General features: G+C 31.8%; 6 protein-coding genes across 7 annotated transcripts; 3 read left to right on the top strand and 3 right to left on the bottom strand.

Annotated features, from left to right (window-relative positions):
* Positions 1-11049: 11049 nt before the first annotated feature.
* LOC143045367 (large ribosomal subunit protein eL18-like) lies at positions 11050-16444 on the bottom strand. Its single transcript, XM_076217827.1, has 6 exons — positions 16305-16444; positions 15476-15583; positions 14611-14709; positions 12255-12378; positions 11808-11877; positions 11050-11168 (listed from the first exon to the last, which is right to left on the bottom strand). The coding sequence occupies exons 2-6, from the start codon at positions 15515-15517 to the stop codon at positions 11093-11095; spliced, it is 411 nt and encodes a 136-aa protein (XP_076073942.1). The 5' UTR covers positions 15518-15583; positions 16305-16444; the 3' UTR covers positions 11050-11092.
* Positions 16445-35634: 19190 nt separating this feature from the next.
* On the top strand, positions 35635-65278 carry LOC143045366 (sphingosine kinase 1-like). Its single transcript, XM_076217826.1, has 6 exons — positions 35635-36118; positions 41228-41377; positions 52869-52963; positions 56446-56561; positions 57231-57451; positions 61800-65278. Exons 1-6 carry the CDS (start codon positions 35704-35706, stop codon positions 62678-62680), a joined length of 1878 nt encoding a protein of 625 aa, XP_076073941.1. The 5' UTR covers positions 35635-35703; the 3' UTR covers positions 62681-65278.
* A 9745-nt stretch (positions 65279-75023) lies between these two features.
* LOC143045365 (uncharacterized) lies at positions 75024-114137 on the bottom strand. Its single transcript, XM_076217825.1, has 31 exons — positions 113989-114137; positions 111419-111449; positions 110095-110151; positions 107772-107809; positions 106818-106858; positions 106133-106235; positions 105245-105695; positions 104645-104749; positions 101274-101429; positions 100603-100695; positions 98866-99138; positions 97268-97358; positions 96324-96830; positions 95866-95955; positions 93010-93089; positions 92274-92545; positions 91581-91676; positions 90909-90986; positions 90528-90628; positions 90089-90136; positions 89191-89349; positions 88862-88969; positions 86810-86949; positions 85832-85950; positions 84803-84925; positions 84143-84286; positions 83468-83686; positions 82765-82902; positions 81509-81626; positions 78733-78908; positions 75024-78056 (listed from the first exon to the last, which is right to left on the bottom strand). Exons 1-31 carry the CDS (start codon positions 113995-113997, stop codon positions 77985-77987), a joined length of 4236 nt encoding a protein of 1411 aa, XP_076073940.1. The 5' UTR covers positions 113998-114137; the 3' UTR covers positions 75024-77984.
* Positions 114138-114220: 83 nt separating this feature from the next.
* On the top strand, positions 114221-118731 carry LOC143045362 (nucleoside diphosphate kinase homolog 5-like). Its single transcript, XM_076217822.1, has 5 exons — positions 114221-114417; positions 115931-116136; positions 116471-116571; positions 117589-117707; positions 118594-118731. Exons 1-5 carry the CDS (start codon positions 114274-114276, stop codon positions 118666-118668), a joined length of 645 nt encoding a protein of 214 aa, XP_076073937.1. The 5' UTR covers positions 114221-114273; the 3' UTR covers positions 118669-118731.
* A 5776-nt stretch (positions 118732-124507) lies between these two features.
* Positions 124508-134972, bottom strand: LOC143045361 (vesicle transport through interaction with t-SNAREs homolog 1A-like). Of its 2 annotated transcripts, XM_076217820.1 has the most exons (9): positions 134829-134972; positions 131797-131817; positions 130654-130712; positions 130068-130175; positions 129466-129540; positions 129003-129087; positions 127997-128067; positions 125892-125953; positions 124508-125358 (listed from the first exon to the last, which is right to left on the bottom strand). In XM_076217820.1, exons 1-9 carry the CDS (start codon positions 134920-134922, stop codon positions 125262-125264), a joined length of 672 nt encoding a protein of 223 aa, XP_076073935.1. In that variant the 5' UTR covers positions 134923-134972; the 3' UTR covers positions 124508-125261. The 2 variants fall into 2 exon arrangements, with proteins under 2 accessions (XP_076073935.1, XP_076073936.1); XM_076217821.1 differs by lacking the exon at positions 131797-131817.
* A 517-nt stretch (positions 134973-135489) lies between these two features.
* On the top strand, positions 135490-140601 carry LOC143045364 (large ribosomal subunit protein eL34-like). The gene is made up of 5 exons (XM_076217824.1): positions 135490-135599; positions 136797-136810; positions 137092-137171; positions 138589-138692; positions 140500-140601. The coding sequence occupies exons 1-5, from the start codon at positions 135535-135537 to the stop codon at positions 140585-140587; spliced, it is 351 nt and encodes a 116-aa protein (XP_076073939.1). The 5' UTR covers positions 135490-135534; the 3' UTR covers positions 140588-140601.
* The last annotated feature ends 3578 nt before the right edge of the window (positions 140602-144179 follow it).

Below are 144179 nucleotides of genomic sequence, written 5' to 3'. Positions count from 1 at the left end.
CATACGTTATCCATCTTTAACTTAGGGGTTAAATTGAAGTTCACAGGTATGCAGATTCAATGAGGTCGAATTATTCACTTGCAAGTGAATAATTCATAATCAATGTTTCTTAGCTTATTTTGACAAAATTGGACCATACTGGCAGCTAAAACCGAATAGTAATTTCATTTTCATTTGTGATTAAACAAAAATATTCATTATTTTGATTTTTATATATCACGTAGCTAGTGCTCCTTTAAAACATGTTTGTTGATTTTATTTAAGATTAAACTCACATGCCATAGTTTACAATTTCAACAACTAAAAGTGCAAATACTGTTTTCTAGTGTATTGAGCAGCAAATTTGCAGACATTAGAAGTTTGATTTGTTACCACTTTGTAGGACATTCATACTTTTTTCTACGAAAATTTTTAAGATACTTTCAATACACTTAGACAGGTGTTAAGAAGGTGGTGCAAAGCCCTCTTCCCAATAGTTTTCAAAGGTACCAGGATTACCCTCGGGGACGAAACGCCCAACAGCAGTGGCATCGATCCAGTGGTGCAAATAGTTATCAAAAGTACCAGGATTACCATCGGGGACGAAACGTCCACCATCAGTGACATCGACCCAGTAGTATAAATAGTTATCAAAGGTACCAGGATTACCCTCGGGGACGAAACGTCCACCAGCAGTGGCATCGATCCAGTGGTGTAAATAGTTATCAAAGGTACCAGGATTATAATTTAGTACGGAAGACGCGCGTTACGTCTCTATAAGACTCATCAGTGACGCTCATATATAAGCCAAACAAGTACAAAGTTGAAGAGCATTGAGGATCCAAAATTCCCAAAAATTGTGCCAAATACAGCTAAGGTAATCTATGCCTGGGATAAGGAAATCCTTAGTTTTTCGAAAAATTAAAAGTTTTGTAATGTTAACAGGAAATTTATAAAAATGACCACATAATTGATATGCATGTCAACAACGAAGTGCTGACTACTGGGCTGATGATACCATCGGGGACGAAACCTTTACAACAAATAATAGTATTTAAGATGATATTCTTCAGAGAATTCTAGGTTACATGCTTTCGCTATGAAAATGTTTATATTACATGTGTTGATAAGGAAAAGAACATGCTTGAAGTTGTCATCTGTCTCGATGTTACTACAAAAGAGGGACTAAAGATAACAAAGGGACAGTCAAACTCATAGATTGAAAATAAACTGATAACGCCATGGCTAAAAATAAAAAGACAAACAGACAAATAATATTACAGAAGACACAACATAGAAAACTAAAGAGTACGCAACACGTACCCCACCAAAAACTGGGGGTGATCTCAGGTGCTCCGGAAGGGTAAGCAGATCCTGCTCCGCATGTGGCACCCGTCGTGTTGCTTTTTTTATTACAAATCCGGTAACTAGTCTTATTCAGTATATCACATTCGTGAAAAGGGAAGGGTATTGTAGTTACGACATATTAGGAACATCTCCGATATCATCTATGAAACGGTTATTCCATAATGGTCAACCAACTCGTGATGGCGTCCGTAAAATGTATGAAGGGATGATTTCAACTTCACCATTTGGAACTCTTGGTATAATAGCTTCCTTGTGAGCAGCAATCTTCTATCAAAGAAATCATGTTAGAAAATACAATACCGGAAATATCGTATCAATTGGGAGATATATACTCCGTATGCCGGCGCTGCTGGAATGTTGCTACAAAGAAATGGAAAGTTCACAATTGGGAAATCATCTTTAGTCGTAAAGTTTTGTTTTCAAACGACCTTCATTGTTAAATTCTAGATGTAAGTCAAGATATGAGGCAGACTTAACTGTATCTGTAGTATCTTTTATCTCTAGTTCGATGGGATAGATTCGTTCAACGTAGTCACTAAATTTTGTATTATTTAGTGAGCGAACATCATCTTTATATAGCGGAACGTAAAGTTAAAGGATATTGCTAACTTCTTATCTTTCATCCTGAGAAGTTCCTGTATGAAGTCAGCATCATAATAATAAAGAAACAAGTCGGAAAGAAGAGAGGGCACACTTAGTTCCCATTGGAATCCCGACAGTCTGTTGAAAAACACGTCATCCGAACGTAAAAAATATGTTGTCAAGAAATCAAGCAGCTTTGTAATGTCAGTTTCAGAGAATTTTTTGTTTGAATCAGAGAGACTCTTTACCAAGTAGGATTTATCTCTTCCCAAGACAAGATACTTGCATCTACGTTCGCCATTCTTTTTAATGGAACAAAGTAATACCAACTCTTTCAATTTCTCGTTTAGTTTGGAATGGGGAATACTTGTGTAAAGTGTAGAAAGATCAAGTGTTTTAATACTATTGCGAGATGAAAGAGTCTTTGGTTGTATGTCCTCTAAAAGATCTTTGGAACTTTTTAGTATCCACATCTGATTCACGCCACCTCTAGAATAGGCAGTTTCACAATAACTTTGGAGCCCGGCTTTGATTGCTGATAAAATAGATGTTATTAATTTTTAAAAAGGTTCCGTGGAGCACTTGGAAGACCCAGCAATCTACCTTTGTTTGTAAGGACACTAATGTAGTTTAGATATCCAATACAGTGATGGAAGATCCAGTTCTTCACCTTTGGTTGAAATTCCAAAGGAACATAGAACAAACCTATGATTATCCAGGATTTCCTCTTTGGTAATTATATAAGTGTCGTGAGGGTGTATGTTGAGTTTCCAAGTGAATTGTTAATTCCTTATTCATTTATCAGGCAGTTTATGTAATGAAATTTACACACAACAACGATGTTGTTTAGGGCTTTATCTTCGGGGACAACAACATATTTGTCATGGAGGTAGGAAAAGGTTTTGCAACATTTTGGTCTTTAAAAATTGACGTATCGTGGGTATTTTTGGATTTGTATCAACGACCTCACAGCCTTAATCCGTTCAGAAAGAGTCTCCTCTCTCGCGTTACGCCCATTGCCTGGCATAATCCTCGACTGAATCCATCAGTATTTTGAAGTTGTATTTCCAATTGATGGATTTAGGCTCACGATATTTCGGACCTTTGGATAACAAATTTCACAGGGAAGCGTTATTGACAATGTTGAGGTCTCCGGTAATAACGTGGCTGGCCGGATTATGTGTGAATTGGGAACTAGCACCGGTGCAATCAGGAGGTTTAGACTTGAATTCTTCAATGTTGAGATCATGCAAAAGGTATTTGTAATTTAAAATTCTAGTTGCAATTGGTTTGGTATATAGGTACCGTATAAGAAATTATTTGTACAGATTGATCTTTAAAACAAGGAGATATTTTCGACTGAACCTTATGATGAAGGATATTGCCTAAGTTGACGCCATCGGGACCTTTGTTGACAAAGAAAAGTTTAAGAAAAGACATTTTCTCTTTTTCATCTTTTCCAATGCGAACTGGTTTGAAAAGTCTAACTTGAAAATGCCAATTTCCGAAATGATAGCTGTAAGTTCGTATTGGTTTGAATGAGGGTTTGTAACAGTGTTTTCCAAACATAAATTGAACAGAGAATGAAGTTTTGAAAGGGATAATGAATAAAGTTTCGTGCGAATGTGATGAATAATACCTTACGGTTTTTGAATAAATGGCAGCAAGTCATTAATAGAGACAACATTCAAAGTAGGTGATGTATAATGATGATGACCATGACTGCGTCTACAATATGACTGTTTAGAAAGAGGTTATAAAACACGAGGATAAAGTGCACATCTGCTTTCGAAGTCAAGATTAGATTATACCAGCTAGACAGACCTGTACACCTGATAAAAACTATGATATGAAAACAAGGGTACATGTAATGGACGTATGAAAAATAGATCTTACCAAATCTTGTGATATTATAGGATTATATTGATCATTGGATTATATAAGTGTCAAAAACTATTGCAAAATGTTCAAGTGTCCAATCTAGATGTTGAATACTAGAGAACCAGGACGAAAAGCTCGTCGTTCTTCGTCAGATACAGAAGTGGAACAGACCCTACCAATAGCAAAACGATCCAACAAAATGTCTAGCTCAGAACAGTTAGCCCACCTGTCTAATGCAAAGGGACCCGGACAAGACAATCCCGCTAGTACAAGGTCAGTAAATGACATTTATGATTTATTGACGAAAGTTAGTAATAACCAAGAATCCCTTAGACAATCCATGGAGCAGCAAATCACGAATTTAGAAGTTAGTTTTAAGACAGAAATATCAAGTAAAATGAAATCGTTGAAAGACGAAATTAACATAGAGTTTGCTTAGTTTGATAATGAAATACAAAGTCTTAAACACAAAATAGATACTCTGGAGAAAAGTGAAAGCTCAACCAATACACAAGTGTCACAGAACATTACTCATTCTAAACTAGTGTTTAAAAATGTACCAAATACCGACACGGGTGATAGTGAAGATTCCCTCAAGGCAATATTAACGGTATCATTACCTATCTTGAACTGGATTTTAATGTGACAACCGTACAATGCGTAGGATCGGACACCAATCAACAGAACAAAACGGTTCTTGTTAACTTTGATAATGAAACTCAACGTGTAAACGTTCTAAAGAAAAACAGAAAACTTAAAGACAATCCTATGTACAGTCATGTCTACGTCGAATATGACAAAACGAGACACGAACGTATGCAAGAAGCTAACATTCGCAAAATTATAAAGGCTATTCCTAGTCTAGAAATTCGTGGTGGTAGGGTCATTAAAAATAGGAAAATTGCCAGTCTTCAAAGTCGAATTTGAAAATTGCAAGTTGGAACTGTAAAGGGTGGTATCTTTCAGAAAATACGAAGAAAAGTAGAATTTTAAGGGAACAAATTCTTAGTTCCTTAAACTTTGACATAATTGGAATATGCGAAACTCACCTGCAATCAAATCAATCTATCGATATATTTGGATACGAATGGTTTGGGAACTATAGGAAAAATATACTTGTAAATTCTTGGCGAGGCTCTGGTGGTGTGGGATTTTTAGTATCGAAAAGTATCCTTGAGAACTTCACGTGTAGCGTTTTGAATGATAATTATGAAGACATTCTATGGATATCTCTCAAGTGTAAAAATGACATAAATTTCGTTATTCACCTTTGTGTGGGTTATTTGCAACCGGAACGCCCTAGTAGAGGCAATATTGCACAGGAGTATTATGATGTTCTGTTGTCGCAAATATATTTGTACAGTGGTTGTTCTAATTTATTTGTATGTGGCGATTTTAATGGGAGAATTGGAAATTTACAAGATTTTGATGATAAAATTGATTTCATTCCTGAAAAGTCAAGAATTGACGACGTCCGAAATGCATTTGGAAATTATTTTTTGGATTTAATCAAAGATGCAAAACTATGTGTATTAAACGGAAGATTAGAAAAGGATTCCGACAACTATACGTATGTTTCTAAGACGGGAAAGTCAGTGGTTTATATTGCGGTTCCATATGCTGACTCGAACAAGTATCCAAAGTTTAAAGTTCAACTAATTTCAGACATTCTTTTACTATATGACATAACTCGGCCGCAAAAGCAACTATTCCAGATCACTCGATCTATTCTTTCATGTAGTCTTTCAATTAGTGATTATACAAGCAATTACAGTGAAAATGGTAAAGACAGTAATGTATGTTCCAAAAGACGCAAGTATAATGTATGTAATGTTCCGAATGATATTTTCGCAAATCAACGATGCACGATAGCTATTCTAAGTGTTATTGAACAAATGGAAAATTGTCTAAATGTTAAAAACGAAATCGTAAATTATACGGAAACTTTGTAACTGTACTTCATAGTGAAATGGATAATCATTTACCCTTTAAAGATGCCGGAGGAAATGTTACAAAAAAACGGAGAAAACAAATATAAAAACCATATTGAAATACTGAGTTAAGAGAACTACTTACTAAGGTTAACCGATCCGAAAAGGATTATCTAAAATATAATGGGTGTAAACGGACACGGGATTTTCTCAGGAGCAATTTTATCGAAAAAAGAAAACAATTTGACAAACGATTACGGCAGTGTGAACGCACTCATCGGGCATCGATCCGTGACAGAATTAAGAATTTAAATGATTCAAATCCGAAGGAATTTTGGAGAGAAATCGACAAGCTAGGGCCGCAAAAACATAGACTAGATATTGACAGTGTCCGTATCGAGGATGGAAGCTTCTCTACAGACCAGGAAACAATCCTCAGAAGATGGAAAAGCGAATATTACAAACTATTTAAATTACACAATACACTGGTAAACGATACATTCATTGACAATTTAAGCGAACTTACTGAACAATTGGAGCGCGAATTCAATAGCGTAATTAACCGATGAAGATGATGAGATTTTAGAGGCCGAACTTTTTAATGAAAATATTTCAATTGAAGAAACAGAAGAAGCAATGAGACTTGTGAAACTAGGTATTAAAAGCAGTAGGTGTTGACAATTTACCAAACGAAATTCTGTGTAATTAAATTTTGACTGTCCCGTTACAAAAGTTATTTGATATGTGCTTTTCTCATGGTATAGTTCCTTCACCTTGGTGCCAAAGTATTATTCATCCTATATTAAAAGATGGAAAATACTATCGTGATCCACTTGGATATCGTGGTATAAGCTTAATGTCAACTGTTGCCAAAATGTTTAGCTCTATTCTTAACCGCAGCCTTACCTCTTATTTTGAGCGGAATAACACTCTCTGTAACGAACAGAATGGATTCAGAAAAATGAGATCCTGTTTAGACCACATGTATACACTGTGCACCATTTTAAGAAACAGAAAGCTAATGAAACTGGATACACACATATGTTTTATAGACTTTAGCAAGGCTTTCGATTCTGTTAACCATACTTACCTCTGGCATACACTTGTTAAAGCGGGCGTTTATGGAAATATGCTGAGAACGATCCAAAGCATGTTTACAAACCTTCAAACCTGTGTTAGACTTAACGGTACTCTTACAGATTGGTTTTCGGTCGAAACTGGTGTTCGACAAGGAGATAATTTGGCTCCCACATTATTCGCACTCTTCACCAACGACTTTTATTAACTACAGATATTAATGCTTTGAATTGTGGAATCCGTCTAGATACTAACTTTGAAATCAGTACATTACTATATGCTGACGATATTGTGCTTATGTCGGATACAGAAAATGGACTGCAAAAACAATTAACAGCACTAGATAACTGGTCTGTGAAATGGAGCTTGCAAGTGAACTATGATAAAACGAAAGTTATGCACATTAGACAAAAGTCATCTCCGTGCTCAGATAGAGTATTTAAGATGGGGAACACAACTATCGAATACACACCAAGATATCGATACCTAGGACTTACAATATCTGAAACTCTTGAATACAACGAGTGCGTGAACGAACTCATCACAGCTAGTAGTATAGCACTTGGTGCCTTATCATCAAAATATTTTCTGGTGGATGGTTTTGATTACGAAACATACACAAAATTATTTACAAGTACAGTTGTTCTAATCATGGACTATGCATCAGGTGTCTGGGGTTACAAGCCTTACGATAATATTGAAAGACTCCAATACAGAGCAATCAGGACATTTATGAGAGTTGGGAAATGTAGTCCGATTCCGGCTATTTGTGGTGATATGGGTTGGACCCCTGCATATATCCGTCGCCAGTGTAACATGATAAGACTTTGGCATAGAATAACAAGTATGCACGTAGGTCGAATTCCAAATCGTATTTTCCAATGGGATTCAACTTTATCAGAAAAATATAAGAAAACATGGTACAACGAGCTAAAATCAGTGATGGAAAAATGTGAACTTTTGGAACTATTTAGCAATAACTACACAAATGGACTAAGTGTAAAATTTATTGCCAACTTCTCAGAACTTTTGCTCCGTCAAAAACATCACGATAAATGGAAACTGGACATTGTGAACATGCCAAAATTACGAACTTTTAGATGTCTTGAAACAAACTTTGAAACACAGCAGTACATTATCACTAATATGACACGACAACAGAGATCGACTTTAGCAGGATGCGTGGTGAAACTTTTCTGTTGGAATTAGAACTTGGGCGTTATTGTGGTATCCCATCAAATAGAAGTTTTAGTAAAGTTTGTAATGACAATGTATCCGTTAAGGACGAAAAACATTTTTTAATTAAATGTCCTTTATATTCACGTGAAAGAAAAATGACTTCGCTGACTTTCAGCAACGTAACAACATAAGACCTTTCCGTTCTTTCTGATGACGAAATACTCATTTAATTGCTAACTACAGACTGTAAACTAGTGTCAAACTATATATTCAGTATTTCAAAAATCAGAACTCAGTTACTTTCTCATTGTGATATTTAAATAATCTTGTTTTAAAATGTTCTTTAAGTATTAATTTCATATTTTCTATATTCGCGCAAATTATAGATATTGACAGTGCTTCGTAAGCCTTTGAAGGCTGGCTGATTGACTTTGTATCAATGTATGTAAAATAAATGTTATATCAGGTTGCACTATAATTAAAATTATATATATATATAATCATTCCATGCACCAAATATAGTTGCCACACAATTTATAATATCCTTATGACAACGAAAACATTGACCAATCAAATAAGTCGGGTCAGATAATCAATGCCAGACAATAATGAACGATCATACGATTATTGTTTTTAAATTCTTCAGTATATGAGAAATGGACTAAACAAAGAAAACTTTACATTGACCAATGAACCATTAAAATGGGGTCAAGGACAGCTAAATGCCAATTTGGTCTATAACTTGTCATGACTCATAGTGTAAACTATATATCAAATCTGTATCTTCAAGCATGACGAAAAAGTGTGAAAAAACTGATTATTTAAGAGAATTTTTTCGAAGTCCGAGGACCATGACTACACAAAATTCGAACTTTGTACTGTTACTTGTCATGATATACCAATTATCAAATTATTTTTTTCCAAACATGACGACAAAAAAGGTGGAAAAGTGATTACCATAGTAATTTTTCCCAGAGTCCAGAGACTACATGTAAGGTCTGCACAAAATCTATAGACCAGAACAAAAATCGAAATTGTTATATTTAAAAGTTATTGATCTGCAACTTGTCATGATAAAACAATGAACCAATTATTAAATCAATATCTTAGGCATTATGGAAAATAAATGCAGAAAACTGAATATTTGTGTGAACTTTCAAAGTCCGAAGACCATCACTCTGCACAAAATTTTCAAATGGAACAAAATTTGATCTTGATCTGCAAGTTGTCATGATAAAACACTATACTAGTACCTAATATCAAAGCAATAGCACAAAGAAAAAAGTGTGGAAAACTTATTTGCAAAACAGACGAGTTCAAACCTCAAGTTCCCTTCAACAAGATGTGCCAATTGTATCTTCGCTAAAATTTCTCGCCTGCTTTACAGATCATAATTGAATATTATGTCTTGAAGATGAAGGTTTTGATTAACATCAAATAATCTCAACATTATCAATGATCCATGTACACATTAGATCTTGTTGAATAAATACAAAGTTGGTTAATTCTAATGACCCACCCAACCTAGAACATAAAGTCAATGTCAGGTGAACTATACAATCATTACATACACCAAATATAATAAATCTATTGCGAACTGTAGCCGAGAAATAGACCTCACCACGAAAGCTTAGTGTTGGATCAACCATGCAAATGTCACAAGGAGCCACATGGACAATCACATTTACAACTTATAATCATTCCATAGAGCATACGTATTTTACATTTTGCTTGTAGTACAAAATGTTAGGAAGAAAGAAACCTAGACTCTAAATGTTGACCACAAACCCTGAGATAAAGGAGGTCAAATTACGATGATAAATTGATTATTGTAGATATTTATAATTTGGATGAATAACATATCAACCATGGATTTTTCTAGCATTCCACAGGATCCGGTTTTCGGACCCATTCCCAATGGCAAAAAACCTACATTTTCCCCAATTTTGGGAGTAAAATTCCCAAATGATCACAAAATTAAATAGAAACATGATATATTTTATACAGAACTCAAAATATTTTAGTTCACAAATTTTCATGTCAAAACAAAAAAAAATGTAACAATCCTTTAAGAAGTTAGAACTCAATATTGATACTCAAATAAACTTTAAAGCCATGTTGGTATATTTAAAAACAAAGAAGGTGTAGGTAGTCCTTACTTTATTTTCACCAACAAAACAAAATTTAATGAACAAAACACATTAAAACTAACATCCGGTATATTGGTTGTTTTTCCCCAATTTCATTGAAAACCGCGTTAAAAAATTCCCAAAACTGGCCAGGGTCCTTTTTCCCAAAATACTGAGATGAATCCCTGTCAACTGATGATATTCACGAGATAACAAACCCCAGTCTTTACCTGCCACATCCTTCTGAACACAGTTCTGTCATGTATCAGAAAATATGTAAAAGTAACAAGCATTCTATGTGTTTTTAACAACAATACATAGTCCTCTACCGGTTAAAATTTCATCGTATGTGAACAAAATTATAGCCACAACTCTGCAAAATCATCAGACAGGCAAACCGGAATATCTTGAACTGCAACTTGTCATGAAAAGTATTTAGCAATTTTCAAATTAATATCTTCAAGCATGCATAAAAAAGTGTGATAAACTGATTATTTGAATGAATTTTCATATTCCAAGGACCATAACTCTGAACAAAATAATACGACCAGAACAAAATTGAAACTTGATCTGTAACTTGTCATGATAAACAATAATCCAAATATCAAATCAAATATATTCAAGGATGAAAAAAAGATCAAATATATTCAAGGATGAAGAAAAAAAGTGGAAAACTGAGTTGCCTGACTGATGAATGGACAAGAATGGACAGACAGATAGAGTGCAAATATAAACCAACATCTTATAGTAGCTGCACGGCTTGCTCTTAATAACACAGCAAATGATGATATTAAAGAAATGGAAAATCCTTCCAACCACAGTTCTATCATGTATCAATAATAGAAAGTACAAAATTTAGAATGATGAATTTTCCTTCTGCATTCTCTTACACAAAATAACAGGCAATAGATAATAATAAATAATTCTTCATCATCTCTTTTAATGTCTATACACATTAATTTCCACTTAGGCCTTGTATCCTCTGCTCTTCCTACGTCCTCTAGCTCTCTCAAATTTCCTTCCCTTGGAGCGTACCAATGGACTGAAAGTAGAAAAAATATTTACCATTATAACGTATAACAAATATGAATTGAGAAAAGGAATCTTAAACCTGTTCACCATCTAAAGTAGTGCAAGGTTAATTAAGATAAATCAATAAATTTTCATCCACACCAGTACTGATTAATTATTGTAAAAATGATTGCAATTGTCGGATAAGGCCATTTTTTTTTAATACGTGTTTCCGCTAATGTGCTAAAAATAAGGTAGGTAGACAATTTAAATTTATTTTAAAAACATGTTTTAGCGGGTTACTACTAGGAAGTCTGTCAGACTTGAACAGTGCTTGTGTGATTTTTTTGGCCTACATTGCCAAAATTTTAGTTCCATTGAAAACTTCCTGATGCAAAAATTGGTTTTAGTATTTCTTCCAAATAATTTAACAAAAATATTTAGTTGATATATTTTGTTGATTTGACATCATTATATTTTTAGAATAAAGAATGATTACAGGATGGGCAAGAAATATTTAGGCAGTGCCAAAGAATACAAATCAAGGCATGTAACAAATTTCAGTGATCATAAAACCATTGATTTTTTTACTTATAAAATGAGTTTGTGTCAGGGTATTTGGATTGTAAATGATATCCAAGCACAAGGTATTCAAAATTATAAAGCTTACGCTGTATGACTGTGTGGTACACCAGTAGCAGCACCAAAGTAACGGTAAGATTCCCTGGCTTTCCTTCTTCCTAAAATTATAAAAAAAATATACTTCATTATTCAATCATTCTCCATCTTAAATTAATGGGAAAGCTCATACAAAAATAATCAAAAACTATTTCTTTATAAAAACTAAGTTTTCAATTCATTTAAATGTATACAGTATTGTTGGTTTCCCATTTGAACGGGTTTAAACTAGTCATTTTTGGGGCCATTTGCAGCTTGCTGTTTGGTGTGAGCCAAGGCTCCATGTTGGAAGACTATAACCTATAATGGTTTTTCTTTTACAAATTCTGACTTGGATGGAAAGTTGTCTCATTGGCACTCATACCACATCATCTTATATCTTTATACAGTCAAGAATTTTCTTTGTTTAATATAAAAATGCCATTGATATAGAACTTACCTTGAACAATAACAGTATTCTTTCCTCTTGGTGATTTGAGGGCCAGCTGATCAAATGTCATAATTTCCCCACCAGCCTTCAGAATTCTTGCTCTTGCTCTCTCTGTTACTCTAAGGGCACATACCTAAATCCAAAATAAAATTTCAATATTCTATATTTGAGACTATAAATTGCACAAAACAGTTTTATAAATTTCCATAGTTAAAATTATAAAAATTCATTGTTTAAAACTTGTTGGGGAACAAAACTTATGTGGCGGTACCCAAATTACATCCATTTTGAGTTTTTTCACCCTAGTTTTTTATGATCGAGACTAAAAATACCATTTTGAGTTTATTATGCAGACGCATCCTTCTATATTATATTGGTACACCAATTTAATTTTAAATCCATATTAAGTCATAGAAAAATTGGTTTGAATCGACCTCCAAACTATCCATGATTCCGTAAAGACGAGTACCCAAATTCCATCCATGCTTAAAAATTCACATCATTTAACAGATGTTTTGCTTTATTTTTTAAACGCCCGTCAAAATTTTGACGGGACGTATTATGGTATACAAATGTCCGGTGTCCGTCCGTCTGTCTGTCCGGCGTAAACATGTCGCACCGTAACTTGAGAACGACTTATCCAAATTTCAAGAAACTTTACATAGTTGTTTCTTATGATGGTCAAATGATCTGTATACTTTTTGGTGAAAATAAGATAAAAACTTTTTGAGTTACGGCACTTTGAAACTAAAACAGGGGTGTGTTTTTTTCACATGTCGCACTGTATCTCACAAACGATTCTTGATTATGGCTTAAAACTTTAAACACTTCTTAGTTATATTAATCTTAATATCTGTATACTTTTTGGTGATGATTCAAAATTTTATTTTTGAGTTATTGAGTATTTTGTAAAAAAGGGGGAGGGGTTTTTTACATGTCGCACCATATCTCAAAAACGATTTATGATTATTGCTTAAAACTTTACACATGTCTTTGTTATATTTATCTGAAGATCTGTATACTTTTTGGTGATGATTCAAAATTTCATTTTTGAGTTATTGAGTATTTTGTAAAAAGGGGGGAGGGGGTTTTTACATGTCCTGCCGTATCTCAAAAACGATTTACGATTATTGCTTAAAACTTTACACACTTCTTTGTTATATTAATCTAAAGATCTGTATACTTTTTGGTGATGATTCAAAACTTTATTTTGGAGTTATTGAGTATTTTGTTAAACAGGGGAGGGGTTTTTTACGTCATGTCGCGCCATATCTCAAAAATAATTTATGATTATTGCTTAAAACTTTACACACTTCTTTGTTATATTAATCTAAAGATCTGTATACTTTTTGGTTTTGATTCAAAATTTTATTTTAGTGATATTTAGTTTTTTGTAAAAAAAAACAGGGTTGGGGGTTTCACATGTCCCGCCGTGTCTCAATAACAATATATGGTTATTGCTTAAAACTTTCTCAGAAACTATTTATGATTATTGCATAAAACTTCCACACAAGACGTTGGGCGTATCATGCGCTCATGGCGCAGCTGTTTATTCAAATATATAGAACAATTTGACATTAGCACAAGCTCACTTCTCCATGTTTTTTTAAATTGATGTTTGTAACATTTTTTTTTTTGTTCATTTTAAAAAGATGACTTTTTGAGAACGTCACATGGTGGCGTTGTCTTACATTTTTCTTTTCCAGTGAAAGCTTTATCTGTTGATATAAATTGTGAACATTTAGTGTATATTTGAATATATTCACCTATTTTGTAAGACGTGTATAATGGCAAGTAATCCAAATACAAATTGTTTAGTCTCCAAGGAAAACTTTTAAGAATTTCTCAGCTGTTAATGTTGAATAGGTGCAATTTGGGTACCGTGACCTTATATATGCATTGTAAGTAAAAGTAAAAGCATAAAATATAAATAAATGAAGGTGTCTTAAATCTATATATATCAATTTTGGAGTACCCATGCTATTTTTTCATTTGACCAGAAAAAAATATGTTTCAGGTTTCATCATAAAATGATAAATATAGGCTAAGGGTAGGTAGTTTGCCATTTCCAATAATCCATTTTATTATATTTCTTATTTTATTTTTGAGACATGATTGTTGTGGTTGTGGAATTCATCTTGCCATAGTCGTAATTGTCCACGAGGCAAGTTTACTTGTTTTTTAATAAGATTATTTCCCTTTGTAATTGGTTGGGAAAAAAAGGGGGCAAAGTGTATATTACATCACACCGGTCATGAACCTTAATAACAGGTCTCCTATTCATGATTGTGAACACAAGATGTATCCGGCAGTTGATTTCTTTCATTGACAGCTCTAATTAGCGTCTAACACAAGTTTTTCATACCTTAATTTTTGGTATCTCCATTATACGGACATCATCAGTAATAGTTCCTACAACTACAGCAGTCTTGTTGTCACGTCCCTTCTTCTTCATAAGACGAACCTACAGCAAAATAAACTATACTTAAATGTGAACAATCAAACAATGATCACATCAAAGACTACATTTTGTTATCAAAATATTTACAGAAAGACCAGAAAATGTAAGCAGAATTTGTATTTAATCTTATAGTTCATTATAGAAAAGACATTAACAACTTATTACTTAATCTTAAAGTAGCATAAAGACTACTGTTTCAGTTTTGTCTAACCGGTCAAATATGTGACAGTACAAGGAACTTTTATGATTTTGATGTGTAAATCTAAGCTATACTACATAGTTCATGTACACATAGTTATAAATTACTCAACATTAACAACATTGTCTGAACAATTTGGAGAAACAAACACTTTACAAAATTGCACCAGAAAAAGGAAAATATTGTCATTAAAACCAATTGTTCATAAATAAGGCTGTTAGGCCAAATAAAATAATATGTGTGTTTCCTATAACATCTTTGAAAATAATAAGGTATCGTAGGTACGAACGATGGGAATTCTATTTCTTTCATTTTTTTTTTACATTGAACATTTATCATTTCAACGCCTTATAATTTTATAGCGGACTATGCAGTATGAACGTTGCTCATTATTGAAGGCTGTTCATTGATCTATAGTTGTTTCTGAGTCATATGGTCTCTTTGGCAATCATCATACATACCACATCTTTTATATAATGACGCCCAAAATGAACATCTAATACACTTTTGTGTTAATTTGTCCCAAAAAAGTGAATAAATTAATCAAATCACTTGTGTATTTATACTTACCAATCTGGCCAATGACAAAGGAGGCCTGTTTGTCTTGCTCATGAACAAACGTTTCAAAACTATCTTGTTGAACTTGGCATTTGTGCGTCTTGCCAGAAATCTGTAAAGCTATAATACAAATGAACAATATAAGCATATTCTGATTTCACTTACATGTATTAAAAGTCATTTAAGTGAACAAAAATTGAAGTGTCATATAGGCTGCAGTTATATCAATGATACTACTTTATACCAAAAGCAAACACCATCATCCATGGACAAACACATCAGAACTTGCATGTTGTTTTGTTTCTCTTATAACTTGGGAGGAAGGACACAGAATATATTTTATAATCTTGCACCTCAAAAAGAGACGAGTTTTAAAGTTTTTTTGCACATACATACTTATTCAAACAATATACATTGTAGTAGTGGATTAAAAACACTCCGGACAATATTAAGAGGAGCAGTAGGTCATCATTAATAAAATCAGATACAAGTTAAATTATCACCTACTTAAAACTCATTCATGTCATATATTTGACACCAATTACTATTTTTACAATACCTATTACCATTATATACTATTTACCCTTATGATACGTGGTATACACTAAAAGGTGACCTAAAGATGTTAATTTCTGTGTCATTGATCTGTAGTGGAGAGGTGTCAACATGGCATAAATGTACATGTATATTAATAAATTAGCCAGAAGTAGTCAAAAATAATAATGACGTCTTGAAGGCTATTTTTTTTTTTGGCTTTGATATTAATTGATACCTTACAACTGAAGTGGCTAATACATGTCCATACCACGTATTGCTAACTCAGTCGTTTTTTGATACATACCTTTACAAGGAGACGAAGATAGATATCTTGACTTTTTGGCTCCTTTCTTCCAGTTTTTCTGTCAAACCTATGGGTAATATCGATACCCTGAAATAAAATTAAGAGTCAAGTTTTATTTGCATGTCACAGAAATAAGAAATAGTTATTTTGTACATTGGATGGGTCCAGATTCTTTGGGGTTATTATTAGTTTACACGCTCACCATTTTGACGGTTTTTAAAAAGGAAGTGGATTTCTACACAAGGGGAGACAAACCTGAAATATATGTATGGCGTGCACGTTTACTAAAATTTTAGATAGACCAGGAACATATTTACTGTTCCCATGATAGACTGAACTATATATTTATAATTATATTGCATGACAGATGTTTGATTATTAATCGATATATGTATATATACATGCAAATTACTTACTGCATTGGGTTCTCTGTAAAGAATAGAAATTGTAGTAATGCGTATTTGTGCTTCCAATTTATTTTTTCGTGATAAAATTTAAAATACTAACTAGAAATAGGAAAAATATTACAATTGTATTATATGTCTCTGCTAGAAATAATAGCAGAATGTATTACTAAAAATAGGTATCAAAGGTACCAGGATTATAATTTAGTATGCCAGACGTGACATAGAACCACCATTGGTTTGTAATACCAGAGACATATATACATGTGTATATATGTCTCTGGTAATACTGACGTAAATGGGTTTGAAAAATTTATTTTCGTAAAGTTGCTATTGATACCTGGTTTAGTCATACTGATTTAGTCGTATACTCTCAATTTATTGAAATACTGTGAATATACAAACAGCAAAGTTTGTTTTTTTCATAATAAATTAATTCTTCCTTTTTTTTCTTTTTTAAGTAAACCTGAAGTAAGTAATGACTTTATTTAAAGAGGGTGGCTCATTTAGCTTTCGCTAATCTACCTTGAGGCCCTCACAAAGAACAAACAGTACAAATATTACAAAGCTTATAGTTTCTAACATATCATGTACTAGTAACTATAACTTGTCTGTAGAACAAGAGAAAAATAAATTCATATATATATATATATATACATAACATACAAATCATTAGAATATTTGAGTAAGTTGTTATAAATCATTTATAGTCAAGAAATCAACACATTTTTGTTTAAAAGTGTCCAGGTTTTCACAACATTTTATTTCATTTGGTAGTTTATTCCAAAGTATAGATGAGCTATATGCAAAAGATTTCTTCATTGAATTTGTGTTCGGACGTACAACAGCTAAATTATTATTTGCAGATGACCTTAGATTTCTACTATGTAGGTTAACAATTGGACAACAGAGTTCCTTTAAGTTATCATGCAGGTGCTTTATCGTTTAGAATTTTATGAACAAAAATAAGTTTATGATATGAAATTCTAGATTTGAAATTCCTCCACTTTAGCTCTTTAAATAAATTTATCCTAGGTGTAAGTATTGGTGTGATGGTGCATCAAGTATAATCCTTGCAGCTCTTTTCTGCATTTTAAGAATTTTTTTATATCCATCCTCATAGCAATTTCCCCATATTGAGCAACAAAAATCAAATATGGGCAGAATATAAGCATTATAAAGCAGCTTTCTACTACTTAAAATATATCCAAAAATTTCTTAATTCTAGATAGCAGTGCGATACGAGAACTTAAAAGTGTTTACATACATAGTCAACTTGAAATTTCCTGTCCAAATTTTTGTCAATATATACACCCAAAAGTTTCTGTATTTCAACGGGTGTGATTGGGCTATCTTGTATACATATATTCATATCATTTCCTAGCAAAGTCCGTTTCTTATCTGTTTCAATCAACATAGAAGTAGTTTTTAAGGGATTTATAACCATCCTATTAATCAGACACCAATTATTTATGGTGTTGGCGTCGTAATTTAGTTTCCTTTATATCTCTTCCTTATTTGTTCCATATGTATGAAAGTGTTGTAACATCAGCATACATATCAATTGCTGTATGAGTGGCTTCTAAAGTCATGTCATTTATGAATAAAACAAACAAAAGGGGACCTAAAATGGACCCTTAGGGAACCCCATATTTGATACATTTAGATTCTGAGGGGCTGTATTACCAGAGCACACTTTTTGTTTTCTATTAGACAGGTACGACTCGAACCATTTTATTGAATGATGAGAGACTTTGTATAAATGTAATTTATGGCAGAGAATGGTGTGATTAACGAGATCAAATGCCTTTTTAAATCTAGAAAGACTCTTGATATGCCACAATCGTGGATTGATGAATTTGAAAAGGAAATCGAGAAGGCAAATGAATTAGAACAAGAAATGATAATTATGGTCTGTAGATAAAACATATTAATAGGGATTTGGAGTATTTGAAATGAATCTGAAGCCATATACTTTCCAGTGAACTTATTTCTAAATCAGTTCTTCTTTTGTTTTTTAAAGAGCTAGAAACGTAAGCAACTACACCCCTCCCTTTTTCAAATCCTTTAATACTAATAAAACTGTCTTCCGTATTACTTGTGAGAAATGTTTCACATATTCCATTAATATGTGTGTTATTTTTTTGATTTATAAATAATTTCATATCATCAAATTTAGATAGGACCCCTCTTATGTCTAAATGAGAAATTTTTAATCCATTTTTCTTAAGGCCAAAATATGTTTCTTCTAAACATTTTGTAGTGTTATTTTCATTATTTTGATATTTTGTTGCTTTTATTGATTCTTTTCTGTTATTATTTAAAGATCTGTTGTTCTTTGAAGTAGTGTTCTGTAAGTGTAAAGTTTTTTCTGCATTTATGGAAGAATAGTATTGATCGTTTTCAATTCCTAAATACATTTACATTCAATATTGGTCACACAAGGTACATATGTTATTTAAACATTCAAATTTGTTCATTGTTTGTAAAAGAAAAGTTTCGGCATAACATGCATTGCCAGTGTCTTAAGTTGATGAATACCAACAGTTTTTCATTTTATGTCCATATTTTGAGCAGGTCCAACACTAATTTTGCCTCATGGCGGTAAAATCGAGAGTTGTGTCCCTCTAGATCTTCGCCACAGAAAAAAAACAAACACCAACGTGAGAGTTGTTGAGATTTATAGTTGGTGTGTCCGACTTTTCTTTGGTGACTTTGACAAGTGTATCGTATAGTCTGAGAAGTGTTGCCGTTCCTCTGTCAGTTAGGTGAATTCCGTCACGCCAGATTTGTTCGCTGTTGAGATGACAATTTCGTCTAATAAAACTTTGGACAGTTTGTAGACATTCCACATCATAACTTTCGGCTACTTTCCAAATTATGTGGTTAACGATTTTTACGTTTGCATCTCGTCGTGGTAGACATTCGGCTAAACTAATTCTAGCATTCCTAGTTGTTTTACGAATTATGTTGATCATTGTCTTTATATACTCTTATTGTTTTTTCTATGGACTCATATTCTTTATATGCTCTTATTGTTTTTTCTATGACCTCAGCTCAAGCAATTAATTAATTTACTTTTGACCCAATGATGCTAGATATGACACAGAGGTTTGTTTAGTGGGTTTCACCGGCAATGGCGGTCGCTATCCTATATATGACATACATGATACCTACCGCCCTAGATTCTTATTAAAACTGACCTTGTCTGTCCCACTAAACAAGCCCCTGTAGATATTAGTGCAACTACTACTATTTGCAATGAGATATCTAGAACACATAGTCATCTCAGCATGAATCAACGGTTTTATCTTTTAAAAATATCAAGTATTTTTTTTCTTTCTCCAAAGTACTATTGAAAGGAGTGGGACTATGATAATTAGTTTCTTTGAACTATGCCTATATTCACTTGATTTAACAATTTCAGTTGTTGATTGGCTTCTTATAGGAGTTATTATCCTTGTCTAATGTTTGCATTTTGTTTTTTTTGCATTTTTGCGTATATTATCATGAAAATTATACCCGATAAAGATAAACTTTTATATTGCAAAATTGTCCACAAGACAAGATTTAAATATAAATTAATATGATCAAAATCATCCTTGGACTCCTTTAAATAGTTATTGTCCTTTAATTGCGTTTTTTTTTTATGCCTCACCTACGATAGTAGAAGGGCATTATGTTTTCCGGTCTGTGGCTCCGTTCGTCTGTGCGTCCGTCTGTGCGTCCGTCCGTTCAGGTTAAAGTTTTTGGTCAAGGTAGTTTTTGATGAAGCTGAAGTCCAATCAACTTGAAACTTAGTAGACTAAAGCCAAATTAGACTTTTGACCCCAATTTCATGGTCCACTGAACATAGAAAATGAAAGTGGGAGTTTCAGGTTAAAGTTTTTGGTCAAGGTATTTTTTGATGAAGATGAAGTCCAATCAACTTGAAACTTAGTAGACTAAAGCCAAATTAGACTTTTGACCCCAATTTCATGGTCCACTGAACATAGAAAATGAAAGTGGGAGTTTCAGGTTAAAGTTTTTGGTCAAGGTAGTTTTTGGTGAAGCTGAAGTCCAATCAACTTGAAACTTAGTAACTTGTTGCTTATGATATAATCTCTTTAATTTTGAAGCCAAATTAGACTTTTGACCCAAATTTCACGGTCCACTAAACATAGAAAATGAAAGTGGGAGTTTCAGGTTAAAGTTTTTGGTCAAGGTAGTTTTTGATAAAATTGAAGTCCAATAAACTTGAAACTTTCTAATTTTAATACCAAATTAGATTATTACCCAATTTCACAGTCCATGGAACATGGAAAAGGATAGTGCGAGTGGGGCATCCGTGTACTTTGGACACATTCTTGTTTTAATCATTTTTTGTATCTTTGCCTTATATCTGAAGTATCTTAGTTTACTCCTTATTGGAGTCATTGCTGTTTAATGTCGATATTTACCCATTTTTTGTATTTTGTCTCTAATCTTGAAAGCTTCCATGTTAGTATCATCGGTATAGATCTCCAAATAACTTAGTCGAAATAGTTAGTCGACTCTTTATTAACGATTTCACCAAAATTTTACGTTGTCGCCTATCATTTTGAAACTATATAAGATATAAATAAACACTTTGGATAGAACATAATAGAAAAATCTAAAATCAGGTAAATTTTTGCCGAGATTATTATCAGATTCTTGATTTTAAATGAGTGATTCCCTGAAATGAGATTTGTTTTACCGGGTTTTGTGGTTTTGGCAAAAACTCAAGAAGATATATAAGGAAACTGTAAACGGAAAAGATTACCAGCAATACAGGATCAACAAAAAAGAATTATTGTTTGTCATGAATTCTCTTCTAGCCCACAATGTTTGAGAGTGGACATTGTTGAATGTGGACACAGAACTAGGTGAGCATCACTTTCTTTACAGAGCCCCTAGTTCTAAATTGATGTCACATGTCAACTGCCCAAATCTTAACGATTTTCAAATTTTAAAAATGTTCCCTGTCTATATTCTATCTTATATTAAACAAACTCATATTTAGATTTAAGTGTTTTATAAAAATAAACACTAAACTGAAAATAATTAAATATCACTATATACTAAGTAGTTTAATTAGTCACATTATGTATATATTATGTATTGCTATATGCTTTTGCAAATAAAATATTCAATATTCAATTACTTTATATTACCGTCATTTACATTCCAGAGCGGTTTTCTTTGTTCATTCCATTAAACTGTTTCATATTGTGAAGTTCATAATCTTCCAATTGTTTGTTTTACTCCCTGGTCACTATTACCTCCTGACATGCATGTTATATTTGAGGAGCCTCCCCCTTTTTTGCTCTTGTAGCGTATGACTGCCAACCTACTTTTAATGATTACCAGGTTTGTTCTCCAGTATCATGATTTCCGTCAAACATTGATTACGTGACGGATATATATTTTGACTTTACATTTCCCTTGAATATATAGACAAAGGTCTGTAGCTCAGTATAGGTTTGGAACAGTCACTTTATATGTTCCTGGTATAGGTAATTGATTCTCCTTAAGCAAACACATTATTTTTAGCAGTACCATAGTATATTAAACGGTGATATCAATAATTACATGTACAAGAATATTGAGCTTTACAGGACCAACCTGTAAATTTTGCTCGTGAGAAGATATATTTTAATGATATTAAAGGATATACTGTTTTAAATAAGAAAGGAGATGTAGTATGATTGTCAATGAGACAACTAGCCGACGGAGTCCAAATGAGGCGGATTTTAGCAAGGTAATATTTAAGAACAAATTGGAAAACTCATTTATACAGATTGTGTTGACTTATTTCTAAATTACATTTTGTAACTGTTTACATCCGAAATACAAAGCATGGTCTACCACATGAATAAATTGCGTTAGCTGTATTTAAAAAAACCATTCGGATTTCTTTTATCTTATTTCGTTCTTTATTTAGCCTTTTCAGAGTTTTGTTTAAGGTCGACTGACATTGATGTCAAAGTCTTTTGTAGACAAAATGAACGAGGAAAATATAAAAGATGAGTTTTTTTTAATTCATTTGTCAGTAATCAAATAAAACATCAGTTATCGCCCTTTGACCTAATATTTCGCTTTTATTTCTACAATTTTATAAACAGACTGTATATAATTTATTTAGAGGTATTACGCGACTTCTGGCGCGGAGAGAATTCAGGTTAAGGTAAGGTATATTATTTAATACATATTTATTTACACCTGTTTACAGTTTGATACTCGGGGAAGGACTGACCTAGCAACGATTTACAAATTGTATGCAAATGGCACAACAACAAACTTGCGACTGGGTTTTATGTTATGAGGGTTGCAGCGGCACACACACACACACACACACACACAGAGACACACACAATAAACCACACAACTAGTCCGTACCATCTCTAACATTTCATGAGGACTAATTTTTCAGCAAAAGACGACTCTGTTGTAGAATCGTTTAAGAAAAATTAAATGGTACAAATAGAAGAAATTTAACACTATAATCGGTTATTTAACTAATAAGGATGTGCTCAATTATAAATAACTTTGGACACAAAATGTGATTCTATATTTCAAACTGTTTGTTAATGAAATGAAATATTTGGTGTCCATTGTAATGGAGAGTTTGATCATGGCAATAGATTTACGTCAGGGTTGTGTTTTCAAATTTGAATTCATAGACTTGAAAAATATTTCTCTAAATGAGTGAAAAATGCATATTGACGGACTATAGAACATATTGTATATTCTTTTTTACAATGTCCGAAAAGTCTTATATAAAATGTTGTCCATTTTTCTACTGTTAACAATTAACTGTTAACAATTAATTTTGGATAATTGAATACTCACGGGTGTCATTCGGTTTATCGAGAGAATTGATCGTGAAAGAATACCTAATGGTGGTCAAGCGTTGCGTTTGGATCGTGAAAGATTTGGTACCGGTTTCCTATAGCCATTCTTCCCCCATGCCAATTTTTCCGGGGGAAAAAAACTGGATCGATCCAATTATTCCCCCCCGGAAAAATTGGCATGATCCAACTTTTCCCCCTCAGTGTTATGGGGGGGGGGGAACCAGGATCAAGCCAATTTTTCCCACTTATAGCACGAGAAGCTAATGTTTCCCCCTTGAATTATAACGTCGCCGACGTCAGTTCCAAATTTTTATCTAAAAAGAAAATAGCAACATCTTATTCTTAATATTTTAGCGATACGCGGAAACCTTCATTGTATTAATATACATGTGTTATATATATATGTTTAGATTTTATTGTTGTCTGTTTGGTATTAAGGATGTACCCTCCCAATAATCCAGCTTTGGACAGCACACCATAAGAAAAAAATGTTAAATATCAGTTGCAATTGGCTTCACAAAAAATGTTGGTATGGTGCACAATAATCACTTAGCACCGGAATAAGAGTACTCTCAGTTACTGAAAGCTATTTCAAAACCAATTACAACTAATAACAATCATGTTCTCCAAGACTGGTTGTTGTTTAATAACAAATTGACTACTAACGATTTGTTTTGTATGAGATATTGCTACATTACATATAAAAAAAAAGCATGCAGAGACAGGCATTAACTGCGAAACCAAGTATATTTACTATTTATTTAGTATTGTTTTTCAACCCGAGATAGATAAGAATATCTTATTTTTAAGCTTTACTTGTCATACTACCCTGTTGTCAGAAAAACTAAACCTGCAAAGTAACTTGTTGTGGCAATGCATATTAAAAATGTTGTCTCAGCTTATGATAAATCCCAACGAAAAAATTTTGGCATTTCAAAGCATAAGGGTATTAGTAAGGAATATACACCTATAGTAAGTTTTCAAGTCAAAAGAATGCATGTAAATCTCAGCATAATAAAGATTTGGAATATCAGACAAAATAACACAACAAAATGCACTTACAGACGGACTGATGAACACGAAGGCAGACGATGGACACATTGACATAGTATAATATGGTAGACATATAGACCGACTGGTAGACATGTATAGACAGACTAGTGGGCACATACACAGACTGGTATAGTAGGCAGATTAATGGACACGTAAACTGACTGGTAAACTTGTAGATAGACTTTTGCACACGGAGACAGACTGGTGGACATGTAGACAGAATAGTAGAAACAAAGACGGACTGGTGAATATAAAGACTATTGAAAATGCATACAGACTGGTGGACACATAGACAGACCGATGAAAATGTAGACGGACTAGTGGACCAAAGACAGACTTGTGGAAACATATCCAGACTTTTGAGAATGTAGACAAACTATTGTAAAAGACTGGTGGAAATAAAAACAAACGAGTTGACACATAGACAGAATGATGAACATGTATAGACAGACTTGTGTTAATGTAAATTGACAAACAAATATTTGTCAGCGTAAAAATATAATTCTAACTCTGTTGGGTTTAATGTTCAAACTTGTATAAATATAATTCTAACTCTGTGGGATTTAATTTTCAAACTTGTATAAATATAGTGAAAACTATATTATGGGGGAAAGATTGGCATGGGGGAAAAGTGACTATATGCATACGTATTGTCAAATTTCCGCGGGGGAAGAATGGCAATGATCCAAAATTTTCCCGGGGGAAAGATTGGCTCATGCCAGTTTTTCTCCCGGGGGAAAAACTGGCATGGGGGAAGAATGGCTATATAACACCGGATCGTGAATGTGATCAAATGTAAATTCTACTTCAAAATATGTGGAAAAAAACCTCGGAATTTTCAAAACGCAGAACAAATCCGAAAAAAACAAATATGTCTGTCAAAATGATTCAACTTTCTCAACAATACATTACTGTGCATTAAGATAAAAAGAAAGAAATATGCAGTACTTTATGAGAAAGCACAAAAGGCGCAATACATGTCTATGAGATTTATTAAAGAAATACGCCTTTTGTACCTTTAACGGTCACATTCCAATATATCATGATATATTTGAAACTTAATCAGTCTTTGGTGTCTCCGATAGTACAGTAAAATAAAAGTATGTTCTTCCCTTGAAATTGTTCATTTTTTTTTTTTTTTTTTTTTTATGAAAACCTCGAATTTTGTTGATTCTTCATGAAACTTGATCATGAAAGATCAGGCAACGCATTATTTTGATCGTGAAGACAATGCGTGACCAGTCTTAGTAATTAGAAAACAATATTTTATTTACCAATTGATAAACTTGCAACTGATGGAAGCGTATAACTATTCTAATAAGAACGAACATTCAAGCTTTCATTTTTTTTTCTAAATTCAAGCCTTTACCTCGAAAATTAAAAAATAACTAAAAACGTGTCTACATATGATTTCCAAAATAGAAGGACCTCTACGAGCGTAAATTGTCGAAAAAGGTATATACATTTTTTATGTATCTTTAAATGCATCCGCCTTGCAAATATATGCATGTTTACGCAATTTTATTTTTGTAAGGGTTGTAACTTTCAGTTAAGTTAAGTGTCGTGTGTGCGATACATGGTATGACACTTTTGTTGTTTTGTGGCTACGTCGACACAAAGACTTAGACAACATTATTGTACCAAAATTACTGGGATTTTTTTCTTCGACTTCTAACCAATTAAGCTCTATTCTCAATCGTTACAACTTTTACTGCATGTGCACTGGTATTTAAGTGATATCATACCTTTTTCAGTTCGCGTGTGAAAAATTTGTTGTGTAGTACAACTGAGGCAGACTGCCGTTTCGTCCCCGAGGGTATCACCAGCCCAGTAGTCAACACTTCGGTGTTGACATGAATATTAATAATGTGGTCATTTTATTAAAAACTAAGGATTTTCTTATCCCAGGTATAGATTACCTTAGCCGTATTTGGCACCACTTTTTGGAATTTTGGATACTCAATGCTCTTCAACTTTGTACTTGTTTGGCTTTATAAATATTTTGATATGCGCGTCACTGATGAGTCTTATGTAGACGAAACGCGCGTCAGGCGGACTAAATTATAATCCTGGTACGGTCACCGTACCTTTGATAACTGTCTACTTACCGCCATTATTTAGCCAATGATGTGGTTATGCAACGTTTAAACACAAAAGGTGAACCATCTACCATATCTAATAGCGAAAACAGCATCTTTCATTAACAATTTGAGATTGAACGATAACCATGCAACCTTTTGTGTTGCTGTACTTTTTTAAGTTCTATGTATTTTTATATACAACGTAGCAGATGTGAAATGATTGCCAATGAGATATCTATATAAAATTATATGCATACATATTACAGACTATAAAGAATACCAGAGGGTACATGCTGAAATGTCTCGTCTGCTTTACTTGTGATAGGTATTCTCTCACGATCATTTCTCTCGATAAACCGAACGACATCCGTGATACTGATAGATTTTGTAAATTGTTAAAACCAATAACCGAATTCGGCATTTCAAATGAATAAATATATATAGTACTGCAACCAGAGTTCATTTTTTAAAACTTTAATGGTCCGGAAGAACACACACCTAAATTATATATCGATGGAAAGAGGACAACGTGTACAATAAGAAAAGTTGGGTCGTAAAAATCCAGAGTGGTCACAATTTTGTGAAATTGAGGTCAAAGGTCAGACCTAAAAATATCAATATTTCAAACACAAGAACAAAATGGAGAAATATTCTGATATTTATTCAATAGAATGCTACAAAAACGATTCAATCATAAGCATACGCTATAAACGATGTTAAAACGGCAAGTTTGACTAATTATATGAAGAGCTGCCATAACAAAATGGCGTTGATTTGGAACCTTCTGATTTTTTTCCATTTAAGACATAGCAAAAGAAGAAGTGGTCTTGACCTTTTCACATCCATAAACTTTCATATTGTGTATAGTATTTCACTATAGTATATTACAGAATTATTTTCTAAAGTATAAAACACCAGTTTATCAAATTATTTCAATATTTTTTCTATCTTTGAAAAAAACAAAATTCAAGCGCTGAAACAGTGTTTTTAATTTTGCATCTTAAAGGTTGTGTATTTTGTGAAAATTAGTATCTAGTTATAGATAAATACATATTGTGTATTTGTAAAGTCTGGACAGAGCAGTAATAACACAAAATATACTATAGTCACCCGAGGCGAATGCGAGGTTTAAAAAAAAATTGAGTGTAAAACAAAGTCAATTTGGTGCATGAACATTTTTTTAGTAGGATAATCCTGGTAAAAAAGTTAACTCATTGATTTTTTAAGGGAAGGATGAAAAATTATACAATGCAATGCCAATTTTCTAATGTTGTAATTCAAATTCAGTCATGATCCTTATATAACTTTTAAAAGCGACACACAACAGCTCAAGTATTCATAAAATAGGGACATGAATCAATCTCTTAGTCATCATATGCGGATTCAGTACGCGTATTAGCATTACAAGACACTTCCCTTTTTTATAAGAACAATTTCGGCACAGGACAGAGTTTGTTCAAAGCAAACACAGTTTTTTTAGTACAAATGCTATCTGGAGCGTAAATACCGTCATGATTTGGTCAAACTCGTCAGATATAGTCTTCCCTTTGTATAGGAAACACAAAAGAAATGTGAGTACAAAGTTTCGATCAATGTTCGTGACCCATATTCCAATATGCATATGCATGATGTATCTGCACTGCCAGTCCCAAATGTAAAGGGGCGAAATTGCTACAGAAACGATTGATTTTGTAATAGCCATGGATACATTTACGAATTTTTGTTATCTTTAGGGACAATATACGGTTCAGAAGCGCCTTTGTGTTATTTTTCATCGATTAACTATCAAAGGAACTTTTGAGCCTAGGCTCTGTGTTGAAGACCGGACCGTGACCTATAATGGTTTACTTTTATAAATTGTGACTTGGATGGTGTGTTGTATCATTGGCACTCATACCACATCTTCCTATATCTATTAACAAGCTATGCGGGCATCATTTCCATAGAAATACCAAAACGAGGACATAGCTCATAAGACCACTGGTGGCAGGATGAAGTAATTGTTCTTCTTTTAATGTATCCTTGATATTTTCAGACACACCTTGGTGTAATTCTGAAAATCTTAATTTAGACTTCAATTTTCCTGCAGCAGATATGGCATCCCCTAAATTGAGTTCAGAGCTAAACTCTATAATTCATATCCCTTATGTCTGTGTCTGAATTGTAAGGTGTCACAATATCTAGTTAGTTCTGGAGTTTGGCAGTTTGGTAAGCATCAGAGACAATCTTGGGTAAAATTGATCGGTATATATAGAGGATGTGCTACATGCATGAGAAAGTCTTTTTCTTATTGAAAAACAAATCACATCACTAACAATCGTTAATGAACTGACAGCAAGTTCAAATTCTATTTTTTCAGTGACTGTTTTACTTAATTGCACAGGTGTTGACTTCAATAAGTACTTGGTTATGCATGGATAAATGATTACTCACATTAATAAGCACAACTTGAAAGACTGTTAACACGTTTAGAGGACTCAGTTTTGCGTAGTTTTCTGTTTTTTTTTTTAAAGGTTTTTCTTTTACACAAAAACCCTGTTTTCATATCCAAACTACAAGAAAGAAACTGAGCGCGAGATCGTATAAAAGTGTCAGGTTGTGAGGTTACATGTCGATCAGTTTGATCACATATATGGATTTCTGTTGTTTCTAATTTAAAGTTCCCCAAGGGTGACTGGGGAAACGAAATATGGTCACTTGGTCTTCCCCCGACCGGCAGTAAAACGAAGTTTGGCGTCCGTTTGGCTGTGCGGGATGTATCAAGTTCGCAGTCACGTCCGGTCAGAATGGGGACGTTAAATCCACTGCCTCGTGTAAAGGGAGTGTCACGTTCTTTGCACATTAAAAACCTTTGCACCAACTCTTAAGGTGGCATGTTGCAATGAAAAAATTCTGTCCCAATCCAATATCCCATCATTTTCCAGTGGCAGTCTAAATTTTCCCGATCATCATCCCGAATGGCCTCTATTATGACAAAACCTACATATTGTTTTTATTGTTAGCTTGTTCTCGTCCTGAACATGCATGAAATATTTGCCACTGGACTTTAAGCAACCAACAATCAATCAATCAATTTAATTTAAAGACGCACCAATTTTGCCTTCTGGTGCAAGTCTCATAACATCACTGATGATTCGCCCACGGAAAGCAGAATATCAAGAGAAGTTGGTTTTAGCATTACCTTGTCACACACCAAATCTCTGCGAAACTTCAATAGTACTTTTCCCCCGACCACTTGCATGCATATTAATTGCTCTGAGGTTAAACATTGACATACAATGTATTTTCACACAATGTCAACTATAGTCATTATCCGGAAAAACCTCTTATCCGAAGGATTTGGTTAACTTTTATATAAAGTCAAAATTTTATTAACAAAAATATAACTTATTTACAGAAAATACACGAAAGAACTACTATATATATTCAAATCACTCAAAAATAAATTAACTTCTCCTACAAAATCTACATAATCACATCGAAACTATCAAATTGATTGTGAATGAAAAAATAAATGGTGGAGATGATTGACGGATAGGATATTTCCGTAATTAAAAAAGGTACAAATGATGTTTTTATTTTTGAGTTTTTTACAAAATTGTTTGGAATTTGCCCAACAAAATTTGCATGCAGTATCGCAATAATATGTTGTGTCCTCTCAAATGTCAAATACTGTTTTTGAATCATATGTTTTCTCGTTTTCAAAGAAAAACGCGTTAAATTTCTATCTAAAAAACAGCCAACTTTAAGTTTGAAAGTTTTACTTGGAGATGGTATAATATTTATGTCTTCATCATTCCGATGATCCTTGATGATATGTGCATAGAAAATATTTACGAAAAAAGCGGGAAATTTAACCAAAAAATATATTTTTGGATTTTAAGGTAACTACCCAAAACCGTAAATTGAGGGGTACCCCCATTAAAGGGATAAAATACAAAAATGTGACCATAGAAACTTTTTACGACCCGACGGAAATTAAAATATAGATATTATTCTATCATTTAAAACAATTTGCAGCCGTGTGTTATTCCGGACCATTAAACTCGTTAACTAAGCGTCTTTTTCGATGTCAGTTGCAGTACTAATACAAATTAAAACCATATAAAAGTGACAATATTTATAGAACTTTTAAGATTAATGTACAAAGTTCCTAAATGTCACGTTTCCCGATTTTAATTACTGATCAGAACTCTTATGAATCGCTCCTGTTGATTTGAATCCTTTCTTCAATACAAACTCGTAAAATATAAACCATTTCACACGGAGGCCTTTGCTTATTCAAGATCTCGTTATTATATATATGCGAACACTGGGGTAGACCAAGAACTCGTCAACTTATGGTATACTATCTTTAGTGATGACTGGTCCCCTCATTCGACCTCATTGGGACACATAGAGATGTTTGCTTCAAGGGCATTGACCTTGTTTTCCCCTCACAAATCAAGTTTTTTTTTTACATAAATAAGGCCATTAGTTTTCTCGTTTGAATTGTTTCACATAGTCATTTCGGGACCTTTTATAGCTGATTATGCGATATGCATGGCTTTGCTCATTGTTGAACGCGGTACGGTGACTTATATAACTAAGTTGTTAATGTCTGTGTCATTTGGTCTCTTGTGGATAGTTGTCTCATTGGCAATATACCACATCTTCTTTTTTTAATGTACACGTTCATTATATTTGGATGCCCTTTTACAGTTTATTTTTAGTATAGTAGGAAGCTGCATGATCCGTGTGTGTGATAGTCGATTAAAGGGTTCATTCGAATTCATGTTTAACTAAAAGTCTATTGTTCTTGTGTACATATATCATGCCGACTTAAAATATTTACTAACTTTTTTACAGAGAATTGCATAGCTCTCTTGTTTGTTTTCATTGTATACAAGTATAGAACAGGTCCTATATCAAATTACAATTATTGAAATTGATCATGGCATCTTTTTGTCTTCTTCTGCATTAAAACCGTTGTCAAAGTGTGGCGTCTGTATAACTGGGCAAGCGGGATGATTAAATTCGCAGCCACGTCCGGTCAAAATGGTGATTGGAAGTCCAATGACTCGTGGATAGATAGTGCTACGCGCAACAACTCTTTGAGAGGTCCATATGTTACCTGATCAAAGACTTATTATATTCCTAATACTATAGGGTTATTGCATGAATATTGGGGAATATTGTCCCGAGTAGAATTTTATATTGCACGAGCTTGCGAGTGCAATATATGTTCTACGAGGGACAATATTCCCCAATATTCATGCAATAACCCTTTTATTGTATAGCAATATAATATTTAAAAGTAAAAATTGGTTTAAACTAAGAATTTGTCGTTGATGACGTCATAAATTTTGAAGATTTATTGCACTAGTGCAATATTAGAATTTATTGCACGCTAACTTTTGGTTACTTTCTGTGGGAAATATTATATTGCTATACAATAATATTCAATATACCATCGTTTTCCGTATTCCAAGCCTATCATCATGGTCGACATGAAATATTTGCCACTGGAAGTTAAAGCACACACAACAATCAATCGATGTGACTAACCACATTTCACCGATTTTTTTTCAGTTAGGAAAAAAGTATAAAAAAAAACCGGGACATTGTGGTATGCCCTTTCGTTCCGCCATACATGTATTGTGTATAATTATTGTATTTATATTTCATTGATGCATTCAAAAAAAATATTGTAAAATTGTATATTCTATAAGCTGTATTGCTAGTATTATTATTATTATATAGTATTGAAGATATCTGTACAATAACAAAAAAAAAGACGCAATACTTGTTTATTTTAATTGACAGGTAACGAAAATTGCTCTCGGGGAATTTTTTGTAACTATTCAGTAGGAATTTGGTATACCGTTAGGGTAAATGTAATCTTCTTACACATTTGACCACTTTAGAGAAAGTTGAACGAAATAGCTGTTAGAGAGTTCGATCTTAACAGCAATGAACAACTATCAGAGGGGAATTCAGAGGCCTGGGTGCCCGGTCCCGCCCTAGTGGATCTATACTGTTATGGTAAATTCAGACATTTTTTCGATTCTTCTCTACTCCAAATTTGTTCAGTTTGGGGCCCTGGGCGCCCGGCCCTTCTTTCAAAATCCTGGATCTGCAGCCGACTATAATAGCGCAAGTTTCTGTGAATGAATTTATCATATCAGTGCGGAAGTTTCAATGAAAATGTCGTCACTGATTTTGCTGTTATACAATACCACTTCTTTCTCTGACAAAAAATAATGGGGAATAAAAGCAACAACAAAAGTATACAAGCAAATTTTCTCATGTTTTTAAGGATGTAATGTGAACTGGCTTTCTTTGTTGATTTGTGTATGCCTTCAACCCCATTGGGGTATAAGTGTCTATTATATATTTCAATAGACATATTAGGTAACTGTTAAATGATTTGGGTCATGAACATATCCGGAATGATACCTATATAGAAGATCACAGACAGTTTACTAAATAGGCCGATGTTTACAGATCTAGATCTTGGCATATTTATATATAGTTAAGATCGTCGTCAGTCCTATGAGATCGGAAACTGTGTACATTTGTGATATGGAAAAAAAATTGAGTTGAAATTCTATGACTATTATATGCCGACCCTAAAATTGTTCGTTCAATGTTCACTCAGTTTAGGATTTTGTATATTTTATTCATGCTTTTTATTATCAATTCGAGTCGTCATTGATTTTTAGAAAAATAAATAGTTCATTGTATAGTACACAATACAAAAGTTGCTTGTATTTTACACTTAACTATAATCCTTTCATTTAAATTAATTATTAAAGATTTATATCCGTCTGCATGATACCACTGAGATTGTGATACTGCCGAAAGTCATTCTTAACAAACTTATACCAGATATATGTCTCATGCGATATCTTTAGCGCCAAAAATGAACTCATTTGCGCCAATACTGCTGATGCGCCACGTGCACTTCATCATAAAGTTTTAAAAACGATAGGTATCATTTGCGCCAATTAAAAAATTATCTAATTGCGCTAATTAAAAAATTATCTAATTGCGCTAATTAAAAAATTATCTAATTGCGCCAATTTTATGAACTTATTTACAATTTCTTATATATATATATATATCAATTTAATGATTGACATCCCATCTCCTTTATACAGGCTTGAGGCTGGCAGTTTACCGAATGCGGGCGGATTAAAGTCATTTGAATTGAAAAAAAAATGCTGAATTAAAATCATTTTAATGCTCACTCATATATACAGTCCATACTATAAAATGTCTCAGTTCAACATTAATCAAAGGCTGGTATTTATAACTTAAAGAACAGAAACACATTCACTGATTAAAATATCTAAATTCAAGGCGGCAAAATAGCCTATTTGTATAGAACTGGCAATTTTACCGGCTAGCTCTGATTAAAATATATTTATTAAGAAAATAATTTTATAGTGAAAAATCTCATTGCATCAGTTTTTTAAAACATTATACAAAGTCAATCACATATGCTCACATATCTTCAAAAATCAAAAATGTTTAGATTAAACTTGCTTTTTAAATAACTGTCACTGTTTTTTGAATTAGTGTAAACAAAATAGTTTAATTATAGTGTGTGATAACATTGTGTGAGGGAATTCGACGTTTGATGTACCACTGTTCACTCCAGTGCAATTTATGACAATACCACTGCATCAATCAGAATTATTTTTTTTGCAGTATTTTAAGAAATGATTTTGCTTTGTTGTGGCGTATTATTTGTGAAACATTCCATGTTTTAAAAAGGCGAATTTTCTTTATAAAGTCAATGATTATGTTGACTTTTGAAGGCCAAACTTTCTACAGCCTTATATACGCTAATGAAAGATACAAAAACTATACCAATACATAACGACATGTTTATGAAATTATCACAAATCTATTGGTTAACAAATTTTTACTCGTTATTGCAAAATAATGAACTTGATATATCTGACATTTTCTCCCTACCCAGTTTACCCCTATACATTTTTATGATGTGGACTGGTCATTGTTATTGAATCGTAGGCAATTTGATTGGATTAAGTTGTTATTAGTTTACCTTCAAACTTGTTTATGCTTTTCATACATGACTATTGATTAATTAGAACGTGCATGAATGTGTACGGTAACTAAAATGACCTTCAAACTGGACACTGGACGAGTCAATATTATGTTTTATCAATGAAAGTTAAGGTATGAAAGGTAAGAATTGCCACTTATTCGATTTTCACAAAATTTTCGGAATATACAGTTGAAAGGTTATTTTTTAAAAGCCTATTGTGAAGAGTAAAAGAAAGTTTACAAATAATACGTTTTGTTCCATTAAACAAGTCATTTTCGTAAGAGAAATACCGAAATATATTTTACGCACGACTACGGCAGGTAAAATTATTATTTATCATAATAAAAAAAAGCATTTTTCAGTCTCATTGGAATATGTTGATTACAATTAATCCCAAACTTAAGAAGTAAGTAACTAAAGTCAAAATATGTCCGATCTGCATATTTCTGCACATCAAAAGTCAATACGATCGTTTTAAAGTCATTTTCGTCTACCTCACAAAATCTTGTTAGGCACTTTTTTTTTTTTTTTTATAGTGCCGGCAAAATAGAAAATTAGCCACTGCCAAAAAATATACAGGTAAATACGGCGCAATTTGATTCTATTTATTGGCGCCCCAACAAGCAGAGAGTGGCGCAATTGATACCTTTTCAAACCTGTAATTGGCGCAAATTAATTATGCTTAATACGAAAATGTTTTAATCCACATAATCCCCGCTTTCGCTCCGCTCGGCAAAACGCGAATTTATATTATTTTATAAAAAGATATTTTGATTGCTTCATTTACTGCATGTCAATCAGTCTTATATGAATTTGTATTTTTTTGGTTTAAATAGAAGTTCCGATACGATAACACTGAACTGTCAAGTATTGTCGAGAATTTGCCAGTGGTAACACAGCTTATCGTAACTATCATATAATTTCTGGCCTATTTATGGGTACCATGTGATGAGTCACATGACAGAGCAGATAAACATGGAGAATAAAACACAAGTGCTGTTAGCGGGATGTTTTTATATGTACCCTATGAGACTGACAAAATATGATGTGAAACTTACAAAACAAGGGATAACATTTAATGAATTGCCACAAAAGAAAAATGTTTTGAAAACTCAAAAAAGCATCCATTTCGGTGACGTGGTGGGATGTCGTTGTAAAAAGGGAAAATCTGAGAAGGACCCCAGTGCATATTTTTCTATTTTTTCATATCAGTTTAAAGGAAAATCAAAGCGAAAACGATCTAAATATGAATATTCATTTGGACTATGTGATTTTCAAAATTTCGAAGACAATTTAAAAGTATGTCAGAAGTGGAGAAATGTCATCGTCTGCTTGTCAAGAAACATTGTTGTCAACATTAATGGTTGGTTTGATACATAGTCTTGCTTTGATTATTCCTTAATTTTATAGCTTGTTATTTGAGCAGGTCTAGATGAACCAGGGACTACTAATGCATTTATCTATTAGTCCCAGGTTGAACACTTACATTCACATAGTAATCACCAGGCAACTGTCAAATGAAGATTATAAATAAGAGAGCCAATCAATTGATACTTTAAAGGGCATAGGATACAGTATATATCTTGTTTTTCTCCCCAAATTTTTTGGACACAGTCTATTTTTATTTGCACTATCCAAATATGCAAGAAAAATATATCTTCATGACTCACTGTTTGAGATATAAATATACTATACTGTTTAGTTACATACATTCCTTAAGCAGTGCATAGTCAATTGAAAAAAAGAAAAAAGGGGGCCATGGGCTCATATTTTAGCTACTTGTATTAATTGATACACTTTTGTTAATGCCTGAGATCTTAATCGTTCTTTAGCTCTAATTAATTAATACACTGATTATGTACTTTTTTAATGCACCATTGTCATACACTATTCTTGCTGTACAGCAAACCAATATAGGAATTACTGTCATACTACATGTACAAATGTATGTATAAAAATTTATTGATAGTAGAAAAGTCTTGATTTGCCTTGAATTTATGTCCTCATATATTATAGTTAGTTTTTGTCCTACTCAAATATGCAACATTTTAAAAATACTTTTTAAGTACTCTCAATTTCCATAACCAAGTTGATGAGGTGAGCAGACTCACTTGAATGAATTTTCAGAGAATTTTGGATGATTATGCTTCTGTATCTAATGCCATTCAGGTATAACTTTCATATTTTTATTTGTGCTGACTTTAATTGTTGAAAATTTATACCTGTTATGTTCTGCTTTTTATATATTTTTGCAATTCAAGATAGCATCACCAAATGTCATATACAATTGTGCATGGCAATCTATCATAATTTTACTCCTTCTCAATATACATTGTACATGTATATGACAGAGTACAATCAAATGCACAATTACAATTGGATTACAATGCTATTTATCTTGTATTTCGTGTGATTGTACAATGTAGTTTCATGTTCATCTCGACCTTTCCAATCCATAAATGGTTAATATCACATCATTAAAATGTTCCCCAAATATTAAAGTTCAAATTGTCTGTCAATCATTCCAAAAAAACTATCTTGGAACTCAAAATTTTAAAGGGTTATTCTTTTTCTTTAGTAATCCTACACATGTATATGATTCAAGAAACATGTACACCTAAAATGTACTAACTTTAAAGAAATGTTTGTTTCTCATTCCTGTTTTAGGAAATTTAAAATCTTATTTTTTAATGGAAAGATGTTTTCAACCATGTTTATTACAAAGTTTTCCTTAAGTTTTTATGTCACAAACTGTAAAGTTTATATGGCAATAAAACTTTGAATGGAATTGAATTGAATTGAATTAAACTTAATGTTTCAATGTAAGTCCCGTGAAAGTTGAATGCTGTATTTTTTATTGTAAAAATTTGTTATATGAAGGCAATTGATTAGACAATTTTCAAGCCCACAAATGCATTTATATAGAAAAAAATCTACATGTACCATTTATTCTAGACTAATCCCATTTCCTTTTTTTTGGCACTATATAATTAGATCACAATCAATGTTGGAATGCAGTTATCCCATGTATCCCATTGTGCATCAAAATTTAATATTGTAAGACAGGTAATCTAGGAATATTATATTTGTAGGTGCTCATCATGATCCAGGTTTTCGAAAACTATAAGTTAATTTAAGACGCTTTGTTATTCTGCCCCTGCTGCTGTATTGTATTTGCCCTAATAATCCAATGAAAGATATTTTATTCAAATTAACACAGGGAGGTAACTTTTACTGAAATTGATTTAGACATATAGGACTGAATCTCTAGGTTTTGATGTGAAAACTTATCATGCTAATGCTATGCAAAATTTCTGCTTCTACCAAAGTATTTTTTGTGTGGTCAAATTTGCTACCCATTTTATCTCAGTTAATCTGTTTAGAAGAGCTATTAAATGATGTATCATTGACCCGAATATGCAAGATTTATATATTTGGCAAGTTGTATGTTATTAATGATTAATCAATTTGTATGAATTGAATTTATGAGTATATATTCCTCTTGTCATTTTAAAGTTTAAATAACTGTTCATACTTTAAAAATAAATCTGATAGATAAACAACTACATGTATGTTTATAATGGTTAACATAAAATCATAACTCTGTACATTGTACCATGTTTTCAATGATCATCTTCTGGCCTTGATAACCCCTTATTCTATCAATAAAAAAATAAAAAGATGTGCTATGATTGTTGATGATTGTTGATGAGACATATACTCTTTACCAAAGACCAAAATTAAATGAAATAGAAGTTTAATAACAAACTATAGTTTATCATATGGCTTCAACAATGAGCAACACTTGCTACACTTACATTTTGTACTAGATAAAGATCAGAAGATTTTTTAGTTAAAATTCACATGAAACTTACATAAAATCATTGAGTTTTATGTACATGTATCAGCTCTCTTTGGTGAAATTCACATGAATCTCAATTCATGTGAAATTTCCCAGGTGTATTTGCACAGAAAATGGCTTTCAATTTGAACAGACAGTCAATCAATAGATAAATTACTCAGCACAGAAAAAAAATCATTGATATGAACTGAAAATTAATGTAAGAAATAATTATATATATAGAGAATATCATATGGCCTTTTCAATATCGCATCGGTATCAACCCGAGACACCAATATAATCCCAAGAGCTCTGCTCGAGGGATTATATTGGTTGAGGATTGATACGGTGTGTGATATTGAAAAAGCCATATCATATACACTTTCTAATATACATATACATCAAGTAGATGTTTTTTATGTGACATGACGACATACGGATAAGGTTTGAAATGATGTCATACAGATTATAGGTTTGACATGACGTCATACAGATTAGGGTTTTGATGCATAAAGCCTTTGCAACAGTGACTGCAATTGATGACATGACGTCATACAGATTAAAGGTGTGATAAAGCTTTTGCAACCGTGCTGATATCGATATCATCACGGGTGGCTGATACAGCACGCTTGCCATTGATTGTATTACACATACAATTTATCTGTATTTACTACTAAGTATATAATAAACTAGAATACTATCTGTTTGTTGTGTAGTTGTACATGTATGATGTAATACTGGGTTGTTGACTCCCTCCCCTTTTTTAGCTCACTTGGCACTAACAAGTAAGCTTTTCTCATCACTTGGCGTCCAACGTCTGTCGTCGTCGTTAACATTTTACATTTTGAACTTCTTCTAGAGAACCACTGAATGGAATGAAACCAAACATGGCATGAATGTTCCTTATGAGGTGCTGACCTAGTGTTGTTACATTGTAGCCGATCCATCATCCAAGATGACCGCCAGCGGGGGACTTAGTTTAACGTAGGACCCTATGGGAAATGCATACAAATGACTTCTTTTAGAGAACCACTGAATGGAATGAAACCAATTATAGCATGAATGTTCATTATGAGGTGCTGACCAAGTCGGTTTACTTTGTAGCGGATCCATCATCCAAGATGGCCGCCAGCGGGGGACTTAGTTTAACTTAGGACCCTATGGGGAATGCATACAAATGACTTCTTTTAGAGAACCACTGAATGGAATGAAACCAAACATGGCATGAATGTTCCTTATGAGGTGCTGACCAAGTGTTGTTACTTTGTAGCCGATCCATCATCCAAGATGGCCATTAGCAGGGGACATAGTTTAACATAGGTCCCTATTGGAAATGCATACAAATGACTTCTTTTAGAGAACCACTGAATGGAATGAAACCAATTATAGCATGAATGTTCATTATGAGGTGCTGACCAAGTCGGTTTACTTTGTAGCGGATCCATCATCCAAGATGGCCGCCAGCGGGGGACTTAGTTTAACATAGGACCCTATGGGGAATGCATACAAATGACTTCTTTTAGAGAACCACTGAATGGAATGAAACCAAACATGGCATAAATGTTCCTTATGAGGTGCTGACCAAGTGTTGTTACTTTGTAGCCGATCCATCATCCAAGATGGCCATTAGCAGGGGACATAGTTTAACATAGGGCCCTATTGGAAATGCATACAAATGACTTCTTTTGGAGAACTACCAAATCGAATGAAACCAACATGGCATGAATGTTCCTTAAGAGGTGCTGACCAAGTCTTACTTTGTAGCCGATCCATCATCCAAGATGGCCACTAGCAGGGGACATAGTTTAACATAGGACCCTATTGGAAATGCATACAAATGACTTCTTTTGGAGAACCACCAAATTGAATGAAATCAAACATGGCATGAATATTCTTTATGAGGTGCTGACCAAGTGTTGTTACTTTGTAGTCGATCCATCATCCAAGACAGCCGCCAACGAGGGACTTAGTTTAACATAGGACTCTATGGGAAATCATTCAAATTTCTTCTTTTAGAGAACCACTAAATGGAATAAAATCAAACATAGCATAATTATTCTTTATGAGGTGCTGAACAAGTGTTGTTACTGTATAGCCAATCCATCATCCAAGATGGCCACCAAAAGGGCACTTAGTTTAACATAGGACCCTATGGGAAAAACATACAAATGACTTCTTTTAGTGAACCACTGAATGGAATATAACAAAACATAGCATGAATGTTCTTAATGAGATGCTGACCAAGTGTTGTTACTTTATCGCCGATCAAACATCCAAAATGGTCGCCCGTGGGGGGACTTAGTTTAACATAGGACCCTATGGGAAATACGTTCAAAATACATTACAAAAGTCTTCTTATAGAGAACCACTGAATGGAATGAAACCCAACATAGCATGATTGTTCCTTATGAGGTACTGAACAAGTTTTGTAACTTTGTAGCCAAATTTTATCTTTTTTTTATACGATTTCAAAAACACAAGTAGAGTCAGGTTAGCGATACAGGCTCTTTAGAGCCTCTAGTTTCTTGATATTAGTGTCATAAGGGATTATAAAGCCCAATTTCTTCAGACATAAATTTCTTCACTTAAACTTAAGACATCTATCTTAAACAATAACTGTTTCTGTTTCAGAAGTGGAATTTTGTACTCTACCTCCTAGTCCTACAGTATTAGTCCTTATAAATCCACGAAGTGGACCTGGAAAAGCACAACAGATCTTTGAAAGCACAGTTAAACCTATGTTAGATGACGCTGATATTGTTTACAAAATACTTATTACAGGTGAGAGTTTTATGATTAAACATTTATGGTGTACAATGTATGCCTACCATTTTGATAATGAAGCAAATTTGGAGATTGATAATACAATTATTTTAAGTCAAAATGATTGTTTGTAAGGAGGTCCTGATATATTTCTGGACCTCCATAATTCGGATTCAGGAAATAACCATAAATTTAGCATGGGCCTTTAGATATCCTGAAATATTTAAGGACCTCCTGAAATAAAGCATTTTGACAGATTATTTGTGGGGGTGCTGAAATAGTTCAGGCTACATGTACCTTTAAAAAAATCTCTTTCATGTTGCCTACCCATGCCCTGTATGGTTGATAATCAGAATATAATGATTTCATTTTTTTTATTCGGCAAACAACATAAGTTACATGATTTTAACAAGAAAACAAGGTTAGAGAACGAATTAATTCTTTAAAAAAAATTTAACTGATTTGGTTCATTAAATTTTTCTGGTAGGCTGCTTTTTATGTGGGTTAAGGTAGACAATATCAAACAGGATTTCCTGAAATCTATTTATGAAGCAGTCCTCAATGGTTTATGTATATCCTGTTTACAAATTAAGGAAGTCTTGAAATACATTTGTAATAGTTATTACTTAAATATAATTATTTGATTAAATCCTGGCCTCAAATATACCTGCTACATGTATGAACCAGTTACCATGTTACAGTTCAGACGATTGGCCTGTAATATCATTTAATTTCTTCATTTAAGAAGTACACTGTTCCTATTTATTATACCCCACGCAACGAAGTTAACGAAGTTGCGGAGGGTATAATGTTTTTGACCCGTCCGTCCGTCAGTCAGTCCGTCAGTCCTGTTTCTTGTCATCGCAACTCCTCTCAAACCACACAACAGAATTTCACGAAACCTTTTCAGATAATAAGGACATACTATGTAGTTGTGCATATCGACGGGAAATTGCGATTCAATTTTTTTTCTAGGAGTTACGCCCCTTTGAACTTATTTACTTTAATGTACTACTGCAACAGTTTGTCATCGCAACTCCTCTCAAACCACACAACAGAATTTCACGAAACCTTTTCAGATAATAAGGACATACTATGTAGTTGTGCATATCGACGGGAAATTGCGATTCAATTTTTTTTCTAGGAGTTACGCCCCTTTGAACTTATTTACTTTAATGTACTACTGCAACAGTTTGTCATCGCAACTCCTCTCAAACCACACAACAGAATTTCACCAAACCTTTTCAGATAATAAGGACATACTATGTAGTTGTGCATATCGACGGGAAATTGCGATTCAATTTTTTTTCTAGGAGTTACGCCCCTTTGAACTTATTTACTTTACTGTACTACTGCAACAGTTTGTCATCGCAACTCCTCTCAAACCACACAACAGAATTTCACGAAACCTTTTCAGATAATAAGGACATACTATGTAGTTGTGCATATCGACGGGAAATTGCGATTCAATTTTTTTTCTAGGAGTTACGCCCCTTTGAACTTATTTACTTTAATGTACTACTGCAACAGTTTGTCATCGCAACTCCTCTCAAACCACACAACAGAATTTCACCAAACCTTTTCAGATAATAAGGACATACTATGTAGTTGTGCATATCGACGGGAAATTGCGATTCAATTTTTTTTCTAGGAGTTACGCCCCTTTGAACTTATTTACTTTAATGTACTACTGCAACAGTTTGTCATCGCAACTCCTCTCAAACCACACAACAGAATTTCATGAAACTTTGTAGATAATAAGGACATACTATGTAGATGTGCATATCAACAGGAAATTACGGTTCAATTTTTTTTCTAGGAGTTATGCCCCTTTGAACTTATTTGCTTCAATGTACTTCTGCAACAGTTTGTCATCTCAACTCCTCTGAAAACACACAACATAATTTCATGAAATTTTGTAGATAATAAGGACATACTATATATATTGACAGGAAATTATTATTCAATATTTTTTCTTATACAATTTTTTTTTCTTATACTTATTTAATTTCTCCAATGACAATGTGGGGACGTGGGGTATGTGAGCGTGCTCACTAAGGTTCTTTAATTGTAAAAAGTATTGAATAAAATAGTTAACAATACTGTCTGTCATTAGAAATATTCAGTATAGAGGTACATACATGTATACTATTCCTTAAATGTTGATTTTACTTGCACAAGTTTTGGAAATGGGTAGAACCAAGTTTTCTGTCCTGTTTGGTAGTGAGTTTTAAACAAGTAAATTAAATAATTTCTAAGATCAATGTATGGTTTTTATCCTACATTGGATAATATATTTTCATTTTCATTTTCCTCTCCTAATAGTCCATTTGCCAATTACCGATTTGATTCTGTCATTACACACTTTTTAAGCAAATTACCTCCCTTTGTCAATCGTAGACTGGTTCCATACCGGACAAAAACAGCTTTTGCCAATGCAAAACATGATAAATTGAAAGTGATGTATCGGCGGTTTAACTAATTTTTCATGAAAAATAATTTCTGATGTCAAAAGTATTTAGCTGAACAACAAATTAATGTAATTAAAAGATTTGAAAACCTTAAAGATTCTTCACATTACTCAAAGGTAAATTTGCTTTTTCTGCTAGATCTACATTGTAAATAAAAATATATGTCCCTCATAAGGGAGACAACTGAAAGAATGGATCTCTAATTACAGGGTCAATTAAGGGAATTGGCATATAGCCTATTACAGTACATAGTTTGACATTATTTGAAAGTGGACTTAAAGAAGAAATTTAAAAGTTAGAATGACCAGTGTTAAATGTAGATACATGTCCTGCTTTTTGCTAAAAAGAGGGTAGGTACATGTATGGTGCATTGTGAATCTATATGGTATTATACATGTTAGCATATCTGATTTCTTTTTTTGGTGTACATTATGTGTAGCATAGAAGTAAAGACTGGTTAGGCCAAATAAAAATATATGTGTTGTTCCAATTACCCTACCTACCCTACAGATTTTTTTGTCTTTTTTAATTAAGCACTATTAAAGTCAGAATGTTGCTCCCATAGACTCAATGTAAAAATAAAACATAAAATAAAAAAAAAAATCCCTACCTACCTACCCTAACTTTTTTTTTTGATGTAACTGGAACCACATATACTATTTTATTTGGCAGAATGAAAACCCCATCAGTTGACATACAATGTACTGCATATATTTTTAGTTTGTTAGTGAATGGAAATTTTGACATTTATTTAACTAAATCTGTATAGAAGTACAATAAGAGCCATGATTGAAATTCAGTATGAGACAACATTCTATACAATTGTTTAAAAAGGAGGCGGAGCATTGTTACTGCATGTATATTAGTGTTTTGTTCTTTATTTTAAAGTAGAAATAAGATTCAGGTTTAGATTATCTTGATACTACACATACACCATTTTTCGTGTTTGGAGGGAAAATTGAAATGCCATGGTTTTGCTCAAATCGGATTAGAAGCTTATAGAAAATTTGTACTTCTTTAAACATTTAAATTTGTGGTTCACTTTGAATCCACAGTATTTAAATTCTCAAACTCTAGATACATATACTGGGTTAATTTTAAATGTAGCATGATCACGGTCAATATTCACATTTAGATAAACATTTATAAAGTAAATATAGATCAAATAACGTAACCTTCAAAGTTGTTTGTCATTGATTACAATCTAGTTTTTAACTCCACTAATTTTTTTTTTATAATAAATGAGATAAACGAAAAAGGATTTAAAAAGATTCCCAAGGCCTATTTTCCTTTCCATAACATAAGATTATGTAACAGAAAATTTATAACTTAACTTCAACAAGACCTTTCTTATTGCCTATATATATATAAGATAAGAAATACATTTGTATGTCCTGTTCAAAATAGTTTTAATGTCCAATTACTCTGTACAAGTCAAAATTTTGTGTTTAAATTCATGATTTGATGTTTGTAAACTGGTTTTGTTCCATATTTATTATTGACGAGGTACTAAGAGTTCAATATAAGCTTTATAATTAAGTTTAACAATCATGTAACACCTTAAGGTATAAAACCACTAATTCATAGCCTCATTACTTTCTATGTTAAATTCTGCAATTTCAAGCATTAATGACTACTTTGTCTTAAGTTCAAATAAAGTGGCAGTTGTTTCATGTCAAAACTGTACCTTATCCTGACTTGTGCTGAAAAAATCAAAATACCTTTAATTGCATATTAGAGCGTACTGGTTCCCAAGAGTTTGATAGTACAAAAACAGGACTTCTGATCTGAACAACAGGCCAGATGTGCCCTCCTATCAAAATTTCATATACTTCTTTACTATTCAAATAAATCTATCAACAGGGGATCTACAGTGTTCCCAAGTCCCCAAGCTTTCATTTGATACCAAAACTTCCCAAATATACCCTCTATTGACAAAGATACAGCTATGCGTAGGAACTATTTTGTTTAAAATATGTATTACTTTCTTGTATGTTCTTTCCGACAGGGCCTGAATTAGTGGTTCTATACCTTAAAGACAATAAGTTTGGATGCTTATAATGCTTAGTATTAACTTACTCTACAATATAAAGGTGCCCTTTAGATCTCCTGACATTAAAGTGCATTTACTAAGCGTCTTCAGGTAAACTAAATTTGCGACAGTAATACTGATGGACGTTTGCAAAGCTTCACAAACAAAACAGTTATCTGTTAATTACATGAAGTAACTTTTATCAGTGAGCAGCATCCTAAGAAAAGATATTTTGAATTTGATGACTTGAAAAACGGATGGTAGTACTTGCAAATAGAGGATAGCATTACAAATGTAATTTATTTCTCTGGCCTTTGTTAGTCATATATTTGTTTTAAATTTTGGTTCATCAATATGTTTAGGAGTTTAGTGTGTCGTCCACTTTCTCTGAACTACCGGTAGTACACATTTTTGTTTAGTGGCCAGCTGAAGCCCACCTTCTGGGAGCAGGATTTTCTCTCTGTGTTGAAGACCCATTGGTGGCCTTAGGCTATTTTATACAGGATTTTCTCTCTGTGTTAAAGACCCATTGGTGTCCTTGTGCTGTTTTCTGCTCTTTGGTGGTGTTGTTGTCTCTTTGACACTTTCCCTGTTTCCATTCTCTTGGTGGTCATGGGCTGTTTTCTATGGGATTATCTCTCTATAGTACTGAAGACCCATTGGTGGTGTTGGGCTGTTTTCTATGGGATTGTCTCTCTATAGTATTGATGACCCATTGGTGGTGTTGGGCTGTTTTCTATGGGATTGTCTCTCTATAGTATTGAAGACCCATTGGTGGTGTTGGGCTGTTTTCTATGGGATTGTCTCTCTATAGTATTGATGACCCATTGGTGGTGTTGGACTGTTTTCTATGGGATTGTCTCTCTATAGTATTGAAGACCCATTGGTGGTGTTGGGCTGTTTTCTATGGGATTGTCTCTCTATAGTATTGATGACCCATTGGTGGTGTTGGGCTGTTTTCTATGGGATTGTCTCTCTATAGTATTGATGACCCATTGGTGGTGTTGGGCTGTTTTCTATGGGATTGTCTCTCTATAGTATTGATGACCCATTGGTGGTGTTGGGCTGTTTTCTATGGGATTGTCTCTCTATAGTATTGATGACCCATTGGTGGTGTTGGGCTGTTTTCTATGGGATTGTCTCTCTATAGTATTGATGACCCATTGGTGGTGTTGGGCTGTTTTCTATGGGATTGTCTCTCTATAGTATTGAAGACCCATTGGTGGTGTTGGGTTGTTTTCTATGGGATTGTCTCTCTATAATATTGATGACCCATTGGTGGTGTTGGGCTGTTTTCTATGGGATTGTCTCTCTATAGTATTGAAGACCCATTGGTGGTGTTGGGCTGTTTTCTATGGGATTGTCTCTCTATAGTATTGATGACCCATTGGTGGTGTTGGGCTGTTTTCTATGGGATTGTCTCTCTATAGTATTGATGACCCATTGGTGGTCTTGGGTTGTTTTCTATGGGATTGTCTCTCTATAGTATTGAAGACCCATTGGTGGTGTTGGGCTGTTTTCTATGGGATTGTCTCTCTATAGTATTGATGACCCATTGGTGGTGTTGGGCTGTTTTCTATGGGATTGTCTCTCTATAGTATTGAAGACCCATTGGTGGTGTTGGGCAGTTTTCTATGGGATTGTCTCTCTATAGTATTGATGACCCATTGGTGGTGTTGGGCTGTTTTCTATGGGATTGTCTCTCTATAGTATTGATGACCCATTGGTGGTGTTGGGCTGTTTTCTATGGGATTGTCTCTCTATAGTATTGAAGACCCATTGGTGGTGTTGGGCTGTTTTCTATGGGATTGTCTCTCTATAGTATTGATGACCCATTGGTGGTGTTGGGCTGTTTTCTATGGGATTGTCTCTCTATAGTATTGAAGACCCATTGGTGGTGTTGGGCTGTTTTCTATGGGATTGTCTCTCTATAGTATTGAAGACCCATTGGTTGTGTTGGGTTGTTTTCTATGGGATTGTCTCTCTATAGTATTGAAGACCCATTGGTGGTGTTGGGTTGTTTTCTGCAGGATTTCTTCTATGTGTTGAAGATCCATTGGTGGCTTTGTGTTGTTGTTTTCTGCTGGATTTTCTCTCTGTTTTGAAGACTTATTGGTGGCCTTGGTCCATTTCCTGAGGAATTTTCTCTCTGTGTTGGTGGCATTATTGCTGACTATGCTGTATTGCCTTTGCTCATTGTTGAAGGCCATACAGTGACCTATAGTTGTTAATTTCTGTGTCATTTGGTCTCTTGTGGAGAATTGTCTCATTGGCAATCATACCACATCTTCTTTTTAATATTGGGCTATTTTCTGCTTATTTTTTTTTTTTTGTGTAGAAGATTAATTGGTGTCCTTTAGTGGGGTTGTTGCCCTTTGACACATTTCCTGTTTCCATTCTCAATTGTATGTTGACTAGGATATTTATTCACTTATTATAGATAAAAAACATTATAATTGAAAGTGAACTTTTTGAAAATAGAAAGAAGCAAACAATAACAAAACTTTAAACTGGGTAGTGATAAATTTAAGGAATATATGCTGCTGTTAAAATAATTAGATATTATACCAAATGTCTGACTGTTACTGCTGATTAGAATGACAGATGTCCATTTACAAACTGAAAAAGTCATATGGATTAATAATTAAAACAATATCATAAATTACTTATAATATTAAAGTCTTTCTTCTGATTCTTTTTAACCTACATAATGGATTAATAGTTTTTCAACCTCTGAAATATCAAAGCATTAATTCACATGGTGCATAATCTTCATCAAATGTTCCATGGGAACAATAGTAATTATCGTTATATCTTTTTAAGGTATATGTACTTGTACAGCAAGTAACGTTTATAATTCTATAATAAATGATTAATCAGTGCTTCTGTTTCTTTATTAGATTTCAGCACCTATTTTAACCTACAATAATCATCAGGTACAAACTACATGTATCACGTCTATGAATTATAAATAATAATGATAATGATAACTGCTGAAATTCTGTCTGTCCTCAAAAAGAGCTTACAAATTTGCTGTGTAAAAACAACATTATTCTGGTTCCATTTTATACAATTAAAAGACTAAGACTGAAGAACGTCTAGAAGTTATTATAATGGTTTTAAATTACTAGATTAAATTTTAATGAGAGATCACACATTCTGTACATTTTTTTGCACAAAACTGTAGCATAGTCACTGTTTTTTTTAGTTTTTTTATTCTTAACTTGAAATAACCCATGAATTATTAGCCTATAATTGATGAACTTTAAAAGATTATATTTAAATTTTCACGCTCCATATACTTTTTTGGTTAGTTTTAAATCAACTTGGATAAACAAACATATAATACATGTAATAAACAAGGACAAGGTCAAATAGCCTTTGAAGTTATTGGTCATTGATTTAACTACTAAAATGTGTATAAAATATATGGGAAGTTCTTGATGACAAAATAGCCTTCCAAGTTGTTTGTCATTGATTTTAAACTACTAAATTTGTGTAAAATTTATGGGAAACTGATGACAAATAGACAAAAAAAAAACAATTATCAAGGTTATTTTTTCTTTTCCTTTAAAAGGTAGAAGATGCACAGAAAGTTTTAGAACTTAATTTCAGTCTTCAAACAGTCTCAAAACCACTTTGTCCATAGATATATGATATCAGAAAAGAAATGCTAATAAATGTGTCTCTTTCAAGTTAATTTCACAAATGATATGCAGGTGTGATGGAGCCACTTTCTTTAGCCCCTTGAATTCAATTTTTTTTAATTATTTTTCAAATGAACCTAAAAACATGATGCAGATGTTTGTAAGTCTGTCACACATCTGTATTTATGTTTTAGAATTTTGCCTAACAATTTGCATAAGGACTAAAAACTTCTTGAATCAAGTGCCATAACTGCATAAACTGTCAAAAGAGTGTCACTTGAGATCTTTTCATAAATATTTAGGTATGAGCAAAAGCATTCCATAAAAGGATATTTTGCTAACAAGTTGTGTTATAGTATGTAAAATATTTTTTTGAGTTCTGACTGCTGCTGACATATCATCTATTTTGTCTATTTGAAAATAATATCAAAGCATTTGTATTGAAAATAAGATGACAGTTCTTCTTTCCATGTTAGATGTTATAATCATCATTACATGTATTGATTTTGGTATATATATGTTGGTTCAATAATATTGACATGTGTGATTTTATAATCCTATGATAAACTAGTGCTACATGTACTTCTGTTTCATTATAATTTTTTCACCTTTTTATGAGAGGTGACAATAATGGCAATCAAAAGTCTAAAGCATTGTTGCTAAAATAGTTACTATTATGATAATTTTTCACGATTGTCACAGTTTGTTCAGTAGGAAGTATACATAGTTTAGTAATGGATGAAAGAATATATATTTCTTGTGAACTAAGGTCCTATAGTTAGTGGTACACTGTACATAGAAAATATGTTAATTCAAATTCTCTGACTTGTCCCTATACTTTAGAGGTAAAATTATTGATAGTTATGGTTAGGTTAGGGGATGATTTAGGTTAGGGTTAGGTTTTATGGTTAGGGTTAGTGTTATGGTTAGGTATACCGTATGGGTTAGTGTAAGATTGGGGTTTAGGATAGATAAATCCACATTACATGGTACTCTTAACACAAAGTACATAATAACTGTGAGTTCTTTTGAAAACATTACTACTCTACTTATTAACAATATATTTTAATAAAAGGCTGAAATGACATAGCAATAAGTAAAAACTATCCTCTAGGGAGTGGAGGGTTGGAATAAATAATTTCCCAGAAAATTCGAACGTCTGCTCAAAGCAAGCGTTGCTTTAAGAATAATTATGTGCTTGTGCCTAAAACAAAAGCCCTGTTAATTAAGCGCTGATTGGTTAATTCAAATGCAGTGTTAATTTTGATTGGTTAATTAGGATAATCTCGAAAAGCAATTAGTAAACGAGATTTCACATGCAGCAGTAACTGGGAAACCCCAAGCTGATTGGACCAAATAGCAGACAGGGATTCCCAATTAAAATTATATGTACCAGCATTGCACAAAAACATATTGTGTATTAATAATCTATTTATACAAAATAGTTCCATTAATCCACATTACTAGTCCCCCCCAATCATCCCTATATATCGCTCCTTATTCTATTTAGGGACTATGTTGCGAATACTTAGATGCTTTCCCTTTTGAGGCCCGAACCAAACGCTGAAAAGATACAGTGCAAATGAAGCATCTGTTTTATACTAATCAGAGATCAGTAAGGGCCCAAGATATGTTAACCTGTTCTTAGTTAGAAGTATAAACTGAACAAACACAGGTTTGGGACAAAGAACCACAGTTTAATATTTTCTTTGCATATCAATAAAGCAATACATGTAAACATAATTACAAACAAAGCAAATTCCAGTTGAAAATCTGTGGTACTCCAAAGTAAAACCCCAAACCTGTGTAAAGGTAGAAAGTAGGACATGCGTTAGAAAATGCTAAGACTGAGGGCTGTTTCGAAAACATTCATTTTCCTTAGAAAACTGAAGAAAAACTTGACCTATCATGTCTGTGTGCCTGTAAGCCTAAAGATAAGAAAGCGGAGAGAATGAAAGGACATGTGAGGAACAAGGTGATGCACATACAAAGGGGTGGATAGGTATTCCTTCATAAAAAATTGACATAACTTTAATTCATGCAATCTGGAAATAGCATCAGCCAAAACTTTTTGCTTCCCAGGTAAATGAATTGCGACCAGATGAAAATTATTAGCAGCAGATAGCCAAAACAATTCACACAAAAAGGACATCAAAAGTTTGTTCCTTGAGGTACACTTATTGATACAGGCAACAGTTGATGCATTATCACAATAAATATATACACGCCTATTTTGCCAGCACTTAGCCCAACGTTTGACTTCCAAAGCCACCGCAAGTGCCACTTGCTCATTTATATGCAAAGATTGCGCAAATGGGAAATCCTCTTTCCAATTGACATAAAACCAATCAGTACCAAAAACCCCACCTGCACCTGTATTGCAAGCATCTGTGTAAACTAAGGTAGCCAAAGAACAGTATTTAGTAAGACGGATTTCCCATTGAAAGTTGCCATAAAATTGTACCACCAATAGATATCATGCAATATATCGCTGCATAAGCACATTTTGTGCCTGTCATGCTTGAGCTGCATTATGCTGTCAATGATTCTCTGGAGAAAAACTCTCCCGCCGTGAACCACTGACGAAGCCCAGTTTAGCTTGCCCGCCAGGGACTGCAATTTTAGTATAACTCTATAAGGGTTGGACCCCTATTTAAGTAAAAGAAATTCTCATATACAATTAGACATGTAACACCAATTTTAAATGAATGGCAACTTATATTGCCATCAATTCTGCTGTTGACAGTCAGATTCATTGGCAACAAAGGGCAATCACTGTCAATTTTTACAGAAAATTAAAATGATTATGAGTATTGCATATTAATGAGAACACATTGCCAGTACAAAAACTGCATTTTGGACCACTTGAGGGTGATAAAACTTAATTCAAATACAGTACTGTTATTTTGAAGTTGCTTTGTCTATTTTACAAACATAGCTTTTTTCATATTATGAAAAAGATTTCCCATTTGCAAGTTATCTTTGTTTTCCAAACCGTGCCTTATAATAAAAAAATCCACATTTATTGTATATGTACTGTGTCTTGCACTTTCAGATGACAGTTCATAAAGTTGATGTTGTTTTACCTCTTTTCATAAAAATTTATCTCATAACTTTTTAACTAAAATTGGTAGAAGCTAGTAAATGATCACTAAATGTTAACTTTTACTGGACTATGACTGATTTTCATTTGGTCTCTTGTGAAGAGTTGTCTAATTGGCAATCATACCACATTTTCTTTTTTATAGCTTAGTTCTTTTTGTAAGAAAGAATTTGGAATTCATCCCCTATCAACCAGTTAAAAATTACATCACTGTAAATTTGTTCACAAAATAAATTTATAAATGTGTCTATTGTAGAGTATGCTGGTCATGCTTCAGACGTTGTCAAGACATTGAAGCTAGAAGACTACTCCGGTTTGGTTATTGTCTCAGGTGATGGACTCATTTACGAGGTAAAAATTGCATTATGAATTTTAAGGTACTGTAGATGATTGGTAATAATGCGCATACAAAAGAAGGAATATGATGTATATATTTATAGATCTACCAGTACTTAAAAAAACTATATGCAAAGCAAAATCTTGTTTTGCCGTTTTTCATTTCAAATGTCTCAGAAAAGCCTTCAACATGGAGCAAAAACACCCAGTTGATTGACAGTTCAGTTTTAGGCTAGTTGTTGGTAAAGTACACAAAAAATGTAGCTGGCAAAGATCTCAAACAGACATACTGTCATAAATTGCCCTACAATCTTACTGCTAAATACAGAAACAATCAACTTTTCACCAATCACAAGGGCACAATTAAATATGTGTTAAATTAAACATATTTTAGTTGCTTAATTTGCAATAAGGATGAGACAAATATGTTTAAATATGTTAAATACATTGGAAAGACTACACAACAATTTTGATAACCAGGGAAATACCGGAAGAGAAAAAAGAAGAAGCTGGCATATATAATATGTATTTGCCTGGACATCATATTAAGTTTTGTATGATGTAATGTACCGTATAATTTCTATTACATGTATAGGTCCTAAAGCTACTTTAAATTGACTTAAATGCTATTTAAACAATGTAATATTTTTGGATTAAAAGTACATGACTTATATCCTGTTCCCCATAAAATAATTTACTGATCATAGTGATATAATTCATACAACACTAACTGAAAATTTATCCTGGTCCAATTTTGTAGTATGGGTAGTTGTTCTTTCCTAAGAAAGTTGATTTTTTTTCATCCTGTTAAACACAAATTCTATTTAAGGAAGTGGGGTCAGGGTGAGCCATAATGGCATTATATTAATCATTTCAAGATAAAAAGTGTTTCAAAGATGATGAAAAAGTGTTTTTTTATTGGTTAAGGAAGCCATCCTGCCTAGAAAGAAAATCTGTTCTTTGTCATTTAAAATCAGAGTCTAATGTGCTTGCCAAGTGCAGGGTTAAAACTCTCAAACTCAGTGTTGGCAGGCTCATAGTATCTTTTAGATGTCTGTGAGAGTATTAATTTGTGAAATTCTATAAATTGCTACCACAATTAATAAAATACTGTATATAACACTTGCTTGATAAATAATTAAAAGTAATTTTTACAGTTTTTGATTGGTGTGAGGTGTTTTAGTATGTAATTTCCTGAGGCTTAAATGTTAGATAGAATAAGGATTTGGGAAGTGTAAAATTATAAGGAAGTTATTACAATTAAGATTACTTCATGTGATTTTACTGTGTCACACAAATTTGATGATTTGGCAAAAATATAAATTATAGCAAATCTGTTATGATGTAAAATAAAGATATTTATTAAGTATTGATGTTATATATAATTGAATAATCAGAAATCGAGTATATAATTGTTGACCATATTGCATCCTGGACAGGATAAACTGAAATATTTTAGAACTAATAAAATTGCACCTGAGAACATCCCCAAGTTTACGGTGGGGTTAGTTTGTGTTGCTCTGTCATAAGTTTTCTCATTAGAATATGTTGGATTTCGTAGACTGTTGTTTGGTCTTTTTGCATGTCTGTTGTTCGGTTTTGTCTCTGTGATATATTGGCATGATTTTTTTAATAAAGATGGATGACAAGGTCTGAGGAATTGGCATAGTTCCTGTCTTTGGTTTTATAAATACCAGAAGCTGTGTCAAGTTAGCAAATTATTGCACCTTTTATAGGATTGTTGTCCTTACTTTTTTCAGGTTTTTTGCTTGAAACACTGAAAAACATATGGGTGTGACAATTTTTACTTCTCCTGGTTGTAAGTGTGCTCATGAGTTAAACTATTTCTTATTACTTTTGAAGGTTATAAATTTTAGATTTTTATCTTATTAAATCATAAATATGAAATGTTGAAAATGTAAAATTCAACTTTCTTGAGTGGAGAAATATTGTAAATCACTAGCAGCATAAGGAGATCTCTGTATATATATTAACTACATGTATATATCAATAATAAATATTTGCAGTTTTATGGTAACACATGCATTGATTGTTATTTAATCTTTCATGTTTTAAAATACAGTTTTAATATCTCTAATTTATATGATAATTGAGCATGGGCAATCCTGTTGCAACATACTGTTGAGAATTATTTAAAAATGATGTTGGATTTATTGATTGGCTAATGAATTCGTAATAATGGGCAATAATGGGATATATTGTGTATGTTGTAGAAAAATATGTTATCTAAATTAGAATGATAGAATTTGTTGTTTTACCCCCACTATAGCGGAGGGGGCAATTAATTTCACCCTTGTCTGTCTGTACATACGTACGTCCCAAAGATAGTTTCCATTCTCTAACTTTAGTTGGCCTTAACCAAATGTTATGAAACCTATACACAATGTTCATTACCACAAAACACAGATCAAGTTTGAATTTTGGTGGCGTCACTTGAACCTTTCCAGAGTTACTTATGTAACCCCTTTATAAAGAGAAAATTTGCTGAATTTCCAGAGTTACTTATGTAACCCCTTTATAAAGTGAAAATTTGCTGAATTTTTCGTTTCTGTTTGCCTCAATCAAATGTTATGAAACTATACACAATACTAATTACCACAAAAATCAGATCAAGTACAAATTAGAGTAGAGTAACTTTTTCTGTTTTCAGTTATGTCCCTTATAACTTTATATGATATGCATCATCTGTGCATGTTCCATGGAAACATTCCCCAATTTTTTTTTTGGCAATGTACAACCTGCTACTAAGGTTTGCAAATTTAAGAAAATAGAATTTATTGATGCCCCCCCCCCCACTCCCCTCATTGATATTTCACAGAAAATAAACATTAGGTTCTTTTTCACTGAAAATCATACTCTTTAATATAATATTTTGCAGCAGCTGGATCAATTTTTGAGAGCTTTTGAATTGAGCTATATATTTTTAACAGAAGTTAATACTACAACACTTTAATTTATCCTTTTATCAAAATAGAAAGTCCTTTTTCAAATGGCATAATAAAAAAGGTCAACCACATCAAACTATTTAAAAACAACTGTCATATTCCTAACTTGGGACATTTTTGATGAAGAAAATGGTGTATTAAACCTAGTTTATAAGCTAGCTAAACCTCTTACTTGTGTGACTGTCACATAGAATTCAAAATTTTGACAACAATGTGTGTGCTATTATATTAAACAAACACAATAAATAAAAATGTCAAAAATACAGCAGTCAACTTGAGTTATCATCTTGATAACTATTATAAGAACAAATAACTAATTCAACAAAAAAAAATTAAATAACAAAATGAAACCGACTGATATTCATTCTACTTTTGCTATCTTGCACCTTAATGCTGTACAGTTAACTAGCTCATGCATGCACTGCATAGATAGAAAATAACATTATACAATGATTTGGCATAATTTGCACTGTTTCTGATTTTTCCATAAGAGAAGTCGAATTTTTTAATACATCTATACACAATTTTCAGGTGATAAATGGTTTGATGAGTCGGAAGGATTGGGCCAAAGCCATCAAGTTTCCTATTGGTTGTTTACCCGGTGGATCTGGAAATGCTATGTGCTGTAGCATAAATTATCTGGCAGGGTATGTTAGTAAATTATCTGGCAGGGTATGTTAGTAAATTATCTGGCAGGGTATGTTAGTAAATAAGATGTTATGGCTATAATTGTAATTCTTTACCAATAAACACTGTTGGAAAATAAATTTCTCAGACAGTCAAGTTAAAATTCTCAACAACTTTTGTTAATTGTTAATCGTTTATTAATAGGGAAAATTTGCCTCTGTGGATGCTGGTATATTGAAAATTTAAAAACTTTCCAATAGTTTTTTTTAGAAAATAGATTGTATAGTCCTGTCTTGAAAGGAGATATTTTAATGGAACTTTATTTTAGAAGATGTGGTATGATTGCCAATGAAACATCTCTCCACAAGAGACCAAATGACATAGAAATAAACCACTTTAAGTCACCATATAGCCAAGGTACATGTGTATAGTAAATTGGTTTATCAGGTATTATGAAAGACTATTCAGGTGCACCTTACAATATCAACATTTGAGTTGTTTTCTTTTTTTTGCCATTTTTCAAGTTCTCATAATTGTATGTACTAAGTTATGTGTACTAAACAGAAATTACAGCATGTAACACATAAATAATTTATGTTGGGTTGAACAGAGGTTATTAAAAACATAATATTAATATATTTCGTTGTTGAAAATATTTTTTTTTCATCATTGTAACTCTTTTATTGCAGAGAGCCAATGGATCCAGACATGGCGCTTCATTCTTCATTTATATTAATAAAACACAGAATATTACCCATAGATTTAGTACTACTTCAGACTCCTACGGATCAGATCTACTCGTTCTTGTCTGTAGCGTGGGGAATTATAGCTGATATAGATTATGAGAGTGAGAAGTTAAGATCTATAGGATCTACCAGATTTGTCTTATATACAATCATGAGAATAATTAGTAAGTGTTTCTAAGAAAGTGGTAAATACTGTTATTTAAGTGTCCAAAGGAGTAAAGCAATATCCTACGAAAAGTAGGTTACTCTGACCTACTCTTTATAGATACTCATTGACTTTAATTTCGTTTTATCTCTAATTCAGACAGTAAGGGAGCTACAATTATGTATTGAAGTATTGTAAATTTTGATATTATTGAGATGTTTTCAATGTAAAGGCAAATTATTTGACTGGGTGAGTATTGCAACAATAAGAATTAACATTCTGATATTTGATACACAGTTAAACTCACATTTTTTGTCCTTTCTTAAATAATCGTAATAATAAAAAGACATAATAATTTCTAAATTAGTAAAGCAGCTTCCCCACAACAGCATATGAATATATGATCTACATTTTGCAATTAATTGGTATTATTTTAAAGGGAAACTTCGCAAAAAAATCAAAAATTGATATTATGTTCATTCTGTATAAAAATGCTCAAATTCATAGATATTAAAGTTTTATTCCGCTAGATAAGCGATCACCATCGATTTTAAATTTAGAGTATCAATTCTCTGCGATCCGCCATTTTGTCTTCTTTCCCGATTAATAAAAACGATATGTCTATAAACCACAAAGAAACAAAACTACAGTAACCGATGTAGTCGTAATTGCGTGTCGATATCTTGTCAATCGTACGGTTGTTTTATCCCACTAACAAACTTGATACGAAAAATATTCTTACTTTCTTTAAATTACCATGGTCTGTTGTTTTTAAACTGTTGATATTGGAATTAGGTGAAAAGTCAAAGTTGAAATCATAAATAAGTGTTCCGTGAAAATTGTTTTCGAAAATCTAATTTGTTCATAATTCTTTAAAGTAATAAACAAATATATTTTGATCTTCCCTCATCTGATCACCAGCATGGCTAAAGGTATAACTTCCAAAGGTATTGTGAGGGGTGTGAGGTGACACGTCCAGGTATTCAAGCGATTTCCTGTCGGGCTTGCAAGTTCATGCATCGTTTCACTTCTGCAGGTATTGATCAGTGTACACGGCTGATAACTTATAACTTATAACTTTCCATTTTGAACTATCAGATGAATAATATACAACTCTGTCTTACTTGTCATTACTAAACTCATACGCTTGTTTATAAATAACATTTCTGGTGTAAAGAATATAATTCATAAACATATAAATAATACCCAAAAAATAAGATTTGATGAAATTAAAATCTATTTAAATATTTTTTCCAAGGGTGAATTTGGGAAAATGTAATATATAGTCATTGTCAAAAGTGAAGGACAGATTGGAACAGACCAGAAATATTGATTTAAAAAAATGTACGCACTTGCCGACGATTCGTTTATACGACTGGATAGAAAGTTACGGAACTATAGCGCAATTTAAAATATATACATGTATACATTGAACATAAGAAAAAAACATATATTTTGAATAAATAGGGGTAAAAGTGTTGTAAATAGACTAGTCCACGTATGCCAACAGTATGTAATCATCGAATGTCGATAGACTATTGTATACCAGAAGAAGAAGAGAACCAATTTGATTTAAATACAGGTCGATGTATAACTTTTGCTTTGGTTCATTGAAGCTGTGGACCTAGTAAAATCACAGATTTATATTTCAATAAGATTGTTCTCGAACAAAGGAAGTAATTTGTCATCACAATTGTTATATATGCCACTGGACGAACACTAATTATCCCCAGGGAATGTGAATATTTTGCTGGGAAACTTTTGAGTATCAAAGTTTCAAATTAATTTCGGGATTTATTTTCTTTCTTGGTATTCAATAACAGAAAAAAGAATAAATTACTTGTTCGCTAAATAGGGGTATTCTTGTCAGATAAAAGACTTTTAGTTATATTTAAAAAATAGGGAAATATGAAATTAAATTGGTTCTGTCTTTTTTTTAAACATCGTTAAAAAGATGTGTGTCTAAGGTGAACGCCACAAGAACCTTGTAATACTAGTACGAGAGTATAGCACGTAAACATTCCTTCTCAATAATATGGTTGTATTGGAAATCTTTTCATACAGATTGACAACTCATTGTCCGATATGCATGTAATATTTGCCACATGACGCCCATAGTTCTTTCTACCATCATCATCTTATTCTGTGATATTGCTGTAAACATCGATGGTTCACACCCAAACAAAATGGGAGTAATGGACCTTCAGAGCTTCTCCGTGTTATACACTTGTGAAATATATAGACGAAATTTCTGTATTGAAATGAATCTACATCTCACAAACAGGATTTTCAAATAACGACTGTGAGTAATCACCTTACAAACCAATATAAACGTATGGCAAGATATAACCATGAAGGAATTTAGTTTTTGTCAGACGCAAGAACTCATCACTATATATATCATAAACGTATACGTATATATATGCATACAGTTTCAAATATTAAGAACAAGCGGTCGATGTCGATAGTCTGATTTCTAACTGTTCAGAGTTAGACATGTCACTTGTTCATTCTTGAAAGCCTTCATATTCCCCGTCTAACGATGGGAACTCTTTCTGATTGTGTTGACTATAAATGCTTGTATGGTAATTCTGTCGTTTATCTGTACAAGCGGTTGCATTTCCTCTCCTTTCCCAACAAACAAACGAACGAAACGCAACTAGTCTGATTTCTCTGGAGCTCATCCTCAATGGCTCTTATACGTCAGGAAACTTACATGTATACTAATAATGATTGTTTCAAGAACAACGATGTATGGACGAACTATTACAAATTCGTCAATATCAGTTATGCATGACTAAAATATAACTTTTATTACAACTACTGTATTACTTATTTGGATTAATGACGGCTATCATGTTCAACATTGCACAAATATTATCATAGAATTTAAAAAAAAATCCTCAAAAATCCTCAAAAGAAATAATGCCTTAGCTTAGATAATTGATATTCTTTTCACAAAAAGTTCGTGTAAATAATTGTCAAATGAATTTAGTTATGTAAGAATAAAATGTTAAAAAGAAACTAAAAAAAAATCATGCATGTTGTATGTTGTATTTTTTTGTCAATTAAAAATTTTAAAATTGCAATAGTTTTATTAGCATTTAAACACAGCCAGATTTGAATACAAGTTAAGAAATTCCGGTAAAGTCAATGATATCAAACAGATGTACAATGGTATATCAAATTGGGTAATATTGCATTTAGTTTTTATAAAAGATTAAAACTACTATTTTTTGCTTCATATTTGAATCTTTACGCCAATTGCCGCTAAGAAAGTAATCAAAAATTGTTTCCTTTTATTTTTATACACTTTCGGAATTACGAATCTGAATTTTATTTTCAATTAATTTACACAATTTAATTATTGTATCTTTATTCTCATCGTGTATTGAATCTTAGTGTATTAACATCGTGACAGCATACTCTTTCTAATCCTTTCTGTTTATCCTTTCCAAATAACAACATTTATACCTGTGTACGCTTGAACTCACACCTGCGGCTAAATAGCTACAAGGTAAACGAATTGACCTCAAGCCGAGAAATATACAGTGACCTTTACAAAATAATATACGCACTCTGCTCACACATTAGTTGCATTGAAATGATTATCAAAACAATAACGGTAAATAGAACTGAAATATTTTCAGTTCAATATCAGTAAAAATGTTCAATAAATATTTTATGAAAAAAATCTCAACAATAATTAATTAAATTTATTCAAAAACATTTACTAGAGATAATTTTATAGGAGTTTAATTCAATCAATACAAAACGGTATATGCATATTCATTTTCGTTCATTCTTATATTGTGGTTAATAACTTCGACCATTCGTCAGCTGTGCGCTTTTAATTACGTATATTGTCGATAAGCTATAAGAGTTAAACAGATTTTATTTTTTCCCAGAATTCAATAAATCGGGCTAATACGTCACGACCCACTCGAGAATTCAACCAAAAAAGTTACAAATACTTGATTTTCTCCGTTATTAGAAGGAATATAAATTTAAAACTTTGCAAATGTGTTTTTTATGTTAAGATGAACATAATTAGATGATAAGTAAAAAATCGCGGAATTTCCCTTTAAGTCTTGTCCAAAGTTTATATTGCATATGGTAGGTTACCTACAGTACATTTGCTTTCACTTAAAAGTTGAAATTTAACAAGTTAAAATTTAATTTTACTTCCACTTCTGTTTTAATTATTCAGCCAATTTTTAAAAAAAGACAATGTTTGTAATCACAAATGATTAAGAATGTTTTATCTCCAAACACAGGTTTCCTTACATCAGTAAATCATAATACCAATGAGGCAATCTATGATTAAAGCTGTCCCCATAATAGTTCATTAACATTTTATCTTTCAGAGCTTAGAACATATAGAGCAAGAATATCCTTTCTACCTGTCTCAGACCAAAAGTTGAAAGAGAATGGAAAATCTTCGAAAAGTGTAAAATTTGCTCGACCAAGACGATATACTATATTTAGTAATGACTCTAACCAGGAAGCTTTGAACTCAGTCTATGAAGTTGGTTGTGTAGGAAAATTTAAAAGTTTAGATGAGGGTGATCTGAGAATAAGATCTCAGTCAATGCCTGCAAATATGTCTGGTTATATGACACGGGGAGAAAAACCAAAAAATTCACTAACATCGAAATCCGACAACAAACTATCTGAAGAAAATGAGGATGAAGAAAACGAGGATGAAGACAGTGGCCATCATTCTGGTGATGATGCATTAAATGGGGAGGTTGAAAATGGTCTTGTTGATTTTAATCTTAATTCAACAACAGATGAAGTCTTTGAAGATTCTGTTGATGAAACCATTTCAACTATTTCCGATTCTACCGATCCTGTTCCAAGTCCTTTGTTATCTCCCTTAGATAAGGATGTTCCAAAGACATGGACGACAGTAGAAGATGACTTTGTTACAGCCTTAGCTATCTATCTACCATATTTAGGACCAGAGAATTTAGTCTCACCAGACTCCAAGTTAAATGATGGATGTATTCATCTAATGTTGGTCAGAAAAGGAGTGTCAAAGAATGATCTTATGAAAATTTTTCTTGATTTTACCACTGGTGAACATATTAATTCTCCAGCATGTGAGGTTATAAAATGTTTAGCTTTTAGGATAGTACCCCTGACTGAGAAGGGTAACATTATGGTGGATGGGGAACGTATTGATTACGGACCAATTCAGGGACAGATACTACCTGGACTTGCCAGAATTATGGCTATACAATAGCTTATGCATTTAATGAAATTTTCACTTTTGTATTTAGGACATTGCTAGTAAGGTTTAAATGAAACACTATTTGAAATTTATAAAATAATTTAATCATGGTTTTGTATCATATGTGTAAAGGTAGAGGCAGGGTTGTCCTGCTTTCGGTTGTATAAAGCACCCTATATTTTTATATTTTAGTTGTGTACAATAAATCTTAAAATACATATTGACAAGTCCCAGATATTTTTACCTTTTGAACCATTTGTCCAACCTTCAACAATCTGAGTTTTTTTGGTTTTATAGAGTTTTTTGTGAAGGTCAATGCACATGAATAACATATAAGTTGGGGGGAAGTTTTTTTCCAGACAATTTCTGATAAACAATAAATCAGATTTTACCAATCTTGGATTGATAATACGCAATCCTGAAAAAAAATATGGCTTTCCTTTTTAGTTTAAAGATCTAGGTCACAGCAGTATATTAAGACTGAAAAGGTGATATTTTTTATACGACCGCAAAATTTGAAAAATTTTTCGTCGTATATTGCTATCACGTTGGCGTCTGCGTCGTCGTCGTCGTCGTCGTCGTCGTCGTCGTCGTCGTCGTCGTCGTCCGGCGTCCGAATACTTTTAGTTTTCGCACTCTAACTTTAGTAAAAGTGAATGGAAATCTATGAAATTTTAACACAAGGTTTATGACCACAAAAGGAAGGTTGGTATTGATTTTGGGAGTTTTGGTCCCAACATTTTAGGAATTAGGGGCCAAAAAGGGCCCAAATAAGCATTTTCTTGGTTTTCGCACTATAACTTTAGTTTAAGTTAATAGAAATCTATGAAATTTTGACACAAGGTTTATGACCACAAAAGAAAGGTTGGGATTGATTTTGGGAGTTTTGGTTCCAACAGTTTAGGAATTAGGGGCCAAAAAAGGGCCCAAATAAGCATTATTCTAGGTTTTCGCACAATAACTTTAGTTTAAGTAAATAGAAATCAATGAAATTTAAACACAATGTTTATGACCACAAAAGGAAGGTTGGTATTGATTTTGGGAGTTTTGGTCCTAACAGTTTAGGAATAAGGGGCCCAAAGGGTCCAAAATTGAACTTTGTGTGATTTCATCAAAAATTGAATAATTGGGGTTCTTTGATATGCCGAATCTAACTATGTATGTAGATTCTTAACTTTTGGTCCCGTTTTCAAATTGGTCTACATTAAGGTCCAAAGGGTCCAAAATTAAACTTAGTTTGATTTTAACAAAAATTGAATCCTTGGGGTTCTTTGATATGCTGAATTTAAAAATGTACTTAGATTTTTAATTATTGGCCTAGTTTTCAAGTTGGTCCAAATGGGGGTCTAAAATTAAACTTTGTTTGATTTCATCAAAAATTGAATAAATGGGTTCTTTGATATGCAAAATCTAACTGTGTATGTAGATTCTTAATTTTTGGTCCAGTTTTCAAATTGGTCTACATTAAGGTCCAAAGGCTCCAAAATTAAACTAAGTTTGATTTTAACAAAAATTAAATTCTTGGGCTTATTTGATATGCTTTATCTAAATATGTACTTTGATTTTTGATTATGGGCCCAGTTTTCAAGTTGGTCCAAATCAGGATTCCATATGAAATATTGTGCAATAGCAAGAAATTTTCAATTGCACAGTATTGCACAATAGCAAGAAATATCTAATTGCACAATATTGTGCAATAGCAATTAATTTTCAATTGGAGTTATCTTTCTTTGTATAGAATAGTAGTTGATAATATATGTTGGAAATTTGCCAGACATGACTATGATGTCATTTTCTATTTTTATTTGCCAATAACTTTATGTAAATGACTTCATTGGAAATTTGCCAATATAAAATGTTGCTGATGAAGCTTTTTTTCCTTATCTTATCTAAAATGTTTTTAGATAATGTATGTTGGACATTTGCCAGACATGACTATGATGTCATTTTCTATTTTTATTTGCCAATAACTTTATGTAAATAACTTCATTGGAAATTTGCCAATATAAAATGTTGCTGATGAAGTTTTTTTTATTGTTTTATACAATAAACAATGTATATTCACTTTTACTACCAACCAATCTTTACCATTCAGTGATAACAAGCACTTTATTTTACATTTTAATATTTTATGATGTATTTAAAAGAGTAGTTATTGTTGCAAACTCCATTAGAAATTTGAATTGATATCAGTTTTGGGAAAAGGGAAACGGGGATGTGAAAAAAAAAGGGGGGGGTTAAATTTTTCTCATTTCAGATTTCATAAATAAAAAGAAAATTTCTTCAAACATTTTTTTGAGAGGATTAATATTCAACAGCATAGTGAATTGCTCAAAGGCAAAAAAAAACTTTTAAGTTCATTAGACCACATTCGTTCTGTGTCAGAAACCTATGCTGTGTCATGATCAACTATTTAATTTTAGATTTAAAAAGTTTGAAGAAGAAATCTTTAATTGATTTGTAAAATCTTGACATTTGTTTTGTGTAAAAAAAAACCATGTAATGTCAAAAATTTGATCACAATCCAAATTCAGAGCTGTATCACGCTTGAATGTTTTGTCCATACTTGCCCCAACTGTTCAGGGTTCGACCTCTGCGGTCGTATAAAGCTGCGCCCTGCGGAGCACCTGGTTTTGTTTTGTGTTATAATCTTTGAACCCATTGTTTATCATCTAAAACCAATTTGATAAATCATCTTCACATTAAGCTCAATCCATGACTTGTGCAGCAGTTTTAGATGACTGCAACATTATGTATGTATGATTATATTAATGAAATTTTATGAGTATATGATACTTTTTGTTATTTATATTGTATGAAAATGTAAAGGGACCAATCAATTTACCTCTAACCTACTGATTGGAATGATTAAACTATGTTCTTATTTATCACTGTATTGGATATTTAATTTGTACGAACTTTAGAATTTATTACCCGGTACTATATTAGGTGTACTAAAACGAGTAGTTCTTAAATGTTAGTCTTGGACTCACATTGATTTGTTTATGATGAAGATGGTGCTTAGCCTGAACAGGATTCTGAGCATATAGTACTGTTAATTCAGAAATTATTGTTAGGTTATATTTACTGTGGATTCATTATCTAATATTCGTTAGATACCCAATTTTCATGGGTACAGATGAATCGCATATTTTACTGATCATCAAATAACAAATTTTCTATGAGGTTGTAAGGCGACTTGGCAAAACAACCAGTTCACATATCCATGAATAGGAAAGTTTTCTGCAATTCACAAAAATTGGTACCCACAAAAATAAATGAATCTATAGTATGTAAATAATGCAACTGGGTAATTGTTATAATAAGAATTCAGATACATATAACTGTATGTAGATTTTCTTAAAATTGCAATAATTTAAAATCACAAATTGTGTCTTATTTTTCAAAAATCACATGATAAAATTAAAATGCAACCAATAATTTCTGAATTTACAGTACATGTTAATTTAATGTTGTGACATCCTGTATGTGATCACCACACTCATCATCTCAGTCTCACAAATATTTTTGCTTTTCATTTGTGTTACTGGTAAAATGAAATAAGAACTAATCACCATTATTGATAATGACGATCAAATGAAAATCCATAATGTTTTAGTGTTTTAAAGGCTAATATCTGCTGAACATAGCTTTTTGGTATCCTTAAATTATTTTATTTTGACTGCCATTCCAGTATTTTATTCTGTTACTTGTTGTAGCTTTTATTATTAGGGCCCCGCCGACTAAGGCGGGTCGCCCTATAGTGATCAGTCTGTCCGTCCGTCCGTCCGTCTGTCCGTCCGTCCGTCTGTCCGTCCGTCCGTCCGTCCGTCCATCCGTCCGTCCGTCCGTAACACTTTAACTTTGTGTCCGCTCTATATCTTAAAAACCGTTATGATTTCAAAGTTTATACTTGACATCCATTTTAACCAACACCAGAGGGTGTGTCATGATGTATGTAAAACTTCCTAGGTCAAAGGTGAAGGTCAAAAACTTTGGTTTCAGTTGACAACCCTGTGTCCTGTGGTGAAGATCGTGTCCGCTCTATATCTTGAGAACCGTTATCATTTCAAAGTTTATACTTGACATGTATATGAACCAACACCAGAGGGTGTGTCATAATTTATGAACGACTGCCTAGGGCAAAGTTCAAGGTCAAAAACTTTGGTTTCAGTTGACAACCCCATGTCCTATGGTAAAGATTGTGTCCGCTCTATATCTTGAGAACCGTTATCATTTCAAAGTTTATACTTGACATGTATATAAACCAACACCAAAGGGTGTGTCATAATTTATGTGCAACTTCCTAGGTCAAAGGTCAAGGTCAAAAACATTGGTTTCAGTTGACAACCCCATGTCCTATGGTAAAGATCGTGTCCGCTCTATATCTTGAGAACCGTTATCATTTCAAAGTTTATACTTGACATGTTTATAAACCAACACCAAAGGGTGTGTCATAATTTATTTACAACTTCCTAGGTCAAAGGTCAAGGTCAAAAACTTTGATTTCAGTTGACAAACCCATGTCCTATGGTAAAGATACAATTTTTTAATGCACATTATTCACAGTGGGGCCCACAGAGATGGCTCCCATCTCAATGATATCTAGTTATATTAGTTAGTAGCAACACAGAAAATCTAGCAAGACTAATCTGTCCATTTCACAATTCAACTGTTGCTAGATTTTCTGTGACAATTTTGTATTTGTTTGGAAATCTATTTCTGTTAATATTTATATGACCATTTTAAGAAGTGCTAAAAAGATTTGTGTGATAGTAAATAGGATTTTGTATTTTTTATGATGGAGTCAATTTATTGTTAATTTATTAAATTGCTATTAATCTGTACAAGTTTCACCATGTGGTTACCATGGCATTGATCAATATAGTTTCAAATCATCATGTCAATTTTTTATTTGTTAATTTTGGATTTTGGGGAAAATTCAACCATTGAATTCTCTTTATACAGTTTTTAACTTGATAATTTTTGAAAGGACAGGTATGAAGTGGTGACCCTTTTAATATCGTTGTTTTACCAAATTGTAATTTTACACTTGTGGGACTTCATTTCAAAAAATGAATATGACAATTTTTTTGTAAAATTCTCCCTGGAGAGACATATAAGTTACATATAAGTTTCTCTTAAACATAAATTGGAAAAATATAACTGAAGGAGTACTGAAATAATAAAAACTTGTTTCCTTTATCTGATACTATGCTATTTTCATGAAATCCCAATAATAAATCTCTCATTTAAGTCAAAATTCCCAATTATAAATTTTCATTATAATTTCTTCATTTTCAGTAATCAATTGCACATACCATTTTATACAGACATGATTGGCAATGGATGCCCCCCATGATAAATAAAAGAGTAAAGGGGGAGGGGGAGTCCTTCATTTCTGTATTCTTGCACATATATACAGACATAACTGGAAGTGGATGCCCCCCCCCCCCCCCCCATGATAAATAAAAGAGTAAAGAGGGGGGGGGTCCTTCATTTCTGTATTCTTCAATTGTTTTAGACCATTTTTCTCTATTTTTTATAATAATTTTTGCCCATTATTCTCTATTTATATTTTTGGTCCATTTTCTCTATTCTGTAAACCCCAATTCACACCCTCATAAATAATCATTAGCATTGAAAACAAGGCAAGTCTGATCTCCCTCATGCAAAGCCCTGATTCCTTTCATGGATTTGGCTATACTTTTAGGACCTTTGGTGAATATGATATTATATGAAATTGTGATACATTATACATATATTTATTAACATCATTGTTGTGAATGTATTGATAGGGAATGAAAGAAAAAATACATTGTATAAATGAGCAGTATTGTCTATATTCTAACTGCAATGATAATTGATGTATATTTTTTATGTTGGCCATCAGCATCCGATTGTTGCTAGCCAACTCATAGCCATAACCTCTGTTGTTTGGCTACTCCATGTAATAATCTATTTTAATCTGCAATTTTTTAAAACTACAGTACAGAATTTGTCCAAACTTTCACATATTTTTCTGCAGGAGGCAGGATGGTATGCACTTGAGTTTTTTTAATTTTTTTTTTAAAGTTTTTGAGGTTTCATATAAAAAAGAATCATGGACTTGAACATTCTGCTAAATAGACAGGTATTTTAATAGGGGAAATTTTTTATTAATCATGTTTAAGATTCAAAAGGAAATTTAAAACTGATATGTAGTCAAATGTCTATTTTTTCACATCCTTTGGAATAATTTAACTTTCAAAAATCAGAAATAGAGTTCAAATGGAATATATAAACTTGAACTGTTTGAAAAGAGAAACATTGCTCATTATTTCTTAACTATGAGGAATTAAATTAATTGTTTCTTTTAAGAGTTTTTTTTCTAGAAAGAAAATCTTATTTATTTATATTTTCTGGTTGATCCAGTATTTGAAAGTTTGGGCTGGAACCCAATCTATATACACAATATATAAAGTTTTATGTTATATTGGTTTCAATGAATTGTGCTAGCTCATATTGAGTGTTTTAATCAACTCAAGTGAACCAAATACCATTGACCTATTTTATGGGATATCATTTTTAAAAAGGATTTTCTGTCATCTCTGTATGAAATATAAATGAACAAAGCCATGACATATGTATGCATACATGTATAGAATGTGATGTTTTAAAAAAAAATCATCACAATTTTAGTTAAGCATGGTAGGATATCAAAACTATACAATAGAAAAAACAACAAATTTGTATTCTTAATTATTTTTTCCTGTGTGAGGTATGCATGTTATTTTGTTGTAAAACCATGAAGGATCTATATCACATAATATCCAATCGCGGAATAAAGGAGTAGGTTTGATAAGGCCCTAAAATGGCCCTGTTTTGTACCTAAAATTTCAAATTAGGATTTATTGACCAATATCACAATGAGTTATAGGTAATACATTGACTAGATAGGAAATGAGCCTTTTTCTGGAAAATTTACGTTCCTGTGTTCTACTGATGACGTCACAAACAGTAGTTATTTTTATTTTCCATGAAAAATCAATGAAAATTGGTAAATTTTGCATTGATTATTGGACGGGAACATAGAGCGCATACGTCAACAAAAAAGATCTTTGAACACAATGTTTGTAATGACATTTTGCATGTTTAATTTGAATATTTAGTTTGTCGACGCCTGCACTCTATGTTTCCTGGTCCTAAATTTGGTTGACATCCAGCCAATTTTGTCAAATTTCTGCAAAAATTTTGACCTTTAATGGATGTAGAAATCAACGCTTTAGAATAAAACTTTGACACAATTAGTCATATTTTACTTTCTCATATAGTCTTAAAGACAACTTAAAACATATTTTATCGTGTACCATTCAATTTTATAATCGGGACCAAATATGACCCATACCGAACTTACTCCTTTAATGGAATAAAATGATTATGGAGGGACCAGGAATGATTATAAAATTTCATGGAATCATCATTTGATATCACTTACATCTTATTAATTTTTTTTTTTAGAATTTAAATATTTTATCTATGAAAACGAAATGCATGAGAAGAAAAATATAGTGTAAGAACTTTTGAAAATGGGACAAAAATGGGTTTTTTGTCATTCTAAGTTATTTAATGTGATGGCATGTTGTGCATGATAAAGTTTCAGAGTTATCCATTATGAAATAAACTTTGAATGATAAATATGCAATTGTAATGTGCTAAATATTGACATATCAAGACTATCTACTAATTGAATGTGATTTGTATTATAGTTCTAGTTATTAATTGAACATATTGATTCCTTCCAATTTACTCATTTTTATTCACAATTTTGCATTCATTCTCAAACACACAAATGGCAAAAAAAGGTTAAATTTTTCATAAGGCATTCTAAAATTTCATGACTTGCAAGTAAATTTACTAATAAGAATTTTTGTGTAATTTCAAATAAAAAGATGGCATATTATTGATTGTGAAGTTAAATAATGACTGCATGTTGGTTGCACTAATGAGAAAGGAATATTGTTTTGAGTGTCTTGGTGGAAACCACCTCATTAATCTTTGTTTTGTTAAACTTACTGAGAGGTACTATCAATAATTTTTGTCTTGACCTTCAAAATTATTTTGTTAATCTTTTGATTTGTATAGAATGAAATTCAAAACAGTGTGGCAGTGGCCATTGATTGACACATTAAATTCATCCATTGACTTGGACAATTTACGTGAACGTTTGTCTGTAACGACCACTGTTAACGACGTACCTACGATAGACATTTAAACTGTGGGGTCACCAAAGGTTTCTTAACGCCTTTAATTATAAAATAATTCAAAAAATTAATCAGGAATAACCTTTATGTTTTGATTTATAACATTAGTATAAATCAAAACATCGTGTTATTTCTGATTAATTTTTCGAATTACCGTACTTTATTAAGGTGTTGTGAACCTTTGGTGACCCCATAGTTTAAGTGTCTTTAAAAAGTATGTAGTGAGCAGTGGTCGTTACATACAAACGTTCACCTAAATTGTCCCAGACAATGGATGAATTTAATGTGTCAATCAATAGCCACAGCCACACTGTTTTGAATTTCATTCTATTATATAATAGTTCATATTGTTGGTTATTTAAAAAAAAGACAAAGAAAAAAAAGATGGAATGAAAATTATGTTGTTGAAAATATCTGTATTTTTATAATTTTATAATAATTTGGAAATAGAAATGTTTGTTTGGAGTTTTATCACTTTCAGATCCTGATTTTTCTTAGCCTCATTTTACATTTGTAAAGCTTCTAGTTGAAATAAAATTTCAACTGTTGGAACGATTTTTAATCAAATTATAAATAAAAATCTATTAATTTTAATACAAATAATGTAAACAGAGTCACAAATAACCTTGAAGCTAACAAGTTTATGATGCAGTACCATACATATTATAATGTGGATTCATTTTTATTCGTGGTATATCATTATCAATTTGCGTGGATTTCGTGGGTAAAGGTGAATCACGAATTCAAATGTTCAACGAAATACGAATGTTCTGTATGTAGACTATGGCAAACCATGAAATCAAATATCAACCAAAATGCAATGTTTCCTGAAATGAAGAAAATTGATATCCATGAAAATAAATGAATCCACAGTATATCTTAGAATAGTAAAGAACTTATAATGGTGCACATGACTCGCAGTATCAATGTAGAATTTTGTTGTGTAGAAATCAACTATCTGAACTTATTTCAGAAAATTATAGGTGCTAATGTAGAGTAGATAAAGGAGGATAAGTTCTTCTTAAATTGTGAAAATATAACTATTGCACACACATATTAATAAACAGATTTTGTCAGAATATATTTTTTGTTGTTGCTATTTATGTCAGTTATAATTTATTTTTAATTTGAATTCCATTATTGGAACATTTTGTTGTGACTTCATGTTTTTAATTGATTTCTTTATTTTGGTTTTATTTCTGTAAATCAGTCTGCATTAAACATTTCCACTTTGATCAATTTTCTTTATTTATATTTTACTTATACTCTAATTATGTTATATCCCAACTCCTGGCTATATAAGTATACAGTAACCTAACTCTCAGTTAGGGCTATATTGCATTCACTTTGATCATTCATTTTTTGTCTGTCAATCCCTTAATTCAGCAAATATTTCTGTCCCATTTTACAAAGATAATACAAAACAGACTTTGCACATACACAACTCCAATGGACGTAAACACTTTTTGAAATTTCTGTTCATGTTTTCAAACTGTTCAACTGATATCAAGTGTTGTCTTTACAACATCATGTTGAAATGTCTTGCCTGCTTTTATTTATGACAATTTATGTTGAAAATATTAATATGAAGGTCTGTTATATGACGGTTTCACTACAAGTATCACATCAGTTAACCAATAATCCTTTTAATGAGGCCAAGGTTAGATTAACCCTGCAAGACACACATGTACACCTTTCCATCATTCCATATATAACATATATATATATATATATAGCATGTAAAGTTGGCTATTTTCTTATAGTATCCATGTAAAGACCTTAATATACAAACTGAACATTGAATATTCCTTTGAGTTCAGGATTTTGAACCATAAAAATACAGAGGTGGATTAAGAGGTTTTTTTAAGGGGGCTGGGCCCCCTATTGTGAAAAAAAAAATTGGTTGATTATATAGGCAATTACTGAAGCATGATTGGAGCGGCCCCTCTCAGGAAAATTTCTAGATCCGCCACTGAAATGGGGTCAGATGAATCCTTGAAGTCAAAATGTACACCATGCATTCACTCCATACACAAGGAAAGTTGACATACTACTTAAAGTATCAGATAATTTATAGAACCATGAAAAATCAGCATTGACCAAAGAACCATAAATTTGACCTTAGGTTTACACTCAGACTGTCTTTCAGTCTGGCAAATCAGTTTCAACACTTTTCTTCATGCTTGAAGATATTGGTTGATATTTGTTGTATCGTTTTATCATGACAAATGACTGATCCAATTTGATTTTTTTCCAGTCTTGTGATTTATTACAGAGTTATGGTCCTTTGGCTTACAAAAATCACAAAAATAATATAATCAGGTTTCCACACTTTGTTTTAGTCATTCTTGAAGATTATTGATTTGATAATTGGTATATATAGTTTTATCATGATGAGTTACAGATCAAGTTTGAATGTTGTTCTGGTCTAATGATTATGTGCAGAGTTAAGGTCCTTGGACTTAGAAAATTCACCCAAATAATTAGTTTTCCACACTTTTTGGTCATGGTTAAAGACAATTTACAGATCAATTCGAATTTTGTTCTAGTTTGATGATTTTGTGCAGAGTTATGGTCCTTGGACTTAATTAACACCATGAAAAGTTATAGATCAAGTTGGACAACTTCTGAACATAAACTCTGTAAAATAAGCATCTTCATACAAGTTATGAAACATCCAGGTCTTCTACCTTCTGAAATATGAAGCTTTATAACAATGAGTTTATGCTGTTGCTGGATTGTAATCCCTACGTCTTTGGGACTTTCATTGCATGAGTGACCAAAAATGAAAAGACAACTTTGCTCATTGTTGAAGGCCGTACGGTGACCTATAGTTGTTAATGTCTGTGTCATTTTGGTCTTTTGTGGATAGTTGTCTCATTGGCAATCAATCTAATTAAAAACCGATCTCTCATCGCTCCTGTTTCTGATATGTCTCGTTGGAGATCTAGCGAAACCGGCTTTGAGGTCACATGTGAGTGAACTAAAAGTCATGTATTTATAAAGATATGCAAATGAGTTGACGACCTATTAATAAGCCAATCAAAAAAGTTTATGAATTATTATGACTGACGATTTCGTCGTAAATAAAATGAGTTACATCCCTTTGCCTTACGTTAAACTTCCAAGATCGTGCAAGACTCAATTTCATTGGTCGAAAAAGACACACCTACGAGGTCACTCACATGTGACCTCAAAGCGGGTTTCGTTAGATCTCCCAAGCGACATATCAGAAACAGGAGCGATGAGAGATCGGTTTTTAATTAGATTGATTGGCAATCATACCACATCTTCTTTTTTATACAGTCTATATAATACTATGCAGAAAGTTGAAGATTAAAAGATATGAACAATCCAAAATCTTTGGATGAACATCTGTGCTTCAGAACGATATGCTGTTTCTATTCCCCTAGTGGCAGGTGTCCTGTTGCTATTGACAAGCAAAGGACTGGCTTCTGAATTAACAAATGGAACATATCTTTAGTCTTGTTTAATAGCCATCAATGATCAAAATCCTTAAAACATTCCATGAGTCTGGCAAAATAGTGTTTACTGTACTGAGTACTGGGTCTAACCTTGACCTACTTGAGTGAAAAATTTGGTAAAGGCCATTTTACATGTCTGATGAGACATAATTCTCATAACCCCTTCTCATAACAAATATAAAAGACCCATAGCGTATAATTATAATCCAACTAAAACTTAACATGACCACTGGCTTGTATAATAAGTTCAAGGACATGTGGCAATGACTGACTGACATAGTCTCATTACAAACATCCCCTATACAACTTGTTATTTACCTTGGTGCAAGCTTAGTTCCCCATAGAATATTACCCAAATCTTATCTACCACAGCTTTCACTGTAGGCATGCCAAAAATCATCAAAAACATATCGCTTTTATCATCAATACAGTTGTAAACAAGAATGTGTTCATCGTTTTCTATGTTCAGTTGACTTAAATTGGGTTCAAAAATTTAATTTGGCATTTAAATAATAAAGATCATATCATAGGGAGCATGTGTACTAAGTTTCCGACCCACAAACCAGAATAGATAATGCCCCTCTACTATCGTAGGTGAGGCATAAAACTTTTAAAAGAACAAACATATATTTGTATAATTTTTTTAATAAATATTGATATCACAGACTATCTTAAGTATAAAACTTGTAAAATTCACAACAGTAAAATTATACCAAAATAATATTTTGATACAACTAACATGACTAAAGTGGCATTGATTAAAAAATAAAAATTTTATTGGATTTGTGCTTTACCTGTATTCATCATATGCTGCACTAATACATTCAATGTTAACAATGTCACAACCAAAATTCATGAAAAAGTATATGAGTCATGTTTGTTTTCAGGTTTATCCGAAATACTAAATCAGTAAATCAAACAAAATTTTAAGCTTAGAAACATAAGCAATCTACTGTTTCAAGTCCATAGAAACCTTAAAAACAAAAAGCCCCCAAAAAAAATAAAAACTTAGCAATGCTCCACACATTCATTAAAGTGTAAATCCTGATACCCACCCATAATGAATACTTGTAATTTAAACAAAACATTAGGTGCAGGTGCTTGATTTTACAATTTAATTTGCAGTCAGTTGAATGACAATGGTGATCTAAATGAAGATTTCTGTTGGAGCTGCTAGCTATGATGTACAATTCACATCATAAAACACTTAGGTTTATAACCGGATTTTTGTGACAAAAATGTCAGTTATTGATTTGGAGATGTACGGAGGTCGGGCAGTTGGGCCGGCGGCAACCAAATGTTGTCCATGCATTTACTCATGAACCGTTTAACCAAAGCTTTTAAAATTTTAATGTTTTTACTGACAACAACATGAAGGTCAAGTTCAATAATGACGATTTTGACTTTTACCGTTCAGGAGTTATGGTTCTTAACAGGTTGAAAAATGGCGTTTCCAGTCGTGTCCGTGCATTTGCGCATGAACTGTTCAACCAAAACTTCCCAAATTATAATATGTTGTTACTGATGAAAAAATGGAGGTCAAGTTCAATAATGATGATTTTTACTTTTACTGTTCAGGAGTTATGGTTTTTGAAAGATTGAAAAATGGCGTTTCCAGTCGTGTTGCTGCATTTACTCATGAACCATTCAACCTAAGCTTTTCAAATTTTAATATGTTGGTACTGATGACAAAATGGAGGTCAAATTTGATATTGATGATTTTCACTTTCACCATTCATCAGTTATGGTTTTTGTGATATTGCCAGGACAAAAATAAATGTTAATTAATCCAGTTTGCTGTCGTTGTGACAGCCTCTTGTTTAGAATTTATACTTGTGATATTGCCAGGACAAAAATAAAAGTTAATAAATCCGGTTTGCTGTCGTTGTGACAGCCTCTTGTTTAGAATTTATACTTAAAAAATCTAAATTACTGCCATTTTAATCTATCATATAAGTATGCTTCTAAAGCAAAAAAAATCCTATTAACCTGCTAATATGTTACTTCATATAATGAGATTTAGTTCCTACAACCCTGAATTTGTGCAATGCTGAAAAGACATACAATTTTCATTTAATTCAAAACCAATAAGACGATTTAATTCTATGTTAACTAAAAAATAAGTAAACATCAAAATATATAAAACTGTAATACATTCAATACTTGACAAAACTATCTTGATATAAGAAAAATGTAGCATTGCTATCAAATTTCTTGCTTTCATATTGATTGTGTACTCTTTACTAGTGTATCCATTGTGTAAGTTCACAAAACTGCAGACAAAGTATGTAACAATAACTTAAAATCTAACTCATAAGCAATACACTATTTTTCAGCTCATTACACATTTATTCAAGTTTAATTACTTGCTGCAAACTTACTTTACATAATACATTTATAGACTAGTAATACATGTACATACAATGATATGGCAATGTAAAATTCACCAGATGTGTTTCCAATTTTAATGTTCATCTTGATTGGATAAACCACAAATTTCAGGGTATCAATTCCATTATTTATGTCATAAATTTTCACACAAGTGCAGACATTGTGTGACTGATTTTAAAATTTATGATTCAACAGTGCTTTTTTTCTGATACAAAAGTTATTGACTATTGTTGGTCATTTCAACAAGATTGATTTTAAGGCAAAAGTGAGAAAAGCAATCAATTTGAAATGACAAATGATAATCTGTTTATTGCTATTTCACCTATGACGATGTTGTTAATTTCTTTGACAATGGCATGTGCACCCTTAGTTTCTAGCAATAATTATTCATATCACTCTACTGTGCTGAGAAAGAAAATTATCAGTCAGTAAAATCAAAGGAAAATTTTGTAAAATAGGGATAAATGGTGCAAAATATCAACTAAAATAAATATGCAATATAAACAACAAAATAATTGTATAAATACAAAACATGGACGGCACTTGATCCTTTAAGTTCAGACATTTTTTGTGACGCAAAATGTTTTATGAGTACAATGTATATCAATGACATTGGAAGATTTTTAACACATATCTATTGTTTGAATAAGTACACACTTACATTTGAAAATATGAGAATCATAAATTATTCATCAAAATCAAACAATTTCAATTCTAAAACTTCAATCAGACTTTGAAAATTCCTTTCAGCAGATCATTTGATGTTGGAAGTTAATTAACTAAAGTTTTACTATTCCTAGTGAGGTACATAAGAATGTTTTGCATCGAAATATTAACAATATGGCAGAAATACAATAGCAACATTTATAAAATAACAAAGAGAACCTACTTTCAATACTACAACCATTCTATTAAAGCACATTTCAAATTAAAAAAAAAAATCCTTTAAATGTATATTTTCTCTTTGATGAAGTTCTTCCACAACTGTATAAAATATTTTCAGTACTGAACACTTTTTTTCATATCTGAATCACACAACAGTTGCAGATTATATCTGACAATCATACTTCAAATAAAAACACTGTCTCAACATTTTAACATTAAAGTTTTTTAGACAGATAAAACACTGTTATTGTATAAAACTTCAGACAGTATTAACTTGGCACATTACTGATTCTTTTAATGAAACATTCATATTCATGGATTACTGTATGGCATCTGTTTCAGGGTATATAAAAATAAACTTTCTTCTTCTAAATATTTCTGATCCTGGAATGTAAAGGAAATCATGTAAAAATATACTGGAAAGCAGTTATTCAATGTACAGATTATCTTTAAATTTTATATAAACAATTTTAAACAATTTAGTTCATAAAATTTGGAATTGTATCTACGCTCTAAATATTCAAACTTATATATCTTAAAATAAATTGCTGTAGAAATCTCAAAATTTTAACTATTTGGACTATTTTTTTTCATAATAAAAACTTATGCTTCTATTATTCTAACTCCATTGTGTGAATTTGTAATAATATTAAATATAAGCAATTGTAATTATATCTCTGTGAAACTGCATGTAGCGACGGAAAATTGGAAGATAGAAATATGCTTAATATAATTAAGTCCGTTAGTTTTCTCGTTTGAAATGTTTTAATGTCATTTTGGCTCCTTTTATAGCTGACTATGGGGTTTGGGCTTTGCTCATTGTTGAAGATGGTGACTTTTAACTATTAATTTCTGTGTCATTTGATCTCTTGTGGAGAGTTGTCTCATTGGCAATCATACCACATCTTCTTTTTTGTATTAACAAATATTTATTATGAATTTTCTAGACATATATAACACTTAACACTTCATTATGTATATTTAAACAAGACTCAAGCTATTTGTCAATGAAAAGCATCTGTTTTTTTATAATGCTTTAAAATTTTGGTCCATAGAATACCTTAAAAGCTTCCATTTTCCACATTCTGATAGATCGGTCAGCCTTTATAGATTCTGTGACTGAATTAAGTGACACATGCCCTGATTGTGGACGTGAGGTATTCTGGTAATGTACAGGATAAGTTGTGGCTGGCACACCAGGAAATTGGTCACTAACTGTCCCATTAGTCATATGACCTATATAATAAAAAATAATAAACTGATTAAACTATAGTATGGCAATCACTATAGTACTACTTCATTTTGTAAAGCATGTACTTAAAAGTAAACCTGGCATAAATGTGCATTGATTTCACTACTTTGAATGTAATCACAAATGGATCAGAATCTGTTTACCCTTCCAGAGCACATATAATCATCCACCAGTTTTTGGTGGGGCTAGTTTCTACGCTTTTAGTTTAGATGTCTCCTTGGTGTCTTCTGTCTCTTTATTTAGCTTTTGTTGTACTTCCTTAACTTTCCAAGTCTCTTCTTTTAAATAAGCAATTGTCAAAATTGTGAAAATATAATAAACACACCACATATCCTTATCATTTTGTTTGATTATCGTTGCTTATCTTTCAATGTATATTTTTTATAAGTCATTAGCATTGGATCATCAACCTTCAACTTATCACAACTGTCTTACACTTTACAGACGTGGCATACTTGTAAGTTTAGATTACCAAACCAATTTAGTGGGAAGAAGTTGACAACCTATTTATTCAAATCTTATAAATCATCTTTAGTTTTATTTACAGTGAGTTGCTTATAGGTGTTACTGTAAAACTTTACCTATAGCTCAACTTGTTTTTAAAATTGACAACACAATAGGGACATTTAAATTGACCAGTTGGTATTGTTAGATTTAAATCTACCTTGATGCTACCTGTAAAGATTTTTATTCACCTAACCCAAAGTATCAGCATGCTTTTTTCCTGAACTTTTTCTTACCTAGGATTATTCTATTAAAAAAATTGATAGGGAAGAAAATAGTTTTGGTTTTCATTGTTTTAAATCCCTGATATATATAATTTATCTATTTTTTACCTAAAATTCTAAATCAGTAAAAGATTAAATTAAATATGTATTACTATGTTTGAAAATTAAACTGTTTTTACACATTAAATGCTTCTTTAAAATTCTAACCCTTATATATAGTATTGTCCAGCTGCCAGTGAAACAAGAAATAGCTGTTCAGGTGTTTACAGTTTAAATTTTCAGATGGATATGTTGTTCATTTCTTCACATGTCCCTTCAAGATTCTCATTTTGGATTATTATTTGCAATGTTTGAAATCTTTTGGTGTCATTGTGCATACAATATTGGATTTATTTTATTTGAATTCACTTCTTAGATTTCTTATAGCAATTTTACTTCTTAAAATGTGATGTGTTTTTTTCAAGATTTTATTGTCATGAAGGACATCAAGGAGGAAATAATTCATTCAAACTGTTTTGTGGGGCTTACATATGATGTTGTACATGTCAAATTCAAAAATAAGTTTGGAGTATACCTTGCTGTGTTTTTTCTTTGAAATCTATTATAATATTAGTGGGACTTTTGTGCATAAAATGCTGTGTTTGCTCAAGGAAATTCAAATTTTCATACGATGGGATTTAGTTATGTAAAGATTAAAAAATTTCAAAACTGGAATTCAAGTAGGAGATATAGTGTGAGTTCATCCAACATGTTTCTGTGGCTTTAAATGTGATTTTAAAAACATTCATTATTAATTTGGGATCTATTACAAACTTAAGATGATTTACCATTTAAATGGGATCTTGGAAATGAAATAAAATGTTGAATTAATGCAGTGGATATAGTCTAATCTAGTGATAAAGTGAAAAATGAAAGTAAAATATTCTAAAATATTCCTAACGTGGGAAAATGTTTTAAGTGAATGTGAAATTGGAAATAGTCATTATAAAATTCTGGATCAAATATTGTTTGATTTGGAAATTTATAATAGGAAATGAAATAAAATGTTTACTGTGGATATAGAAAAATCAAGTGATATGTAGTAAAAATATAAATAAAATATTACAAAATATTTGTAAAGTGAGGATAACTATTTGGAATATAGTAACGGAAATGATAAAATTTTTTTACAAGATTCTGAATTATGTATAGATTCTGCACCTGTTAAATTAGGATGTATATCATGGGAAGTTAATCAGAATTTATACTATGGATTTAGAAAAAAATCTAGTGAAGTAGTGAAAAATGAATAAAATTGGGAATTATTTAAAAACTTTGGAATTCTGGATGAGATGTCAAATATCAGTGTAAAAAAATAAATGAAATTGTTTATTCAAATATGATTTTGATGTTTCATACATAAAGTGAGTGAAATATTACGACTGGATTATTTAGGGTATTAAACACTGCTAGTAGTGGCTATGCAAACATTAAGATGAAATGTAGTGCATTTTAGGCCATGCAATTTTAAATAAACTGCAAGAAAATAACATATATGATATAGTCATTCTTGTTTGGCTTGATAACTCCTAATATTTTGAATGACAGTAAAATAAAAATCTCTCAATAGAATAATCCTAGGTAAGAAAAAGTTCAGGAAAAAAGCATGCTGAAACTTTGGGTTAGGTGAAAAAAAAATTTTACAGGTAGCATCAAGGTAGATTTAAATCTAACAATACCAACTGGTCAATTTAAATGTCCCTATTGTATTGTCAATTTTAAAAACAGGTTGAGCTATAGGTAAAGTTTTACAGTAACACCTATAAGCAACTCACTGTAAAAAGCAATATTATTCAACCGTTCCTATAATGACTTACCATTTGTCTGCATTACAACCATTTTATTCCCTGATGACGGTGATCTACAGTTAGGACATAGAGCAGCACTTCTCAAGTTTTCTACTTCCTTCTTTTCTTTTGATAGTCTGAGTCTTTCCTGAAATACACATGAAATATATTTAAAATACAATCACATATTTATACCCTACAAAACCTTTTTGTTATAAAAATCTTATCAAAAGTGCTCCTGTTTTTGAAACAAGCATAACTACTCCCATATGTTTTTTCTTTTGACATTTGAGTCTTCCTGAAATACACATGAAGTATGAAAAATACAATTATTTCATGATATACCCTTCTTAAAACTGTATAAACATCTTACTAAAAATGTTCCTGTTTTAAAACAATCATGGGTACTCCATAATGCTTTTCATTCTTGGATATTATATGTTATTCAGGTCTCAGACAGGGAATATACTGTGACATTCCAGACTTAAGAGTTTATATCCCCTGAGCCGAAGGGGATATAAGCCCTAAGCCGGGAATGGCACAGTATATACCCTTTCTGAGACCTGAATTACACATATATTACGAATTACCTCTGACTTAATGTTATTTTCCAGTGCAAGTATTTGTTGACAACACATATATATTGAAAAACCCAACCTGATATGTTCGGCATACGTGAAGGATTTTCTAATTTGCTGTGAACATAATTTTATTGTGTATGTAATAATTTATAATAACACTTCTAACATTAAATTTAAGTATTAAAAGTGTAAATTGCGTGATTTTGTATCAAAAATGTATTATTGACTGAAGCACGTCATTATTTTCCCTCTGTGAGCCTCTGACAGTCTGATAGCTTATGACTATGTCATATAGTTACGGTGTTATGATGACGTTTTTGAGGTTCCAATTGGGGATAAAAACGTCGTATATACCCCGGCAGTTTCCTGAATATATACTGACATCTCTGTGTTGTTATCCAATCACAAACCTCGACACATTTGCAATCCGTAATATATCTATTTGTTATCTATTAGTGGCTGTTCAGAAGTTAGTAGGACATTTTCAATAACTGTGGATTCATAAATATTCGTTGGATACTTGTGGGTAAAGGGGAACCATGAAATGCAATAATCAATGAATTGCAAATTTTCTAAAGGAATGTATGCAGACTTTTCAAAAACCACAAAATTTGATATCCACGAATTTGCAAATTTTTCTCAAACCACAAAATTGGTGTCCACAAAAAATAAATGAATCCACAGTACTTTGACTTAAGTACTAACCTCTGATATTTGTTTCTCTTTATTCTGTAGCGACTGCATCTGTTTATGTATTTTATCCAGCCTCTGATTCTCCTCAGCCTCTATTCTCTGTGAAGCCTCTAATGCCATCATTCCTTCTTCATATTTACTATTGGCTTCCTATAAAACCAAAATCATGAATAAAGCTGTTTTCAACTGAATAATCAAATCATTTGTATTAATGTGGTTAACTTTTTTACAGAATTGATTAAATGTTGGTGTTTAATGCCACTTTCAACACTTCATTGTTGTGGTCAGTTTTTATTGATGTAGGAAGCAGAAATGCACGTAAAAAAACAAGACTTTCAGAAGGAAAACTGACAATCCTTGTCAATTAAGATTAGAGTTTAACTCAACCTCAGTGCTGACAGGCTAGTCATGGTAGAGAAATTCTTATACCACTCGATAAGTTAATGGGGCGTAAAGCAACCAACAATCAATCAATCTTATACCACTCGGTCACTGAGGTACCCTAAAAAGATTATAGAAGAATGGTAAATTAAGGGGTATGGAAAAGTTCAGAAAAATCTTAGACTTTAAGGTCACCTTTATTGTTTATTCACTTACTGTAATTTATTTTGGAATTACTAAATTTAACACTTAAATACTAAAACAACAAATGAAGAACTTTCTAAGGCTTGTCAGTGGGAGGTAATCTATATGTTTAGCCTTAAAAAATACATACTAAATAATATTCATCCACTTGTTCAGATTTTTCTTTGATTAACTGTGCATGTTCTATCAGTTCATCTTCCTTGGCTTTTTGTTTAGCTTTCTCTGATTGAAGTTTGCTTCCTTCTTCTTCTATTCTTTGTTCTTCTTTCGTTAATTCTTCCTTCCTGCTATATGATTTACTCTTCTCTTCTGATATAACTTTCATAATGGCATCAAATTCTGTCTTAGCCTAAATGAAACACAAAATCAGCTGTCAATTTTGTAATCAAAATTTTGCTTCACATCTTCATGTGGTACATACTATAAAGTTACTATTTCGTAAAATCAACAAACAATATGGTAATCATAACTACCAACTAAGTTGATACATTCAGTACCATTAACAAATAAAACTTTGAAACCTTAAAACTGGCAAATTTATGGACGGTGTGAATTAGAGTTTACAGTTGGTTACAAACATATCATATCTGAAAATATGGAAAGCCTTTAGAAACATATAAAAAACATAATTCATAAAGATACTAGGCTTATAATTTTTATACCAGACACATGTTTCTTATCTGTGACATGTAAATTACAAAATTTAAAAGGCCAAATAAAATATGAAGTCAGGGAGTAGGTCTCCAAGATCTAAATATTCAAGTCAAGGGTGAAGAAAAAATTATTATATATAACCCTGGTTTACCTGAGAAAGTTTGACAGTATAATTTTCCAGGTCATCTCTGTGTGTTTTCTGTGTCACCATAAATTGTGTTCTTTCTTCTGCTAAGGCCTGTCTTTCTCTGTGTAGTTGTGTTAAAACAGATTTCTGTTCTTCTAATAGTGATTCCTATCAAACAATGCAAGAATATAGTCAAAATTTATCTTTAAAAGAGATCACAAAAAGCATTAGTTCACAAAATTAAATATTCACATACAAGCAAAAATCATGTCAGTAATTTGGAAACATTATTTTCTTTTGACTGCAAAACATAAAATTTGATAACAGTTATCAAAAGGCTGTCTTACAAACACTCTGAAAACATGATTATTAAATTTAATAGTGCTTTTATTAAACACAAATACATTCCATTTCTTATTAAAAGAGTACACAAGAAATTCTTTATTGAACCAACATGAAAGGTTATAATTCTTATTTAATGCATAAAATTAAAGTTTGCAGGATTTTCAGGCTTTTCATTATTTTTCTTAAATTATAGACATTTTTAGGCTGTAAATGTGAGAAATATCCTTCTATGCTTTTATCTAGTTTTCAAGGTGAGGTGAGTATCACTGTGGTGAGAACCCTGAACAATTGCCCTTTTTTATACTATGTATTATAACGTAAATTATGTACAATACATACCCTGATTTTTTCAATATTAGTCCTTTCTCTGGCTTGTTGTTCTGTCCACAGTCGTCTCTCCTCCTCTAGTGTAGTCTGTAAACTCTGCATTCTGTTGTGTTCTTGTTTTAAACTCCATCTTTCCTGTAGGACAAAATAATCATATTATTAAATAATGAATAAAATAGAGTAAGTAAGCTTAAAAGAGTATCACTTGCATAAAATATAAAGTATACTGTGGATTCATTTATTTTCGTGGTTACCAATTTTCGTGGTATGAGGAAAACTTGCATATTAGTGGATATTTAAATTTGTGGTTTTGGCAAAGTCTGCATACATTTCTTTGAACAATTTGTGTAAGTCATTGAACATTTGAATTAGTGGTTCTCCTGTACCCACGAAATTCACAAAATAAGTATCCAACAAATATCAATGAATTCACAGTAACAGAGAACTGTTTAAACTGAACTCAGACAAAACCAAACATCAGATTCAACCCAACAAATTTTATATGTCCTGATGCATTGTAAGTGGAGTATTTTGATTGACATTGCATAAACCACTCTCTCTAAAAACTGAATACTGAACTCTTATTAACGTCCTTTCTCTTTAGGTAAACTTTATTTTTTTGTACTGTTCACATAATCTTCACCTTTAAAAAATTGATAACCACCTAAAATCAGTGTTTAAATTGGGATGTTATACTGGTGACGTTTACTGATAACTGTGCACTGAGTAAATATGAATTGGTGTATTTATTAAAGTATCTTCCATTTGAAATGGAAACTCCACAGTGGAATAATACCAAGGAAAGTTCAATACCCTCAGCACAATAGAGTTGATAGCTGAATAGTAGAAAATATCAAAACATTAAATCCTGTTTGTTTTGCAAAATTACTTTGACGTGTCTCATCATCAGAGGAGAGACAAATATTTGCATAGTGATTAGTGAATTCAAAGCTTGAGAGCCAAGTCCAAAACTTAGTAGCCTTGGTTCATGGACCCCTGATTATCTTAAGATAGTTGTTTCAAGTGAGAATGAGAACTCACCTCATCATGTACTCTGCTTTGCTCTCTGATTTGCGTTTCCAATCTTGTAATTAGATCCTCTAAACGTTTTCTTTCATTGTCATTATCATCTTGCTGCTTTCTTAGTCTTTCTTGTAATACTGTAATACAGAGTTAAATTTGTAGGTAACTACTTCAATTAATGATAAAATTAGTTAAAGGGAATACTCTTCCATTTTTATGACTGCACAAATATAATTTGTTAAATTCTTTTATTTTTTGTGACAATTATAAAGGCAAGGCATTTAACAATATTAATTATATATGGTAGCATAAACTCTTCCTAAAAATTATAATAGATAAAGGCAGATGTGGTGTGAGTGCCAATGAGACAACTCTCCATCCAAATAACAATTTAAAAAAGTAAACCATTATAGGTTAAAGTACGGCCTTCAACACGGAGCTTTGGCTCACACCGAACAACAAGCTATAAAGGGCCCCAAAATTACTAGTATAAAACCATTAAAACGGGAAAACCAACGGTCTAATCTATATAAACAAAACGAGAAACGAGAAACACGTATATATTACATAAACAAACGACAACTACTGTACATCAGATTGCATATATCAGTTCTTCATACAATTAAATGGAATTAGTGTATTGATATGATACAATGAAGATCATAAAGTCTTTACAAACAAACTAGTTACCAAATTTATTGATGCTGTCATCACCAAAAGAATATTTTTCAAGACATATTTGACAGATATTTGGTGTTAATGGATACCAATGGATGTAAACAGCTTTTTTATTAAGGAGCCAGGTGATGCCTAACTTCAGCTGCAAGATTTTATCCCAGCTTTGAAGACAATTGCTGGCCTTCAGCTGTTATCTGTTCTTTGGTCAGGTTGTTGTCTCTTTCACATATTCCCAATTTCCATTCTCAATTTTATTAATACAATATACATGAATGCAATAAAACTTATTCTTTATTCATTCTGTGTTTTGTATCTTACTTTTTAATTGTTCATCTTTAGATCTGATAGCTATCTCTCGTTCATCCATTCCCATACTATGCCACTGATCTAATTTTTTCTGAAGTTCTCCAACATCTCTAGCATTAGTCTGGATCATTTCTACAGCTACTGCCAATGATCTGAAAAATTTCAACATTTCATGTAATTAGACTTTCAACTAATCAGAATCTAGTATTAACAGGGAATGTTGCTGAACTAAATCAAACTTGTTTCAGCTGTTTTGCTGGTATGTTTTCTAAAAATTGGATACAAAAAAAAAGAAGGTATCTTTTTCATTGGAAACAGTGGTTGTTGTTTGTTGCTGTATATCATATCTGTTTTTTGTTATTTGTTTTGTACATTAACCAGCTGTCAGTTTTCTCGTTTGAATTGTTTTACACTTGTCATTTCAGGGCCTTTTATAGCTGCCTATGTGGTATGAGTTTTGCTCTTTGTTGAAGGTCGTACAGTGACCTACAGTTGTTAACTTATATGTCATTTGGCCTCTTGTGGAGAGTTGTCTCATTAGCAATCATTCCACATCTTCTTATTAGCTCACCTGGCCTAAAAGGCCATGTGAGCTTTTCTCATCACTTGGCGTCCGTCGTCGTCGTCGTCGTCGTCGTCGTCGTTAACAATTTTTCAAACATCTTCTCCTCTGAAACTACTGAATGGATTTGAATGAAACTTAACATGATTGTTCCTTAGTATATCCTGCACAAAATGTGCGCTTCGATTTTTGATCCGTCAAAAAACATGGCCGCCGTTACTTAAAATAGAACATAGGGGTCAAATGCAGTTTTTGGCTTATATCTCAAAAACGAAAGCATTTAGAGCAAATCTGACATGGGGTAAAAATGTTCATTAGGTCAAGATCTATCAGCCCTGAAATTTTCAGATGAATCAAACAAACCATTGTTGGGTTGCTGCCACTTAATTGGTAATTTTAAGGAAATTTTGCAGTTTTTGGTCATTATCTTGAATATTATTATAGATAAAGATAAACTGTAAACAGCAAAAAAGATCAGCAAAGTAAGATCTACAAATAAGTTAATATGACCAAAATTGTCAATTGACCCCTTAAGGGGTTATTGTCCTTTAATGACAATTTTTCACAATTTGTTCATCATATTTGCTAACTTTAAAAAATCTTCTCCTCTGAAACTACTGAATGGATTTGGTTAAAACTTAGCATGGTTGTTCCTTAGATTATCCTGCACAAAGTGTGTGCTTTGATTTTTGATCCGTCAAAAAACATGGCCGCCGTTACTTAAAATAGAACATAGGGGTCAAATGCAGTTTTTGGCTTATATCTCAAAAACAAAAGCATTAAGAGCAAATCTGACATGGAGTAAAAATGTTCATTAGGTCAATATCTATCAGCCCTGAAATTTTCAGATGAATCAAACATCCAATTGTTGGGTTGCTGCCACTTAATTGGTAATTTTAAGGAAATTTTGCAGTTTTTGGTCATTATCTTGAAAATTATTATAGATAAAGATAAACTGTAAACAGCAAATATGATCAGCAAAGTAAGATCTACAAATAAGTCAATTTGACCAAAATTGTCAATTGACCTCTTTAGGAGTTATTGCCCTTCAAAGACTTTTTTCACAATTTGTTCATCATGTTGACTTACTTTAAAAAATCTTCTCTTATGAAACTGCTGTATCAATTTCAGCCAAACTTAGGCTAAATGAGTTTCAGAGTTTCAGAGTATCTAGTATAAATTTTATATTTCATTTCCTTGTATGTCAAGAAACATAGCTCCTATGGCTAAAATAGAACATAGGAGAAAATGATTTTTTTTGGCTTTTGAAGAAAATAGGACGATTCAAAGAACATTTAAATAAATTGAAAAGACAAAATAATCATTGATGAGAGATTAAACCAAAAAAATTCAGGTGAGCGATTCAGGCTCTTGAGAGCCTCTTGTTTTTATATAGTCTCTATTTGCCTTTAAATGACTTGTATCATACTGTCATTCCTAGTTGGTAGTATCATGTGAATTGCTTTGACTTGTATTTTTTGACTATCTAGTCTAACCTTTACCTGGTAGTATCATGTGATATAGCTACAGCCTCTATTTGACTGTTTTTAGCAGACTTTAACCTTTGAATTGATTCTTCATGATCCTTCCTCAATTGTTCAATTGCATTTCTACAAAAAAAAAGTTGCAAAATGTAAATGTCAATAACCCTTAAATCACTACTAAAATTATGAATGCAAGTTTTTATTATTGCAAACCTGATTTTGCCACATTTTCGCATTTATATATATACATCACGATATTTTCTGAATTTACAGCATGCAATAAAATAATATTTGACAAAACCATATCAAAAGAAGAATGATTTTTTTTCAAAAAGAAGGTAATTTACCTATGAATTTCTTTAACTTTGGAGAGATCTTCCATTTTTTCTCTTTCTATCTCCTCTATCTTTTTAAAGTTCTGTGTGATTATATCTGACTTGTCTTGTTCTATTCCTCTTATTTTAGTTAGATGTTGTGACATCATATATTCATTTTCTTCTCTCAGTCTAAAATCATTAAAATAAAATATTATACATGCATTTATATATATACACAGTATCAGTATATATTACTTATCTGATATTAGAGCTTAAAAAAACAAAAAACAAAAACTTTAAGTAGAACTCATAGTTGACTATTCCTTGAGCTAAACTTAGAAAGATAAATCGTTTGGAACAAACTATACGAGAGGTGAAAAATACTATTAGGAACTAACCAGATGCTCCGCATGGCGCAGCTTGATGCCACCGAAGAGGTCGAACCCTGGACAGTTGGGGCAAGTATGGACACAACATTCAAGCTTGATACAGCTCTGAATTTGGATTGTGATTAAAAGTTGATACAGAATGAATGTGGTCTAAGAACTTAAAACAAATTAAATTGGACATTTACCTATTACGGTCCAATATCCAAAATCTAAATACATGGTTAGATTCAGCATATCAAAGAACCCCAGGAATTCTTTTTTGATGAAATCATCAATTTGAATGAGTTGCTGATACAGTGTAACAATAATTTACAAAAAGACAGGCTCATTGAAAAGTTAACATGCTCATGCATTTCTAGAATTTCAGCATTTGAAAATTCATATTTTCTATACACTAATATGTGCTTTTTCACACGTTCCTAAAATTAATGAAATAAAAAGAATATGACGAAAAACGAACTGATTCTTATAATTATTTTGGTTCATTTTTCAATGTTTTAAAACATAATCTGTCATTTGCACTACATAATAGCTTGTACCTTTTCTCTTTACTTGTGTGTGTTTCTTCTAACATCTGTAGTCTTGTACTGGAAATAGAATAATTAAACATTAACATATAGAGTGCTATCTCTACAATAACATCTTACCATTATATACCTTTTCTTACTTTGGAAGAGGTTGTTTAAGCAGATATCTAGAATTAAAGGTTATTCCTGACCTAAACCCAACATGTATAGGTCATAAATATTCCCTCTTTAATTAAAAGATATGCACTGAGTATCAAATATTTCAATAAGGATTCACTTCTTTCCTTTCATTTGTTTTACATTTGACAATTACATTAATGTGTCCTTTCCTTTAAGTTCTATCAACAGAATCTGATGTTTTAGGCTTACTTTATCTGTTCAGGTGGCCTATCCACACAAAATACAATAAAAAGCAATACATCAGGGATAAGATGATGTAACCATAACTTACTTGTAAGAACTCTCTATATCTTTTATTTCATCTTGATGTCTCCTCTTAGTTGATTCTAATAAAGAATTGGCACAATCTATTTCTATCTCTAGTTTTCTTATCTGAGAATAGAATACATTTAACATGCAATGATGTATTTTACAATAAAGCTTAAGATATAAAATAGTAGAAAACAGAAAAAGTTGTTTAATTATTATAATAAGCAAGAAAGACACCACAAAATTTTTTGAAGATACTTCAGCAGAGAAATATCATTGATATAATACAGCAGATTTTCACGGAAGAACCAATACAAAGTTAAAGCATGTAGAACAGGCCAAAACTATACGGTAGCTTAATAAACACATTAACATTAGTTTAACTGATATTTAAAAACCTTACCCTTGCCTCTGGGTCCATTCCAAGTGTCATACCACTATTTCTTGCAAATGTGTCTGACTGTACACTAGACATTGGATGCTGAAATAAGGTAGTAAATACATGTATAAATATGATGCAGAATGATAGAACAAAGCATGTCGACAAGTTAAAGTAAACAAATGTATATAAAAGATATTTAAAGATACGGTACAGTGCTTAAGATAGTAATGTGCTTACAGTAATAATCCTCATACACAAATGTGAATGCAAATTAATAATAAATTCAAAGAAACCATAACTCTGAAAGAGCTAAGGTTGAATGATGCAGATGATAGATTGGTGTATAACTTCAAGTGGCAAATATTACATGTACCGGTATACATATCAGAAATGTGATATCAATATGCACCCTTCTTAGTACCAGACTGATCAACAAAGTCAGATTTATAAGCTGCAAGGTATTTATAGAACATGGGGGAAACACATCAACCTATCCCAGACACTATAAGACTCTTTGCTCTTACTCTTATATGCTGTGTGTTAAGCAGATAAGCTGCTTTTAAAGACTTTTAAACTGACCTACATAGGGATTGAACCCATGACCTCACCAACTCTTGTAGGCAGAAAAAGAGTAGACTAATATTCCCATATGATTTATACAGGTGTGACATAAATATGACCAATCATTTTTACCTGTGTCTGAAGCATTTGTTGATATTGTTGTTGTTGTAGTTGTAGAAATGCTTGCATCTGTTGTTGTGACATCTGATCTGATGGATAGCTTCCTTTCTGCAGATGTAAGAAAAGATAATCAATATTTTTCTTTGAAAAAATCTTTATCAAAATTTTAGGAATTTAAATGGAAGTCATTAATCTAAAAAGGATCATCGAACTAAGGTAGGTCTAAAGAAAAAGTGACATGAATCAACTGGCAAGCTATTCTATTTAAAAAAAAATATTTCAAATACCATTTCTAATTTCTTTAATTAACAGTTTCTGCTGAAAGTCAGATTTGTATTACACTATCATAGTACATACAATATTAATCAAATTTGAAAAATACTTCAAAAGTGCTTATATATTTTTCAAGTTTAAAGAGGAAAGTTTGAAAATCTGTCTTTGAACTTTAATATTGCTTTAAAAATCATGTCACTCAATAGATGATGACACAATTATTTTTTTTATTTTGCACAAAATTGGCACACTAAAAATTGTAAAGTCACTGATTTATTTTGGGAGGAAGGGGGCATTTTGTCTTAACACATATTTTTTTAGGTAAGTTTTACATGTATTGAGTTCCTAGGAAACCCTCCAGTCTAAGAACAGTTTATATTTTTGAATAGTTCTTCTTTCTGTTACATTTATCTTTTTCTCCCTAATTTTTACCTCAGGACTACTCTGAAGTCTGGCCTCTTTTTGTCTCTGCTTATCTGCCATACTGAAGTTAAAGAAATCAGTAGTTCTTGTTTCAGATTCTGGTTTACTGGACAGAAAATCTGGTTCCTGCCTATGTGACAGGAAGTTAGGCTCTGGTTTGGAAGACTGGAAAGTTGATTCTGATTGGTTGGACAGAAAATCATGCTGACTGATATCCTTTTGCTGTAGTTGGGTTGATGGATGTTCAGATATTTTTACATCGTCAGAAATTGAAGACTGTCCTGTAAACATGATTTAAGATACAATATACATACTGCGAATTCACAAATAATGCAACGTTTTTCTTGATTCTGGTGAACATCTAAATAAATTAAGTTTTTTCTTTATGATTTTTGTTTTAGTAAAAACATTACCAGGAATAATCTTGCAGTATTGTTGGTTGTGGAATATTTGCAATGCACCGATGATCTGAATTGATAGCATGTATAGCATTTATTGCAAACCAAAGTTATCTCCTCTTGGTTATGGTACATTCTTTATGTATTTAAACTTTTGTTAAGAACTTTTTCATTAAGTTTGCAATAAATTGTAAATTATAATTCTCAGTAATTTTGAATAGTAGTACATTTTTAATAGTAAAGGTAAACATTGTGTTAGTATAAATGTTAAAAAATGTAAACATTATCATTGTTGTAATTAATGCCATAGCTTTTATATAAAATCACACAAAGAATTTAGAGCCTACTTTGAAATGAAAGGTCTGCTCCTCTATCTGCACTACCAGATCTTGAATTCTTTCTTCTGGAACCTGATTCCCAAGTTGGTCTACAAAAGCAATATTAATCTTTACTCATTACACTATGTCTGTGATAGTAATATAAAGGTGATCAATCTGACATTCTACGGTCTACAAAAGCAATATTAATCTTTACTCAGTACACTATGTCTGTGATAGTAATATAAAGGTGATCAATCTGACATTCTACGGTCTACAAAAGCAATATTAATCTTTACTCATTACACTATGTCTGTGATAGTAATATAAAGGTGATCAATCTGACATTCTACGGTCTACAAAAGCAATATTAATCTTTACTCATTACACTATGTCTGTGATAGTAATATAAAGGTGATCAATCTGACATTCTACCATATTGAGATTTATTTCCTTTTTGGGCTTGTGTCTTAATATAAAGTACAGGTTCAATATCACGTAAATTTTTCAAATAAAAAATATTGGAAGTCACCTCACTTCTTAAAATGATTTGCCTCAATATCTATTGGCCACATCTCTTTAGGGACGACATCAAAAGTTCAATGTAGGATAAAAATTCATATAGTTTTTTTCACTGACAACCCCACTAAACCCCTTTAACCTTATTTGGGAATTGACCAATAAGGATATATACAAAATTGGTGTCAATTAAACAAAAATTGCAGCAATTTTGACCCCCACCCCCCAAACTATTTGAATTTAGTTTTTTATCCTTCATTGATTTTTAATGTCATCCCTTATTGAAAAGGATCTATTTTATAGCAGTGGCGGATCCAGGGGGGGGGGGGTTCCGAGGGTGCGCACCCCCCCTTTATTTTTGCCGATCAATGCATTTGTATCGGGACATATGTTTTGCACCCCCCCTTTGCCCTGGGTGCCCTGGGTTAGCACCCCCCTTTCGAAAATTCCTGCATCCGCCCCTGTATAGGGCACCATTATAATAGATTTGAGGGTTGTTTAAAAAAATGAAATTTATTAAAACCAAATGATTCCTAAATTTTCTATTGATTTGAACTATTGAACCTTTAAACCCTATATTTAGGACCACACAAAGTAAGAATTCATCTGTATTTCTTTACATGTGTCAAACAATATCTAAATGTAGTTTTTTTATTGCATGTAAATTAAAAAATTTCTTTCCAGTCAAAAGCATTTGCATAAACAAACACAACCTTTCATAAATAGTAAAGCCTTTATTATTATTCAAAACAAACAGCAGTTTTGCATTGTTCATCAAAAAGTTAAATGAAATCATTACATGTTATAACACATCTCATATCAGCCATTAAAATTATTCTTGCAACAGATAATGAATTCAGCAAACAAACACACTTCTAAAATAAATTTGATTTGCAGCAACAAAATTTCTGTTTCAAATTTTGTTTTTCAGACTAATTCAAATAAGACTATAAGTAACACGAAAAAGGCTCTCAAATTAATATCCTACAAATTCAGGCCCTGCATAGTTGGTCAATCAGTTTGGAGGTCAGAAAATTGATATTGACACTTTTTGGGGTTGAATAAGCCTTCTTGAAACTCTTTAAATCGGTGTTGCAGGGATCTTAAACATAGCATTGTCCCTATACTGGTCATAAAGCTTGATTTGACAGAGCTAATCTATCCATGTCGATGAAATGAATCATTTGTCAATTTGTAAAATGATAATGACGTGCTTAAATTTAAAAAAATCATACAAGTAATCACTTTTATTGCAATTCAAAGAACTCACAAAACTGTTTACCCTTAAGTTTGATGTTTGTTATGCATGCATTCACTTTAATAAAATACATAAAAAACAATGCATTGCATTAAATATCACAGCAAAAATTCACTGAACATACATTTTACTGAAACCCTGAACTACTTTCTTTTTAACTGAACGTTCCTTTACATGATGTTTGCTCCTGAAATACAGTTAATTTATTGATTGATTTTTTAAGTTCTTTTTTCCTTTCTCTGTAACAGAGTAAATATCTTGAGCATAAAAACATATTTAACCCTTTCACCGATTGCTTCCCAGACAGAAGCTACTCTGAGACGATGGCTTCCCTGGCTACTATTACTCAAGTGGGAGATCTTCATAATAAATGTCAATAAAAACTTGTTTGTAGTTATTTGTGTATTTATTTCATTCACTAACACCATGTTCACAGTTTTATTCATGTTTTGATAATTTTTTCCTCTTAAAATATTCAAATTTTCAAATTTTCGGCATTATCTAGGTGAAATTCTCAAAATTCTGCTCTTTGACCCCAAATCGTAATTTTTTAACCCAAAACGGCAAACTTTTGAAAATTTTTACGAGGCTGTACAAATTCCTCACACTGAACGATGTCCATTCCAAGTGTTTTGTACATAAAACGACATTTTATGTAAAAAAAGTATACTAGTTTGGCTTCAATTCTTCCATATTCTTTTAAAAAAAATGTTCCCTCATTTCAAATTCTCGTAAATTCCGTAAATTTCCTCTGATTTTGACACGGTTTTCAACAAACGGAAGCGCCATGTTTACACTTTCATCCGGGTATTCATCAAAGAAAGATAACTCATGTTTGCAGTTTTGAGCGGGAAATATAAAACATGTATTCTGATCCCGGTAAAACGGGACTCGTTGTCAGCTGTCTGAAGCGTGAATCCTGGTAAACCGGGACTCATCGGCGAAAGGGTTAAGTACCATAAATAGTCTTTTCGTAAACATTAGACAAAATTATAGAATAACCTTGATATAACAGTTGTGTATTTTGTATTTCATATTAAGAATAGTTTTAGTAAGATTTTTTTTTAAAAATCTATGCAAAATGTATAGACTTTCTTTTATTTACTTACGTATGATCTATCTTAGCTGGAGTAGAAAATAAATCTTTTTGTGATTCTGATACACGACTTCCACCAAACAAAGGAGAATCTGGTGTTTTTCTGTTAGAATAAAAAACATACATGTAAATAAACAAGGCAACTGTCATGGAAAGAAATAGTTTGTTTTAGTGTCATTAGGTTGCAGTCTTATTGACATATACCCCATAATCTTTTAATCATATATACAATTCTACCAAAAAGTATATCAAAAAATTTCTTATGAGATTATGTATTGCATTTATAATAGGTGTTTAAGAGTGTTCGAGATTTGGCTCATTCTAATCAATAAAGAAATTTGGTATCAATAATACCATTTTTGAAAAGGAAATAGAGAAATTGAATATTGAAACTATGAATTATAAGGGTGATACTTAAGAGAACAACTCTTCACTCTGTAAATAAGACAAAGTGAAAACAAAGTAACATACTTTAACATTGAATCATTGAAACCACCAAGACCTAGATAATCATCAGGTGACTGATCCACTTCAACTGGTTTCTGTTCAAACTTCAGGTGATCTGGTACTTTAGACTGAGGTGGGGTAACAGGGGCAAGTCTCTGCTCTCCGGTTCCTGGTCTAACTTCAGGCTGTTTTGGCTTCATCCATTCAAAGCCATCATCCTCATCGTCTTTCAAACCTAGATACTCAAACGGGTCAACTTTAGGTTTGTTCATTGTTTTTGACGGAGTTTTAGCACCTGGTGGTGTTGATGATTTTAAGGCACTAGTGGGCTCTTTAGAAGGAGCATCCTTTATTTGGGACTCTTTAGCCGGGGTTGTTTCATCTTTGCCTACAGTTTCTTTGGTGGGTGTAGATCTTGGGGAAGGACTCATGTGGTCTAGCCACTCCATTCCTTCTGGTTTCTTGGTAGCAGGTGATCTCCCTCTAGATGGAGGTTTATCAAAACCAAAAATATCATCTTCATCTTGAAATCTACAAAAGGTGCAATAACTTATTTTGAATAACTGTAATCAATCTGACTTCCACATATATTTGTTTTCTCTATTTAGCTTCTTCCAGCTGACTTAACATGTTTTGACTTTGTTGACTTATTTTACAAAAAAGATTGATGATTGTTAAATTCACAAAGATGTATATTTGCATTATTTTTTGACTGGTTTGAATCCCATTTACCCAATGTAAATATATTGTTCTTAAATGTACAGTTATAATTCTGAGTTGTTTGCAGTATTTTTATGTTTGATAAGCTTGAAGAAACTTAATTTATTTGAGTGTTTGCTTAAAAAATTGTCATGAAAAACTATTGTTTTTAATTGAACCTGAAATTGTTTCCTTTTGTACTACATGTTGAATTGTTGTATGTCACTTGAGGAATACTATAGGAAGGAAAAAAAATAAAAGTAAAATACCTGACAGATCTACGAGAACCTGGTCTTGAACCCCCACTAGCTGATCCTGCTGATGGCATGTAACTACCAAAGGCATAATCTTCTTCATCTTCTGTAAAATACCATCAACCAATTATCTCTTTATTTTCATTTAATAATAAGTTGCATTATTAATATGAGTAACCTTGGTCAGTCCTTTATTAAGTCATAAAGTCATCTTATTATAATTCTAAAATCAAATTTAGCTTCTCCATTAAAACTCCAAAAGATTTGATAACAAATGAAAACAAGAAAATCGTATCTATACATTTATATATTCTTATAAAAATAACATTTTAAAAACAGTGTTCTCCCCAGGCACTTAAAGGACCACGGGCCCGCGATGTATAATTTTCTGCCGCGGTGGTATCGTTCTTGCCGCGATGTATAATTTTTTTCCGTGGTGCTAAAGTTTTCGGTAAAAAAATCGTATTAAAATCGGTAACAGTTTCAGATGACTTCAACTTTACATCAAAATTGACCAGTTCTGACCAGTTTAATCCAGTATTGACAAGATGATTGTTTACACCACGTGATCGATTTACCTGTTGAGGTTAACCTTGATGATTGGATTTAATCGATGTACATGATTCTTTTGTGTTTTAATTAATTAAGAGATCATAATTTAAATAACAGACTTGTGAGGGACAAGCAGACATTTGTTAATGAACCCTATTACGCCAGTCTCAAGTCAAAATAATTTGCCTTTTAGGAATTGTGGAGTTACTTCCCCTGATTTTGCTAATTACAAATAAATGCTCCTCACATATAATTTCTCATTGCAAATAAAAATAAAGTACAAATTGAATGCAAAATTATATTAGAATGTTACATTAAGGATGAAAACATTCTTAGAACATACCAACAAAAATGTTTTGCAAATTATTTTTGAGAATCATACCATTATTGATGCACAGACATATTATAATAAATGGGTAATTTATACAATGTTAAAATATTTGACTGTAACAGGTCTAAAAAGCCTACTGCCACAACTCTAATACATTCCCACGCAGGACTAAAGCTAGGGATGAACCTTGTGAATAGAAAACTCTTTTAAAGTACTTTCCATATCTGTAACAAAGTATTAATCATAAAAACAAATTTGTTGTTGTCTAAAAGAATCAGATCTAAAACTATGGAAAATAGCTTTTAATTTACTGAAGGTTCTGTATCAAAAATCTTGTTCAAAGTTCATTGTTATGGGGAATGTGTAGTGTAACTACAAGTATCGGGACAAAATGGCTTGATCAAAATATAAGAAGTGACTTTAGCTTAAAGACTAATTGTGCTTTCTTTTATTTATTCTTCAAAGATATTAAAGTATACAAACTGTTTATTAATTTACTTTTTCTACCAATAATTTTCTGACCCAAAGTCCTACAACACAGTTCCACAGTAAACAAAACAAAGGCAAACAGGTAATGACAAAAAGTAACAAGAAAAAAAATAAGCGACGCAAAGCGACACAAAATACTGTAAAATTCATTTCGTCACGCGTTACCCTGGTGCTATCCAAAAATCCTGGGGAGAACACTGAAAAAGTTTTACATGTTTTATGTGTTTGCCTAAAAAGTTACCTTCATCAGGCTGTGTATATTTCTTATCTAATACAAATTCCTTCCTCTCTTTTGTTTCCAAATGTTTTGTGACATTGCTGTCTTTTCCAAGTAATTTGTCAAACATTCGTGGTGCTGGCTTTTCTTCAGAATCACTATCAAAATCTTCTATCTCTGGCTTTGGTTTAGAGGCTGTTGATGGTGCTGAGCCTTTGTCTTCTATACCTAACCCTCCCAAGAAATCATCATCATCACTGAATATACCAGCATCTTCCTTCTTCTTACTAGCTGCAACTGTAAAATTTCACACATATATATATTTTTTTTTCTTTCATATACAAAGGAAGTAATCAATATTTTTTTGTGAATCAAATCCTTGTTTTCCTGTCTTAAATTACTTTCTGATGTGTTTTTTAAGGTTTGAATTAGTTTTCAAATTCATCACCAAAAAAACTTAAATAATATTTTATTTTCATCCATTTAAAAATAACAAAATGAAGGCTTGTGCCTTGAAACTTTTATTAACAAGAGTGCACACACTGAAATGTCTCGCCTTCTTTTCTTATCATTGATATTATGTTGATAGTCCTAAGTATAAAGCTTTATTTCAACTGTCACATAAACTTAACATTAACCAAGATAGCTAAACAAAGACCATTGAACCATGAAAATGAGGTCAAGGTCAGATGAACCATGCCAGGCAGACATGTACAGCTAACAATGCTTCCATACAACAAAAATAGTTGACCTATTACTTATAGTTTAAGAAAAATCCACCAAAACACAAAAACTTATCACTGTGCAATGAACCGTGAAATTGAGGTCATGGTCAAATAAAACCTGCGGGTCTGACATATAGATCATAAAATATTTCCATACACCAAATATAGTTGACCTTTGGCATATAATATTAGATAAATAGGCCAAAATTCAAATACTTAACTTTGACCACTGAACCATGAAAATGAGGTCAAGGTCAGATGACATCTGCCAACTAGACAGGTACACCTTACAATCATTCTATACAACAAATATAGTAGACCTATTGCATAAAGTATGAGAAAAACAGACCAAAACACAAAAACTTAACTATAACCACTGAACCATGAAAATGAGGTCAAGTTCAGATGACACCTGCCAGTTGGACATGTACACCTTACAGTCCTTCCATACACCAAATATACTAGCCCTATTGCTTATAGTATCTGAGATATGGACTTGACCACCAAAACTTAACCTTGTTCACTGATCCATGAAATGAGGTCGAGGTCAAGTGAAAACTGTCTGACGGGCATGAGGACCTTGCAAGGTACTCACATACCAAATATAGTTATCCTTTTACTTATAATAAGAGAGAATTCAACATTACAAAAAATCTGAACTTTTTTTTTCAAGTAGTCACTGAACCATGAAAATGAGGACATGTGACTGACAGAAACTTCGTAACATGAGGCATCTATATACAAAGTATGAAGCATCCAGGTCTTCCACCTTCTAAAATATAAAGCTTTTAAGAAGTTAGCTAACGCCGCCGGATCACTATCCCTATGTCGAGCTTTATGTAACAAAAGTTGCAGGCTCGACAAAAATCTGAGCTTTTGTACAAAAATTAATTTTTGTGTTAGCAGATATTTTCATTTCTTAAGCATCCCATGTTGCTTCACAAGAAGTCAGATACAAAGAGTACTTTTCAACAATATGGACTAGAAGGAAGCATTACTTTGAAATAAGATAATATAAGCAATATAAAAAGATTACCTTGTTTAGATACTGCTGTTTCAGGCTCTTCGTCAACCTTTTTGTCACTTCCACTCCTTGTAGGAGGTCTATCATACAGATTCTTCTTTGGTTCTGTAATGATCAATATATTTGGTGTTAAGGATGTACTTAGGTGTGTTTTTGGAATTTGTGTCAAATGTTCAGACTCCTTGCTGTTTTTTCATACAATACAATGTAAAATATTTCGCCCCATAACACCCATTTATTTTTTCATACAAGACTTAATAGCTCATGAAAGGTCATTTACCAAAATTTTAGAAGATTCTTAATTTTCTTTCTTTTGTTTTGAGACCTAATAATACCAATGCAAATAAAAGGTAAAAGTCTGAGTCAGCCTTTTCCCGCCATATTTTAAATCTCAAATATCTCGAAAAGGAGGTCCATGATCTATCAATATTTTTAGTTTATTCTTATCCTTAATTGATGCTCTACCAGCTTATAGTATCAATTTTAACTTCTTAATTTATTACTTTTCACCTAACCTCAACTAAGGTTGGTTTGCTATACACAGTATTCATGTATCAATCTATTACTTTTTAAATCAAAGTCAAATTTTAGATAAGCATTATTTACTCAACTTTCACAATCCACAAATGTAGTGTTAACTAAGGAACAAATGAGATACATAATCATCAAAAAGACTATAATACCTTCAACAACTTTAACAGGTTCTGGTTCTTGTTTTTTGACAACTGGTTCCTCCTTCTTTTTCTGTGAGGATCTTTTGGCTGCAGGTTTTGTGGCCCAGGAATCATCATCTTCATCATCACTCAATAAACCAGCTAAAGGATCATCTTCATTAAACTCTGCAATATAATATGAACTGTAATTCAATTTTCTTTCAAAGATTCACCAGAGTGTGCTGTACATTCAGATGTGTTTAATTCAAGGAGAAAAAACTCTCCTTCCACAAAAGAACGGATGTGTGCATTTTTTTTTTTATTATTATTTTATTTCACCCAAAAAAAAATATTTGAGGGGGAAGGGTGCTGCCACTGTCAATTACTAAAACTGTCATAAATTTTGAAGAATTTGTGCTAAAAATCATGGTTTTACAAAAATTCCTCTTCATTATTATGTCCATACCTGTCAACCTGTGACGATGAAAATGCAGGTCATGACCTGCATTGAAGAATCAAATCTCAGGTCATAACGCGTACAAACTTTTTAGAGCTGAATTTCAGTATTTATGGTACATTTTCTTATAATGTATATCAAAGATACCAAAACATCAATGCATGTTCACTTGGTAACGTCATTTTAAATCTTATTTATTATTATTTCATTACACTTTTAAAGATTTTTATAAACTTGTGTATCACAGTCTTATGTCCTTTACTTTTTGTCATCATCAAAAATTTATTTTTCAAATGTTATTTTAAAATGAGACTACAAGCCTTTAAACATACCATGTAGAGATATTACATATCGTCGCTGGGCTTCTAAAATGTTGTATATGACTTTTTTGGCTAAAAATACTTTTTGACACCAATGGTCTGGGCGGGAGGAAATCTTTGGTATTACAAAATAATATACAGTAAGACCAATCAAAATGTGTGAAATAAGACATATTACAAAATTGCCAATGTCAGTTGTTTGTAAAGTTTGGTTCCAAAATGTTGTATGAAAACTTGAAAATCGTTGTATAATGGCTTTGGGAAAAAAATAATTGTACATTTCTTTATTTCTGTGAAAATAATTTAAGTTCTTGGATAATCCAGAAATGTCAACGTTTTTATTTCACTGCTATTTACAAAAACCTTCAAGTTCACTTACGACATTTTGAAGCATGCATTTTGCCAAAATTTTCAAAGCCTGTTTGTGAGAATTTTTTTTCTTGAAAAATTTGTAATATACAACATTTTAGAAGCCCAGCGACGATAGATGACCTCTATATTTATAAGGAAATTAGACTATGATAAAATATAGTAATACAGTTAAAGGAAGTATAAATGTAAAAAATAATTTTTAACTTTTTTTTAAAAATTGTATAAAGGTATAAAAATAATGAAAAGTTATTTTTCAATATGTATTTGAATTTTATATTATTATGATTTAATCTTTTTCACCCATAAAACGTAAATATAAGGAATAATTTTGAATGGTGACAAATAAGGGGAAGTAACTCTTAGTTGAAATATCTTTTTAAAACAACAGGGCAATTTATTTACGACCTAAAGCTAACAGTGGCGTAGCTTGCATGTATGCTCAGCAAGCATCCACATCATTTTGACAGGAATAAAAATATAAATAAAGATATGTTCGCAACAGTTAAACTTGGAGGTATCCGTATGTAACAAGGGTTAGGATATGAGGATAACATCCATGTTTCATCTGAAATTGAGCCTAGCGGAGCGATGGCTTCTACAACTGACAAACAACATAACTGACAACTAAACCACCATATCCTGATATCGTTTCCTGTGACATGAAAGACGACGTGAAAAAAAAACTGATCTGTAATAGAGTGTGATCATTCCTAGGCTTATCAGTAAATTCCAGTTTCTATCTAGGTCCACATATTAATTCTATTTTCAACAAAAGAACAAAGTTCCTTTGTTCCCTCTGGGAACAGTATATCTAACGGGAATTGAATCTCGTACGCTTTTCAGTATAAAATTATTGAAATCCCGTACTACACGAAACTTCGCAAGATTATAATATATATGTTCCTGGTCCCCTGCATTGCACATATTTTATGTAACCAATGAACAAGAGCAATAACTAATAAAAATTAATGTTTTTCCTTTTCCTTTTATTTTTAATGGAGAAATAAAAGCTTTAGAGAAAATGCAATGGGATTTCCGTTATAATTTATATTTCAAAAGATCAAAGCTTAGGACTTATTTTCGAAATTGTCATTGCTGATGATATAAAAATCTTGCAAGAATTGTACACATGAGAGTGCAAACAAAACCGGATGGACGGACACCAGGTATTTCGATGATTTCCCCTGCGACGCGTTAATGGGGTCACTTCAGTTCCTATATTCCGAAGTGCCGCTGTGATAGGGCCGTTTTTTTGAGAAATGCTAGGAGAGAAAACAAATGGAAGTTTTTAACGACCTTGACTGGCTATACAGCCCTTGCATGGTCGGCCGCTAGGAAAGGGGATCATTTCAGTTCCTTAATACAGAAGTGCCGCTGTGATTGCTGTGATGGGGCCATTTATGAGATGTCAAATATTAAGATTCGCGGGAAACTTTTACATCAAATAAATAAATTATGAATTACATTCAGTTTCGAGAATTTCGAGAAAACATTAAAATTATGTTTGAAATATGATTATATGAATTGGTGGGTATTTTGAAATTAAACAAAAATCTAACCAGTGTCGGATTCTATTGGAGCAAATGTGCTTACAGGAACAATGTCTGTAAAAATATAATTTTCTGCATAAAATAGTCCAAAAAAAAATTCGCCTCGCTCCACTCGGCAAAGGCATCCACATCATTTCAACCCTGGCTACGCCACTGGCTAAGGTAATTGGTGTTAATCAACAGTGTGTTTGACACCAAAGCTGTCAAGTGAAGCCATGCACTTAATGGGTCACGTAATTTGACAGTTTACATAGCTAGATGAACTGCATGTTCACGGAAGAATTACGAATTTGCCGGTATTTCAAAGGAATATTACTTATGAAAATCAATCTCAAGGCTAAGAAATACGGGTGAAATTGGGTCATTTTCGGAATTTCCGGGTCATTGAAATGACCCGCCGGGTGATCCGGGTGATCCCTCAGAATTGTGAAAATCTTGGGTCACACCCGCAGAATCCGGGTCAGTTGACAGGTATGTTATGTCACAAAATTACGTCAATAATGACACACACGATTGGTAAAATTATTTTTGAACTGAAACAATAAGACATTTTAACATATGTTAAAATGAAATCAAGTTTTCATAACATTATCGCAGTGAAAATTTTCAGATTTTGAGGGTCAAAATTATGAGGCAGTGAACCAAATCCTTTTTTTTCTCATTCATAATCAATCCTCTTCATGGCCATATTTATATCCTTACCTCCAAAATCAAACTTTGGTTTGGCCTTTGGTACAGTTCCTGGTCTTTCTGTTGGTGGTGTTGCACCTGGCCTTAAACTCTCTGATCCGTTACCATTATATATGTCTAAAAGAAAACACATTTTATGTTTACAAATTGTATCTGTTATTTTTACATCAATACAATATATTTAATATAAAATTGGTATTAAACAGGTCTAAATTTGTTGCATATAAATGTACAATAAAATATTTTATCAACAATTTTTTTCATAAATAATTATTTCTCTCTTTCTATGCAACATTTAGACAGAAAATTGAACCAGCAGACCTAACTTAGAAATCAATTATTTCTTTTTCTATTCAAAGGGCAAATGACATCTGAAAAGTATACAATACCATTTTGATCATCTTCAGGCAAATTTCAAATGAAAATTTAGTGGTAGATGATTACAATAAAGTTTCAAACGTTCTACCAATCTATACTTAGATATGAATTGATTATAAATACCAGTATGCCTATTATTCAGAATTATGTCCCCTCTTAAAAGTCAGAGCCAGATTTGTGGACTCGAAATAAACTGTACACAAAGATGGAAACAGAATCAATATAGTCATGTACCATTCATTTTCCCAGGAGCTGTACTAGGTTTAGGAATGGTTACATCCTGCTGTTTATACACTGGAACAGATGCTTCAGCTTTCCTACCCCCACTTCCTGGTCTGTCTCGAGACACTCCCCTGGGACTGATTGGCTGATCACTCCATGTTACTCCACCTTTACTGCCAGCACTACCAGGTCTTTCTCTAGATCCACCTCTAGGACTGATAGGCTGATCCCAGGTTGATGAAGGTCCACCTGCTCCTACTGGACTTTTCGAGGTAGGGGAAGTAACTCTAGCCTGAGGTGAAGTCACTCTCTGTTGAGGAGATACAGCTCTTGGGGTAGTACTACGAGATCTAGGAGTACCTCCCCGACGTGGTGTATTTGTTTTACTAGAACTTCCTCCTTTTGTACTTCCCTTTTTCTTTAGTTTTCCTCCAAATAAGTCAGCATCCATATCTTCTAAATCCTATACAATGAAAAACAGAGGGATTAATTTTATTTCATTTTAATTTTAATTTACAATTTCTATTTTTTTTTCCTGAAAAAACTGTTTAATATGTTGAAATATAAGCTTCATATCCATTTTTTCATCCCTTTATTAAATTAAAAGTTCCAAATATTTTTCATTTATTGATCAATGTTAATTATGTCTTTTCTAATTTATATCATATTAACAGCACCCCAGTGTAAATCTAATATACATGTGAGAGTTCTCCAAAAGACATTTTACAATCTTGGTAATGTGATATGTGAGGCAAATTAAAATTATTTTCTTATAGATTATGTTATGGACAAGATATTTTAGTTTCTTGAAACAAGATGGTACATTAAAACTTTCTATTTATTAGATTGCTAAAATAAGAAATTTGTGCTGAGGACTTGTTACATGCATACGGTGCATACCTTAATACTCTGAGCCATCTCTTTGACATCAGCTTCTGATACATCAGAAAGTCCATCTTCAGCACTAGCAGCAATGTTACTATAGAAATCTTCATCCTTTGATCTGAAAAAAAACACATCTTAAAATTATTACCAAAACTTCACACACACAAAGAAAATAGAAAAATTATGTTCCAACTAGCTAATTCTGTGTTACAGTGTCAATTTTTTCCAAGTGCAAGATATATACTTTTGTAAAAAATTGATAAGTATAACAAATTCAGAATTGATCTGCTATTTCTTTTAAGTATAATCATTAATCAGATAATCTGATCTCTTTCGATTCAATGCAACAAATATGTGGTAAACATATTATAGATATCATGTCATCCTAGTGTGAAATGTAGGTCATAGTGCGATCAATCTGTTTGCAAAAGAAATGTAGTTAAAAAAAACTGAACAGATCTAAGAAAAGTCCTTCATGTAAGAAATGAAAGTCAATAGATCTGAAACATTGCTGATTAATTATGAGCTACATTCGGAGAAATGAGGTGTTCAAATAATATTAAAAGTCTGTCAGAGTTAAGTTAATATTAAATTGTTTTAACACACAGCTTCAAGATGTACAGGCAAGATTACATTTGAGTCACATTTGCAGTGAGATGAAAATATTTAAAACTAAAATTGATTTGAACTAAAAAATTACCCCTGCTTCTTTCCTTCTTGTGATCTTGTTCTTACAGCAGGCTAGAATTATAAAAGTAAATATATATGTTAAATTTAAATAGAACTTTAAAAGAGCTAAAAATATATTTTCATTCTAAAGTTGTTTTTATTATTAGCCTAAAAGAAATGCAGTCTTATTGATTGGAATTTTTCATATGTTTAAAATCACAACAAATGCATTGGAAACCATCTTGTCCCTATGTAATTCACATAATCATGTAACAAACATCTATGCACTTGCAGAAAATATTTATGTCATTTTCTGAAATTTAGTTTCTAACAAAAAGATGCTTGTAAAATTTCCAAATTTTAGAGCTAATTTTCTAATGCATATAGATTAAGACTTTGGTAAACTTGTTGCTTTTTGGTATAAATGTTTGCTCAAGTATTGTGATTATGATTAATATCTGCAAACAATATAACTAGGCAAAATTAAACCTATATACATCTTATCTAGATTTGATTGGACATTATAAAATGATCAAAGTTTATGTTTAAACAAAGCAAGTCTTAATCTACATGCATTAGGAAATTAGCTCTAATTTTTAATAAAAGTTCAATATAAGTTTTGATTCTTGCAATTTTTCCTATAATCTTTAAAACTTGAATCAAGTGTCTTACAACTAATAACTAACAGCCATACAACCCAAAAACAAATGAGCTGCATTGGATAAAAATCAATCTTGTGCTAATAAATATCAGTACACCTGTTAACCTATTTCAGGATGAACAAAATCTAGATGGAAAGTCTGTGACTGTTCAAAAAAATTAGTTGCATAAATATATAAGAATCCTACAAAACAGACAGAAATTTATCTTTTATTTTGTAATTGAATGTTCTAAAATCAATCAAAGTCTTAAAAATGTACATATTTATATCCACTTGCATAAGGTCTATTTCTATTCAATGCAGCACAAATATTATACTACTTACAGCATGTGAAGGTGGACTTTTCTTTTTTGGTGAGGAATCTATAATATTGAATTACATTTGTTATAGTTTTTTTATTCTTAAAAATACAAAATTAAAGAAAGAAAGACAATCTATAAACAAACTGCATGTTATTCATGCAAATAATCCACAAATATTCAACAAACTCAACTGCCACTCGCAAAGAGAAAATAGCATGAATTGTTCTATATAATAAGGATGTTCTTATCCCGGGCATAAAACAATGCCGTATTTGGCAAAACCTTTTCAACTTTTGATCTTCAGTGCTGTACAACTTTGTACCTTTTTCACTTTCGATCTTTTATATCTGGGCGTTATGTATTCGGGTTTAGTTTTCTGTAATTAGTTAATACTTCAGTTTCTTTATGTATATCTCTTTCATATTCATTTGATAAAATTTACTGTTTGCAATAGCATGAATTGTTCTATATAATAAGAATGTTCTTATCCCGGGCATAAAAACAATGCCGTATTTGGCGAAACCTTTTCAACTTTTTATCTCCAGTGCTGTACAACTTTGTACTTTTTTCACTTTCGATCTTTTATATCTGGGAGTCACTTGTAAGTCCTGTGTGGACAAGGCGCGTTTTTGGCGTATTGAATTTTAAACCTGATGCTTTTTGTTATATATTAATCATGTTTTTCTTTGTCTAATATGTTCTCCTATTTATTTGTATTGTAGTCCTGTAATATTATGTTGTCATTTCAATGTTATATTTAACTTTGCCATTAAAGTGCGAGGTTTGGCATGCCACAAAACCAGGTTCAACCCACCACTTTTATTCCCCTGTACCAAGTCAGGAAGATGGCCATTGTTATATTATTGTTCGTTTCTGTGTGTGTTGCATTTTTTACGTTGAGTCGTTTGTGTTTTCTCTTATTTTTGAGATATTGAGATCAGACGTGGCACGGTACTTGTCTATCCCAAATTCATGTATTTGGTTTTCTTGTTATATTTGTTATTCTCGTGGTGTTTTGTCTGATGCTTGGTCCGTTTCTGTGTGTGTTACGTTTCGGTGTTATGTCGTTGTTCTCCTCTTATATTTAATGCGTTTCCCTCGGTTTTAGTTTGTTACCCCGATTTTGTTTTTTGTCCCTGGATTTATGAGTTTTGAACAGCGGTATACTACTGTTGCCTTTATCTATATGGTTAAATTTACCCCTGCAAAAGGTCACTTATTAATCTTATAAAGAATCATTTAAAAGATTCATCAATGTACAGAAACATTCTTCCAATAAGAACATTAGCATTAGCATTCCACTTCCAACTGGACAACATGCTAAATAAACTAACAAGAAAAGCACCCCATTTTTCACTAAAATAAAGAGGTAGGTCCAGTAAGACCCCTTTTTGGCCCCAAAATATAGCAGTTTTACAAAATTGTTAAAATGTAAACTTTTAGTTATTTATTGGATAGTAGAATGGTGCTGCTACATAAATATGGGCTGTTTTTGACAATACAATGCACATATATTGGGTACTAACACCATTAAGTCATGCTAAATTACTGAAATCTTAACAATTCAAGCATTTTACTTAAATTTTAGACGGTTTCCGTGTAAAACGAAAGTGGCCGCATTCGTGTTCATCCAAAATATTGAAATGGAAGTTGTATTTAATGATAATACATAACATATATAAAGATTGAGGATGAACACGGATGCGGCCACTTTTGACAAAAACCATCTGAAAAGTGACATTTTTTCGAATATTTGGTAGATTTTTCATATTTGAGCTTTAATCGGATCGTTTTTAATGACAAATAAAGTTAAAATCTTTCACATAAATTAATAGAATCATATGAAATAGACACTTAAGTGTTTAAAAAGTGGTCAAAATCTTTCGTCAGATTAAACTGAAATTTGAGGCCAAAATCGGTCCTTACCGGACCTACTCCTTTGGATTGATTTAAAAAAAAAAAAAAAAAATTCTAGTAACAATATATCAAAAACTTAAGTTTGTATCTTAAAATTTCTGTTTTCCTATTTTAACAATAGTCTAACCTACATTCTGGATATTTCGTTATACATAAATTTATATCTGATCAGGGTAACAAAACCTTATTTATCTTCAATGAGGGGGGATAGGACCTTTATCGGGACTTCGGGATCTGGTGTTTTTAAGCTCGGGATTTCAGGATTTACCCCTTCGGGATCCGGGAATTCTTTTTTTTCAAATTTCGGGATCCGGGATTTAACTTTATTTAAATTCGGGACCTCGGGATTTCGTGTTTTTAAGCCCGGGATTTCGGGATCAGGAGCCCTCCTACCCCCCCTCTTCAATGATTGGATTTAAAATTCCTACCTTCATGAAGCAGATCTCCAAGTAAATCATCAAGACCATCAGAACCTTTCTTTCCTTCTGAAATAACATAGATATATATATACAGATTATATGTGATAAGAAGGGCTATAGAAGTACATTTAAGTGTAGCTAAAATAATAAATATTTAGAATGTTAAAACTTTGTAGTCGATAAATTTTAAAAGACAAATTTAGAAATGATTTCAAAAATGAATAGAACACAAGCATCAAGGTTTTTTATTACCATGGTAAAGATTCACCTGCAAGTTACCTGTCGATTTAAACTTTTGGCAGTTCTATTGTCCCATCTAACAAATACAACAGGTATTGTTCTCTGTGTAGTTTATTCACTAGGACTTTTAAATTTTTTCCAAGAGAAATCTATCACTCATTGATTAATTTACCTGAACAAAAAATTGAACTGTCAATGATGGAAAAATACTTATACCAATACTAAGAAAGGACTCACAAAACTGCATGTGGTGTTCATGTGGTGTTGTATTTATTCAATACCAAAAACTCGTTTTTAATGTGTTCAATATTAATACTGATTTAAAAATTAAAAGTTGATTTCTGATCAAATATTCAATATTTTTGTGTGTTTGATAAATAAAAATTTGAATATAATTATTTTTAAAATTAAGGTCTTCATAAACATAGTCTATAAATTAACAACAACAAAAACATGCAAATTCATTGGAAAATACTAAAAAATGTGTCTAAAATAAACTTTTTATTATTAAATCAGATTTATATTGAACAGATTGAAAATATATTAATGATAGATTGAATAAATACAATATTGCATACAGTTTATGTGAGTTTATAGAAGCATTTCAATAAAAAAAAGATAATTTTTTGGTCAGGTAAATTAATCAATGAGTGATATATTTCTCCTAGAAGAAATTTAAAGGTCCTGGTGAATAAACTATACAGAGAACAATACCTGTTGTATTTGTTAGATGGGACAATAGAACTTACAAAAGTTTAAATCGACAGGTAACTTGCAGGTGAATCTATGGAAAACTATCATAGGGTTCGCAATAATACATCATTGAATAATGAAGACAAATAAGTTCTTACCTACCATTAGACAGTTTCATAGACTTTATACTCTGAATTTCAAAAAAATTGTATTTGTTCGACACTTTTATAGATGTGAAGCATACATCGACACCATTTCTGCTCTCCAATTTTATATCGATATTGAGCTGATTGTGTATAGTTTCGTAATAACTAAGTAATAGATCAAATGTAAATTTTGTTTCTTTATATGACTAATTTTAAATGATAAGCCAAAACAAAATAACTAAATTTATACATACTTTGCTGTTTCTTGCCACCAGGTGTCCAAGCCTAAAATAAAAACATGCATATGGTAGACTATAACTTATAAAGATCAGATAAAAGGATTTACTATAGCTAAAAGACAACATTTTATGTGTGACTTCGGGTTAAATACAAAATAAATATGCAATGAGATTGAAATTACATTAACATTAACTAACAAATTTCAACAACAAATAATAGAACAAATACTCTTTTCAGCCTAAACTTCATTTCATTTATGAGTAGAAATTGTGAATCACATATGCATTGAACAAATTATTTTGCAAATTTGAAAGATTATTTTTATGTTAATGTAGTCCAAATAATTATGACATCTGGAAAGGCTATTTTAATTTTTTTCTGGGACGCCTTCCTACGACGTCATAAAGCTGAAGCCATTTTTTATGTCTGGAGTTTGAGAGCAAATTTTGGGGGGAACTTTGAGACCTAATTTTAACAAAAAAATTTCCTTGCAGGTTTAAAATTATTACAAAGTTCTACCTTTTTTGTGCTTATCGATGTAAAATATTTCAGAAATATCCAGAAGAAATGGTAAAATAAGATACGATTCCATTAGAGTCGGGCAAATATTTATTTTTTTCCAAAAAGATTTCCCACAATTATCAATAAAACGTCACTTCCGGTCAATATAAAATATTAAAATCAGTAAGATTGAATGGACCCGAATTTCCGGAACGTTCGATTTACATTATCTGGAAATTCGGGTCTTTCAAAATGTCCCGGTTTTAAAATTTTATATTCACCGGAAGTGTTGTTTCATTGATAATTGTGGGAAATCTTTTTGTAACAAAATAAATATTTTCCCGACTCAAATGGAATCATATCTTATTTTACCATTTCTTCTGGATATTTCTGGAAATATTTTACCAGAATAAATGGAATTTGTAAAAAGTATCAATGACAGCAGGTGAGTGATGTATGCCCAATTTGAATAATTATTTAAAATAGATAAGAAAATAAGTGTTATAGATACTGTTTATAATGCAAGGAAAATAAGTGTAATAGATACTGTTTATAATGCAGTATCAGCTTATTAATATGAAGTTATTTTCCATGATAACTTGGAATATCCGCAGGATTTTTATTCTATGAAATCATTATAATGCAGCATTCACACAGTACTGATTATGTCTCCTGTTTGGTATCAGGTCCGTTCGCGCCCAATATAGTTTCGCACCCTACACGTTCGCACCTCACATTTTCGCCCCCCACGTCCGTTCGCACCCTACATGTTCGCGCCCAATTTTTAATAAAATTTAAGTTAAATTGTTAGAAATTATTCATATGAATATAACAATTAATTGTATTCTTTTTGAATAAAATTTGAGAATCTATTGAATAGATTTTTTTTTTGATCAATCTGATGATTAATTATTAAATGTTGATTATGTATGATTATTGCTAATTGGTATTTATAAACAGCCTAACTTGGTGTTATTGTTTACTGTTGTTTATAAATCATGATTGTTGTTTTAAATTGCTTTGATGTAAATACTAATAAAATAAATATTAATTATAGCAATACACTTACCATGCATACCAGTTGTTCAACATGTTGTCAGATTCGCACTTAATTGACTAGAAACAGTGAAAAACAAATTATTTCAATACACTAACCAAAACACGATTAAGAATTATTCAACACACAAATGAAATAGTTGTTGTCAGAATAACATAATCTGACTTAAAAACAAGGACTTTTTTTTATAAACTTGACACAAAAAAACTTGTCAGTATCTCGAATTATTTAGAAACAATGGCATATATATTTATACCAATACACCTCCAAAAAATTGGTAAAATTGGGTGCGAACGTGTGGGGTGCGAAAGTGAATGGGGGCGAATGTGGACGGGTGCGAACGTGATTGGGCGCGAACAGACCCGGATTCCTCCTGTTTGAGATAAGACAACCATCAGACAAGAAAAGTTACAAAGTCAGATTACTTTCCTTGATCTATCATTGTCTGAATGCAGTGTACGTTTGTTACTGATTCCAACTGATCAGGTATGGTCAGGAGTGGTTGTCCCAAGCCCATTGACAGTTACGTGTGTCACATATGATTCCCAGAGATTCAGCCAATTTTGTCAAGAAGGATTACAATTATGACTATGTCATAACCGTATCGAATCAAAAAATTGAAAAATTAATGATTTGCATTGCTGCTTTTTCCGATTGAGTCCAGATTGCAACCTGATCTTGCCAAATGTGAACAATCTTTTCCGAAATATTTTTTATTAGGGCCAGATTAACTTTAAATATGGGGACAGATTGATGTGGACCGGCAGCCTGGGATGGATCGTCATAAACATGATGAAAGCAAGTTGCTCCATATTCGTAGCAGTGGATTAGATGTTATCATGTATTAAACTCTGATATCAACTATTTAGCAAGAGCAACCAATAAATGCATATCACAATCGGGTATAAATGGGCAATAAATGAGAATTTCTCATTATACTGTTTGGACATGTCATGTGTGTGCATGCATCACTTTTTGTTCTTTTGCTTTGAAGCTTAAATTTCTGAGTTTTAAAGCAATATTTACATTAGCCATGATGTATTTCAATATTCCAATCAACAGAAATGTATCTATAGATGTGCAGCTTTAAACATTTCGTTTTATCTTTCAAACAAAATCATTTTCTTGTAGACATTATCTGCTTCCTTTAGTTTACGTTTATTGTAACATTGGGGAATAGGGTTGTTGGTTATTTTAAACGAGGAACCAGTCAGTTCTTTTTAAATCTCGTACGGTGCACCGAACGTGAAAATGCGAGATCATAATATATTTCTTAGCAACAGGACGCCATAATATTTTACAAGGGAGAAAATGACAGGAGAGAACGAAACAGTTACAATGGATCCACCACATGTTTATGTGGAACGGACATTAGCAATTATCAAACCAGATGCAGTTCAAAAAGCAGAAGAAATTGAAGATATTATTTTGAGATCTGGATTTTCGATTTTACAGGTAATTTAAGAAATTAGTAAACATGCCTCATTCATCTTACAGCAAAAACACATCGAATTTTGATTACCAAGTCCTTACTAAGTCCTATGTTTCTAAGGAAAACGCCACCTTAAATGCCAGCTAACCAAGTCGTTATGTACCTACGGCCTACATATTTTTTGTTGTAAGTAGAAAGTTTATATAGGATTATAAACGCTTTTTCAAAGGAATTTATTGGTGTATAAACTCAACCAGTGACTTGGTCCAGTTTATACACCAATAAATTCCTTTAAAAAGGTGTTTAATCCTTATAATTCTTTAAAATTGGTGATAAGGAATATATTTTTCAACACTCGTAACCTCTATCACATGCAAATCATATATTTGTGTCATTGAATAGGCATGGCGAATGATTATATTTGTTGGTTAACGCAAAAATATGTACTCATTTAAATTTTCTATCTGAAAAAAAAAATAAACCACAAAGACTTGTAATGTTTTTGTGTTTATTATTTAATTTAACGATTACGTGCAGTGAAAATAAATTTTGTTCAAGTCGAATCATCTTGTTACTACATTGGTTACAAAAAGAAGTTCGGTCAACGTCGTCTATCGAAAAATAAACAACATCAAGATCAACTACCGGAAGTCATCTCCAATCATATCAACGTATTCACTAATATGCAAATCATATAATGTAAGAATTATGATGAAATATTTGGAGTCCGTATCCACCTTATTGATAATATGAGGCAGGCATAACCTGTGAATGGGGACGAAGTCTGTATATGTATTATTTTTTTTACTTCAAACATGTTAATAAAGGATACGGAAATATCGTAACGTTCCCGATTTTGGTTCTGTTGTTAGGAATTTAGCTGTGACGTTCTTTAAGTTATGACGTCATATTCAATGTAAACAAAAGAAACGCTTCCATCAGGTAACGTTTTTTTTCAAATCAAACAATTATTCAAAATGAAACTGTATTGAGTTCCAATCTTATATTTTACTAGACTGATAAATATAATTTTTTTTTTCAAAGTCTCGTGCAAACAAGACAGATTTCTGCGCAAATGCGGGGAAAACCGGAACAGGAACTAGATCTGAAAAAAAAAGTTAACGATTTTGAGTTCATTAGTAGAATGAAAAATTTGGGAAATTTTCCCGATTTTTTTTTTTTATTAATTTTTCTACCGTAATTCAGTAATGGTAGACAAATAGCGATAAGGTGTATTTTTAGCTGCTGAAAATAGTTTTATTAATGAGTCAAAATCATCATAATGTCTTGAAAGGCTATTAAACCGTTTGCTTTGACACACTACCTACAGAGACTGTAAAGTGTCAAAGCAAAAAAATATAGCCTTTCAAGACATCATAATTATTCATTTGCTCTTTTAATACAACATTTTACAAGATTGTTTAATCTTTATAGTAGATGTTATAATATAATTTTGTTTCATTCAAATTATAATCCTGAACATGTTACATTGATTATATACATATATAATAATATATGAGCTTATTTTAATTGCAGAAGAGAAGGGTCCATTTAACACCTGAACAAGCTAGTGATTTTTATGCTGAACATTTTGGAAAATTTGCATTTACAAGTCTGGTAGCTTACATGAGTAGTGGTCCAATGATAGCTTTAGTTCTAGCACGTGATCAGGCTATATCATATTGGAAAGAATTGATAGGACCGACAAATTCTGTAAAGGCAAAACAGACACACCCTGACTGGTATGTATATTAAAATGTTTAAATGAAAATAACACATGTCATTCTCATATGAATTTCATGATCGAGCTATCTCTCTTATTTTGTAGTTAGATCATGGAAACTGTTTTTTATGTATGAAATGAAATTCGTAGGTTTTAAAATAGTAACAAAAGAATATTTTACAAATGTAGTACATATTGAAGTGATACATGTACATGTTTAACAAATCATATTATGTTAATAAATACTAATCAAATATTGAAAGTTATTTAAGTAATCTGATCTGTAAAAAGGCTTTTAGTCCAATATAAAACCAATTGCTTATACTTAATTTACTCCCCTTTGAATTTTACAGTTTGAGAGCTATTTATGGAGCAGATGATCAGAAAAATGCATTACATGGCAGTGACACTTTTTCAGCGGCAGAGAGGGAAATAAGATTCTTTTTTGCAGACAGTAAGTTGAATGAATATATCACTTTTTTAGACACAAAAAACTTAACTTTTCTATTTAAGTAGACTTGTTGAAATTATATTTCTGTGTCTTAGTTTGATAGTTATAATCATTTACCTTCTTTCAATATAAATACTATATTTAACTTGATTTAAAGGGCAACTTGACATCTAAAAATTATTTGTTTTGTCCTGGAACAATCAGTTCCTTTTCTATTATTCAAGTCAATTCCAATGAAGTTAAGGTTACAGGTTAAAAAACATGTATGATGATGATTTTCATAAGACAAGTTGTAATACATTGTAAAAATAACATGCAAACTATCTTTCCCTTTTTATCATATACACAAAGCTTTTGATAAATTTTATACAATTAAGATATATTTTAAACAAGAAACCCTAATATAAAATTGAGAATAGAAATGAGGAATGTGTCAAAGAGACAACAACCCGACCAAATAAAAAACAACAGCAGAGGGTCACCAACAGGTCTTCAATGTAGCGAGAAATTCCCGCACCCGGAGGCGTCCTTCAGCTAGCCCCTAAACAAATATATACCAGTCCAGTGATAATGAACACCATACTAATTTCCAAATTGTACACAAGAAACTAAAATTAAAATAATACAAGACTAACAAAGGCCAGAGGCTCCTGACTTGGGACAGGCGCAAAAATGCAGCGGGTTTAAACATGTTTGTGAGATCTCAACCCTCCCCCTATACCTCTAACCAATGTAGAAAAGTAAACGCATAACAATACGCACATTAAAATTCAGTTCAAGAGAAGTCCGAGTCTGATGTCAGAAGATGTAACCAAAGAAAATAAACAAAATGACAATAATACATAAATAACAACAGACTACTAGCAGTTAACTGACATGCCAGCTCCAGACTTCAATTAAACTGACTAAAAGATTATGATTTCATCTACATTGCTATTTTATAGCTTAAATCAGTTAACATATATGTGATTAAACATCATTGCAAACAAGTTTAATATATTAGATCTTTTTCTAAACCAGGTGTAATAGAACCAGTCCAGACAGGCCAAGCTGCAAAAGATTACTTGTCTAAATCTGTAAATCCAACATTACTGAAAGGTCTGACAGAATTATGTAAACAGAAACCAATAGATCCCGTGGTAAGTCTAATCACCTTAATAAAAAGTTTGAGCTTTCACCTAACAGTTGGGTACATTAATAAATCAACAACATTGCAATACACCAAATAACCAAGATTCTATCAATAATACCAGAACATACAACTGATTCTTCATGTAAGGTATTCATACTAATTTTCTTTCAATGAAACAACCTCTTGTTTGAAAGGTTGCTAGACATTAGAATTAATATGGTATAGAATATCATTAATTTTTCGTATAAATAGTCCGTCAATTTTTAGTTAGAAGATATAGTTCACCAAACTCCTCATTTATATTTCCATGAAATGTAAGGCTCAAATATAAACAACAAATACATGTATGTAAGGGGAAACCACTCTTTGCAGAGTAAATGAAACATTATACGTTGAAGTTGATGATTAAAAAAGGGCATTAATTACCGAGGTAGATTAATAGCATTTCTGGAAATGAAAAGAAAATAGGGCACACATAATTTCTTTCTCCTCCTTTCAAAATTATTGAAAAACAAAATGTTTTGTAGTAATATCTAGTTTATCTCCCCCTGAATTGTACACATTTGTGCTTAAGTTATCTCCCATGTCAAAATTCTTGGATTCATTAAAATGTTATTTGTTTATTTCTCAGTTGGGTTTTATTGTTTGCAAATTTCAAAATTACAATATTTTATTATATACCTATTTAAACAAGTATTGACTGATCAAAGATGTTGACTCATTTAAACAATATCTATCTACTTAAAAATAGGCTTCAATCACATTTAAATTTCATTATTGATATGAATTAAGAACACACTACATTATATGCTGTTTAAATTCAGGCAAACATTTCAAGTAGTAAAAAAACTCATTCCAATATTTTGTAATAATGTATTTTAATTTTTTTGTAGATCTGGCTTGCAGATTGGTTGCTTGAAAATAATCCAAATAAACCAAAAGTTCGACAACTGGTGGAAGAACTATAAACTTTATTGACATTTACTCCCTTGTGTATAAACATTTGTAAATAAAAAATTAAATAATCATAATTATTAGTGATTTAAAAGTGGAAACTGATAGAATTATAGAATGGAAAAGTTTTAAATATTGAGATGAGGAGTGAAATTCGTTTAATCAGCAGCCATCTAGAGATGAATGAGAGCATACATCATAAAGTTTGCATTTTCCAAAAAATGATTTCTGGTTATTCAGTAGAAATGACCTGACATCTCAATTTAATAACATGTCTGCCCGTTCCTTCTGTGTCAGTTCAGATTATCCTTAAAAATTCTATAATATAACAAAACATTTAAAGGCACAGAAAAATATTTTTCTTTCCAAGATATATGTGACTATGTGGCTCTTATTTTCTTGCTCAAGTTAGTGGTCATAATGTTGGTAGCTGGACTGCACTGATTTTTATTGTGTATTTTATATTTACAATAAATAACATTGAAAGGAAAGAGGTTGGTTTGTGAACACGAAACTAGAGGCTCTGAAGAGCCTGTGTCGCTCACATTAGTCTACAGGCATATCATAAACGAAGGACACAGATGGATTCATGACAAAATTGTGTTTTGGTTATGTGTTTGTAGATCTTACTTTACTGAACATTCTTGCTGCTTACAATTATTTCTATCGATAATGAACTTTGCCCAGTAGTTAAAATATTTTGTAAAAATTTACAAAATATGTTAAAAAATTTCTATAAAGTTCAATCACTCTTTAAGGGATCATATTAATCATGTTGACTTATTTGTAGGTCTCCCTTTGCTGTACAATATTGCTGTTTACAGTTTATCTCTATCTATAATAATATTCAAGATAATTACCAAAAGCTGCAAAATTTTCTTAAAATAACAAATTCAGGGGCAGCAACCTAACAACGGGTTGCCTGTTTGGTCTGAAAATTTCAGAGCAGATAAACCTAACCTTGATTCAACAAACAAATTTATCCTAGTTAGATTTGCTCTAAATGCTTTGGATTCTGAGATATGAGCCAAAAACTGCATTTTACACTATGCACTTTTTTTAGCCATGTTGGCCATCTTGGTTCACAGGCGGGGTCATCAGACACATTTTTCAAACTACATACGTATGATACCCAAATGATGATTGTGGGCGTTTGGTTAAATTTAGCCCAGCAGTTTCAGAGAAGATTTAGTTATAAGATAACAAAAAATAATAAAAAATTGTTAAAAATTGACTATAAAGGGCAATAACTTCTTACGGGGTCAATTGACCATTTCGGTCATGTTGACTTTTTTGTCGATCTTACTTTGCTGAACATTATTGCTGTTTACAGTTTATCTCTATGATATCTATAATAATATTCAAAAAAATAACCCAAAACTGCAAACTTCCCTTAAAATTACTATTTCGGGGACAGCAAGCAACCCAACAACGGGATGTCCAATTTGTCTGAAAATTCTCTGTGAAATTTGCTCTAAATGCTTCGGTTTCAGAGATATAAGCCAAAATCTACATATTACCCCTATGTTCTATTTTAAGCCATGGCGGCCATCTTGGTTGGTTGACCAAGACACCGGACACATTTTTTTAACTAGATACCCTAATAATGATTGTTAAATTTGGCCTAGTAGTTTCAGAGGAGAAGATTTTTGTAAATGACGACGGACGGCAAGTAATAATAAAGGCTCACTTGGCGCTTTGGGACAGGTGAGCTTAAAATGTTTTTCAATCCAAAATATTTATTGTCTAAACTAAAGTTGGCTGTCTGTACCCGGTTTTGTTTGTCTATGTTTATACATCTTTTTTTTGAGAGTACTGTTGTAATTTCCAAGTTTTGGTTATTTATGTGTATATTATCTTATCCAAATACACTATATATGAGACAACCAAAAAAAAGGTCACAAGAAAACAATAATAGTGTTATTTGTGATGCATTTCACAAAAATTATATGAAGACATGTTTTGAGTTTCCTTTTTATTACAATGTTAACTTTTTTCAAATATGGCAATACAACAATAAACAACATTTCATTGCAAATAAAATATCACATTTCACATTAAAAATTTTCATTTAATTCAGAACGAATTAACAATAAATACATAAAAATATACACATACATGGTGATCTGTTGCAAACAAACTTTCACGAAGACTAACATATATTTCTACTTTGATAAATCCAATACTATCACTGAAATCTTCATTACAATTGAAAATACTACATGTACATTTACATCACAAATCTAATGTGTTCATGTGGATCAATTATTCATTTTTAAACACTTATTTCACACTCATGAAGTTCAAAATGAACATTAAAGTAACCAATAAAGAGTTATTTTTCCAATTATTTTAACTGCTTTATTATTAAATTTGAAAATGTAAGATTTTTTGATAAATTTGTTTCAATAAATAAGCGATGTGTGGAATTTTTCCAAATCTATAAGGAAGTACATAAAATATGAAGTTTTTAATTTAATCTTCAGATACAGTTTTATAATATTACCCCCATCAATTATCACAATATTTATCAACAATGGATAATAAAGTTATAACATTTTAGGTATTTTCTCCCCGGAATATCATAACTAACATGGTATTGTAGTAGAATCTATATTAAGCCATTAATAACAACCATTCATTCAAATGTCAGTGTAAGAAAAATTAAGCTAATATTTCAATAAACAAAAAAGGGTTCCTTATTTGTCTTGTAATTCAAAGTCTGATATATATATATCATCATCTTCGCTAGCCAAGGGTTACGATCCACTTCCGTTCTCTTCACCCTTGGCAGATTGAGCTAACATTTGTGATATCAATGTTGCGCCATCTATCAGAAGATTAAAGTCACGCCCATTCCGAATACATTATTCTTGACCAATGGTAGCACTTGAACTCTTCAATTTGGAGGTAACGGTAGCGTCTAGATTCTACACTCGAGGTAAAGCCAGAAACAAAAAGATGTCAACATTCATCCATTTGTGCATAAAACATACACAGGAACTTCTATTAATTGATTAAAAACATTCAAGTTGTCACTAAATATAGTCGTAGTTTAGTGATGTAAAGACTTTTTGCACAATAAACATGTGGCAATTGTTTACAAACACTTTCTACATTTACACATCATCATGTTTTAGGCGCTTTTTGATAGGATGCAGCAATTTTCTATTGCAACCAATAAAAATCCTTACCTAGGGTCTCAGAAATTTTATCTCAGTCTGCCAAGGGTGAAGAGAATGGAAGTGGATCATTACCCTTGGTTAGCGAAGATGAGATATCATATTACCGTAATGTAACTCAAAACAATAATTGGATCACAGCTCTCTGTAAGTAATGTAATAATGAAAATGAAACAATATTGTAAACAAGAATGTGTCCAAAGTACTTGGATGCCCCACTCGCACTATCATTTTCCATGTTGAATGGACCGTGAAATTGGGGAAATAATCTAATTTGGCATTTAAATTAGAAAGATCATACCATAGGGAACATGTGCACTAAGTTTTAAGTTGATTGAACATCAACTTCATCAAAAACTACCTTGACCTTGATGGACAGACGGAGGGACGAACAAAAAGACAGACGCACAGACCAGAAAACATAATCCCTCTCTCCTATCATAGGTTGGGGTATAAAACACTGGAAACAAAATTTACTTTCAACTCTGAAATTTAACTTGAACACAAATGTATTCCATACTACAATAAAACTAAAATCACAATATACACATATAAAAAGTTTTAAAAATACATATTTGTGACCTGTAATTATATTGCATCTTACATATTAACAAACTTTGATGATTTGACCTCAATATACAATTGTAATGAATTTCACAATTTTTTTTAAATTGGTCATAACAATGTGAACATTTAATGAATATCTGCTGCTGACTAGTATATTGACATACATTTCTGAATAAAATTTGAAAATATTTGTTAATATGACAATTCAATGTTGGGACTTGTGGAGTTGGGATATATATGAAAGTGTGACCCATCAAAGGTATCTTTAAAATAATTATAGACTTCTCTAAAAAAAACCTGTGTCAATGCCCTGAATACATATTTGCTAAACTGTCCTGTTTTTTTTAGGGTGAAATTAATAATAGTCAAACTTTGTTTTGATTAATGTGAAAGTACTTTAATTCGTGGATATCAATTTTCGTGGTTTGAGCAATATTTACACGTTTGTGGGTTTTTAAATTCGTGGATTTTAGTTTTCTAAAAAAAAAAATTGAAAAATTGAAGTCTTTAGAAACGAAGGTTACAAATAGTCTGTATTGAGGAAATTGCAAAGTAAACATTGACCCGTGTAAATCGTAGTGATAACACTAATATAATAACCCATGATATAAAGTAATCAACAGATTAAGACCATCAAAGGTGTTAATTAGGCCATAAACATGTTACCTAAAGAAAACAGTAACATAAACAAATGCTATAAACATATCTTGAATTGTCAAATAATTCTTATCAAAATCAAGCCCAGCATGAAATTATAATTTCCCATATGAATGAGAAGTATGAGGATATAAAATGAACACTTTATCTTATTAGCATATCAATACCGGCAGTGATATTGTTTGCCTTAAATTAATGGAGAATAAAGGCCTTTTCCCCTTGAGAAAAATCCCAATTTGAAAAAAAAATGGCTAAAAATTATTCCCAAAAAGACAACTTTGTTCCCAAACAGTGAAGTCTCAGTAGTAATTGTGCATAAAAACAAACTGAAGAACACTCATTTAAACCATTTTCATGCCTAAAATGACTATATGTGCAGATTTGATGATCTATTTATGTATCATTAAGGACAATAAGGGGGTCTTTTTCAAATGAGGGTTTACCTCTTGAAAGGGGGTCTGCAAGTTGAAGTTCCAGTCAAATTCATCTTTCATTATAAATTTCCCAATTTGATAAAAATGACGCATATTTTCCCAATAAAAAAGGGTAGAGGCAGTTTTGAAAAAAGCCAACAATATGCCTGACCGGAGATCAAAAATATTTTTTAAGGTTAATAAAGATTAAATGGGTATAATCCTGCATGCGGTTGTAGTTTTGTGACTGCTATTAAAGTTTTCACAGATTTGGCGTTATTCAATATATTCTCTAGATCATATCAGTAGTCAAACCTACCGATGAGGATCTTTCCATGTCTTGATTTAGAAAACGGTTGTTTTATTTCATTGGACACTAAAATTCGTGTATAGAGTAATCCACGAAAACCACGAATAAAAATACTTTCACAGTAATTGATTCAATGACTAAAGGAGTAGGGGCATTAAGGCCTGGTTTTGGCCCAAGAAAATAAAATGTTTGATAACTTTTTCAAATTGGAACATAATCTCTAGAAATGCATAGGGTCAAGAAATATAAATGAAAAACATTAAGATTCTTATGTGATGACGTCACAATTACGTCATAATATATACTGTTTTCACAAAAACGATGAAAATTCAGAATTTATGCAGTTTTCTATCATTATTTCTGTTGTGGAAACATCGTGCGCAGCCAAGAAACAACAAAATAATTTAACTGAAGCTTTATCATTACTATTGACAAAATCTCACCAAATATAAAGTTGTTTCTTGGGTGCGCACATACTTTTCCAATCGAAAATATACTTAAAAATTTGATGAAAAACAAGGAAAATCCCAAAATTTTACAAAATATGCAAATTAAGGCATGATTTGTTGCCATGGTAACTTGTTTAATGTCCAAAATTATTTTGTTTTTCTGAAAACCTTCTACCTGAGATACTTTTCAGTAATTTTAAAATATGTATGATAACTTTTAAATATGCAGTAATTTTTGGGCCAAATAAGGGCCTTATTGCCCCTACTCCTTTCTGAAGAGATGATTGTTTCGAAAGTTTTTACTCAAAAGAATAAAGTTATGACGCTGACGAAATCTAGTGGAATTTATATGTTTCTGAGTCTTTCTTATATATTTAATTGATATTTTAACAGACATTCAAAAGAACAACATGTTATTCAGCCCTATATGTTATTGTTGATGTCAACTTTTCATTTATATTTCAATTAAATGTTCATTTTTATATGACATTACTGTGAATTATTGGACTCAGAGATTTTTCTTTAAATGACTTTGAATCGTAAAATAAATATAGGATAAAAAGGCCCTACCTATGTCTGTCTAAAAATTACTTTTAAAGAAAAGGCAACAAGAAATAAAACAATGTATCAATCAAGTTGCGTAATACTGTTAAATATATAAATGCAATGATGGGCTAAAAGGAAATCTATAAGTACTGCTTCATTAATCAAATAGCAAGACACAGTTAAATACAGTTGATGGGGGGAACACCCAGTGGTGTTATGCTTACATTGTTTTAGATTAAAGAAACAAATGCACATGACATAGTACCTGAAATCAATTGGAAATCTAAAGAATCCATTTTCTAAGTATTTCTTATCAAAACACTAGCCATCCAATTACATGTATAATGCATTACATGTAAATGAATGGTTAAAACCTTAATAACAATCTACTATTACTAAATTAAGTTTCCCATATGTTTTGAACAAAGTTGTAGTGACTTTCATCTTGTAAAATTTGATAATACAGTTCTTGACTTGTTCCTGTCAGGAATTGTCTCTCACCATAAAATAAATTGCTACCACTATGACAATAAGTAATATAAGACCAATACCAAGCAAGAGAATTCTGTTCTGTATAATTCTACAAAAAAATGTCATTTGGTTAGAAAATAAATTGGAATCTATTATAAAGCAAAAGATAATTTTAACTGTATATTTGGATTTTTTGTGTGTTTAAATTTCATAATAATCTCCATCACTGGAAATGAACTCTTAAAATATTTTTCTTATTACTGAAATGCAATTTGAATGGCTAATAAAACAGGAATTCTAAACTAATATTCAACAGTTTCCTTTTGTAAACAATACTGAATAAATGATGTTAAAATATTACAGTATATAAGGATAAATTTTATTTGATAACTGACAATCAGAAATAGAAAACATACATAGTAAGTTTTCAAATAACAAGAAAAAAAACAAAATAATTCTGTTCTGCCATAATGTAACGCTTTTTCTTTGGTGTTTCCTCTTAAAAGTTTTTTCTGATATGTGTTTCACTTATTGTTCTTATTCTTTGTATGAAGCATTTTCTAAGAATCTTTGTATTGTATGTAGTTTTAATCATAATATAACATATTTTCTGATGTGTGATTTATATATTTCAAGACTTACCTTTTCATCATGCCTGAGAGAAGTCGTGAACTTTTACCTAAGTTTGCATTCATTTCACCTAACTGAAAGATAAACAAAAAAGTAAATTATATTTTCAAAAACAAATTATCCTTACCATTCAACTTACAAATTCGAATTTGATTTATCTTTATGTAATTTTATCAAAAGTGGGGCTACTTGGCAAAGAAGACAAAAGCAATGGCCCTGTCTTGCACATTGGACTAATCACTAGTAATCACTAGTAAGTGATTAAGATCTATTTTTTGTGCAGAGTGTTTGCAACTGTTTTTCACATGCTTTCCTGGCTGTAGCCCAATCAAACACTGTGTTTCATAAAAATTGATAAAAAGTAACATAAAGCCTATTTGTGAATTTTTTTATCAACTTGAAATGACTTTCCCATTTGTAAATGCACATACCGGTACCTTCTACCATTATTATGAACTTTCATGACCATGACATGAATTGTATATTTAAACAACCAAGAACATAATTGAAGTAGAACACAAATATTGTATAAACACATACATGTGAACCTCCCGACGGGAGTACAATAATCCCGTTTTCAGGGGTCTCCTCCCGTCCTCCCGTTAAGGAGAAAAAACTTCCGTGTATGAAATATATCATGAATGAAAATTTTCGGCCGCCATATTTTATAATTTCTTACTACCGTACGGGTGTAATTGACACCTGTGTTAAATTTTACCTGTAAATCATAGAAGAAGTATAATTATATGGCTTCACTTGACAGCTTGGGTGTCAAACATACTGGTAATCAACGATGTTTACCTCTGGCTAACTGTCGTTATGTCAGAATAAAAACTTTGTGTATTAAAAAAATTTGTTACTTCCCTTTGAATTATCCTGTTTTAAGTTATTATGCTCTTAAAAGTGAAAATTGTAAAAAGACTATAAATGAATAATATTTTAATCAAGTTATCACAAAAGGATGGTAATTAAATGAATTTAAATGTTTTGGGACAAATAAAAAAATATAAATTGATAAATTTTTTTAGCAATCTAGACTTCTTTTCAAGGATTAAATTGAAGTTTATATTTTAAGTCTCTCTACAATTTGGTGATGAAAATATTCAACAAGTACAATTGTTATAGACTGAATAAAAGTCCTAGTTAGGTAAATTCCTATTATAACCTGAAATTGAGAATTGTTTTAAGTCAGTAAATAAGATGTAATCGAATTAGTTAACAAAACACAGGAAAACATTTCACACTGTCAAAGTCTTTTAAGTTTTTTTGTAGAAATATGACTTTCATAATGCTTAAAAACCATTGCAATACTATTGTTAGTGTTTGGTTTTTTTCTAATTAATTAATTTATCATGTTACAAATATACATGTATAGCATATTTCTTTCTTATTTGTCTGTACAGTTTCCAATGATAAGGAGATGGAGACATGAATACAAATCTATACAGATAAGATGAATAAATATAATGATTTATTTGCAAGCAGTGAACAATCATTTATCAAAAACAAAACAAAAAAAAGAAACAGATTCTTCTTAATATTTTATTTCATTCAAATAGAAAGGCAATAAGGGTACTATAAACATATTTCAATTTGATGTAAATTTGAAGAAAAACAACATTTTTACATCATACGGTTACTGGATACATTTACGACAAAATTTATGTCGATAAAAAACCTCCTGATCTGAGTCCTAATCTCCTGACCAAAATTTCCAAATCTCCTGATCTGAGTTTCACAGTCCATCACATGTATGTAAACATGATAAAAGTTGATGTCTGAAGTACACAGTATTTCTTTACATATTTATTTCTTGTAGGATATAATCTTTAATTTATTTTCAAACAGACCTTCAAATTAAAATCCATAAACCAACAAATTAAAAAAATTCTGACCAAAAACTTTTTTAAGCTTTCACAACCATTATAGTAATGTCTTTATTTTTATTTCAATGGTTGTTGTCTCTTTGACCTTCCCCATTTCCATTCTCAATTTTATAATTTACAAAATTATTATAGTTTATTATTGAAAAGTTTACTATTGAAATAATCTGTTAGGTTTACTACAACAGTTGAATACATTTATAATTATCATTTGCCAAATATCTCCATTCTTACCCTACTCCTTGATCTCTGTATACTCTCCCTCTGATTAGAAAGATCTTCTATTACCTGTGCACCAATTTGTTCTAAAAAATAATGTCATTCCACATTACAAAATCTCTAAAAATTCATTTACCTAAGCATTTTCTTATTCTTGATTTTTTTGTTATTCTTTCTGACTGTTATAACTGCACACATTCATGATTTTCAATATTAATTCAATAAACAGAGGCAAAATCAGGAAGTGTTATGCAGCTACAAATATGTATATTTCTTAGACTTTTTACATCGGAACTATTCTTTAGTTAGCCACTCCATTTTCATAATCCAGGATCCACATCTGAAAAGTGTGCTTTATCCTAGTAAAAAACTTGTTTATGAAAAAATCATATTCAGAAGAAACTATGTACTCATTTTCAGTCAATATCTAGTTGGTTTTATGGCTTGTTTAATTTTCATAAAATTTTGCTAAAATATTTACTTTGACCCTTTGCCATTAACCTGAATACCAAAAGGTTGATAAATTTATTTTATATTATAATACAGACAATATAAATTGTTACACTGCACCAAGGATCCATTACATGTAGAATGAAATTCAAAACAGTGTGGCTGTGGCCATTGATTGACACATTAAATTCATCCATTGACTGGGACAATTTAGGTGAACGTTTGTATGTAACGACCACTTCTCACTATGTACTTTTTAAAGACACTTAAACTATGGGGTCACCAAAGGTTCTCAACACCTTAATAAAGTAATTCGATAAATTAATCAGAAATAACACGATGTTTTGATTTATATCAATTATATAAATCAAAACATAAAGGTTATTCCTGATTAATTTTTCAAATTATTTTATAATTAAAGGCCTTAAGAAACCTTTGGTGACCCCACAGTTTAAATGTCTATCGTAGGTACGTCGATCAATGGCCACATCCACACTGTTTTGAATTTCATTCTAAATTGATTTGGGTAAAATCTTCAAATCGTATTGTTAGTTTACTGACAAAAACAAACCTGTTTCTAGAGTAACTTTATAGCCATGTTCTATTCTTCTTGTAGCTCTGTCTAACATTTCTGTGTTATCTAGCAATCTTCTTCTCTGGTAAGATAATATTATATTGTATTTAAACAAAGAATTCTTATAGAGAAAAAGGAATTTCGGCTTATTATTGGCTAAAGAAAATGAAGCTTTTAAAATCTACTTCAAATTACATATATATAATATAGGAAATGTAATTATTAGATCTTAATGCAACAACTGAACAGTAATAAAGATACATTACAATTAATATTAAACAAATGGTGCAATTTCATTACAAATATGAACCATGTTAAAATATGTGGAATGATTGTGAATAAGACAATTCTCCACAATCGACCAAATGACTCAAAAATTATCAACTATAGGTCACTGTATGGCCTTCAACAATGAGCAAAGCCCATAGTCAGCTATAAAAAGTTATTTATATTAACAAACCTGATCCTCTGAGTCATGTGTGTCATCCCCTAATAATTCATCCCTACTGCTATCTATACCCAACTTAGCTCTTCTCTGAAAAATAATTAAAAAAACAATGTTTTATACAAGTGGAAAGGTTAACTTGGAAGCTAGAAACAAATTGGATATAAAAAATGCTATAAATGAAATCAAGCAAAACTATTCATACGAAAAAAGAAAAAAAAATCTTTAAACCAAACCCAATCTAAATACTATTTACAGAAATATCTTGTTAAAAGATGATAAAAATTGATAAGAATGGTTGAAAGTGTACAAAGATCTTGAAATGTAGTTGATTTTTACCCTTGCTGACCCTAATTAACCCCCATAAATATATAATTTCTAAGAGCCTGTAACTAATTAAAAATATAAAAAGAAGAAATGATTGGTTCATATGGCCACACTTGAAATATTTTGGTTTGCTCAAAGTCTACTTAAAGGTAAGGACAGATGGTAGGTAGGTAGGCATATTTTTTTTTCGTCAAAGAGAAATTGAAGTGTTGAATGTTGGTTTTTTTTCTAAGCAGGTAGGGTTAGGCCAAACACACATATTCTTTCTTTATGATTTAATAGCTACATACCACATCAGTTTCTAGTTTGGTTAGTTCCACTTGGTAACTTTTGACTCTAGTTCTGTACTTTTGTCTATCTGTTGTTAAGTCTTTCACTTCCAGATCCATCTGTTCCAACTAAAGCACAATCACAAATCACAGCATTAGTTTGTAAGACAATTCAGAGCTTATAGTTGAAAAAGATAATCACAAATACAATATTTTTAACAGTGACTTTACTCTGGAAACTTATGATACTGTGGATTCATTTATTTTCGTGGGTATCAATTTTCGTGGCTTGAGGAAAACTTGGATATTTGATTTCATGGTTTTGGCAATCTATGCATACAGGTGATTCCTGTATACCATCCTTGAAATTTGTTTGCAGGTTATAACAACTCTTCTTCAATCTTCTATTAAATACATTTTTCCAAAGAATTTGGAAAATTATGGCTTTTTTTATGACAGAAAAAATAGTTCAGGTTTTGGGTCAGTGTTTTTGTCAACTACAACATATGGTAATTAGCACAAGGTTGTATGTTCTAAAAGCATTTTAATAATTCCTTTGGGTCATAGCTTCCTAAAGTATATAAGAAGGCCCCAAAAAAATACCTACCAATTCCTTAGCTTCATCGAACAACTTTTCAACCTGTCTGACATATTTCTGTTTTTCTGCTGTAAAAAAAAAAAAAAAAAATATTTTACTACATGCATGACATGTACTAAGTTCTATTAAAATTCACAAAAGTTTCATACAGAAAATACATATTCATAAATAATTGTGCTTCCTACATTGTAAAGTCAAAATAAAGAGGTTACTTAGCATTTCCAAACAAAAACATTTCTAAAATATTTGAACTTCTGTTTGTTTTTATCATGTTTATAGCCATCAATACTCTCGCAATCAAATCTCATATACATTGTATCGTGTATGTATAGCAAAGGTGTATCTACTTCATTTGTACTCTGGTGGATTATTGTCTCATTCATTGGCAATCATACCACATGTTTTAATATTTTATTGTTTCAAAGGCATTCATTCCTTTAAACTTTGATTTTTTTTTATTGTTATCAATTAAAACAACAAGTGATTAAATACATGAAATATGACTAAAATCAGAATCTTTCATTTTCAATTGCTCTGTAAGATTTGTTTGGCACCTTCTGTTCTACTCTTTACCAAAAACTAATCAAAGCTCTGTAAATACTGTGAGTAAGCAAACTGACTTGATCACAAAAAATAAGCATATCTGTAGATGTAACTTAAAACAAAAAACCAACTTTTTACAAAGTTCTTCTTTAATTCACAGCAGTTTTTGGAAGCTTTCTTTTCAGCTATTGAAAGGGATATGTATGTTTTATTCAATTATATCCACAAGCAAAATGTCAAAAATGGGTGTGGAAAAACCACAGTCACTTCATTGATGTTAGTAGTGCATAACCAGAACAAATACATTTTGAAAATTCACATATACATGCCAAGGATGATTTTCTGCAATATATGTGTATTTTCTAATGATTATTTTGAAAGAATGGACAAGCTAGCAAACGCACCCACATAATTCAGTACATTGAACAGTTTGTGTATGAAATAAAATCCATGCATGAAATATTTAATATCTACAATGTACTGGATGTTGAAAAAACAATCACTCAATATCAAATTTTATTTTAGTATTAACAAATGGCTTGACACAGGCAGACAGGCATGAGTATGAATATGATCTAAAGAATGTTAGGAGTATCTGTGTGTACTCACTATTACAACTCGAGTAGATAGCTGAAATATATAACCAGCCAGTGACTATGTGGATTTAATTGCAGTAATTTCTTCTTCTAAAATACTTCTTTTCAAAAGTGCAAGATGCATGATAAAAGATTTTATACATGATATAAATGAAGTTAAAATTCTTTTAACTTTTAAAAATTATGTTAATATTATTGAATACTAAATAGGATAATATATTCTTGACACTGAAGGATTATTCTTCTTCTTAATATATAGAAAAACATCAACTGGTTGATGATTACTTTGTATTGATTCAATGCTTAACACATATGGAAATTTAATAGAAAATCCACATCCTTTTCCCTTGTAAATGCTGTACTCATTTGTTTTAACCAATATCTTCATTTATAAACTTATTTTAAGGAAATCATTGCAAGCACTGCATGCAATAATCCTCCATCTATTAAACACCAAATTGCCAAATTCAAGGGTACATATTAATCCTTAAAAGAGGGAGCCTGATTAGCTCCTCTTTCTTTTCCACATGTGAATCGTAGAAGGAGGTGTCTTAATCAAATATGTTATTGATACAAGTTCTAAATCAAAAAGGATTTGTATAGTTACTAGACAAATACTTGTAATCAATTAATTGAAAAGAAAACCCCCAAAATAATCAGAAATAGAAAGATAATTTCAGTGGCGGATCCAGAACTTTTCATAAGGGGGGCCCTCTGGTTGACCTAAGGGGGGGGGGGGGCCCGCTCCAGTCATGCTTCAGTGATTCCCACAAAAGGGGGGGGCCCAGGCCCCCCTGGATCCACCTATGATTATTTATACATTATTAGAATAATTTATATATACTTACTAGACTATTATACTAACAGGACTGGAAACCGTTACACCAATCAATGTAATAATATCTACATCACATCGTTAAAACGAGATTTTACCTGCGCTTTTTATCAATACGCCATATTGTTTTGACAGTGACAGCGTGCCTTTATCTTATAATTTCGGTAATTTGTTATTTTATTTCATAGTTATTAGAAATGATAATCCTTTAGAAAAACATAATTACTATATTGATAAAAGTTATCTCGATCTTTGACAGTTGTTATTTATCACCAAATCCTGCCTTAAGTGTAAAAAATAACATATGAAGATTGAAATTTTCAGGATGAAAATGGCGTGGGGACGATGTGGAAAAAAGTATATGATTCATTAAATTTCTGATAACTTTTGATTGAAAAGAGATACGCAAGTTTCGGTTTGTTGTGAAATCATATTTATAGGTTATAGTTTGGATTTGCATATTTTTATTTTCACTTTCAAAAGTGAAAAGTGGGAAAAAAATCTCTTTCTCATTACAACCGGAACCCACATGCACAGCTCAAATAATTTTTACAGTTCCTATAAAAATTGCTTACTCCTTTTTATGTGTGCAATTTTTTATTATGATCAGGGTTAATTTTGTTTAGTAATAGTTTTCAGCTAGCATTAAGCATATATGACTTCGTGAAAATATGTACACTTGGTTCCATAATTAGATCTACAAAAGCATGCACGGCCATATTGGAATTTTGGTTTAAACACGAAGTTTTATACAAAAGTTCAAAACAATGTGGCTATATTTTCACGAGACCTGAGGGTAACTTTTGTTATATGAACTTTTAGGATTTTCAAACCTAGCTGGGGGAAACTTTTCTACTAAACAATATCTACCAAGAATTAAATGAGTGATTGATCAGTGCACACAGGATCAATCATCCAAAATTCATGATTCATCAAAACTAAAACTTTACCAACAATTTCATAATCCAAATCAGTGTAGTCCATATGTTGATGTTCTAAGTAATAGATTAGAAAGGTCATCTCTGTGTAAAATAAGATTGAGTGCACACAATCTTGCTATTGAAAAAGGGCAATATTTAAGTTTACCCACCGATGAACGAGTTTGTAATGTATGTAAATCAGGTGAGGTAGAAGATGAAAATCACTTTTTACTGAAATTTGAATTTTTTTCCAACTACAGAATTAACTTTAAAAATATTATATTAAATATATACTTCCTACATGTTGTAGTGAAAATCACCTAAATATTAATAGTTGCATTAATAGTAATTCTTTAAAAGTCCTGAAAGTGACTAGTTCTTATATATATAAATGTCTGGTGTATAGAAACGAGATTTTAGCTTCTTAATTATAACATATCTACTAGTATGCTGTATTCATTGTTGTAATGCACTGAAATATGGGCCTTTGCCAATTATTGTAATTGTGTTTGTGCCAATAAAATATTTGTATTTGTATTTGTATGAATTGATTAGGAATTGAAATTGTCAACATTTGTTTTTATTGCACATTTATTGTTTTCATCAGGATTATTTATGATCTGTTAACCTTTGACACATTGTTTTCTTAGTGGTCAAGTAAAGTGCAGGCATTTCAACAATATCTGGTTTATTTTCAACACTAATATATTGACTACAGTCTAATATTTTTTCGTAAACAATATTTATTTTTTGCATTTAAACTAATTGATTCAATAATTATTCTTTATTTCAAATCCACCAATTTAAACTGTTTCTATATATATATATATATACATGCTGACTTATTTGCCGAAATCTATTTTTAATATGTACCAAATGCTAATTTACTACGTGACACTATAAGCTGTCATTCAAAACAAAAAATCAATAATCCGCTATTGGGGCAAAGAAATCTCACAGATCAATCAGTTTCCAGTCCCGTTAGTATAATAGTCCCAGATACTTATTACTATATAAAATATAATTGGATGTCAAATTGACTTTAACCAGGTGCCGGTTTGACTTGTACCTGGCCAGCACCCCCTTTCCCCTTTTTGGGGAAAAACTTGGTTGATTATATAGAGAATCTCTCAAGCATGACTGAAGCGGGGCCCCTTTAAGGCAGTCAGTGGGTCCCTTTTTTTTATAGCAGTAGCAGTAGTACTGCCAGGTGTTCATTTTGAGGACTGTTCATGGAAAATCAACAATATTGAATTGAATTTAGTCTCCTATTGTTTGTTCCCTAAATACCTCCTCTTGTGCTTGAAATATTGTTTATATTATGCGTTATTTCTGCTGTTAATGTGGCATATTGTTGTTCATAGGTTTCAATCAATGAAGCCATATTCAGTCCGCAACCATTCCGGCTCTTAACATTTTACTTCCGCTTCCGTCCTTTCACACAAATTTCCCAAGGTGCGATACAGCAAGTTTATTTCATACACAAATCCCTTCGATTCTTCAATCATTTTAGTCCATCTGGATTTGTTTTCATTATCAGAAATAAAACTGTAGTTCCATAAATCTTTTCATTGCAAGATTTAGCACATAATTACCGATTTATGATAGTAAATTGATTCATTTTCCGAGAGGTTCTATATGTATGTAATGTCGAACTCCAAAAATTGTTCACAAACACAGTTGTAAATGCTACATTAACTATTCAAATATCAAGTTCTAGTTTCGTGCGAATCATGGTAAACCGAACATTATTTCTGATAAAATTTTCCTATTAAAAGCAATGACACTTGACAGGTTTACCATGTTTACAAAAAGTCCAAACTCTCAAAATTAGTATGTCCAAATACTAAACAGTAAATTACATGTATAATTTTAGCATTTCACGTCAAATATCGTGAGCATGACCAGCCATGTATAGTCCAAACAGATTGCCTGAAAGGCTGAACCTGTAGTTTATCTTAATTATTTTATATACATTTTGTGTATTATTTTCCAGATGACTCAGCGACTTACATTCAGACGTCGCCTGTGTTACAACACCAACAGCAATAGAAGGACAGTGTAAGTAATATAAGAAAAAAATAGTAAAGTTAAATAGTATGAAAGTGCAAAACCTTTTTGTATTTTTATGTAAAATGTGATATCATTGCCAATGACTGAATAAGTCAACTACATGTATGAACATGAAATCAAAGGTCTAGTAATCGCAGAATGTAATAATATTGTGTTGGTACTGGTAGGACTGCTTGTTGAAATATCATATGGTATCTGCATTTGAGGAATGATTAATGCAGTCATGGCAGTAGGAAAAGTGCAAATGAGAGAAATTATTTACTAAATCAATAGACTATTTTCATATTACCGACTTTTGACTCTGGTTTATATTATTTGTCGACAGGTTACCTACGACATCCTGGTACTTGGTCAGTTAAAAACATAAAAAAGTTACATCAAACATTTAATCTGTACAATTCTTGGGAAAATATACTGCTTCATATTTTCCTTACATGACAAACTTATCGGAAAATAGTAAAATTTCCCCTCAAATCACACAGATTAAATGTTAAGCCTTCACAATAAAATTTTGAGTCCACAAGGCCAAAGCTCAATTCTTTAAAAGTTTAAGTTTGTTTCTGTTGGCTAGTAGAGTAAAATTTTACAAGCTTTCAAGCTATTTTACAAGCCATGGCTGTAGAACTTGTGGTTAAGCATGAAGACTGAATGTTGATGTTACTTCTTTGCCTTGCTCTTAATTGATTGAGTACCAGGTAACCTGTCAAAAAATGATGTAACCGGAGTCAAAAGTTGGTAATATGAAAATAGTCTATTCAAGATATATATGGGTTATGAAGATAGAATTAAAGTACTTAAACTTCCTTCTCTTACTCGCAGAAGACTAAGAGATGTTATGATACAAGCTTTTTAAATAATAAAAGGAAATAAAAATATCTGTTATCAGCACAAATAACTGTGGGCTTAAAAAGAAATTTGTGAAACTTATTTTCCTCTAAAAACTGGTACTTTTAAAAAGTGGTATAGAGCGTCATTAAGAGTCCTTAATGTATCAGTTCAGTAATTGATAGGACTAAAAAGGATTGGATCCCCACAATGGTCTTAGAGATAACAAGGACTATACTTTAAAGACTCTTTCTGTCAAATATGTTTGTACAATTATTGGAATGTAAACTAAATCTGACATGTTATGTAATTAATATCATAAATGAAGTATTTTATACTAAAAATGATTTTTATTTACAGGTCCAAGACTCCTGGTAAGTTTTGAAATAATATTCTCTTTTGTTAAGAAGTAGGAAGTTAATTATGCAATCCAAGTTTTAGAAAATATTTGCTCTTTTAAACATTTACCATTAATAAATTTCAAATTGAACATCAATATTACTTGAAGCTTCAGAAAATATATTTTCATTTATACACTGTTCATATTATGCCCTAAGTAATTGGTTTCATAACGGACATTTGGCTAATTCAATCTATATATATATTTCAATGTTTATATCATGAAATGAGTTAATATAAAATTGCAAATTTACAGGTGGAAAACTTGTTTACCTGTACACAAAGAAGGCAGGTGCAGTACCAAAATGTGGTGACTGTAAAGTTAAATTACATGGAGTAAGTGATTATTATTTAAGGAAGACTATTTGAAAATGTTTAAAGAATTGTTCCAGAAATATCGGGATTTGATGCCTGTGACATACAAATGAACTTTGAAAAAGGGGTTTAAAGGATAGAAATTCTTTCATAATCTATTTGCACTGAAGTTTGCAATAAACAGCTGTAAGTGTAAGACAATTCTACCAGTTTACATTCATTTGGTTGAGGAAATATTTAGATTTTGCATTGTCAAAATTCCTCATGTCCAGATGTTGTACTAAATATAAGGTCCAAATTTACTATATTAGAGAATCCATTATAAATCTTGGATTAAAATAAAAACAATGTACAGGCCTCTACAATAACTTTTTTTTCAACTTGTCCCATAGGACAAGTACATACCAAATTTTACTTGTCCGAATGAAATTGTTACTTGTCCATAACATTTCTATTAAAAATAACCTTTTTACATTTTTAGTTGATTAAAGGAACAAAACGAATTTAAACAATAGACAGGATTTGATGTATTTTTATTTATTTGAAATACTTTTTCAAAAATATGAGTCAAGTACAACTGAATCTAGTCATGTCACAGGCCTTAGGTTCTAGTTTTTTACCAATGCCAGTCTCACCAGACTGTAGACATGAGGAACCATCTGAAAAGCATGTACACTCATTGGATTTGTATCCTGTTTTTCTGTTGGAAAAAGTTTATTGAAATGCAATCAATAAAAAGAAGAAGATAAGGTCTGATTGCCAATGAGACAACTCTCTGCAAGAGACCAAATGACACAGAAATTAACAACTATAGGTCACCATATTGTCAGTATTGTTTTTTTTCTTATGATCAAATATGATTTTGCGAATTTTATAGTAAATAAAAAAAATATTTTTGTGAAAAATTTACGGTATGGTATTTGTTATAAGGATATCCTGCCTTGCCAAATTGTCTATCAATCATGTCTACTAAATATGTCTCCTACGGTGCCAAACTGTCTATTAAACTTGGAGCTAAACCTGTCGAGGTGAGGAACTGTCCTGTAAAGTTACCTTATCTACAAAATGCATCATTGATTCGGATCAGTAAGACTGGTTTCCGAGAATAGTATACCTTTTACCTGTTAAAAAGTACCTGTAAAGAACCAGTTAAAAATTATCGATTTGACATGTTTAAACATGTTGAAGAAAAAGGTTTTGCATTTGAATAAACGGAATGCAGAAACATGTCAAATTAATTTGTTTTCTTTTTTTTTTTTTTTTATATAATTACTTGGATTCAATTATTTTCTGCTGAATAATTGTACTTGTCCCGACGGACAAGCTTGATACAACTTTTACTTGTCCGACCTTTTTTCCCTCTGGTACCGGACAATCAGACAAGCGTTATTGTTGAGGCCTGGATTAATATTAATGAACTAATTGTTATTTTTTTCAGCTTACTCCTGCAAGACCACAGGAACTATCTTCAATGTCTAAGAGACTGAAATCAGTAACCAGAGCTTATGGAGGGTCTAGATGTCATAGATGTGTCAGACAGAGGTAAATATCACATGTTAAAACATACAGGAATGACACTCAAGTCATTTCAACTAATTTGGTCAATGCAATTTGGTTAACAGATAGAAGTGGAGAATATATGCCAAATTTCGCTGCTAAATTTCATTTCCTGTCCCCATTTATTGTTCTCTGAGACTTCTTTGAGGGTCATTACGAACATGTAAGCTAAGAAATCTGTTTTGAATACATTTCACTTCCTGGTTAAAATCAAAACTAAAATTGTGACCATTAAGCAGAGAATCATCCTGTGTATACACTGCAGATACACACAAAGATTGGCAATAATCAATTTAAATGCTACAGATTTAAGAACCTTAGCACAGTTTCTTTCTAACCACAGTGTCCCATGTTAAATTGATTGATTAGACTAGTTAATTGATTCATGCTGCATCAGCATTTAAAGGCAATATCGCTGTGATCCAATGTTAAAGGTGGATGATTTATTAGAAAAGGACTAGATTAGTTTTAAATGAGTTTCTATACTAATATATCAACAAAAAATAGTTATAGAAGATAAGACCTGGATAAAATTGTATCTGGTATACAGATGACTCATTTTATGAAGTTTCATATACATGTATCTGTCGTCCTTGATCTCATTTTCATGGGTGTTTTTTTTTTAAATAAATAAACATCTGGATTTATTATGAGGACAACTATATTTGGTACATAAAATCATTGTAAGGTATATTTGGTCTGTTAGACATGGTTCCCCTTAACTTACTTTGTAGATCAGCAAAATATTTGTGATTACAATGTAGGATGGTTTCTCAGAAGCTATGAGCAGTAGGTCAGTGGCAAAATTACAAGATGAATATGTTCATTAGGCAGGGTAGCTAACCTTGACCTTATTTTATGGTTCACTAGTCAATGTTTAGTATTTGTGATCAGTAGATATAAGATGTGGTATGAGTGCCAATCATACCACTCTCCATCCAAGTCACAATTTGTTGAAGTTAACAATTATAGGCCAAAGTACGGCCTTCAACACATAGCCTTGGCTCACACCAAACAGGAAGCTTTAAAAGGCTCCAAAAAAGACTTGTGCAAAACCAGGGTTCATTTTACCTTGACCTCATTTTAATGAATCAATGACAATTGATTAAATGATACAGTAGTTAAACTTTTAATGAATAGCAGTAAAGTAGGAGACATTTCAGCATGCAGACATGTGTGGGTTTTGTTTTTGCTTTACATGTTCCAGTATTCTTTTATTAATGTTAACATGGAGGCTATATCAAATAAAATTGAGAATGAAAATAGTATGTATGTAATTCAGGAAGTTTTATTATAGTAATTAGTATGTGAAGTGTTAAGAATTATTAAAGTACTTATTCAATTGACATTCAAAGGGTTGTGTACATTGTTTACACTACACATGTTATACCCTGTAGAAACTCCAATTATATCTAAAGGTATCTTGTATTACAGAAAAATTATATAAAATGTATGTTTCATAATACATTATTTTGATTAGCTAACAGAAATCCCGTGTCATAATGAATTTTAACATTCATGACACACGATCCCACAATAAAGTGCAGTTCATGGTCATAGGAAAAAAAATGTAATATGCATGAAAAGTTTACAAGCATGATGACAAGTGTTGAATGCGCACATTTTTAGAATGAAGTGCTTCACTGCAAAATGTACTTCGGTCAACACTTTTACACCCCCAATGAATTTACAGAATGAAGCATTCAATTCTTAAATAATTGGAATAACCTTCATTTAAACAATGTTAAATGAATACACCTCTTCTATACAAGTTGTTTATTTCTATTTTCAGAATCATCAGAGCTTTCCTGATTGAAGAACAGAAAATTGTGGTTCGGGTGCTTAAGGCACAAGAAGCTGCAAAGAAAGCCACTAAATAAATCTATGATCAAGACATTATATTTTATGATTTTTTAGCCCTCTGGCTGTTGAAAAACAATGGATTTATAATATATTATATCAATATAAAAATAATAACATATGGTAGGAATGCCAATGAGACTTTTAACTACCAGAGATCAAATGATGAGATGTAAAAGTATAGAAATAAGATGTGGTGTGAGTGCCAATGAGACAACTCTACATCCAAGTCACAAGAAGTAACATAGTAAATAGGTGAATTTATTTCCTCGATTATGAGCAAAACTCAATACTGTATACTAAGCAATAAACATCTCCCTTCTCCATTGACAAAACTTCTAATATGAAGTGCTTCTTTCACTTTCTGAAGAAATTATGCTCTAAATCCAATAAAATTAGTTTGCACATGCGTATATTGACTTCTTCAGTATAATGAAATTTTAGAATTTTATAAAATTATCATGCACATAATATATTTCCTGAATTTTAAAACACTTTCAAACTCTTGAAATGATGCACATGATGTTACTAATTCAATTATTATGACTAATGTGTTGCATTCCAAAATTGACATATTTGACCTAGATACGACAACCGCTCATGCTGGCTGTTCAAAATCTTCCCTCTGAAAAATCACCATGCCAGCCATTTGTTTCTTTACAAACAAAAAAGGGAGGTTCATGGAAGAGCCTGCACAAACGCTTTTAAACTGATACTTATCGGACATAGAAATTATCTTTATTGGCCTATTCAGAATCGAAATGATTGATGCAAGCTATACTTTATTGTTTTAACATGGGTAGGCATTATATTCATGTTATTTTAGCCCTCACTATCGCTCATAAAGTATAGCTTGCATAAATTATTTCTTAAGTAAAACCATTCAAATTAGAAAAAATACAATACAAGACTGAGCTGCAATATAAAATCTACAAAAAAAAAGCCCAAATGACTCAACCCTTTGGATGACTATTTCAGGAATTATTGTTCCTTGTACATGTAATAACAATTTTGGGCTTTCTTTTTCAATATTTTAATAACAATATAATACAGATAAAAACAATATCACAAATGATCAGCAAATTCTACTGAAGGGTAAACCAGATAGCTCCCAATGGAGTTGTTGGCATTGACTGACAATTTGGCAACTAATTTTCATGACATTGCCTATTATCTCTAAAACTAAACAGCAATACAAGATCAATAGAAATGCCTTTATAACTGAAACAAATAGATGATGAAAGTGGTTCCCGAAATATATTCGATTATGTTTTTGCCAATTTATGAAACTTTTCCTAAAACAGATATAGGAGTCATAGGAAAGATGAGAATGGTCATCACAATAGGATCTACAATTGCAATTGTCAACTGTCTCCTAATAGAAGTGATTTCCTTGTATTCATTTTCGTTTAAAATGTAGGTCGAGTTGTGGATAAACTTTTTTTTAAAAAAACTAAAAAAACACCAACAAAGTTACATTTGCAAAGAAAGTCAACAGAAAAACTTCACAATAATTTATGAATTTACCATAGAATTTTGGCCTTTAAATACTACTGCAAAACTCAGCATCTCGTCTAAAGCACACAACAGAATTTCATGAAACTTATGTAGATAATAAGGACATATTGTAATGTGAATATCCTCCAGAAACATTCAGTTTTGTAAAAGTGCTGAGCCTATGAACTTAGGAATCTGGTGAGATTTTCTTTATCTGGTGTATAGAGTGATTCCATGTTTCATCAGATGAAGTCATTTTAATGGTTCAATGGTCAGTCTACTTTTTATACAACCTAAAAAAAAATTGCAGTCGTATACATGTATTGGTATCACGTTGTCGTCAGCAAGACAGATGGTTTCTAGATGATAACTTTAGTATAAGTAAACAAAAATCAATAAAATTTTAACACAATGTTTATAACCACAAAAGGAAGCTTGGGATTGATTTTGGGGGGGTTATGGTCCCTAAGGTTTAGGAATTAGGCAAAATAGCATTTTTCTAGTGTCAGAACAATTAGTGGTGTATAAGTATTTCAGTTGTTCTGAAATTGTACCACAATGTTTTAATACGTGTCGGTTATTGTATAGAAAGGTATATAATATGAAACTTAAAGCGAGGGGCTTGCCCCCGAGCTCTTAGTTTCATATTAGATACCTTTCTATGCAATATCCAATTTAGCACATATTTACAACTTGAGTAATCCTGTTATTAGTGTAATTTCATGTTTTGGCTGACTAGATGTAGCTCATTAACGTAGTTTTGTAAATCTACTCACTAATATCATTGTAAAAATGGGATTTCAAAAGACCCTTGACTTTAGAATGATAGAAGATAGGTAGCTGCTGGTGTAAGTATGTTTATTGATATAAAGCGGTGTTTTACTATACATGTACTTATTTACATGGTAAGATGACAAAATAAATTGAACAAGAGCAGACAATTCTTAAATTGCAGTGAAACTTCTTGAAAACATTTTTATACGACTGCAAAATTTGAAAAAATTTTCGTCGTATATTTCTATAACGTTGGCGTCGTCGTCGTCCGAATACTTTTAGTTTTCGCACTCTAACTTTAGTAAAAGTGAATAGAAATCTATGAAATTTTAACACAAGGTTTATGACCACAAAAGGAAGGTTGGTATTGATTTTGGGAGTTTTGGTCCCAACATTTTAGGAATAAGGGGCCAAAAAGGGCCCAAATAAGCATTTTCTTGGTTTTCGCACTATAACTTTAGTTTAAGTTAATAGAAATCTATGAAATTTTGACACGAGGTTTATGACCACAAAAGAAAGGTTGGGATTGATTTTGGGAGTTTTGGTTTCAACAGTTTAGGAATAAGGGGCCAAAAAAGGGCCCAAATAAGCATTATTCTTGGTTTTCGCACAATAACTTTAGTTTAAGTAAATAGAAATCAATGAAATTTAAACACAATGTTTATGACCACAAAAGGAAGGTTGGAATTGATTTTGGGAGTTTAGGTCCCAAGAGTTTAGGAATAAGGGGCCAAAAAGGGACCCAAATAAGCATTTTTCTTGGTTTTTGCACCATAACATTAGTATAAGTAAATAGAAATCTATGAAATTTAAACACAAGGTTTATGACCATGAAAGGAAGGTTGGTATTGATTTTGGGAGTTTTGGTCCCAATAGTTTAGGAATAAGGGGCCCAAAGGGTCCAAAATTAAACTTTGTTTGATTTCATCAAAATTGAATAATTGGGGTTCTTTGATATGCCGAATCTAACTGTCATGACTGTGTATGTAGATTCTTAACTTTTGGTCCCGTTTTCAAATTGGTCTACATTAAGGTCCAAAGGGTCCAAAATTAAACTTAGTTTGATTTTGACAAAAAATGAATCGGTTAGGTTCTTTGATATGCTGAATCTAAAAATGTACTTAGATTCTTGATTATTGGCCCAGTTTTCAAGTTGGTCTAAATCGGGGTCCAAAATTAAACTTTGTTTGATTTCATCAAAAATTGAATAAATGGGGTTCTTTGATATGCCAAATCTAACTGTGTATGTAGATTCTTCATTTTTGGTCCTGTTTTCAAATTGGTCTACATTAAAGTCCAAAGGGTCCAAAATTAAACTTAGTTTGATTTTAACAAAAATTG

This window comes from Mytilus galloprovincialis, chromosome 9 (genome assembly GCF_965363235.1).
Source record: "Mytilus galloprovincialis chromosome 9, xbMytGall1.hap1.1, whole genome shotgun sequence".
Taxonomy (NCBI): Eukaryota; Metazoa; Mollusca; class Bivalvia; order Mytilida; family Mytilidae; genus Mytilus; species Mytilus galloprovincialis.
Note: the sequence above shows the minus strand (reverse complement) of the source record. Positions and strands in the feature narration are given on the sequence as shown.

What these genes read in the sequence shown, in the direction of transcription:
- LOC143045367 (XM_076217827.1), bottom strand. Translation starts at nt 15,517, where the DNA reads ATGAGCAAGACAAACAGGCCTCCTTTGTCATTGGCCAGATTG. An exon ending in TGGAGATACCAAAAATTAAG is followed by an intron (nt 12,379 to 14,610) that starts GTATGAAAAACT and finishes TTTTGGATTTAG; the next exon opens with GTATGTGCCCTTAGAGTAAC. An exon ending in GAATACTGTTATTGTTCAAG is followed by an intron (nt 11,878 to 12,254) that starts GTAAGTTCTATA and finishes TTATAATTTTAG; the next exon opens with GAAGAAGGAAAGCCAGGGAA.
- LOC143045366 (XM_076217826.1), top strand. Translation starts at nt 35,704, where the DNA reads ATGAGTCACATGACAGAGCAGATAAACATGGAGAATAAAACACAAGTG. An exon ending in TTACAAAATACTTATTACAG is followed by an intron (nt 41,378 to 52,868) that starts GTGAGAGTTTTA and finishes TGTCTATTGTAG; the next exon opens with AGTATGCTGGTCATGCTTCA. An exon ending in GTGATGGACTCATTTACGAG is followed by an intron (nt 52,964 to 56,445) that starts GTAAAAATTGCA and finishes CACAATTTTCAG; the next exon opens with GTGATAAATGGTTTGATGAG.
- LOC143045365 (XM_076217825.1), bottom strand. An exon ending in AACAGCAGTATCTAAACAAG is followed by an intron (nt 99,139 to 100,602) that starts GTAATCTTTTTA and finishes GAAATTTTACAG; the next exon opens with TTGCAGCTAGTAAGAAGAAG. An exon ending in AGCAGACCTTTCATTTCAAA is followed by an intron (nt 92,546 to 93,009) that starts GTAGGCTCTAAA and finishes TCATGTTTACAG; the next exon opens with GACAGTCTTCAATTTCTGAC.
- LOC143045362 (XM_076217822.1), top strand. Translation starts at nt 114,274, where the DNA reads ATGACAGGAGAGAACGAAACAGTTACAATGGATCCACCACATGTTTAT. An exon ending in AAGATTCTTTTTTGCAGACA is followed by an intron (nt 116,572 to 117,588) that starts GTAAGTTGAATG and finishes TTTCTAAACCAG; the next exon opens with GTGTAATAGAACCAGTCCAG. An exon ending in AGAAACCAATAGATCCCGTG is followed by an intron (nt 117,708 to 118,593) that starts GTAAGTCTAATC and finishes ATTTTTTTGTAG; the next exon opens with ATCTGGCTTGCAGATTGGTT.
- LOC143045361 (XM_076217820.1), bottom strand. Translation starts at nt 134,922, where the DNA reads ATGGCTTCATTGATTGAAACCTATGAACAACAATATGCCACATTAACA. An exon ending in TATTTCAAGCACAAGAGGAG is followed by an intron (nt 131,818 to 134,828) that starts GTATTTAGGGAA and finishes TATATATTTCAG; the next exon opens with CTATCTACTCGAGTTGTAAT. An exon ending in TATCTACTCGAGTTGTAATA is followed by an intron (nt 130,713 to 131,796) that starts GTGAGTACACAC and finishes TTTTTTTTACAG; the next exon opens with CAGAAAAACAGAAATATGTC.
- LOC143045364 (XM_076217824.1), top strand. Translation starts at nt 135,535, where the DNA reads ATGACTCAGCGACTTACATTCAGACGTCGCCTGTGTTACAACACCAAC. An exon ending in GTAAAGTTAAATTACATGGA is followed by an intron (nt 137,172 to 138,588) that starts GTAAGTGATTAT and finishes TATTTTTTTCAG; the next exon opens with CTTACTCCTGCAAGACCACA. An exon ending in CATAGATGTGTCAGACAGAG is followed by an intron (nt 138,693 to 140,499) that starts GTAAATATCACA and finishes TTCTATTTTCAG; the next exon opens with AATCATCAGAGCTTTCCTGA.